General features: G+C 40.2%; 1 protein-coding gene across 1 annotated transcript; it reads right to left on the reverse strand.

Moving 5' to 3' along the window:
• Window positions 1-16,416: 16,416 nt before the first annotated feature.
• Window positions 16,417-116,280, reverse strand: brinp2 (bone morphogenetic protein/retinoic acid inducible neural-specific 2). The gene is made up of 8 exons (XM_070845317.1): window positions 115,904-116,280; window positions 84,582-84,772; window positions 81,862-82,043; window positions 72,438-72,543; window positions 56,249-56,485; window positions 22,943-23,165; window positions 18,001-18,307; window positions 16,417-17,238 (listed from the first exon to the last, which is right to left on the reverse strand). The coding sequence occupies exons 1-8, from the start codon at window positions 116,278-116,280 to the stop codon at window positions 16,417-16,419; spliced, it is 2,445 nt and encodes an 814-aa protein (XP_070701418.1).
• Window positions 116,281-144,179: the final 27,899 nt, after the last annotated feature.

Consider the following 144,179-nt stretch of genomic DNA (forward strand, 5'->3'; position numbering starts at 1 on the left):
TTATGTTTATGCGGGCTCAGGTCATTGCTCGTATTTGAATGCATATTTGTCAGAAGGTGCCAGCTCCTGTGTGTGTGTGTGTGTGTGTGTGTGTGTGTGTGTGTGTGTGTGTGTGTGTGTGTGTGTGAGTGTGAGTGTGTATGTGTGCACGAATGTGCTGACAGGCGTGACGCTGATGTGTAGAGAGCTGAAGGAATGACTGGGGTGGATGTTCGCCCCCACATACTGAGCACGTCCACTTGATGAACAATTATCATTCATTACTGCTCGCCGTCAGCCTCTCTCTCTCCTACCTTTGCTAACTCTCTGTTTCTTTACTGCCTTCTCTCTCTCCAACTCCCTTGCTTTTCCTCGATGTCCTTCAGTGATCGGCATGGAGCTGTCATTCTGTCAGCCCTCCATCAGCCTATCGATTCACAGATCTTTGCCCGACCGTGGACAAATGCTTGCATGCCAATTTCTCTCTGTTTTCTCTCACACTTTCCTTCTCCCTGGCCCCTTCTCCCTCTCTGAACCCTTCTTTAGCTCTAAGTAGTTTTGGCAGGGGGGTAAATAATCCATTCTAAACTTTATTTCACTGTGACAAGAAATATTGCTCTTTTAGACTGAAGGAAAAAGCAGTGTGCCAGTGGTGTTTAGAAAGACTGATAAAGGTGGGCAGTGTGCTGTTGCAGATACTCAGAAGTGATCTTCTCATGGCTTAAGGATATTTCAGTATGATATTCAAACTGAAAGGCCATTTTGTTTCCACTCATTATTCACTCTGACATTGACTTTATGTTTGCCATTTTCTTAGGGGGAGGATCTGACTTTGCCAAAACCAATCACTAATATGCAACTACCCTGACATTTTTTTTTCTTTGACACTGAGCCAACAACCAGTTTGCATAACTTGAGCAAGTTTCACGGAGAGTGGCAGTGATTAGGATACATGCCCATATCTGTAAAACAAACCCAGACACAAGATGAGGTATCCTTGTATAGCAAAATATAGACAGAGCAAAGAGGAAACTTCCCTCCACCGATCAAATCCTGTGTTACCAAATGTTCAGCAGGCTAACAGGCTCGCAATGACAACCCTAACATGCTGATGTTTAGCAGCCATAATGTTTACCATGTTTAATCCATCCAGTAGACGTTGAGATACTTTGGATGAGTGAAAATTGTGTCTCTTGGTAATACTAGAGTAAAAATCTGGGGGTCTGCAGAGTCATTATGATTCATCCTCTGGGTAACATGGATATCTGTACCAAATTCCATGGAAACCAGTCCGATTGTTGTGGAGATAGTTCCCTAGAAATCAAAGATATCAACTTTTTGGTGGCACATAAGCACAGGGGTTCACCAAAGTCATAGGGTTCATCCTCATGGGATTATGAGTGACTGTCCAACATTTCATGGCAATCAATAAGTTGTTGCGATATTTAATTCTTGACAAAATTGGTGAAATGACCGACCATAGAGTGAAGCCACTAGCATGGCTGAAATCTCAAAGGGCTGTGTTGGTGGGGGTAAGTTGCTTCAAGGGCTTGTGAGATGGTGCAGTTTGGAAGTAATTACAGTGATGAATTACTTGGCCCATTTCAATTAACTCGGTTGCAAGCTAAGCAATAGAATTAGTCTGTTTACATTCAACCTCACCTCAAAGATATACGTGGAATGACCACAACCTTTTAACTCAATATTCTGTGGTGGTGGCACATAATGTTAAAATGATGTGTCACTTCCACAGAAACAATGTCAATGGAAATCAACACAGTCTCACAGAAGTTAATGAGATATTTGATATATTCAATAGATATGTCTTTTTGCAGCCCTATTTAGTAAACTGTAAGACGTGCCAATTCAAATCTCATTTTCTAAAGTACAAGCTTAAATATCTGAAATAATAATAACCAACATCTTAATTTTTGTTAATATACAGCATCTAGATGCAGTGCAATTACTAGTTTGGGTGTACTAGATATATGATGAATAATACATGAATTTCTTTTTCAACTTTGGTGCTGAAATTGCATTTTAAAGGGATTAAAAAGCAAAGGGATTTTGTTTCCTCTAAGAATTAGAAGCTGTAAATACTAAACTGAGAGTACACTGTGGAGCTGAAAGGGATGTTAAATAACATTTTTGTTAACAGATTTTAAATAGGCTATCTAATTGTTGAATGGGTAAACATTAATTTTAACCATAGTTTACCCGTATCTATCTAACCATCCAGTTTTTGACTATTATACTTACATGATACCTTAGGTCAAGAGCTTTCTATAACATTTGGTCCCATGTGTGTCACCCTTTATGATGCTGAATAATAAGCCTGTGAACATGAACCAAGGTCAAAGTTCAAAGGCTAGCATATCACAGCAGGAGCCATGTAGAATCTTCATACTGATATATGTTACTCACCAGGTGGAGACCTGTCTTAGTTTTATGACAAAGTTTTAATTTTTCTCATTTCAGGGACACAAGACATCCCAGGTCTAGTTTCAGAGAGCACTTTGGGGACCCACTTTATAAAATGAAATAAATAAAGTAGGACCAATCTTAAAATTAAGTTTTTAAAACTTAAATTTTTGATTCATTTCCAGAGTGGAATCGTAGAATAATAGTTAAAAATGAAAACTGACCTTACAAAGGAAATATGGACTTTACTATGGATGAACAAATGAAGTGTAGGCCTATTAAATATATAAAGGTGAGCAAAAATTAAATGTGACATGCTGATAAATGATCAAATTGAAAAAGTGGAGGTTGGATTCACAGTCCGGTCCAGTTTGATGAAATCTATGAAAGTGACAAGTGCATGGATTAAATGAGGGATGTGAAGTGTAAATTCTACGTAGTTTGATAACCCCATCTTCATCCAGCCATTGTACAATATTTGATGCACGCACACAAACACACACACATACACAAACACTAACACAAAACATTTAGTGCTGTATTATTTTAAGAAGGTAAACTTCATCTTAACCCTTTAACCTCCTCATCCAAGAAAAAAGCAATGAAAAAATTTATTCTTTATATATTTTATTTCCTTGGGGCACTAATTACAAAAATCAATGTTTTTTTATTAACAGACCCCACATTTTTTGAAATATTGGCTTCTACCGGTTGAGATGTCGTAAGTAAAACATGTTTTCAATAAGATATAGTGAGTCAAAATGTGCTCTACCATATGGTTGAGCAGAAGGTTAAAGGGTTTAAAAATCCTCAGCCACATGTTCTTCTAAATATAGAATTAAATGAACAACTTCACATTTTGTAAGCATAGGCCATAATAACAGTTTTCTTAAAAGAGAGAAGGTTTTTGGGTTATTAGGGTTACGGCCAGCCGGCGGCAAAATGGAATGAAGCCCATTGACGGTGGAGAGCCCAAAACAATCGTCGAATGTGCCTAGAACAACACTGTGAAACACCAGTAACCAGTCATATTGTTGACTTATCAATCACACATGCTTTTACAAAATTTTTTTGTAAGCAATGTAAGATGTTATTGTTACTAACAGAAATCAAGGACTAAAAACGAATGATTGTGAATCTTCTGAATCTGATTCATTAATCCATGTATGTATGCAATATAAGCACTCGTGTACATTCTGGTATTGCTAGAGCCTTTGTTGCAATTTATATTTAAAAAATAAAATTAAATAAGTGTCTCATATTATAATACCTCAGCAGTGCAGTGAACCTTACTCAAATAGAAAAGAACTCCTAAATGGGAAACGCAAAGCAATGGAACAGACATGAAGAGTTGCCGTGCAGTAAACTGCATGATCTCCAAAATGATGACTGGAAAATGTTTGATATTGAGGGGGAACACCCCCCCAGCACAAAGTACATATATAAAATATGTGCATGTAGTGATCTAATCAGAGTCATGGGTTTTAATAACATGCTGGATGGTTTATTATAGAAACTGCCTATACAATTATAACTACATTATAGTTCATAATGTAGATATAATTGTGTCACTGTATTTCTGGCTGGATTTACTGAAAGGGGCTACAGATTGAAAGGCTCTGTGATTAGTGCTTTGCTGATTGATTGAATGTATGCATCAATGTTAATTAAAGGTTAATAGAAATGACAGACTGAAATCTTTGGATGGCTTGGCTTTAGAAACTTTATTTTAAATACTGCTGAACTAGCCTTAAAAAGATCATTTCAACATAAAAGGTAAATTATTTTGTTTAGATTAGATTTACTAATATATGCTGTTGTTTATCTTTTTTAAATGATCACCTGTCCAGGCCAACTGGATGCACATTCAGTTATACGGACCATTAAAATGCATTGTCTTGTGCAACTGGAACGGAAAACAGAAAAATACTTAATCTCTCAATGCACAAAAGTAAAACAGAACTCTGTATATGTTACAAGTTTACAGTATACAGTTTGAGGTGTGGGCACAGGCTTTGAAGTCTTGAACCATGCTAGGGAAAACCGGAACATTACTCGAAAAATATTTTCAAAGTGGCGTACGGATATACCAACATTCTATCAGATGCATTGTCTAAAAGGAAATGTGCATTCCGCATCATGCATCAGTGAACACCGATCCAGAGGCAGATGAAGTTGAAAGCACAGTTCAGTCAGCCAACTCACACAGAGGAGATAATTATGTGAATGTAGAATTCATACGGCGTTGATGTTTGGCATTTAGACTCTGACCTTGTCACTCCCCACAAAAGCCAAGCTCAGCAAAGCGGTGAGTGTTGATAATGACGTCTCCAACAGCCAAGCGTAGATCTGCAGGTGGATGCTGCGATGGAGGTGGAGTATTTGAAATGCTTGGTGACGAGCAGCAACAGCGGAAGCAGGCAGCAAAGCTTCATTTTCTCTGTCTGCATCTTGTGATCATCCGTCACCAGAGTCCAGGTCAGGTCATCAATTGGAGCTTACAAACCTAATAGTTTGGAACTTTGATCTTCAGTTGATCAAGTAGCCTTGAAAAATAACATGTGCCCACTTTAGTGGTTTCATTATCAGTATAATCATTTAACACAAAAACATTTACAACCTCTTTAAAACACTAAGATGCTCAAACTGAGGAAAATGAAAAGCTTCTATGACATAGCTCCATAACATGCTGACAGATTGGTCTCTTGGTCAGATTGGTTTGTCTTTGGGTTGCACAGGAGCTTCTTTATGTACAAATTACAAATACATAAAACATTGTGCGGCCACTAGGTGACACGTGGTTAAATTGTGGCTGTACTTGTACATGAAAGGAGCAAGAGGGAGCAGCAATAATTTTTCTGCACTGAGTGAACTGATTTAACCATTTGTACACATTGCTCCCAGCCCTCTTGACAGATTTACCTCTGAGTTCAATACCTTTTGAGTCAAGCATTTGTCAGATTTGGTGCTCCCCTCTTATTATATGTGAAGTGTTCATAAACATTTCAGCCAAGCATGACATTTATCACCTTGCCCTTATTCATACTCCCGCAGTCACATGTGGTCTACTCACATGTGGAAACTGGAACTAATGAACCATTTTGTGCAATTTGTGTTGATGAATTGAATAAAGTGATCAAATAAAAAAGCAAAGATAAAATATACATTCAAAACATCAGCCATTATAGAAGTTTTTCTATGTGCTACTTGAGATGAATAACATATTTTAGGTGTATTTTAAGGTGGTTCCCCAACTTATAAATTCAGTGCCATGCTTTACATGTTGGATTGTAGAACTCTGCCAGTGAGACCCCCTGTTTGTTAATAAGAAGTGCAGCATTTCTTTCATATCAATTCATCATTTTATTCAGATTAAAGAAATGCAAATTGTAAAGGTGAAGGCATTTTGTTTTGTTTTGCTTTGACAAAAGTCAACTTTGCATCAGAAAATAGTGCAAATTTGAACTGATTTGTCATGAAATCAGTGAAAGTAGACATGATTCACATTTACATTCACTACTCTTATGTGAATATCTGTAGTTGTGGGCACTGAGATAAAAACTCAGTGGTGCTAATTCTCCAGTAAGGTGTCATTAAACAAACTAGTGCAGAAGAAGGAGATGACACAATGGAAATATGACATTCATGTTTGTTTTTATGTATTAATTAGAATAAACTACAGACTGAATACACAACATAAGGTGATAAGTTACGTACGACTCTCATGGTGCATTTTGACCAGAAATATCCAAACCCAGTGCTTTCTGTTGTGTGTCTCATTGATGCCTTTTAGTAAACTGATAATACCATTTCCAGTTTTACTATTATACTATATTTCACTAATGACTATTATGCTGGCAGCATGGTGGTGCTGTGGTTAGCACTGTTGCCTCACAGCAACCCAGTCCCGGGTTTGAATCCCTGTGTGTTTCTGTGTGGAGTTTGCATGTTCTCCCCATGCTAGCGTGGGTTCTCTCCGGGTACTCCGGCTTCCTCCCACAATCCAAAGACATGTACATTAGGTTAACTGGTAACTCCAAATTGCCCGTAGGTGTGAGTGTGAGAGTGAAAGGTTGTCTGTCTGTCGCTGTCTCTGTATGTGGCCCTGCGATTGGCTGGCGACCAGTCCAGGGTGTACCCCGCCTCTCGCCCGAAGTCAGCTGGGATAGGCTCCAGCTCCCCCCGCGACCCTGACGGATAAGCAGTATAGAAAATGGATGGATGGATGGATGGACTATTATGCTGATTGTTTTCGTCTTCATAGCAACAGTGGGTTAGGCTCAGGTCTTATTCAGAGCCATGCGGTGGCTCTACATCAGTTGCCCAAAGATATGACATTTACAATTGCACAAAAGAACCGATTCATTTAACAAATTTTCTGTATGTTGACTAACGATTAATTAACACTACACTCATTTTCCCTTGAAAGTGTGCAACAATTTTCTGCAGTGATAATTGGTATGAAAGGAGCTATGAGCTAACAAATGCTAAGATCTATTTTCCATTGCTGTTTCTGGTGTCTGTTTTCCTCTGAATGCAGCCAGCAGTCCCCTCACTCTTTCCAACAGGATAAACTGTCCTGTTCTGTTGTATGCCATCCTCTTCTGTTCAGGCTCTCACACAAATGACAGGATCACTATCACAAGGGACAGCTACTTCCGCTGGGGAATATTTGCATGTCAGCCAGCCTGTCTGCCTCTTTCTCTGTCTCAATTTGTCATCCTTTCGTTGTCTTATTTCCCTGTTTTCCCGTTCCCCCTTTTATTTTACCCAACACACTCTTACTATCACTCATTCTCTCATGTATGATGGATAAAAAATGATGGATCATCAATTGATGGATCAGTCCTGAGGAACAAAAAGGGCCACCTATACAAAAAAAAGGAAAGTATTAAAAAAAAGTGCAAAGAGACAAAATGTTTTATATGTAGGTAGACATATTTAATCTTTCCTGTCACTGCATATATTGGTGTTCTTAGGTTCACTAAACAAACTGATAGCCAACCCTCTAAATTGGCTCAATAGCACTTCCAAAGAACCTCACAACTTCAACAGTGTAGAGAAAACATTGCACTACTGTAGGCTTCACTTTGGGTAGTTTTACATCATAAACACTGGCATTTTCTCAGAAACCATGCGCTCAGAGAACAGTTTCTGCTGGCCAGTGTCAAGATTCTGTATTTTGAATGGGTGGCAGCATGGTGCAACTCGCCAGACAGCAGCTTCCTGCCACCTCTGATCCTACTATGGACCTGTACCCTACATCACAGGCTGCTGCTGGTGAAAATGGTCCTCAATATGACTATGACTAATACTACAGCACGTTTTGCTAACTAATAAGGAAACGTGTATTGGTCAAGCGTGGATGAGATGATGATGCTCCACAACCTTTATTGATATTTTGATCACTGCTTGTGAAGTGGTGGTGAATAACTCAAGCAAGTCAGATACCAGTAAATTGAATGATGTGGTGTCTGCGGTTGCCATGGTCACAGGGTTAACCGCAGCAGCCTGTTGGAAAAAGCTGAACCATCATATCCTCCAACAGCAGCAGCACCTTGTCGGTTCCAGAGTCAAATTGGAAACAATAGAGGCAGCAGTGGCAGAGTCGTCATACCATTGGACTCTCTGTCCACCTACAAGTTATTGCGGTGGAAATTGGATTTCTAATGATAACCAAAGTAAATGTGAGGCTCCTGGAACAGAGAAATCGCCATTCCAGCAGTGTTTGTAACGTTTTTCTGAACAAAAGAAATTCTTACAAAACAAAGAATCATTACAGTGTGCACAGGCTACTGTAACTTCTCTTAGACTACGTTCACACTGCAAGCCCAAGTGGCCGGAATCAGATTTTTTTCCAGATCTGATTTTTTCCAAGTGGCTGTTCACATTATTTTAAAAATGTGACCTCTAACAGACTGCAGTGTGAACAGTTTAAGGCCCAGGTGTGACCCGCATGCGCAGTAGAAGCACACGACCTCCGAGGCAGCATGGTGTATACGGAAGTGAAAATACAAAGAAGTCGATGGCAGACATGGAGTTGAGAGATGCAAGTGTTTTCAGTTTTATATACAAGTTATTATGCAGTGGAGGCAGACAAATGTCTCCCCAAATACTTATGAGGTCTAAAACCTCGTTGTTCCTCCACTGACTGCCGCTGTCGCTGCCGTCCTCCGTGTTTGCTGTTGTGAAGTGTCTCCAGGGGCTCCCACCTGCACATAATTGTGACAAATGTCGACCAAGAGTGATGCCAAGGTCGCATTGAATTCCGATAAGGGTCACATTGCTGTTCAGACTGAGGTCGCATTTAAAAAAAAAATCAGATCTGTATCTGATTCCAAACCACATATGAAAGTGGACCAAATCTGATTAGAAAAGATCAAATTTGATGTGTTTTTTGCTGTTCACACTGTCGTGAAAAAATCAGATCTGGGTCACATAAGGGGGAGAAAATCAGATTCAGGCCACTTGGGCTTGCAGTGTGAACGTAGTCTTAGACTGGCACCTACCAAACACAAATCAGTCAGCACAAATCTCAGCCACTTGCTTGTTGCTTCATTGCAACATGGTTGTGTGCACTGCAGCCACCGTTTCACTGTATTGCAGTCAAAGGTGGATGGACATACTGAAGTGCTTTAGTAGGCGTTCCTCACATTACTTTTAGAGTGTGCATCAGCTTTTGGAAGTCGTGGCGCTTTTTCTCCAGTAATGGCCGATAGCTGAAGGTTGAAGTTCTCAAGGAAAGTATGGAGTTTGTGAGATCTTCTGACCTCTGGCATGTGTCTGTATTTATTCATAGCAACAGTGTCATCATGAGGCCAAATAGGAAAACACAACTTGCATTCAGCATACTATGAATAGAATTATAATATATATACTTTGGGTATCTGAAGGCTTTACAATGTTGTGTTTCTGTGCTTAATCAGTTTAAATGAACAACTGAATGAATGAACTACGCTGGGTGTAATTATAATCCTGAGTCAAGAACTGATGTATTGGACCCATTAGTAGAGCAGAAAGATCCACATGTGTACAGCTTTCATGGAGACACAGCCTCCAAGCTCCCCCAACACTGGTTATAAAGGTCAGCCTGTTGATGCCAGGAACCTGGCCAGAAGCTAGCAGCTGAGTGACTGTAGTGACCTCCTGCAAGATGGGTCCAAACCAGCTGCTCAGAGACCAGCTGAGGCCTGTCCTGAAGCAGCTGCACAACACAATCCACGTCAAAATGGCCCTTGTGTAACAGACAGAAAAATCCATTTCTTTAGAGGTGACCATACAATGTCTATCCTTTCACTTTCTACTGTAAAAACACGAGCCAACGCCGGTCTTTAGTTTCCTGAAACAGACCAGTCGTATTGGGCACACGAACGACCTCGCTTTTTTCAGCAAATACCAAAATGTGCTGTAGTTCAATACTATAAAGCCACTTAGATTTTACTGTCAGAGATAGTTATAATTCTTCAGAACCAACATGACGTGAAAATGTAAGATATAGATTCTGTCTAGCCTTATTGTACTGATCCTCCTCTTCACTGTCCTTTTCCCATTGTGTTGTGTTCTAAACCTTCCATGCATTGATTTTAATCAAACTTTATCTGCAGGTAATCCTAATAAACAGGTTGGTGAATCTATTGTACAATTCCATTCAATATGCTGAGGTTGGTTGAATGAAAAGCTGCCTTAGTCTCCTGCAGACCTCTACGGTTGGGTACGCAATGTATACAAAGCACAGACAAAACAATAAATACTACACTTTAGCTCGGCTTTGAGTAATGCATGAAGTTATTTCATCTTAAATCTCAAGGAAATTGATGGGAAATTCTGCGTTGACATCAGAACCATGGCTGAGAGAAAGCCTCTTCCAGTTTCACCATGTATACATGTTCTCATAAAAAGTTACAATTGTCTTTTCCTGATTGACCCCTGAAATTAAGAATTTCCTGTCTTTGCTTTGTTTGTTTCATTCCAAAAATGAATTGCCAAAGAACCCAGACCACATTTGAAAAGTTACTGCACACTACCATAATCTTCACTGAATTGTTTTTTTTGTTCCATCATGAATTGATTTAGCTGCTGCCTTATTTAATCATGAGGAATAATAAACTGAATAACCTATAACTTCTATGACATAATATATTTTATGAAATAAAACAGATATCAGAACATCAGATTTAACCAAATGTATGATTATTGCAGGGAAAGGTGAGGGAACGACTTTGCTAAAGGTTTAAAAAAAGTAGCCTTCGTTGTTTGTGGGAGACTGCAGGGTTGGAGGTGCTGGCAACTGCAGGACTGGCAGAGCAAACTAACCACAGGTGTTTTTGGCAGAAAAAAATGCACTCCCAACTTTCAAAAAATATATTTAAAGATCAGGGATTTTCATGGCAAAACACGGATGAAACACCTTGAAAACATAATGTTAACAGGTCACGTGAACACAAAACCAATGCTGACGTGTTCTGGCGATGATCAGTCTCCATTAATGGCACTAAATCCTGTGTTCAGAAAGCAGTGGAGGAAACTATGAAGGACACAACGCAATTTAAATGAGCAGAAGCGATTAGGTTCTTCAACTATAAAGCACAGCGGACAACATTTACTGCTCAAAGTCTCCTTCTGCTGAGGATCATTAGTCACTGTGTAGAGGAGTCTCCTGGGCTATGGTCTGTGGTGCTTGCAAGCAAAGTGCTTATGACCCACTTACACAGATTCTTAACATTTCACACTTCCTGTAGTACCATGCACCAAATGATACCCTCCCTCACTGCATAAAGACACATCCAGTTTGAGCTAAAGAAAAGACAAAAGCACCCAAAACCCCAAACGCTGCCTAAGTGTTGCAGTTCTGCTCAATCAATCAGTCTTTATTTATATAGCGCCAGTTTATAACAAATGTTATCTCAAGACGCTTGCAGGTCTAGACCAAACTCTTTAATTAAGAGAGACCCAATGATTCAAGAATTCAAAATTAAGGATTCAAGAATCCCCACATGAGCAGCATCAGGTATTATATTAGGAAACAGTGGAAAGGAAAAGCTCCCCTTTAACGGGAGCACTGTCAGATAGGCATCTAGTAAAATCATTTTTGTCGGGTGGCGCATAGTCCAGTAATAGAAAATCAAACAATGTTAGATAATAGTCCAATAAAATAAAGTTTTGTGGAAAGACTATTCAATTTCAATGCAATATGCCAGAACAAGGTCAAATGTATGGTTAAAAAAGTGAGTGGGTTCATTTACAATCCAACTCTGCTTCATTTCCAGCCATTAGAATACCTGTCTGTCTGTTCTAATCAAAGCCATCCCACTTCCACTGGACATGACAACTTGAAAATGTAATTTCTAGACAAGGTTGAAGCAACCAAGGAAAAAAAAATTATCTTTTTCTTCACTGGCTAAATCTGTCAGCTCAATTTAGTGTTTCTATTGCTGAAGACCAGACAGAGGGCAGAAAGCCCTACCCCCACGACACCAGGGATGTCTATCAATTCTGGACTAAAGACAGGTATCGACTGCAAAGGTGCTGCAATAGAATACTAAATACGGTCACGTTTTTCTTTAGTGTTACTTTTGGATTATGATTCAGTTTCAGTATTTTGAAGACAACGTTGTTCACTTGTACGCTTAAACGCTATTTTGGGTTTAGCTTAAGAGGAGCAGCATAAAAGGGAAGAGAAGATTTACATTGGTTCGTCTGCTAACATTAATCCTGCACTTAATGCTGATGTTGCACAGTTTTGGGCACCAGAGATACTATTTCAGGTTAAATAAGTCTGCATCAAAATATTCACAGAATTATTTCACATAAATAAAAAATGAAGTAACAGAGTGGAATACATTCCATCATAATTTTGGCATTTAGTTTCAGTGGAAAAAGATTGTCGACAAATATTTCTCATCATAGTTGAAATGAACACTGTTGGAACGTGACACGTACGTTGTTGTTGGCTGTTGTGCTACAAGGGAGAAAAACATCTATAATAGATCATTATAGGGGAAGAAAAAGAGTGTTAATATGATTTATTTGACCAGGGTTTGTTAAATAGATGGCAGGATGTTAGGACATGTAACATTGTCAGGGCTAACAAGCAATTTTTCACTGCAGCTTGTCTTCAAAATGCTGACATGGGAAAAAAATCTGCTGCAACACTAGTGAATTTGTAATGTGACCTTGTCTTTTCTTGGTCCAAGGTAATGAATGAGTTTGCCGAGCAAAACTTGTCTTGGAAAGCAATATGAGGAATCAATTATTTTTGTATTTTTTCTTTTTTGCAAGCTGTCATGTGAAACTGATGAGGTACATAGGACCTGAATTTCAAATTTGTCAGCCATGATGCAGCTGTTGATACAGTTATAATCAACCACCTTATGAGAACAACTCCGTCAAGGTCAAACAAGCTCTAACTTTGCATTCCAATGTCTGTCTGCTTCACACCGTCTCCAAACATGAATCATTTCTCTGGATACATTTGTAATAATTCAATTTGAAAGTAATTTCAAACCCCCAAATCTACACTGTTATTGATGAGTGTGTCAAATGACCTACAGGTACATGTGTACACAGCCTGCACACACACACACACACACACACAAATGACAGTTGATTTCACCAATTCCACCTCATTAATTCAACCAGTCTGATTTTCTAAACATCATAAATCACTGCAGGACTAGCAGCCCAACCCCTCTCACCTTTTTTTTCCCTCACACCTTCTCACAATGCTATCCTCCCTCCATCTCTCCCTCTATGCCATCTATTCTCTCTTCAATCACTCTCTCGGTTTCTCTTCAGTCTCTCTTCCCCTCACTTCTTTGGGAGGTCTACAAAGTTTGTAGTATGCAGTCTAAATAGTGCTCTGATGGATTGGCTGTCTTCCACGGGCCTGAAGATTAGCCCAAGGGCAAACCCACTCCTGTTTCCTGGGTGTCATGCTGAAGATGAATAACTGTTTATTAACCTGATGCAGAGTGACTCCTTCCCTACCTCATTATGGGGTGGAAAAAAAATACAGGCTGCTCAGCTTGGCCAATGAGACACTCTCTCTCTCCCTGTCTCCCTGTCTCTGTCACTCTTCCTGTCTCTCTGTCCCTCTTTTGCTTTCTCTGGCAGATAAACCAGCAGCCTGATGTAATGTGACACTGTGCATTTGGTTCTTGTTTGCTCCCTGACAACCCAGGAAATTGGCTTTTCATCTTACAAAAATCACTGCACTCCATATATTAGAGGGCATTCATCTTCTTATGAGGGGCCGAGGGTAATTGGAAGTTTATGCTTCCATTTAATGGCAACATACAAATCTACAGAGGCTTTTGTGCATGGTTTTAGACGCAGATGTGACACATTCTGCTCTAGAAAAAGTGTTGTTGTGTTTGTATGAAGGGAGCCTATAGAGTTGCAGTTTGAATGTCATTTAAGCAAGTGTCTGCACATTTGTCCTTATTGTAAATGCATGTAATGTCAGAGGATTGTGCACAAGATCTACAGAAAAACTGTATGTTAAAAAAAGAGCCTTCAAAATATATTTAAATGTCCCTGCTTTAAACTCACTAACTGTTGCTGGAGAGTTAGTTTCAGAATACACACTAGCCAATTTATTAGGTACATCTTGTTAAATCTAATGCTGTCAACACTCCTTGCAGGACAACCAAGAGTCCTGCAATTACTATTGTTGATTCAACTTTATGGTTTGTAGGACACAATACACTTAAGCAGCACCACAAACTACGGCCAGTGAAATGACTGCATTGTATTTAGGTAGGTAGACCTAATAAACAGGCACATTTGTGTAATTTAATCACTTCTGTCCTTGAGGCAAAAGAAAAGTTTACAACATAATAAGACTGGGAAGCAATGCGAACATGCCTGGATGTTGCTTTTTTTTTCTTGGTTGTGACATCACACATAATTACCCTCACTTGTATTGTAAACAGTGCACATGATATTGGAAAAAGTGTGTGTGTGTCTGGATGGAAATGACAGCTGACTGACAGCAGAGCAGTCTGCCAGTGATGAGCCCAAAGACCGTAGGTGAGACCAGGCTGATGTGAGGATTTTTTGTGTTCATTAAACTGGAGTTTGAATTGGTGTTAAATAAATTGTGAAATCATTACGTTTTAGACATTTCCCTTCCTTTTGATTAGACTTTTACAATGCGCATTTGGCTGCATTTGTCTTAGTATGAAACATGACTTTTATCAGCAGCACTCCACCTGCTCACATTTCCCGTGCACCATTCTCTTAGTAAATCTGGGTCTGTACTTAGACTGCGTTCCCACTTGGCAAGAGCAATGGAAAAAAAATCTGAACACCTGTTGTGTAATGTAGATCAATATGTTATTTCATAATACACATGTTGTGACAGCGAAGGTTGAAAGAATTTTTTGAAACAATGAAAAGGATCCGAAATAGATAAACCACTTTGTTTTTACTTAAGCAAGCTGAGCACAGAAGAACTGCTGAAAATGACATACAAGGTTTACTGACTTTCAGTGAGAAATTAGTGAAGCAAATGTTGAATCATATCAAGTATCATCCTGGTTTGCAGCTCTCAAAAGTACCTTCACTGTCCTGCAAAAACCTTGTAACTCCAGTCGCCGTGTTAACTGGCAGCTGACATTGGACCCACATGTAAAAAAACCTTGTTTCATTGACCTGAGACTAAACCAAACCACTGCAAACCTTTTTTTTTTAAAAACATAGTAAAATCAACCAGGTTCTATGAGTTACTGAGAGCTTGTCTAAGTGGAGATAGAAGGATTTTGCAGAACAATTACAGTATGCAAGTACTGGTGTGCACTGTGAATAGTGACTCAAAGTTTCACAACACCAAATCAAAACAGGTAACTGCAGAAAGTGTGACTGGCATTTACATGGAAAAGCTACATTACCACGTATTCGGAGAATGTGTCTGTTGTTCTGTCTTGGTAGAAATACTGAAATATAAAAAGCAATACAGCCTTCGCTGGGAAATCAAACACAGAAACTAAATGTGCTTCTTATCTTAACATTGACTCTCCATATAAGGCATGAGTTTGTCTTGTTATAAACATTTTTTTGGTCTTTGCACTTGGTTATCTAGAAAGCAATGTGCACTTGTCCACACCTGGGGTTAGATGGAGCGTTATTTACAGCGCTATATCCGCAGACCTTTTTGTTATCACATCAGAAGTTTTCTTTATGATTTTCAGCTAAAAAAAAATTAACTCAACATTTAAGATATTTTGTCATTCACTTTGCCAATGTGTTCACCTTCTTTTGGTATAGACACACCACCAAGGACAGAACATCACTAACAGGCTTCTCACTCAGATGTTAAGCATAGATACTTACAAGTTTTTCAAATGCCAGATAAAATGGAAGGCAGGGATTAAAAAGAAATATCCAAAGACAGTAACAGGGTTCAGGATTATCAAATTTTTAAACCGTTAAGCATAACATAACAACTCATTCACCACATATATAATATTATCCCATTTTCCCCTCCCACAAGATTGTTCTGTAGCCAAAGAAAATAGGGTTAGAAAAGGGGATATCCTCTTCCAGTAACTCATTTTTGAAGACCCCTTAGAGTTCATCTTTACATATCAAAATCGCCTTTATCTTTGCAAGGCAGAGGTCTTAGGTATACTTAATGACATCGGCTCTCTGAAGTTCCAAATCACAAAACTGGTCTGTGTAAGCGAGTCTCTTAGCTCCATTAAGTCCTACAGTTTGCCAAAAGCAGGGCAGTAATAGCAAAAGTAATCCTCCAAGCTAGTACAGTAGAGCCTGTGAAAGAAAGTCCAAGTATCAGCTGTTCTCCCAGCATGGGAGTCCACAACATGACTCAGCTGTTCATCAAAGGACTCTGGTAGCAATTTATGATAAAAAGGTGACACCAGAAAACCAGTCAAGGTTGACCATAAGAAAAGCCCAGCAGTCAGCCTTTAGAGTTGGATGTTCTATTAATCCTTCAGGATGTCCCTGAAGCAGCGACTCTGAAACTCCTCACCTCTGACTTGTGTGTGCAGCTTGCTAGCTGCACAGCTGGGCCAACTCAGGTTCAGGAGAAGCATTGGGAAGCTTGGAGTTGAAGATCTGCAAAGAGTCCTTGATGCGAGCCACCTCTCCGGCCGAGAGCTTGAGCCGGTGGCGCAACAGACAAGAAAATAGGTCGAGAGGCTGCGGCGCAGGTGGAGACAGCCGGTTAATCCGGTCTCTCATCTCCAACAACATCAGAAAGGCGGCATCCTGTGTGCCCTGTGTGTAGGGGTAGTCCAGCTGGAGAATCAGATCCTTGATGCCCTCAGGGTCAAAGTGCATGCTATATCCAAACACTTTCAGCGTGTTGATCTTCATATACCCCAGGTTGGATGTCTGGTCATCCAAGTCCAGAGGTTCATAGAAGAGAGTTTCATTCACTGTTGGATCATCTGTGACTATGCGGCTTCGCAGGTAGATGTGCACTGTTTCAAAGAAGGACTTCCATTTGTTGCCCAGAGATAGAGTCCAGTTGTAACACTGTGCTGTGGCGACAGCGTCCAGTCGAGTTCTCTCCCAGTCAGGGAAGTCAGGCTGGTTCACTGGCATGAACCAGCTCTCAGAGTGACTTCCCCCAAAAGGATTCACATAAATCGCAGGCACAGGCTCCAGTGTTGAATTCTTAGTCGAGCATATCTGGAAAGAAATGCCCATCAACATGTGGATTAGATTGGACTTATTTTTGTTACTCTTGAGTGTCAGCAACATCCTCTTCCTCCAGGCAGGATTGAACCAACTTCCCAGACGGACATCGTTGCTGATGTAGATGGCGTGGACCTCTATTCTGCTGTCAAGTCGCTGAAGCAGGTACTTTACCTGAAGAGAGATTAATAAACTATGAGATCACATTCACTCTTACAGGCAGAGAGATAATAATAGACATATCACATATACACTACTTCTAAAAGCACATATACTATACATGTACTGTATGCCCTCCAGTTTGTAACACACTCTTTCTGTGTTCATATCTTCATATCCAAGCTAAGCTAAAACCCTGATGACTTCATCGTGTTTTCCCAGACTCCCCCAGAGCCACAGAAGATGAAGAACTCCTTATGAAGGGTGCGCTGACCTTTATGTGTAAATTCTGTCAAGTGGCCTCTTTTTTTAAGATCTGTTACCTTCCTTTTTACGAAGCGTGTCTCGCCTCATTGCAGACACTGTAAAATGGATTCTGAGCCATACCTGCATTTGAAACTCTCATCTTGTCCCTAACACTGTTTGCTTGACTGATCTCACCACCCAGAGCTTTTATTTTTAGCTTGTGTACATAATTTTGTATGCTTAGTACGTTCTGAGTCTGAGATGGGATGAATTAATGAAAGCGATACATGAATATGGCTTATAGGACCAATGGCATAATGAATTTTCAATTCTATGAGAGATTGTAGGTTTTTTTGCAAAACTGCGATCCACACATTTAGACATGTGGTTGTCTGTTATTATTGGAGGTATGTATGTGTCTAGTATGTCAGTTTATTTGTGTTATGGTATAAATGGTCAGAGGTGCTGTACTATTTGGTTTACTGATATTTGAGAACCAATGGAATGCAATATATAAGAAGCTCTGAGAACCTCAGCATCAGGCATGTCCAAGTCTAAGTTCAGATAGTGGTCCAGGGATGCGGCGATGCTCGGCCGGCAGGAACCGAGATGGAGGACATTGCCGTGGTGACAGGATCCACAGCGGGTTGCGTTGTCAGTGGCACAGGAGGAGCAGGAGGTGGAGGAGGTGCCTATAGTGCAGGGAATGACTCCTTGGCAGGTGGGCTGCTCCACAGGGCAGATACAGCTCATCACCTCCTCAGAGAAGGAACCCAGCACTCCGTGCTCATTGCAGTAGAACAGAGACTGGGCCTTGCTGAGCCAAAACCCAACGGACCTGCAAAGGGGAAAGAGAAGAAAACAAAAGAATGCATTTTTGTATAGTGTGCAGCATATTCCAACACAAATTACTTGTTAAACAGTTACCTGCTCTGTATTCTAACAGCAGGTTGGAAAGTTTCACTGGTTGACAGGTTCAAGTTGGTTTCACCTCTGACCACAGCATCAGCATCATTGACTCAGGACTTTGGCTCTCTACTCTGTCAACAAGCATTTGCGTTCTGCTTGGTTTTATGTTGCAATTAGCAACCCCAACTGGCAAAGTACCAAAGCAGTTGTAGTTTGACTGAAAATGTTACGACCAGAGTGTGAGATCTGTGTCTAAGACGCTACTGACAAGCATCTTTTATCTTAGGTCAAGGGTCTGACAAATTAAAAGAAATAAAAATAATAAAGCTAATAGTTAATTAACATAAAGCTTCATAAACCTTTTAATTTCCCATTCTAATTATTTAACTGAAAACAGTCCATATTGATATTCAGTTATATAATTTGTACTGCATTTTATCAGTTGCAGGGTTCCCTATGGTAGCTGAGGTGTTGGTGCTGCAGAGGAGCCAAATAAGGGAGAGAAAACTAACCAGGTCTCCTCAACACTTCAGAATAAATTCAAAATCAGCTTATTCACTTATTCACTTATTATGGTCCTACTCTGGAATTCTCTACCACTTTCTTTTTAAAAGCAAAAATATGTTTCTTTCACAACTTTTAAGTGTAGGGTTAATGGGTAAAACGTGTATTTTAGGATCAGTATTATTACTATTCCCTTTTTAACAACAGCATTAATAATAATAATAATAATAATGATAATGCTCATCATCACCCAACAACTGACCACCAAGCACAGACAACTGGAGAGGAAGGATCACATGATAGATGCAAAAGAGCCCAAGTGTGAGAAGCTGCACCACAGTCTGTCGTGGCGGCTGCCCCGAGAGAGATTAGAGAGGATCCAAAAGTGCCAGTGGATAATCATAGAGCAAAGTAAAAAGATCAAGGCATTAATGGGACAGGTTAACATGTTCCAAGTAAAAGCTTAGAGCACAAGAGTGAGAATGAAACATTGGTTCACAGCAGGCCTACTCAAAGCTTAAGTGATCCAGCAAATGTCTTTACCCTGGAGTTCAATTGAACTGAATCCCCAACAGTGACTGCTAAAGTTTGACTATGGCATATTGTGGTCAAAAGAAGAGCTTTGGAACAATCAGCTTGGACTTAAATAATGTTTCAAGTAACTTATCATTATCTACTATATATTCCATTATGCTTGTTTGCTTTGTTGTTTTTGTGTCCTTGATTCTCTCTATATGTCAGTACGTGAGAGCAGCAGAAAAACCAAAGTCATATTCCTTGTATGTGGTCAAACATTTGGCAAATAAAGCTGATTCTGATTCTGATTATTCAATTGTTAGTTGCTTATATGTATAAAAGATATAAAATTCCTAAATAAAAAAAGTAAAGTGAAACATATTACATTTTGTAATAGGGATTTCCTTTTTAGGTATACATTTACTTTGTCATGATTACATTAAAAATATGTTGTAATTATTTAGCTTTTCATTTAATTATGTCACAGTAACAGTACATACATACTGAGTATGTAACAATGTGTATTGAATTTCACTTTATCAACTTGAACTACAGAACCTTTATGGAGACCTGCTGTGCATTTTCGTTTCTCTGCCTGTGACTGTGGCTGGAGGCAAGTGGGCCTTCAATAAAATGAAGCTCGTAAAAAAATCTACTTGCACTCTATCATGTCCCAGGAGAGGTCAAACGGGTTGGAAATGATTGATTCATAGTGAATCAACTTGGCCACAAACTGGACCTTACAGACAACGTAAATTACTTTGCTTACTACGCTGTTGCCCATAAAGTTGGAATAAAATGTTTTTTACCTCTTCTCATGAAATGATGTGATTTATTCTTGATAAATAAAGTGTATATCTTCTCAACTTTATTGATCAAACTCTTCCAAACATATCACAGTGAAACTTAAACCACAATTAACCTTTGCAAACTGTGGATTCAGGCTTTAACAAAATTGGGGGTATTGAACAATTATTCCAACTTTATGGGCAACAGTGTAGATCTATGTAGGCCGATGTTTGAGCTCTTTAAGGTTCCAGTATGTATTTTTGTATGTATGTATGTAAATCTGATGAAGTGTATGTTAAGATAATTATATAATGATTTTGCTATCCATTTTTCATGGACAACTTCAAAGCATCAAAGTTGGGAATGAGATAATGTTTCCAATATGACTGAGTTTTGATAGTGGGGCTGCCCTTTATATATTCTCGTGTGTAGGACAGGAGAGCTCTTTTGCCGTTCAGAAATGGAACATGCATTGTCTCTGCCTTACGGCCAATCAGCAACCTGTGGGGGCCAGTTGGACTGCGTGGCTAGGGGGGCTTTGGAGACCATCTTGTTCCGGGGGCGCAAGCAAGACACACGGCAGACCCACCTACATAACACTCCATATATTCCATATGAATGCCATTTTCCACAGGCAAAAATCTAAGTCAGTGTTCTCCATATTATTTATAAATGGGATTATTAATCCATAGCAATTTGACACCTTTTTGTATAGAAGGGTGGGTGTTTGGTATGACAGTGGAGATGAAAAGGCAGACATACATAAATTACCATCCACTTTGGAGCGGTAACAGTAGCAACAAGTTCAGACTGAAAATTGGCTCTGCAGAGAGTCTATCCCCAGGCTAAGTTCAGGAAATCACACACAACATTGCCCAAATGCTCCAGCAATTCCTTCCCCTCAGGCCTGTGTAAATAGACAAAAATGAATGATGATAAAACAAATGGATTTGTGCAAGAAAATAGAGAGCTTTAGCAGCTGAGCAGCCCACGATAACTTGTTGCTGGTACGAACTGGGTTAAGACTCTGAGTGACAGATGAGAGAGAGAGAGAGAGAGTTGACTGAGGGAAAGAAATTAAGACAAGGAGTGAGGCAGAGTGCAAGGGGTAGGAATGGAGTGATGGGTAGAAGGAAAGGACTGTCAGGGAAATTAAAGTCCTCTGTAAACAAGTGCCGAGCTGTCAGACCCGGAGAAGACTTGATTACAGAGTGCTACAATACCACGTACCTTACTCCACACAGGCCCCCACCAGCGGTAACTAGACCCTTCATCTCTTCCACACTTTTCCCCTCCATCTCTCTTAGTCTCCATCCTGTCATCGCATCTCTTTTCTGTCTCCTACATTCTCTGACTGTCTTTCCTTCCTATGTCTCTTTCTTTCTCTTGTGTTTTCTCTCTCTCTGGCTGTTCCCATCTCTCTTACTCAGCTGCCTTTCCTTTCTTAACACTTGCGTCTCACAAGCATGTCTTCATTTCGCCCTCAGCATAGCAACTAAAGTGTCACGTAATGACAGCTGACTAAAGATCGTGAGGCTATTTAACTCAGAAGCCAACCGTAGGTGTAGAATTCACTGAGGCAAAGGGAGTCAGTTAACCTGTCAAATTATTAGTAGATGGTTGTGTCAACAACAGTGGTGCTTTCTTCTTTGTCTGTTCAGCCGCTCTGGCAGTGAATGCTCAACAGTAGCCGCAATTCTGAATGCCTGTATATTTGTGTTTTAAAAAAATCGAGCCCAGTTTCCTTAGGAATTACATCTATATTGGACAGGTGTGCACCTTGATTTACACCCTTTCTGACAGTCAGTGCCAATGGAGGAAGTAGTGTGCATGCACCAAGCCCTTCAAATTAAACAACAGGTTATGTTGTGCATGACCTCTAGAATGACACATAGAAGGGAGTTTCTGTTCTCATGCCCCAAACAGCAGGACAAGACAATTGCTCTGTGCCTTCCAGAATCATTATAAGTCACTGATGAATATGACTGAATAATGAAAGAATAAATATGTTCTATGATGTGACGACTTTATAGTTAAGGTTTGGTTTAGGCACATTTTGGGTAATAATTTCTGCAATGGCCTTAGTTGCTGCATATGTGAATAATGTATTCGTATCCATTTACACCCTTGAGGGAAAGACCAATACCAATCACTAGACACTAGTTCTGTTAGGCTACAGCAAATGTAAAGGCATTCAGTAATTGCTTGAGTCACTACAGTATCTAAACAGATTTAATCCTTTTGCGTGCTGTAGTCGCTAGGCCACACTATATTGACATTACAGACACTACATCTGGGAGTGGTTCAGGTACATGCAGGGTACTGCTCTCAACATAGTGTTGCTACTATTCCGTTATAATGCCCAACAGTGTTAAACAGTAAGACATAGTATTTACAACTGTGCAATCTGTTGACAGGAGAGACGGCCCAAAGCTGAAACAGCTGAAATCACAATGCCAGCAATCTACAAATACATTTTGGATGGGAATCTGCTTAAAGGGAGCAATTGTGTACTCTGCTGGCATGTATCCCGCTTTCCTGTGTGCATAACTTTTGGGGTTTTGCTAAATTCAAAGCTGAGCTCTTTCCAGACAGATAGCTCTGGGTTTTCCCAATGTGTCCCACTTGAGGCAGGCTGTTAGAGAGCCTACAGCTGTAGTGAATCAGTGCAAAGAACCCGCCAAAATTCCCAGTGATGTTTAATTATGCCCTCCTTATTTAGTTTTTTCCCCATCAATGTATCCCAGTGGGTTACCTCTCTCTGGGCAGACTGATGCAAGGTTGTTTGGGGCAGCGTTTGCTCAGGGTGAACAGCTTCCTGACGATCTTCTGGGCTTTGCCTAGGACCAGGGCAGTGCTGGACTCCAGCTGGGCGTAGCGCTTCTGGAGGGTCAAGTCACCCGACCAGAACTTGTCGATCGTGGACACATTCAAGAATCGGTCGGTGGGCAAGCGCTTCAGGAAGGCTTTGAATTCATCTGCGGAGAGTTCAACAGACACAGGGAGGGGGACAGAGGTGGACAAAGAGAAAGTGAAGATAGAGAAAAAAGAACGAAATTAGACCCTCTTAGGTAATTTACATGTTAGTAATACCTTATTCGAGCACGGCAAACTAATTTACCATAGTCCATTTTCCCCCACCCATCTCGACTGAGGAGCTTGAGGTGTTTTATGTGTCATGAAAATACAGAGGAAAGTCGTTATGTTCTAATGAATTCCCATAACTGAATAAACACCTGTGCTTTAATGTGCGGTTACACTCATTCGCCTCACCAGAAGAAGCTCGTCGTACTCACAGTTACATCATTTACAACATTATCATTTAGAAGCTCTAGTTATCAGATTCGTTAACACCACGGTGTCACATGCAGATGGGCATCATCATTTACGTCAACATTTTTTCTTTGAAAGCCAAAACAAGTTAAGAAAAAATCCACAATCACAAGCTGAATAGAGCAATGAAAGCATATGGTAAAGTGGTGATAGCTTTCTCTTTGATTTCTGGTGCTCCCCTCTAAAATGCAAACGCTCCAAAAACTGTTCTAGGTGAAATTCACGGCAAGTTGTGCAGCTCTCGAAGCAAGACTGAGAGCAAACAATGCACAAAGCTGTTAGTCAAACTCTTATTGAAACACAGGATTTTGAATTATAAAGCCATGATGGCATGGCTTGACAGGCTCGAGCTCCACCCCCAATCTCAAGTAGTGGATCAGTTAAAAGGTGAAATGAACACGTTAAAGGGGCACAGACTTTCATTATACTTGCCTGGCAAATATTCGCATCTTTCATACTCTGTACCCTTTGTCTTTCAGTATTAAACTTGCAGTCTCTTAACCCTCTTAACTCTATGATAACCCTATTGATTTTAGAAAGCTCCCTCCAAGGCCATAAAAGACACGATGTACCTGTTTTCACAGGTGGAGTAGCACTCCCAATAATGAGTAAAATTACATTTATGTGAATAGGTAGCTTTTTCTTTACGTCGCCTTTTGCAGTGTATTAACGCAGTAGTACTTTCACTTTTGTAAATAAAACATGCCAATAGCAGTACAAGTAGAGACGAGTCATAAAATTGTCTTGTTTATGCAATTTGCTGTCTTGTATTTTGCTTTGAAATTTGATAAACATAAAAAAGAAAAAGGCCACTTTGAGATAGTTCGCCCACTTGATAAACAAAAAACATTTCGATAAGATTATTTTTATTTAATGTAGAAAAGCTTTAGGTGTTATCGCACAAGAGTCCTGAGTTATGATTTAAGAAAATATGCCTGAGTTTACAGACCTCTTGCTGTGCTGAATAAAAGTATAGAAACAGCAACATTTTACTGTGATTTTCCCTCAGTCTGAACAGCACCTCCTGCCCCAGCAAAAATGAAGAGAGAAATTCAAATGGTGTCATCAAATCAAATGGTTATCATTTCACAAGTGTGTGTGTGTGTGTATGTAGAATATCCAGCATAAAGAGATTGGGCACGATTTCTCCGAGAATAAAGTCGGCCCAGAAGACACAGCTCGTATCCTATCCTGTGTTGGGTTTGCCAAGAGCGCTCCGTGCTAAGATCACTGTAGCTCCATTATGAACCAGTGGGCAAATATTACGCCAGTATGAAGCCTCTGGGTAACTTGAACCTATTATTTTCTTTTCTCCCAAAGCCAGCTAAGTGAGACCTTCTAGGATTGCTCTGGGTCTGCTGGAGAATCACACTCCCATGTGCTGTTGTTGGCAAGGAGACAGCGAGGAAATCTGCAGGCAAGCCGACCTGAGCTGAGCCCAGCTGATGAGACTCAAGCCTATTACAGTGCTCAGTGATCCCAGATGACACAATGGTCTGTCACTCTCCATCCTTCGTTTTGTGTATGTCTGCACCCTTCCCTTGGTGTGATCTGTCTCGTTCTCTCGCTCTCTCTCTCTCAAGGTTTTCTTTTGCTGCGTGTTCCTGCTGTCTGTTTCTGCATCTCTTATTTCTTCCCCTCACTGTGCCAACATGAGGCTAAATTAGTCGGGCAACGTTAACTGTGAGTTACTCCGTTTGCTAGGCACTTTCCTCACCTGGTCTGTTTTTAGTGCTTGTTTAATGCTACCTCTACTGATCTTCACAAACTATTGAAAGCTCCACTGGCTAAATTAAACAGTTTAAAGGACAAAAAGACGGTGATTTAGAAAATTAGGTACAACCATCGCAAGAGTAGAGTGAATATAATCATGGTATTTACAGCATACGTAACTGTGTATGGCATGTTAAACCAGAGGCACACGCACAAAGACAGACTCAAACGCTCGACATGGGGCAAACAGATGGTAAAAGTTGCAGTTTATTGTTGAACACAATCAACAAAGACAAGGCAGCAAAGACAGACACAATCCGAAACCACTTACTGACAAATACAAACCTGACTAGACTCTAACACTCTCAACTAGACACTAACACTGACTAGGATGCTGGAACGCTCGACACAAGGGCTCAAGATGACCTGGCACTGGACAGGGGAAAACACAGACATTATATACACCAGGGAGGGGGGGCACAGGTGGAAACAATCAGGGTGGGGCAGACAACCACAGGAGCCGGAAACGCACACAAGGGCAGGAAGTAAAGGGGCCTGAAACAAGAAGGTGAAGCTGAACGCCACAATAAAATAGGAAATACAGTGTATTGGCTGGATAGGCATTGTCCACCAGCAGAGGTCAGTCAGGGTCACTTTAATGTCACATTATAATTTAATTTATAATTTTGTTTTTTATTAAATCTTGGTTTAAATTTGAATGTCAATAAAGTTTAAAAATATTTTCCATATATATATATTCCCAAATTTTGTGTGGTAACATGTCCTATAATATTTATGACAATATATTTGTCCATTTTATTCACATTATTATTTCTGCACTATTCATCTTTTTATTTATGAACTGTGGAAACTAACTGTGGTAACTGACCGTGATTTTAAACTGAACTCAGCTGCATTCAGGTCAGTGACATTTTGAGAAAAAGTTAAAGAGACCGTTAGCTTAAAGGTAAAGTTCTATGTGATGATATGCACATTAATAAGACAGGTCTCTGATCAGATCAACCACTGGGGGCAGAAAACACACACTGAGAAGCTATTTTATCCATAGACTGAATATAAGAAGCGGATATAGCCACTTTGATTTGTGGACTGCTGTTTTGAAGCCTCACCATCTCGGTATAACAGCCATCACCATCTTGATTTTGAAGCCAAAAGTGACGCACGCAGTGAGTTTTCCCCTGCCTGTGATTGGTTAGGTCTCTCATTTGTCAGTCACAAAGTAGTCCCGCCCTAATGCATAGCCTGCTTTATCATCTGTTTTTCTCTAAATGTGACCATAATTTACTAAATGAACATCCCTCTGTATTGAAGAAGAGTTGAAGCCACTGACTGAGACCATAAACTCATCAGGAAAATACTGTAGAAAAGTAGAGCTAGTTAGGTAGAAATTCACAGCCATAGCAAAAATGACAGGAACAGCTACACCCATAGTCAAGTCCAGTCAGTTCTATTATTAATTTGTCACAGTCTGCAGCACATAAGACACTCTCAATCATCTCAGCATCAGCTTAGGAAAAAAAATCTTCTCCATTGCCACAAGCAGTGTTTCAGTGTCAGAACCACAGAGAGCAGCGTAGCTGTGCTCACAGCAAGTGGCTGCAGCTGCTGTCAGAGTTCAGCGCTTCTGCATCGGTAGGTCCATGCATTTATCCCTTGTGCATGAGTACACACTTCAAATCAGACACAGGAAAGATGTACTCAGCCTGAAACATAGGGAGGCAATTACAGGATGCAAGTACATTGAAAGTATTATTATAATATATATTATTATGAAAGTTTTCTTTCTTTTTCTTTCTGTTACTGCTTGTGTTGCCCCTGCCTCTGTTGCTGCTGTAATATGTGAATTTCCCCCAATGGGGGATCAATAAAGTCTATCTAATCTAATCTATTACCAAATTTGCAAATTTGTGTCTCAACTACTGTATTTTTTATTAAGAAGCAGCATTATTTAGGAAAGCAAAAGCATTAGCAGCTGGATTGGAGCATATTAAATATCCTTAAAATTGAGATTTTATTGAATAAAAGAGAAAGAGAGAGACACTTTGTATGACTGAAAGTCTGAGCTAAAGTCACAAAGGTGCAGTTGTGACTGCCCCCATCTGGCTCATATTATAATATGCTCTATCTTCTTGTCCCAACTCTCCATTCCAACTACCTGCAGCTTAAACTAAGTAAATAATTTACACCAAAGAATAGACTTTTTTTTAAGGCTGCACCAATACATCAAATAGCTCATTAGAATATCGCAAGTGATCTCCGTTCCTGCAGTTAGCCTCACTCTGACCATTAGCATGTGAGATCAATGCCTCCTACACCTCAGCACGCTCTCCTTCCCTTTTTACTATTCCCTCCATCAATGATTAACTCACCCATGGTGGCATATACACATTCATGTTTATTACTCATCCTCCAAAATACCTCCCCCCTTTTTCTTTATCCTTCCACTCATACTTTGTCAGTCTGCCTTCAACACTCCCTTAGTATTATCTCCCTCTCCTTCTCTCTCTCCCTCCCGCTCTCTTTCCCTCTTTCTCTCTCTCTTTCCCTCCCACACCCTCTCAGCAGTAATCATTAGCACCGCCATCACGCTGGAGAAATTTGTCTGTCTGTTTTCCTCTCTTTTCCTGACATTTATGACTCCATGTCCAAAATTTATGGACAATTTGGCTCACTCAAAATCTATCAGATAAAGAGGCTGGGGGGGGTTGTTTTCCATAATGGGCGACCGCGCGGCACCCGAAATCTCCATCTCTATGCTGACTTTGTGATTCATGACATCATCAAGCACAGACGACAGCTAAGTGACTGGTTGGCTGGGGCCTATTCATTTAACTCCCTGCAAGGACATGGGGCATGAAAAAGTCAGAGCCGAGATTTGGAGAGTCCAAACTGCCGGATACAGTGAAGTGTAGCGGAGAGTCGAGTCTAAATCAAAGTGCTCTCTGCTGTTTGGTTTTAGCCGAGCTTAGCTGTGTGGGTCTAGGGAGGACAATGCTGGTTTAGAACTTTGGTCCACAATGAGATCAAGTATTTTGCACAGACTTTCATGAACCTGGAGGATGTAGCCTACTTGGCCTGAGTTACACTGAAGTGATGAAGCCCTCTAGTAATTATGAAGGGAGCAGAAAGAGGAGTTAAGTGACATTATAGGTGGTGGGCCAGTGAATTAAATCAATAAATCAATACATTTAAAAAGAAAAAAAAAGGTGTTTTCTTACTGTGTAGCTGCAACCTGCTAAAAAAAGAAAGTATTGTCCATTGAATTTGTGCCATCAATCAATCTAGAGAAGACCGCTGGAAATGGAGTCAGTGTGAAGGCTTAAGAAGTGCTCATAGACATTTATATTTATACTTAACAGATTGTGTGTTAAGTCTGGTTGTAATACGGTTCACCTTCCTTTGTGGGGATAGTCCTGTAGTCACAACTTCACTGTTCTGTTGCAGTTTCACATCTATATTGACAGTTTTATGCGATGCGAGTAATTAAAATATACTGTCAAAAGCATTTACACATATCAGTTCTAACCCTCGCATATGCTCACTGTCACAGTGTGTCTGTTACAGCTGGAATTATATTTGATGGGCTCACAACTGCCTGCCACATGTAACAGTGAACACCAGTGTCTGGAACACCTCCTTTCTTTTAAGATGCTTTTCTCTGCAGTGCCCTTGTCTGTCAGTTCTATCTTTGTGAAGATCCTCTCATTAAATCCTGCATGATTTCTCACAGACTTCAATAATCACCCTTTCTCCCTGTGTGCCTTTAATTCAGCTGAAAACGAAAGACAACAAGGTTGGAATTGGGATGTTTTCAGGGCGAATGCAGCAATGCTCTTGGTCTTTTTTAGTATCGTGCAGTGATGGTGGCCGGGAGAGACGGAGCGGAAAACAGAAGGTTGGAGTAAGCTGCTATCTTCATCCCTTCAAAGTGTCTCCACCACATTATAGGCGCCATCCATCACACATGGTTGACAGTGCTCAAACTAGAGTTAACAGGGAGGATTTTATATTTGACAGCGTCTATAGATCCTCTGAATTAAAAAACTAGACTTGAAGTACTTTTTGAATCGGTGCTCAGTAGATTGATTGATGTCTTAGAACGCTGGCTCAATACTTTGGAAAAAAAGCTAGCTAGAACCTGAATACGTAAAGTATATGTGAGGATTTCAGTTTGATGTATATGATAGTGATACTATACTATCAAACCCCTCTTGGCGGGCCACAGAGATCAGGACTATTAAATGGGAACATCCTCAGGGCATTTACTGCTGATTTTAAGTACCCCTAAACTGTATGGAGACCTATAGTATGTGCTGTGTGAGTGCCAATGTTACACAAAGTGATAAAAAAGCCCAGAGCGGCAATTGTCACACGTTTGTATCTTAAAATCCTGTCAAAAAGGATCAGGTAGAAAAGGGACAAAAAGTAAAAGACCGGTCTTTCCAGTCAGTCGTGAATGATTAATTCCGATAGCCTCTAATTACATTTGCTCCTTGATAAAGTAAGCTTTTTGTTTTCAGATTAACTATAATCCCCTACAGACTTGCAGTTTTTCCGGACACATCTTCCTTAATTAGTCGAAAATCCTTCAAGAGGACAAGAGCGCTGTCCGTGCTTAACTTGAGCCGAACTCATAAATTCATAAGCAACTGTACACTGAACTATTTATTATTAACAGAGTAATTAAACTTGCATTTATCTCTGCAGATAAAAAGGGGTAGGCTTTGGCACTCTTACAAAACATGCTGCAGCTGTGTTTAATTACATTAGAATAAAGAATGCATGACTTTGGTCTGATTTATTTGATTTATTTGTGCACCTTTTCATGAGGCTGGCTGTTTCACTTTATACTTTGTTTTGCTGCGTTGAAGAATCCTTTAGATCTACATCACATTTTAAATCCCAACAGCTACAAAGTAGAAACTGTGGAGCCCCTCCATCAGCATCGCTTCAAAAAACTGACCTGACTGACTTTTTTTTTTCAGTCATAGATTAAGTGCTGACCTGAATTTGAGTATCATATTTTTAGAACACCATGCTCCAAATGGAAAATATGGTCAATGCGTTTATGTAGAGAACATTAATGGAACTTAATAGAGCTGTTGGCGAAGTCCATGCTTTCCACAGCGCATGCGGTAAAGATATCTTACTTGGCTATTTAGTTGGTGCATGCATTACATTGTATATCCTCTTATTTACTTATTTGGTTGATCAAAAGAACATGGTGTGAATCACATTAGATTACATTAAATACATCGTTTAGGTTATTTCTAAATATACCTGATTAACCACACATATTTTTGCATAATGCCTTCGTCCGTTCCGACACAGATTTAGACTCAGCAACAACAGTCTGTTTGCACTATCAAATGCTGCAAACCAATCAATGTTCCTCAGAAGTCTTCTTCCCCTTTATGTTTGTTGTGCTTGATCAGAGACACATCTGATTCAGCTGCATAATGCTGCAATATGCACAGAGAACCACTTTTGTTTTTGCCATTTATTGTTAAAAAAGGGGTCTTTTGTCTACATTATCATCAAAATAACAAAATGATCATTGAGAGTTTAGAGTGTTTATCATGTGACACAATTGCAACCATTTGTGTGTTGTTGTTTTTTTGTTTAGATGAATGCTTTGCATGTAGCAGTCCTTTTTTGCTGACCGTAGCATAATTTAATAAATTGCTGGTAGTGTAGGAGCCAGGTTTTGAGAAAGAAGAAGGATGCATGCTATAAATAAGATCATATCCCTGGTTCTGCTGTATCAATTTTGACAATTTGTGTCCATCATGAGTCCAACAGTGTTATCGGAATGCAATGCTACTGTTGAACTCTTTTAAAGCACCTATGTTTAAGATTATAAAAAAATTTTTTTTAAGAGTTTGGCGATTCCAAATAATAGCGTAACCATGACTTGTAAGGAAACATCAAAGCATACAGTTACTGGCAATGGATAGGAAGAAATTTACTGTCGCAGCTGTCATTGCCAATTGTTTCCATGATGTAAAATTGAAAAATGCTATGATCAAAAGGAAAAAAAGTACCCCCGATGAGCCTTGAGGACACCACATACTAACAGCTTTCATTCACCTGAATCACTAAGCTTCAGCCTTCAACAGAATACAGATAGACCAAATGACAGCCCAATTCCCTCCATGTCAGGCATTGCTCCAGGGGAGGTCTGACTTTCCAAGCTGAGGAATTGTAACTTTGTGTCTCTAAAACTCACAAGACAGCCTACTTCACACTGGCACAGCATCGGCTGAATGAAACTGAAGAGTGCGCCTCAGTAAAGTCTGACATGCTATCACACAAACAAATCCACATATATGTGACAGATTTACACTCAACATCTCAAACACATCCCCTGGTGTAACCCATCACTCAAGTGAGAAATGGGAATCATTTCTGTTTGGGAAACCAATATGTGCACAGGCACAGCACATCGGGAAGTAATGCTATCAGGATGTGCGCTTATTGGACTCTTGTGGGTGATCGTAACATGAAAAAAGTGTCGTACCCTCAGCCTCCACCAAGTCATAAAGAGGATCGATCTCAACTAGAAGCACCATTTTCCCTCTCGTTCAAGGTTGGTGAGGAAGCATAAAAGCCCTGTCTTGATATATAAGGCAGAGAGGCTGAGAGAAATAAAAATAGTTAAAGAGAGTTTGTGAAAGCCGGACAGAGGACGGCATCGGCTGGTATGACGTCTTTGTGGGTTTAGAATCCTGGTTATGGCTCATCTTTTTTGAGGAATGACTGATTCGTATACACATTAGTGCAAACTGTATAGTCACCGGGGTTTACAGTCGTATAGTCGTACGAAAGCACCATTCACAGTAAATCACACACGCCCCTTCTTCCACAGAACTAAGAAGTGTCTGGTCCCTGTGAAGTGACTCTAGGTTAATACTGCTATAACACACTGAGCATTAATCTGAACACAAGCATCCAAGGCAGAGCAGAATGAAATAAAACAGAGCCAGACAGCTTGTATATACAGTACATCAAATATACACGCTGGCTGTGAGGCTTATTTCACAATCTCAACTTGATCATGCAAATCTGTCTTTGCCTTAGATAATTACTGTCAATGTCAGTGAGGGTGCGGATCCGTGTGTGTTTGCTTGTGCTCCGACTATGTAAGCGTATGTATGCCAGGGTTGAGATCGGTTCAGAATTTAAATCAATTTATGAACCAGGGAAATCATTCTTGATTCCAATCCATGAGATTATAGACAAGTTTAAATTTCTGCTTTATCATTTTACCAGGATCAGAAGATACTATAGATGAAACAAGAGTAAGTTGGAAAAGTTAGAATCAGGAAACTAAAAAATACAGAACATTAATTTACAAAAATATTCAAATGATCATGGCTCACTTCTTTAAGATCAAAAGTGACTGTTCTCTGGGTTCAATAACACTCAGACTGGATGTGAACAGATTCACTAATTCACTAATTCAGTTCCGCGGGCAGAGGGAACAGGTTTGGATGAAAAAAGGAAAAATGGAAATTCAGAGTCTTGAATAAGGGTACGTATGGGTGGTATTAGGAGAGGAGCTTGTGAATGATTCTGGCCTTGTACTGTTTTCTATCTGACCACAGTGTGAGTACCAAACTCAAAAACCTGACCTGCATATATTAATAAGACCCCATGATTAACTAACTGCAAAGAATGTTGCTTCAACTTTGTAACAAACTACTACTTTATTATTATTATTTGCATTATATGCTATTCCACTGTGAAAAGTGCATTTATATATGTACTTTTTTTAAGCGTACTCTGAGCCATTCTCACCAGAAGAGGAGCCTGTTGGCTGTAAAAATCGAGCAGAGACTGTTGTATGACAGTAAACTTGTACAGTAAAGTAAAAACAGCTTTAAGATGTGTTGGAACATAAAATAATTTACTTTTATTATAGTCTCCTCCTATAAACTGATATACCTTTCAGTGGAAGCAAACACGGTCAGTTTCAGGACTCCGGTAACCAACTTCTTGTCAGCATGAGTAAAATCTCTGCTCTCGCTCCCTACCCTGGTAAATTATTATCTTCCGGGTCAAATTTGGCTGACCCCAGCTGAACCGAACACTTTAGGATTTTGCTGTGCCTTTAGCATGGCTGTTTGAAGATGAACTACCTCGCTGACTCCTGCTGAGAGATCAGAAATGGATAATGGATTTAGGTGAACATGAATTGGGGGGGGTGCAGCAGTCGTTTATATCCAGCGAGCTATTTTCAAGCTGCTTACACCTGGGGGAAAAATCCTTTCACTCATTTTTCTTTTTTCCCTCTATTTATCTGCAGAGGGCCGACAGATCACATATGCTCCTTTCACCCATGTTCTGCTTTGCACTTGCACGGTTACACGCATTTGGGAGCCGTCCAGGAAGCTGCAGCCTCGTGTGGTCGGCCACTGGGAGCTGCCCAGCAAAACCATAGTTTGCTACTGTTGGCCGGCGAGCTGCTCCAGTGGAGCAGCTGGAGGTTGCTCAAGGACATTTTACCAGCAGCTGTTAAGAATGAGAGCGCATTATTGGTTCACTTCCCCTGCCATCCACCATGATTGAGATATTTTCTGAAGATGTGACATTGCAGGGTATTATTGTCTGCGGAGTGGAGGGTGTCGCCATGGGGAATAAATTGGAGGGTATTTGGGTGAAGGATGTGGGGAATCATTGTCAGGCAGCACCGGTTTGTGAGAATGTCTGTGAGTGTGTTTGTGTGTATGCTGGTGGAGGTGGGAAGGGGGCTGAAAACAAATGTGTTCCATATGTGTTTTCATTCATCTATTCAGCTACTTAAATGCCACTGCTTTTGCTGTAGAAGACATTGTGGCATTTGTAAAAGGAGATGTCTGTTATGCATGCGAGTTTGACATCAACTTAGCTACAAAACACAATAAATCTGTTTAAAAAAAGCGAACCAAGAGCAATTCTGTTATTCTCACAAGCTAAAACTACCAGAGTGATTTTCACAGTGTAAACAAACCAGCCTTTGCAAGTGCAACTATGTGTTTCCAATGTTGAAAAAGGAAAATGAGCAGTACAGGTGTGTTGATAATTGGGAAGGTTGGCTCTATCTTCATTCTTCACACACTTTTTGTGTGTGAAGAATGTCATGTCATGTCATGTCATAACTACAGGGAGAAACCGTCTGAAGGTTAGCGCCATTACCCTGATTCATATGATACATTACGTGGAGACACGCAGGTAGATATGTAATTCTTGGAAGAATTGGCAGAGAGATGAGGGAGCCAGGGAGCCTACAAGCGTGGCCCTCGGAACGAGATGTAGTCAGATGTATAAGTTCGCTAGTGTGAAGCACACAAAGACCTTTAGTCATGGGGGGCTGTGGCTGAGAGGGAGAGCGGGTCATGACCACCAGACTTCCCATTCGTGGTTCGATTGCCAGCTTTGAGTGGTTGAAAAGACGAGACAGACCCTGTCCAAGTACAGTCCCTTTATTTGTTACTTTCTGTTACTCAGCCTTCTCAAGATTTCACATCCATCAAAGTTCTGCTCAGCAAGTAAACAAGCCGGCTTATGATCTGTTACTGGGATTAGTAATGTCATGAATCTAAAACTATATATCAACCCTTTCACTCTGGGTAGTACTGTGCTTTCTTTACCTGTATGAGCTTGTGTACCATCTGCTTTATTACTACACGGTAAGTGAGGAAAGATCAATTCATTTTTTATTTACTTGTTGTCTGTTATTCCTGTTGGCCTGTTCAGGTTAATGGTCCTCATGGTTATTTTGCCTTCAATCTGCCCTCGGCAACACTATGCAGTATCCAATCAGCTGTACGACCATAGTCATCAATTAAAACGTCTAACGGCATGCATTTTGCATCAATGAATTTCAGTTATGTTGTTGCTCTCTTTACCCAAAGGTAGTTGTAAATTACATCTTTTATTTTCTTTCTTTTCAGCTGTAAGCAAGTTAGAAAACATTTATTACTGTCTATTTGGTTCCACTCATCAGCATGTAAGAAGGCCTGCAGCAGCCTTCTCATTATTAATAAAGGATAAATGGAGGACAGATGCATAATGGCAAACCCCTACCCAGTTTAAGGTATTCCTTAACATGCAAACCTCATTCTGAAGACATTCTGGGGTCTGATGGCTGTGCCTAATAAGGGGGGCATTAACCTTGAACACTCCCAAGGTCTTGGATAGCAAAAGGAAACGCAGATGGGCCAGCGCTTTAACATTTACACCGAGTTCCTTTACGTGTGAACATTACAGAGCCCAAATGGGTAAGCAGAGAGCAGAGGGGCCAGGAAGGACATTACAGAAAATATTTACATTAATGTTAATATTTGGATTAGGTTTAAACTGTACTTAACACATCCCGTATGTTCAGTTAGATGCACTGCAGATCATTTGAGCAAATCCTTTGAAATGCAGAATGCATATTGTTCTTCCTTGTAATTTAAGGTCAATGTGACGTTGCATTAATTCTACATAAATGTGTTCTAGCCACACTGGCGACATAGCCCTAGGGATTGTGTCAGCCAGCCGAGTGGTCCACCTCTTTGGTCCACACTGATTATGAATCTGTGTGATAGTTGTTGAGTATGCCAGTTTTGTGCAGAAGTCCGTGGTGCCCAAAGGATGAATTTTAATGACTGGCCATCTAGCACAGGCAGATCAGATCAGATTGATTGGCAAAAAAAGTTTCCCGCATCATATTTACCTAAGAGGCACCTCCAAAAACTGCTGCCCTCATGTTCCTATTTTCATCATTGGTTTTAACCCCTTGAAGGTCCTCAGAAATAATCACGTTAAAGATCCTTACACACATAAATGTGTATGCATAAAAACAAGCCATAAAAATGTTAAAAATCTTTCTTTTTTTTAAATAGTTTTTTAGACCAGCATCAGCCCTAATCATACATATCAAATTTTAATTAGTTTTTTAAAAAATTAACCCTTAAATTGCCATGTTTTTGTCATGATGCGCATCATTTTATGGTCTAAAATACACAAAAAATACATGAAAAAAATTGAGAACTCTGAAAAATTCACCATCTTGCAAAATTATAAGCAATATGCATAAAAAACTGATAAAATATGCTAAAAATAAAAATCATAACACACTAGAAAGTGCTGAAGACCCTCAAAGGGTTAATGTTACCTCAACATGCTGCCAATTCCAAACACCTGCTACACTCACTCAAACCTTTGGAAATTAGGAAGATGGTTCACCTTGCAAGAAATGTAAAATGAAATATTATTGCCGCTGTTTCCTGCTCTTTCCCAAAGATAGAAAGGTCTCTCCGCAGTTAGTCGAACTTCTTTTTGTCTCATTTGTGTTGTAAGTGATTCCTCAAGTGCTGCCTCCGTGATCCGACTCACTGAAGATTAAGTTTAAGGATATGATTTTCTCCTCTTTCAGCCTTAAGAAAGCTATTTTGTTTTCAATTCTTGGGAGCATTCACCTTGTGATTCTTACAAGCTGTGCTTTTTAAATTACTTTTGCTTTGAACGCAAGAGGTGAAATCTCCCTCTTACTCTAATTTTTCATTTTATATTTGATGTATTTTTTTTTTTTGATTGACCTCTATCTGTTGCTTGATAATAAGACTTTTACGATCCCCAGCACCCCCTGAAGTCAAAGATGCTGAAGCAACAAAACATGCTAATGCACACAGTTTACCTTTGTAAAAGACTTCTATAGATGCACACTTAGCACACATGCACTCTCTAAAAACACCATCCCAGTAGCATAAATCATCATCTTCACCCTTGAAGGTAAATAATATGAGGATTGAAGTGTTGATAGCCTGAATGTGCATGTGCAGTCTGCTGAGATGCTACATTTAGCCTCTATTTATTGATCAAGGTATGTTTACTTTCTGCAGTGCCAGCTTTAAGGTTGCCTAACAGATGGTGTCCTGTGGCAAGCGTGTCAGCAATTACAGGTGAAAATGTCTTTCCACAATGAAAAGCTTTTAGCGAGCTTTGAATCTTTGTTCTCCTTGTGCAGAAGGAGCAGTGAGAAGTTTTTCAGCTTCTCCTGCAGGACGTCTGAGATGTTTAGGGCCCTGGGCAAAGTAAAGGTAAGCGATGTTTGCAAGAGGCTTAGACTGCACTGAGCTCTCTGTACCGAAGCAAGGGGAATTACTTTGTTCCCCGTGAAGGCTGGAGGGTCGGGAGGAGGAGGGACAGATTTAAAGAGATTGGCTGAGAGAAGGAGAGGGATAGAGATCGCTGTAAGGGATTTGGCAAGTGTTAGCACTGGTCACTTAGAAGCAACGCTTGCGCTGAAGAACTAAAATAGATTTTTTTCTCTCCCTCTGCCCACACTTAACCTTTTACACAGAGGGAAATAATTAAAAATCCGATGAGCCCATTGTGAATTTATGAATAGCAAATTTGGTCCCAATTATCTCCGACCAATAAGATGTCAGTGCTGAGGTGAGTAATGAGGGGTTATAAATATCTGGTGTGAAATGAAAGGTGATCATCCCGTCATAATGACTTGTGTCTGCTAACTGACCTGGCTGATCAAGTGGCTGATGTAAACAGATATAAACTGTTAAATGAGTCAGGTGCTTCATTAATGAAATAGCAGCTTACTAAGTGACTGAAACACTAATTGGAGTCTGTTGTGGATCAGTGACCAAAAAATTACTGCTGACACAGAAACAGAAATCACTACTTCACTCTTTACACTCGGGTCAGGCAACAGGATCACTACATATTATAAGGACTGTGCGCAGACTGGAGTAAAGGACATCTATTTAAAAATATGGCCATAGGTGTATGTCCTCCTGTCTGACTCTCAAACTCTCCACCTCATAAAAGTTCAATCCAGAGAGGATGAACTTTACAAGGCCCTGAAAAGAAGAGGGAAAAAAAAGCTGTCTTTGGCTGTAGATGCTCGTTAATGAGCAGCTCATTAACTGGGAGGCCTGTCTGCCTGGTTGTATGCAGCTGTGACTCACTCACCACACACACACACTCACAAACATGCACACACACTCGCAAACACAGAGGCAATAACACAAGGATGCACACAAAACTGACACACATGCAGTGATGACATTAAAAGGCTGTGTGTCTGTGTTCTAATTGAGTCTCCAGAGAGTCGTGTTGGCACTTGGCACCAGGAAAGCCTCAGCCTGGCCAGTCAGGCCAGCAGATGGAAACACATGACCACAACAAATAGTGGTACAACACGTTCTTTATGCTGCATACGCTTTTCAATAGGACTCCCTGACTCAGCCAGCTTTGAGTTTCATCTGATTCGTTTGATCTGTCCATCTTGGCCATTATTTAGAAACAAAATAATTCTGAACAATTTATGCCGTATCATGTCAGAACTGGACAATTTACACAGCCTCAGCTCTTCTTTCAAAGATGTTATATTAATCTTATTTATCTACAAGTTTATTTGACAGGGACAACATATAATATGAATATGAATTTCAATACTTTAAGTCTGATTCCTTACAGAGATGTAAGTTAAGTAAGTTAATTTCCATTCCCAGTCCCTTGGCAGGTGAACTAAAGCACATACAACAAGCATTATAGAATACCGCTCCCTACGCATGAAGTCACATGAGGATGCATATGGTATTTAAAGAACAATTGTGGTTATGATTAGTTGCTAATAATTCATGAGTTTAAAAATGGTGATTGCATTGCTATTGAGCCATCCATTTATCCATTGTGTATACCGCTTATGGGGGGGGCTGGAGCCAATCATTATAACAAACACAACAATGATACCTTAAATATTGATCTAATTGATTATTACATTCATCATATATTTATTAATCTGTTACTGAGGCACTTTGTATGTAATTAATAGTCATGAGAGCAGAAGGTGATATTGAAAACCTGTTGGCAAACTATTTCCATACCCAGCAGACAACAAAAGCGACATTAGAATTCATTTGAAGTCGTGTTTCTGCCACATTCTCGTTAATGAGTCTCATATTCACTTTCTTTTAGATCTGGATTTGTCTCCACCAGTTCTCGAGAAACAATTTTGCTATGGCCCGCTAGTTAGTCACTAACTTTGTTTTTCTGTCGTTCGGTGCTGGGCAGGTAGTGCACGGTGGCTTTATTAGAGCCTTTTCACTGGAAAACAGTTGCCTTCTGCTTGCTGGAAGAAAAACTGTTTGTGGGCAGGAAGTCCAAAATAATGAGGTAAAATGTGCTTTAAGTCTCTGTACAGTCTGGAGAAAATGCAGGATTGGGTGATATATGTGGAGTGGTCACTATGAGTAACCCCTATAACATGACGCATAGTCATTCATTCACTGTTAATATAAAAATATGAATTAGTGCAGCAATATAGAGGCTTCAACTACAATGCACTTACTGTTTTAGACAAAATAAAGAATACAACTATCACTATTCACATAACTGTGGTAGTGTAGCCAAAAGATAATGATAGAATCTCACTGCCTGTGTTTGCCGTTTGTGCCTCTCTACTATATCTGTCTTACTAAATTCTTAATTTGCTCTCTCAGTGTACCTAGGCAACATGAAACAAAATCCCTCATTAAGTGGTAAACATGATAAACATCATGGTTTTAAATCTGACTGCCTGGTCGAGCCGTTCCGTGCTTCGGTGTAGAAATGAGAGATTTCAGGAAAGTCGCGGCATCTTAAGTCTCCATCTGCAGTGGTTACCTGGTAAATGATGTATCCCCTTAGCACCTCTCTGCCACCGTCTTCGTTACGCTTCGTGGAGGTCTCCAGGAAGTGAGGCGGGCGAAGCGATAAGAGAGTGTTCATTACACCAATCCACCCCCTAGGGGGAAGGATGGCACCTCCTCCTCCCCTCCTTATCTCTATCTTCAGGAAAAGACATGGGGAGGAGTACTGTAGAAGTTAGGGATCAAGAGTAAAAAGGTGGAGGGGGTGTGTGTGTGTGTGTATGTGTTTGTGAGAGTGTATCCTACAGTTAAGAGTTTCCTCTTATCCCCTGCTGTGATAAAACCCTCAGCCTGCTTTAAGAGGCGCAGTGGTTGATTTAAAACAAATCTCAAAGTGCAGTTCCTCCTCAAAATCTTAAACAGGGAAAATCTGCCATACTGACAAATAAAAAAAATCACCTCATTTGGCTCTCTTTGTTTCCTGTTTGACCATCTTCTTGTGTCTCTCCTCCATTTCTCTACTTGCAATTTCCTCCCCTTTTTCTATTCTTCGCTTTCCTTTAGGTGAGTCATACTTTAGTGAAAATCTTCCTCTGCTGTCTCATTTCTTCTCTCCTCCTCTTTTTTGATTTTCCTCCCCTTCACATCATCTCCAGTCCTCCCCTCCCATATGATCTCCTCTCTATTAATATGCTTTCATGCCCACCCCCTCTCCCTTTTTCGTCTTCTCCACCTTTTTTCCCCCGTCTCTCTCTTCCTTCCCCTCGTAACCCCTTTACCCTCTTCCATTTCATCATTTTTTCTCCTCTACATGTGTTGAAGGATTAATAGCTACGAGGTTATGCCTTGCAGAGCCACGCGTCACCTCCTCTCACCCGGAACAACGTCCTGAGACGAACTGCCTCCAACTGCCTATTTGTCAGCTTGGGGCTCGTGCCCTTGGGCTATTTATAGGCCTGAATGTGGGATAAGTAAGGAAGGAGATGAGAATATTGAGCGCCACTGATGAGCTATTCTATGTCATCTGGGCTTTTCTTGCTCCTGTCCCCTTCACTCCGCCTCAGGCTCTTTTGTTTCTGTCAAAAAGAACAAACTTTACCTTTGTCTGTCAACTTGTCACTCCATAGTATATCTCCGCCTCTGTCTTTCTGTATAATCCTACAATCCGCCAACCTCTCCATTCCCTTCTGGCAAAACCTCCTCCACAGACATCTGTGCTGCTTTGCCGGTGCCAGTGGTCAAGTCTTTTGGGACACACAGATGAAGAAAGCGACTGCCCACTCTTTCTGTCCTCCTCCTCTTCCCTCTTCAGCCTTTCTCCTGTCTTCATTTGTGTTGCTATGATGAAGAGTTTTTTATCATCACAGAGCTGACAAAGCCGCTATGGCAGGCTGGAGAGGTGAGGCAAGAGAGCGACCACAGACAGATAGAACCCCTGACCTCTGAAGTCGGATAAAACATCAAAACCTCGAATAGTAAAGACTAAAATGACAAATCACAATTAAAGGTGAATGGTGAGTAGTTCTACCTGTTTCAAAGGAGCACTTTATGATTAGATAGGTTTTTAACAAAGCTAAAAAGAACATTTCTTTAGTATTTAAAACATATGTTGTAGTACTTTTTCAAACAGACTTAAATGTTATTGATGTCATCTGAAACGTGTCATAGAATACAACTCTCTGATTAAACTTTATCAAATCGCAGTAGCTCTTCAGTTTGTGCGATATAATTTAATCCTCCTCTAGTCCTCTAGTCTGCATGTCAAAGTATCCTCTTCACAAATAAAACTTTATAGATATGATAAATGGTAATCTCAGAGTGTCTCTAGGTGTTTGTGTAAACACACTCACTCCACATGACAAGGCCTTTTCAATGCTGTTACTCCTTTTACTCACTGCTGGCTCCTATCACAGCTCTTCAACTGTGACCAGTGGCTGCTTTCCGTTTGCAGGATATTAAAGAGAAAAAAAAGAGGTTATGAAACTAGTGATCCATATGGCGAAAGTAGAGACACAGGAAACAAAAAGGCACTCTCCTCTTGACTGAGTTTTGGATGGAGGTTACGCTGATTTGACTAAACTTCACATCTACAGTGATCTAACAAACAAAAATGCACAAGGCCATTTAAATGTGAGATCTCGTGAGGTGTGTGTGTTTAACAGTACGAAATATAAGAACAAACAAACTGCAATTATGTTCTCTTCAAATATGCTAGCTTTATACTTGCCTAATTAGCTGAGGCCTAATTAACTGTGGCAGATAAACAGCAGAGCATCTGGCTTTTAGATACTCAAAGAGACAACTGCACATGCAGACTGGCAGTGTCAAACAAGCAAACAGAAAGGAATCATCCTCTGGAGGGGATAGGTATGCACAGAAAATGCCATGGCAATGGCTACGGCCTGGATGGAGGTGCTAGACAAAAGGTCAGGGAGAAACCAAAAATATCAGAAAACCTCCTCTGTGGGACATGCTGATACACAAAGCAAATATCATGTGACACTTCACATTACCAGGAACGTTAGGGCAAAGTTTCTCTTCAACCAACACTTTGGCCTCTGACAGTGAAGCTTGACAAAAGATACGAGGGGTCATCAACATTATTAGGCCTCATTCTCTGGAGAGCACAAATATCAGCTTTAATGGCAATCTTGTTGAGGACCACTGGACATTCCTAGAGGCAACAAACATTTCAGACGCATGTCTAGAGCGTTATAGATGGTCCACGTCCATCTCATGGAAGATATACACTATGTCTACCTATGTATCAATTTATATGAAGATATCTGAGTGTCATTTTGCACTGAAGAATAATTTATTAAAAACTTGTGTTTGTGGATTCAGTCATAATTCCTGTCAGTTTTAACAGTGTAATTGCTGAGATGTGAGAACACAGCAACATCGCTGTCCGATGGGGCAAACATCATGTGAAGCTGGTAATCATTTTCTCTCTATCTCTTTTTTTTTTTTTTAAGTTTGTGTAACATGGATGTTTCATTAAAACCTGTCTGATCATCTGACGGCTTGTGTTTTCTGCCTTTTTGTTTGGCAGTTTTGTTTGGAGTTTGGCAAAGTTGCTGCAATTGACCCCCGCCATTAGTCCTGTGAGCATAGTATAGACAGTAATGAGGGCCAAAAATATAAGAATGAGAGGGCTATTGTACTAAGCCAGAACTGGCCTTTAAAGCCAGTCAACAAGAACAACATCTCATCTCATCTCATGTTTCTCAAAGGTTTTGCAGAAGGAGTTATGCTTCTATGTTATGCTACATCTAAGAAGCATCAGTTCTATCAGTCTCATATCAGCTCTGTATCTCCTTCCCTCAATCGGAAGGTCGGTGGTTGTATGATGTGTGAATGGGTGAATGAGGATGTAATGTAAAATCGCTTTGAGCAGTTGAGAAAGGCGCTATACAAATACAGACCATTTACCAGATCCACACTGGACACATCCCTCAGGAGTCAGGGGTACCGAGCTAAAGAGTGGTAATGCTTTGGCGTCCTCACTAAACTGACCCTCATCATGCCCATCACACTGAGAAAGTTAGGTTTTTTTTCTTCGTTGGGCCTGAGCTGTCAGTAACAGAGGTTATGTGTGCCAGACTATTCGATACAGAGGCAGGAGAGAGTCTGGCAGGTCAGGCAAAAGTCAGCATGGAACCACCCTGGAAATCAAATTATGTTACACCTTCTGAATTATAAAGAAAAAAGCTTTTAAATCATTTGGGTTTTTCCCTTTAAGTCAGTAACAGCCAGTATTCCTTTGTGATCTCTGGTGTGATCCTCTAGTCATTCAAGCCTCGCAATAGAAAATACTTAATCTGTTACCACTCAGTATTTGAATAACATTATGATGGGGTGAGGGCAACCTTTGCTAGGGGCTTCATGGAATCCATTAGAGGTGAATTAATGTTTGAAATGTGCATGTGTGTGTTTTTATTGATGCGTTGTGGAAACGGATCATTCAGATTTTAGCTTGGTGACAACGAATATGTTGTCAGAATGGCAGTTTTTACAGATATGTTTATCATAATTATTCCTGTAAACCCTAATTAAAACTCTGCATGGAGGGAAATGTGAACTACATGTCTGATGTGTGAGTTACATTGTGAAAAGCAACCTGCAGAACTTGCTCCCAATAATCGATGAACAGAGCTTTCCTTGATAGGCTGTACGTTTACAATATGACCATCTCCTATCTCACACTACATGTTTGTGAAGCATGTAATGCAAAATCACAAAAACCAAACAAAAATGAAATCCAACTCCTTGAAAGCCAAGTTCCAACTTCCTGCTGCTGCTCAGCATCTTCAACGCTGATAATATGGCTATTGTCCACATTAGGAAAATTCGCCTAAACTGCCTTCAGATGGGAACGATTAAACCCTAGAAACCTGGATATTTGCTTCATGGACACTCCACTTCCTCACTGGATCACAGATTGTCAGGCACATCAATTTACACAAATCAGAGAATTACTGCAAACCGGAGCTTGTGTGATATGGACACAACAATATCAAAGGAGAAAAACATCAATGCTGGACAATTCTGCAAAACCCTCAATTAGTTTATATTGGCAATGGTTTTCTTTTTTTTTCTTTCCCCTCAACAATATCTCTGCACCACAAAAATGGTATGGTTGAGTTTAGGGAAAGACTGTGATGATGTCAAACAAACTATTAACTACTTAATTTATTGTTAGAGTTTAGCAACCCAAATATGTTTGAGTTTCGCTAAAGATCAAGGTTAAACTTAATTACAGACTATTGATGGGACACAAAATGAGTCATCCGGCAGTCAAACATGCTATATATCAAACCACTACCTCAGCCATCAACACACTTTTCACCTTGCTTCACAAAGAGCATACTAATTGCTACATTAGCACCAAATGTTGACCTTCGGTGTGCTGGCACAAATCCTTCAGTGAAGAATTTACTCCCCGATTCCATCTTCGAGCCACAAACACCCCGTGAACTCTAGTCTGGTTGCAAATGTCTGAATTGTTGCCCACATCTGAGACTTCTTCAGCTATTCCAACAGCTCTGGTGTTGTGCCCAGTGACAGCTGGTTCCCTGGTTGAAAAATATCTATGCCGGTCAGAGTTTTGGAGGAGGAATAAAGAATGGGAACATCATCTTCTTGGACCAGAGCCAGAAGAATAACTACAGACAATTATTTATTTTGGTTCCAATGACAATTAGCTACAACAGTCTTATCTTATCTTAGACTTATGGATAGCCCCCGCCTTACATGACCCATTACAGTATTCATTTGTATTTTGAAAAACCACGGGACAGAATTGATTTAAAGCATTCATCTTATTGCCCAGTGGCTCTGATGACGACTAAATAAACTGTAGTCTAGGTCATAAAAGATATGTGAATGACCTTAGAATACATGCCTCCTTAAATGATTTGTGTCAAAGCAATATCCATAACACAATGAGCCAGCAGTGATCTAATTCTTTACTGCTTCAGTTCTTCAGCAAACAACTCAAAAGTTCCGTTTTACTCCCGACTTGAAATAGAATTCAGCCTGAGCAAAGGCAGGGCACACAGGAGACCCGATCCAGTGTTTAAATGGTTAAGAACAATAAGCTATGAAGTGAGAATATTGCTTGAATTGCCACAAAGACCCGGCTACATTCTGGAAGACAGTTTCAATAAAAAAGCCTCCACCTCTCAACATTTCGCTGCCACTGGCCATTTGTCTGAGAGCAACTGCACAGAGACCCCAAGTGTCTGTCCTCTCTTTAGCATTCCACTGCTGATATTAAACCTTAGCCCCCGAGGGCCAAATATGTAAAGACTTCAGTGGCTCGGGATAACTTGGATCTTTTATTCTCATTTTTTTGTGCCTGTTGGTAGAAGTTATAGAGAGCATAATACATTTAATCTATCCAACACTTTCTGCAGACTTTCTACACATGGACTACACTTTCTGTAGTCCCCAGGCCCTTGTATATCTACATGGACATACCAGTGACCGTAATAACTATCAGATTTCAAAGTTGTTCTGCCTGGCATATTTAGCTGACGATATTTCTCTCAATCAATCAATAGCAGTCTAGTTATAGAGCTAATCACAGTATTGATTCAGCTGATATCTTACCTTTTAAATAATTAGATTATATGTTAAGAGGTCAAATTGTGCCTCAAAAATCATAGCTTGAACAAAAGAAAACATGTACCCTGTGGAGATGCCCATTACTGGTTCCAGAGCTATTTATCATCGCACATCAGTGTGTAAGGATAGTAATGGCCTGATCTGAATTCCAGATTCATCTTTATGCAGATTAAACTATATAATACTGTATTGCTGGTTGTGTTCATTAAACCACCCAGAAATTACATCTCTCTTTTAATGCACTTTAAGATGCTCTTATTACTTAAAATCAGTACATCACACGAATAAAACTACATCAATATCCATTCCCGCTGCGAACTGTTTTAATTTTGAGAGAGTCATATAATCAAAATAGCTTGGTGCGTGTTCTGGCTTTTAAACACGTTACACAGAACCAGCCTCCTACAGAGCTCCTGGAAGAAGATTGAAGCAGTTTTCATCTCTCTTTTTCCATCGGGGAGATGTCATGTACGGAGATGCTCCCGTTCTGAGGCCCTTAGATTGTGTTTACAATTCCACTCTAGGGTTCTTTAATGGAATTACACTCACAAATCCGTTTTTCTTCCCATTTGGATTGCACATCTTGTGAGATTCATGCATGATGTTCAGATTGCATTTATTTTTGTGTTTGTTTTAGTGCTCAAATCCAGCACAGCAGTTGGTGACCCTATTTTAATTTCTTTTCGCCCTTTAATCTGCATCTCCAATTCTGTATAATGAATTGTAAAAAAAAAACAAAAAAACTCCACACCATTCTCTCACTAAATGTTGTCCTGTTTGATTGATAATGTGGTAACGTGTGGTACTAAATGGTTGTAGACTTCATTCATTTAGTTCCCCGTCTTTTACATTACAGATTAGAACAGTGCCTATATGTTTATGTTTGGGCTCTGACCAAGATCTATGAAGTTGTGTTGCTGAGTGTTTAGGTTTAGGGACTAAACGCAACAGTAGATTAGTGTGAATCATTGATTGAGAATTTTTACCCATAATACTACTTGTCTGTCTGTCTGAATAAATCTCTCTGGGATGGATGGAACTACAAAATCAAAAAACTGGGTTCTTGAACAATGCCATACTGTAAAGGTTCCTGTGCTTTAGAGTTTGGATTAAGGGTTTGATCATAATCCAGTGTGCTCATTTTGCCAGAGTGTAAACATGCTTACGCTAGCTTTCACTCAAAAAGTACTACAAGGCACAATGTTGGCAACAGCTATAACAAGGGCGTGCTGGTAGAAAGGCTTGGTTTTGGGATTCCTACTGTAAAAAAAAAAAAAGAAATAAGAATGGGCAGACAGAGGGGAAGAAAGACAAAAAGACGTAAGAAAAAAGAAATAAAAAAAAGAAAAGAAAGAAATAAAGATCAAGCAAAGAGGGATGCTTATGCCAAATGCAGTTCTCCTGTGAAATGAATGAGGAAAACTAAAAGAAAAGAGAAGGTGGAGGAAGTATTGCCAAATCATGGGCCAAGGCAAAATCCGTCATTGGGACTAAAATAATCCCTCCTTTTGTCGTTCTGACAAATCCAGGAAGTGCACGTGCTACATATACACCCTGAGACTACATGCTTTATGACGGCAATAAAAGCGGAAGTGGGCAGAGATTCAAAGCATCGGGCTCCTGACAGTGTTGAGTAGAATCCATGCCAGGACTATTTGTTGGTGGTACCAATATCAAACAGATTCCCGATAGCTTGCAGGGATGCTTTTTAATTAACATAATGGGGTAAGAAAGACAATTAGACAATTTGTACTGCATCGCAAAACTACAAGAGCAGCGATAAGATGCAGAACAAACCATTGGAGGATGTGTAGAGAGGCGCAGAGTGAGATGTAAACATTTCATCCGTGATACATGGCTGCCAGTTGCAACAAGGAGATGATGGTTAAACAGGGCTGTCACAGCAAGGGGAACATAAGGAAGAGACGGTGACCACTTAGTGCAGCAGTCATACAATTTCACTGCAATTTTTTTTTTTTTTTTACCTCTAGTGATATTTAGCTATGCAGATAGTCTGAGATTGTGCTTACCCCACTACAATGCAGATGAATGGAAGTGAATAGGGATTAGAAAGTAGTTCAATTTGAATTTGTTCAGTGTGTTCTGTGGATTTCTTACTTCAAATAATAATTTACTGTTGTTAAATCAACCGATGCAATGCCATTAACCCTCATTGTGTTAGGTTGGAAGAAAATAATCTATCATTCAAAAGTATCTATGACTAGATACCAACAGAGGTAAGAACATATATTTTAATGCAAATCAATCATTGAATAATGTTTATTTTTATCTTACATGCTGGTAATCATGTGACATGTAAGTGAAAAAAGCCTAGTCCTAAAAGTCCTAAAACCAAACCTACGAAAATTACTTACAAAATGACCCACACTAGTATTTTCTGATCTCTATAAGACGGACAACATTTCTTATCTGCCACTGCTATGCTTAAGCTTTCAGTTTAGACACAAGAACTGGGGGCCGGGTGCCGGGGGACTCCCCATGATGCACTGGGCTCCTCTCTCCTCCTCTTCCTCTCCATCCTTATGCTTCATGTCTCTTTAATGTCTGCTACTAACTTGGTATCTTCCCCGGAGCCTTTCTGTGCTTTTCTCATCCCTCAGGTTCCTGTGGATCCTGGTCCTGGTCCTGCTGCTGTGGTTCTCTGGTTCCTGTGGATCCTGGTCCTGGTCCTGGTCCTGGTCCTGTGGTTCTGTGGCTTCATGAATCACTGCTGCAGATCGTCAGACGTTGCTGTTTGTTTTCTCTCTCTCTCTCTCTCTGTCCAACCTCCACCCAATACGGACCCCGACAGAAAGCCCCCCCGACTCTGAGCCTGGGTCCGTTCGAGGTTTCTTCCTGTTAAAGGGGAGTTTTTCCTGCCACTGCTGCCTAATATCTGATGACAACACTACATAGTTATGCCTTTGCTACTCAGAAACAACAGTCGAAATCTGTATGGCCAAATCTGTAAGCTGTTGCTAGGGAAACACAAGTTTGTGTATGTGAACCAATGAATGCTGTCGTATTTCTTGTGACCAACATTCCGAAAGAGGGAACCATGCTCGTCATAATATTCTTCTTCCACTCCATCATCTGCCATGGATGGACAGATCTCCAGTTGCACTGAGTACTGTAGTGTCCTTTGACAGCCTTTGACAACAAACCAAATTTGACTTTGTTTTGACAACACTGTACTGGAGTCCTGACAAACAATATAGTTTGCATCAGGGGATGCATCTGTTCTAATAAAATGCCTTCATATTCCTTTGCTGCTATGCAACCATGCAGAGCAATTATTGGACTTAATGATTCCCTGTAGATGATGTTGTGCCTGTGCAATTACAGGGCTATTATTAGTTGTGTCCTTCTCTTGTTGTTGATGAGCTCTGACTTGAAAACCCTGTTTCTCTGCTTATGTGTATTTGAGAAGAGAAACTTTTAAAGAAAGTGCTCTGCAGTGTGTGTGTGTCCTCCTACAGCGACACCCAGATTGGGTTTAATGACTTTTTATGCGAATCACAAAAAACAGTGTCTTTGTTGGTGTTGTATCTAATGTTGTACTTTGCTTCCTGGTCTAACTAGCTGGCCTAATGGACACATTACCAACCTGTTACTTCACTGGACAAGCAGAGCACATCCAATTAACACTGTGTGACTGAGCATTGTGATGCAGAGGGTACAGGAGAGAGAATGAAAGTAACAAAAGTGTTTCATTATTCTTCTACTAGTGAATGGGACTGCACAAAAGGCAGCTGCTCTGAAGCTGTTCTTCTGCTTCTTAACAAAGCCAAAGACTAGAGTCCACAGCAATGCTAGCAATTTCCCAGAGGCTGTATCGCTGGTTGTAAAGAAAACCAAATTGTAAAGTGGATGAAAATTAAGGTTGAAAGTTTATTTTTACATCTGTGGTATCTCCCAAATGTTAGCTCATAAACAGTGGTTGGTAGTGGTTGTCATGCTATTTCACTGCTATTTCACTGTACAGCAAATGGAATCATATACTGCTGAATAGACAATTAACAATGTAGAACCATAGAAAGAATGAACTCACTCACTCTTTCTCACACCACAGAAATCTGAAGAATGGCACTGTCAGCCAAGGTAGTTATTTTTTTATAATTGACTGATGGTGAAATATCTAAGGAGCACTTGATATACCCAATTGATAACATTGTTCTGATGGTTAATGCTTCACATTTAATGGTAAATTGGATCTTGCTTTGACTGACATGAAATGAACACAGCAGAAGATGAAAGTATGTTTTTTCTAAAAAGCACTCTGGAATTTTTGCTCTTTCCTCCCTCTGTCTTTTTCTCAGTGGAGAAGTTAACAGCGCCTCCTTCCCACCCTCGGAGCAGGGAATTGAATCTTAATTACCAATAAGCTCCGCCTTATGTTTCATGTATGACTGCCCTCATTAGTTAGTCACACCCTCTCATCACCCCCTGCAACATGGTGGCCCAGAACACATTCCTCACTTCAGCTGAGGTAATATCCCAAAGATCCAGCTTAATGGTTTGGATGTCTTGTGGAACATGCTATTGATATGGTAATTCCAACTGCTATCAGAATTCCATTAAGGCTTGGCTCTTAAATTTGGCTCTACAGCCTGTGAGTCAGTGGAGCGTTGTGTTACCTGTGATCGCTCAGGTTGGTTAATTAACTTCTAAGGCCACACTGAGGGATGAGGACTGAGTACAGGTCACTGGAATGTTGCTGATCTGTCATGACGCCTCTCTGGTAGAGTAATGGGCTACTCTATACTGCTGACTGAATGTCTCCATTAATATATCATTTTGTATTTATCTTAAATCAATGTGACTCACATACAGTATAACTTACATACTTGAAGGTAGAGTTATTTATCTTGATGATGAACAAGGTAACTGTAGTTAATTCAATCCCACACACACTGTCCTGCTGCCTGAAATACTCACCAGAACACCAATTGTACTATTACACAGCAGCTGAAAATAAATCAAACCATACATGATCCTTTTCTAAAAATGTTTACCTCAATAGAATTAAATGGGTTTGGTCGTCACAGAACACTAAGAGTTAGATGTATGCAGTGTCTGTTTTGGTCTTCTAATGGCATTTCATGGTAATAATATATATTATATATTATATTTCTTAATATAATAAGAAAAAAATATCCTCTTCCTTTAAAGAGAGTCGACTATGTTATGTCGGTGTGTTCTAGAGCTTCTTCTAACATCTGAGACTTGAGATTGACTTTTTATAAGATGGTGAGCCAATCTGTAATGTTAAGAACATTAATATTCAGTCTGTTAAACCACACATAGTTAAAGGAGCTCCTCATCACTGATGGAGAAAGAATGTTGGATCACTGCTGAGGAGGTGAGACATTCACAAATATAGTTTAAGTCTGAGGAAACAGAGGACAAGCATAAATTGCAGTGCAGTATTAGGAATGTAGCACTGCAGTTGTATGCAAACACTGCACTGAAGCAGGTATTAGGGAATCTAGTCCTATGGCTTGATGCTGGCTGTGTTTTCCAATTTCACTAAACCAAAGGTGTGATGCTTCAGACGCAGCTTTGAATGTTTACACCTTCCCAGGACATCTTGCCTCTCAAACGATACATGAGATCTATCAAAGCAAAAAAAGAAAGAAAAGAAGAACCTTGGAGCAGAGAGCTCCTGTTATTTGTATGTGAATATATGTGTGTGTGTGTGTAGCTAGCTTTAAAGCTAGCTTTGTGACTTTAGTCGAGGAAATGTTGAGTAGCTGAGGTTTGAGGGTATTATTCTCCTCTTTTCTCAGACATGCAGACACATACAAAGATTTAGTCTCTTCCTTGTCCTCCTTCTGACTCTGACACACACATGAACAATCTCTTTCACACACGCAATCCTCGCAGTTGTTTTTCCCCCTCGCCAAAATAGATTTATCAGCCCATCCCAGAATACGAATTTCAGTCCAACTTCCTCGGCACCGCCAGAAGTCAAAAACTACGTGTGTGTGTGAAAAAGAGAGAAGATGCAAAAGAAGGAAAGTGATAGTACAGACAGGAGGAGGGGGAACTCTGAAAGTCAAACAATATTTGCCATGTAGATTATCTCTCTGCATTCATTTTTCAACTCGCCTTGTGTGAGTCTGGTTAAGTTTGTGAATGTGTAAGTGGATTGTGTGTGTTCCTTAAACTTTGATGATCCCCTGGATCCATGCCTGTGGGTGTACAGTATATGCCTGTCTGCTGTCTCTCCTTGGTGTGTGTGTGTGTGACAAACCGAGGAGCCTTCCACGCTATTTTTAGCTCGTTACTCAAACACACAAGCCTCTAAAAGTACTAAAGGCCTGATTTTTTATGACAAACAGCACAAACTTAAGCTCCTGACAAAAAAATGAGTTGTCAGCGGAACAAGAAAAGCCTGGCAATTACACATCTTCCTCCTCTCTTTTCAATACTCTGGCAGTGCATCTTTATAAAGATTTAATATGCAGCAAAAAAAAGCAACTTTGCAAAGTCAGGCGCTGCCAAAATGAGGCTAAGTGAATGCACAGAAGTGCTGTTTACCTCTGTAATGTCACTCTCTAAGCAGTTCCCGTATAAATGGCAGCACACACACAATCACCTGAACACCGCAGGGAAACACAACATGCTCACGAAGTTTAAGAAAAGCTGCCAGAAACCTGTCTCCAATTAAATCTCGCCTATACCTTCCAAGTCATTAAGAAGTGAGCTGGTGATGTGTTGAGATGTACCAAAAACAAAAAAAATGAATGAAGCTTCAGGTAATTTAGGAAGTGACAGTTGAATTGTTCTGCATCATTGCCGCCATTACATCACACACCTGCGTCCTCTCTGTGATGAATAGTTTCGATAAAGCGGCCTGGCTTGCTGGAAATCAATTTAACGAGAGGGAGACTGTACATCAGATGGGCCCTCCGTCACTGTGGCTCGGCATGCTAACGAACTACTTCCACACTGCTGACTGTAAACTTTATTACACAATACTACTTTGCTAAGTCTGAGAATGCAGCAGTTTGAAAAAAAATAAGCTGAAAACAGATATCAGACAGGGGTTCCACTGAGTAAACATGGAAGTCTTGAGTTTTGTGTTTTTAGAGAATGAATATGACAGTAATGAAGTCTCATGAACTTTTCTTTAATCATCAACTTCATAAAAACAGCTTAGCTCTGTGGAAGTGATTCACTCTGCTGTTATGTTCCTTATTTCATAGGAGGGAGAAAAAGCCCCCACGCTATATTTCTTTATACATTTATGATGCCTGTTGCCCATCACACTAATTACAAGACATGCTATAAAATCTCTGCAATGAAGTTATGAGTAAGAATTAACACAATCTTTCTCTTACAAATAAAACTCTGGATTCATAAGCAGTGAAATGAACCCACTTACAGTGGCTAATGTTAGCTAACTTTAGCTAGGTTTTGCTTTTAGTTAACAGTACTGAGTCTGGTGACTTTATTATTCTTCTGACTCTATTTGAGTATTCACCCTTATTCCATGAGGGTAACTTGTGGCCGCTGTAGCAAAAAAACCTCATGGCCTTGCTTTGAAAGTTTGACACAACACTAAATGTTTCATGCCATGTTGGTAACAGAGAGATTTTGGATTCACTTCAGTTCTTTGCTCATTTTGAGCTCGTTTGACAAAGCATCCCATTAACAATAAAGGGCATAAACAGCTGGCTGATGGACCAATAAGACAATGTCCCTCAACCCTAATTGGGAAACAGTCTGTCACTTGAAAATGCAGATAAAAGCACCACTCTGTCTTTACTTCCATAGAACAACAGCTTTGCCAGAGTTCTTTCCATGCCACATGAAACGCCTCCTCAGAGACATCAGGGGAAAAAAAACACAGCTTACTTCTGCTTGATGCTCATATAACAACTCAGTTATATAATATGACTGAGTTGTTATCCAGGTATTACATATCGTCAATGACTGCACTACTTGGCAGTAATATCGAGTGATTATGAACACCGTTAGAGCAACACTTCACAGGTACAAGCTGCACACTCTATAAATCATCAGCATCCCACGTGCTACATCTGTAACTGCAGCTCAACAGGCACGTGCACACAGCCCCTGTCCAGCTGCCCTCTCTTTTATTTACCGCGACACAGTCGGTACATCTTCCGCCAAAAAAAATGTCATCTAATAAGAAGGACATTTCATCAAATGAGCTTTGAATGTTCAATGAATGCTAAAGCCTCAATCGGCACCTCAGACAACAACTTACTGATGTGAAAATATTCATTGAAAGTTGAAAAGGCTTATTTTCAAGGTTGCATTTTTGGAGAGAATATCTACACTGTTGCCCATAAAGTTGGAATAAAATGTTTTTTACCTCTTCTCATGAAATGATTGTAGCAATGTGATTTATTCTTGATAAATAAAGTGTATATCTTCTCAATATCGATCAGACTGTATCAGCTTATTTGATTGAATGAACAGCCAGGGTTTCTTCAGGCTTCTTTGCTGTTGTTTGGATTACTGCTGAAGTCCGGATGTCACTATATCTGGTCCAATTATGTCATCACCACCCTCCGGGAGGTGCAACTCACAGTCCACTGCAGGAACTTCCCTTCTTTGGTGAAATGTCTTTTACTGCTTTTGCTAAATATATTCGCAGTGTAATTCGCAAAATAAACCAGTCTTTGCTTCGAGCTGCTGAGGATTCTTCCCTCTCATCAGAATAATTTTAAAGAGCAACATAACATCCTGTTTTAGCTTGAACACACCCCCCATCTCAAATTCATAAACTGCATTCAAGCCCAGCAGACATGCACGCACTCCACTGACCTTGTGGTAACCCTACGACCACTGACACTCATCACTCTCTGATACTTGATCCAGCTTCCCTTTCTTTCCTCCTGACTTTCTACACTGATACACAATGTTTCACTATTTTCAGCCTTGATAATGCCTCGATAATACTTTTGGCAGGATTCATATAACCCTATTACATACAGAACTACATACATCATTGTCTCTTAATTTAATTTCTGTACATGCTGGTGGCACCTTGCGTGTCACTTGCATGGCTAAACATTTATTTTGTACTGCAGCGTTATTTACGCTAAATCCTACTAGTAAAACATTCCGGCTAACACTTGAGCCAAAGGGATCTATGAGCTGATTGGGCTAGAAATATCTCCCTTCGCCACTTTGTATGCATGATCCGTCCTATTTACTGAAGTAATGAACAATGTTTCCATTGCATAATAAACGTAATGGGAAGGTAACAGTTCCATGTATTAGTAAAACCCTCAGGCGTTACCAGGGAAACAGAGTTATCCATCCATCCATTTATCCATCCATTGTCTATACCACTTATCCTGGGGGGCTGGAGCCAATCCCAGCTAACATTGGCGAGAGGCAGGGTACACCCTGGACTGGTCGCCAGCCAACCACAGGAACAACACATAGACACAGACAACCTTTCACACTCACACTCACTCCTACGGGTAAGTTAGAGTCACCAATTAACATAACCTGCATGTCTTTGGACTGTGGGAGGAAGCTGGAGTACCCAGAGAGAACCCATGCAAACACAGGGACAACATGCAAACTCCACACGGAAAGGCCCCAAATTCAAACTGCAAACCAGCCGGCTGGAAGATTCAAACCTGGAACCTTCTTGCTGTGAGGCAACAGTGCTTGAAACAGAGTTATGCCTTGAGAGAAACTTTAAATTTTGGTTGCAAAACGCATGAAAATATAAATGAATGTCTTTATTTGGCAAATAACCATGGTATAGGCGAGATAATGCCCTTAAAGGTGTCCATAATCGGAAATGTATTCCTGAAAATGGATGCGTTGTCGGTCATTATCCCTTACATATGTCGGGGTGGGAGAATGTGGAGAGGGTATGTGCTGGTGATTGGAATATTGTATTGTACATCATAGATTTTTGCAGACTTTTGAGGTCTCTTGAGGATATAATCCCTGAGATTCTCCCTGGAAAAGGACAAAAACATTCTGCTGTAATGAACAATCTGATCCCGGCTGAGGATCAAATCATAGTGTAATAAGAAACTTTACTTTACTCTTTAAGGTACTTTTTAAAGATCCTGCAGTCTCATACAAATTCTTTACATAGTCGCTTTGATATAAACTCAATATCTATTTATATATCCATACAGGCCTTGAAGTTAAACTAAAAACCAACCAACCCAAATTTTATTGGCAGCCTTTGCCACTGCCTGCCCAGTGACTTTCATATTAAGAATTCCAACCCATACCTGATTCCATGAACTCTTGGTTGAAGCTGCTCCAGGCAGCTTTGCTCTTCTCCAAGTTCTCCTCCATGACCTTGATGTCAGCGAAGGGACAGTTGCATTCTGGGAAGCGGGGAGAGCACCGGCACCAGCAGTCATTGTTGCGGCAGAGCAACTCACCCTCCGAGTTGCATGCCACATAGCTGAGGGCTGCCTCCACAAAACGCCCACGCAGGAACTCTGGCAGGACATCTTGCAAGCCTGGAAAAGATGAGACAAACACATGGTAAGGTATTTTCTTCATTTTTCTTTAATCTATTCAAGCTGGTTCACATCATTTCATATTATTTTTGTAAGGCTGAAAGTAGAAATGTTGAGAATGTTGAGCTGCATTTGTAGCCTTTGTACATTAAGTTTTTGATGACGTTTGATAACTAAACAACACTGCGAATGGAAATTCATAGCATTGCATTTGTACTCGTCATACCATTTCTTACAGAATTATTTATACATCGGGGTGCTGAAAAATTATATTTCTTTGAAATCAACAGTCATTGTAGACTTAGCAGCTTGGAATCACTGCTGTTGGATGGAAATCTTGAATGTTCCTTTTAATGGACACACATTTACCATAATTTTTACTTGTGTCATGTATTCACAGTCTATGACAGTAACATGAATTCAAGCTCCAATGTATACAACAGAATACAAGCTATTAAAATGCTCATCTGCAGTACAGCTTGTGTACTATTATTTAATATTGCACAGGGAGTCTCACATTAATGACACGTCTTATCATGGCTGAGGCCAATAGAAACGACATGTGCAAAGAAAGGCTGTGTCTATAGTGGTGAGGGGCTCTTGCCTTAAAAGAAGAGTCACTTAACCGAATTTCAAACGGCTGATTGGTGAAGGGACCAGCTATATAGCTCAGCTCATGTCATTTTCAGTGGCAGCTCTTGTAGCACATACTGTGAGTGCATATACAATTAGAAAAGTGCACTCTGTGAAGTGCAGTTCTCCACCAGGTGATTTCTGCAATGCCTAACCATAACCTACCCTAAACTGTAAGCTTTACAAGATATTTATTCAACTTTTAACTTTTCTTTTTTTTTTTAATCACAACCTCTGATCATATCTCTGGTCTGCTTGTACTTGTAGACACAAACTGTATACACAAGGTTGCTTAAACTGTGTATTCTGTTTCACTAAAGGTATTAAAAACACATACCATGGCAGAAAAAATAAGAGAAAGAGGGATTTATATCTTTTATATTTTATATTTATCATCACAGGTGTTTTAAGGTGTGCTAAGATTGATAGGTAATGGTTGCATATAACAACCTGGGGACATTTCTGCCCCAGATATACAGTATATCTCACAAGCAGGGCAATTTACATTTTGACACGTAAAAAAAAAAAAACACAGGTATAAAATAGAAAACTAATGATTGCTGAATTCCATTTAACAACTTCAGTTTCAAGGCTCTGGCATTGTTCATGCTGGTTTCCTGTCAAACTGTCATGGCACACATGAATAGAACAGAGCCATTGTTAGTATGATTAGTAACAACTGGTTTTCCTGCTCTGCCAAGTAAAAATGTCTGCTGTCTGCTCACAAAGTTTTCACAATTATTGATGGCACCGACCTACTGATAAATGGCGACCATGAGCCAGTATAGCTACACAGAGTTGTTGTAAGTGGAATTAAATACTGTACAAACTTGCTTACAATTAGAACATGCAGTACAACTGGTTATTACATACACAAATACACAATACAACAAAAGGGATTTTGTTTTTCTTTTATATAATATAATATAATACACTGTTGCCCATAAAGTTGGAATAATTGTTCAATACCCCCAAATTTGTTAAAGCCTGAATACACAGTTTGCAAAGGTTCATTGTGGTTTAAGTTTCACTGTGATATGTTTGGAAGAGTTTGATCCATAAAGTTGAGAAGATATACACTTTATTTATCAAGAATAAATCACATTGTCACAATCATTTCATGGGAAGAGGTAAAAAACATTTTATTTCAACTTCATGGGCAACAGTGTATAATATAATATATGATTTGTAAGGTAGGTGAGTAATCGAGGACCGAAGCCACAGAGTTGATATCAAAGAAATGCTCAAGCTGTACACACTGTCCGTGTTCGTGTCCTTTAACAGTGGGATAACATTCTAGTTTCAATTTCATAGCTTGAATTATTTACATTATATTAACAATACAGTGGCATGCTAATCGGGGTGCCAAGTTTTCATGGCTGCACAGTCTATTAAACCAAATCAAAAGCCCGTGCGTAACGTTAAAAGTGCATTGTCATCTGTTAGAAATCAGCGGGCGGCTTTCAGAGGACTTGCCATGCGGTGTTCACGCTGCCTCTCTGAATCTGTGTGTTGGTCCATGTGTGTCTCCTTGTCTGCCTGTCTAATAATCATCAATTTGTTATGTCAAAAGCTTCCTCTCTCCCCACTTCACAGTCTCCCTCTGGATGATTTTCAACAGGCAAGTCAATCCTGCTGTGCCCTGCTATGAATATGCATGTCTCTTCTTTGGTATTTGCTCTTTCAATGGTTTGGAAAGAGATGTAATTAGTCTCTTCCATGCTTTGGCAGGTGCTTTGAGGTTTTTGCATGTGTGAGTGTGTGTTTGTGCGTGAGTGTGTGTGTACTAGTTGCAAATTTGGCAGGGGTTTCTTCAGTTCGGGAGACAGCTAAATAACCATCCCCAATCACTATCCCATTCTCTCTGTCTCTCTTCCACCTCGCTGTTTGTTATTCTGTCGTTCTACTTTTTTCTGTCTTTCTGTCAGCTACAATCGCTCACATTTGGATAGTAGATGTGATCATTTTCCTGTGGACTGCTCTGGGTTCATAAGGACTTTGTAGCAGACGTATAGTAGTATCCAAATAAGCTTCTGTATTGAGAGCCAGGTCATTGTTTTGTACTCAAAACAAAATGAGCATCAGTGATTCTATTTCTTTCTCTCCTCTGAGGAGCCTCTCTAAAATTTGCATATTCTTGTATTAATTCAAATTTGTCAATTTTGTTCAATGCTTTTATTTATCTTTTTTGATTGGTGCCTAAAACATGTCAGAAAGTTAGTTTGTATTCTATGTGTTGCCAGATACAATTAACTTTTTCAGACAGATGTTTTAGATATCAACCTAAAATGGGGATTACCCTGCTTTACGCACCATGTTAAAAAAAAATGCAGCAAAAGTGCTATTTTGAATGCCAGTATAGTAGATCAAACTATAGTCATTGGGCAAAATTTCCACAATAACCTTTCAGTGTATTGTAATTCAAATGGTCTGAGAGAAAACTAGAATTCTGCACCTCCTCTTGGTTCTATTTTCAGGCTTTAGAAAATCTAGCCCATTATGGGAGATGGGCCGATCACAGGTCCTTTCAGAGAGAGCGTTCCTATTAGCTGTTCTACAAATGCAGATGCTCGCGCATGTTTTTCAGATGTCAGTGAAAGCCTGATTTGATTGCAAAAAAATCCTACAGAAAGAAATACTGCTATACGACCCCTAAAAAAGAAGACAGAGTCTAAGATAGACTTTGTATAATATCTAAATGTGTTGCGGTGGTTTGTTAGGTTGTGTAGGTAGATTTACAAAGAAAGCAGCTGAGTAGCTATATTTTATATGAAATATAAAATGAGAAATAACACCACAGCTTCTGTGCTCCCAAGTCCTACAGAAGTCCTTCTGAAAAAAGTTGCAATGCAGACAGGAAAAGGACAACAGGGCAGTACTCTCCACGTTCTTACATAATTCTTAGTTCTCATATAATTGCTGTTACAATCATGATCAGAAGCAGAAGTCTAGCCCCAGTGAATAGCGTAGTAATTGCATAGCTGTATTAGAGAAGTAAGGAAAAGAAATGGTGTTTTGTGTATCCAACAGAACTTGATTGATTTTCATAAGGAACATAATAAAAGCAGAGATTGAAAATGAGTAAAGTTCATTCAACATGGTTGTCAGGCATAGCCTCCTTACGCTAATACTGGCACATTTACAGAAATGTTCATTAATGTGTACCGTCCCTGTTAAATAAATAAATAAAAAAATAAAAAAATAGTGAGGCACTTATTGTTCACTCCTTGTCTTCTCACCTTGCTGCTTTTCACCTTTGACACACATCATTATTGCTCCAGCACATTAGTATTCAGCAAAATGCTCATCTTGTTCATCAAGGAATTCACATCTGCCGATCCACAATGAATAAAAACGCACACCTCAATATGTCACACAATGTGTCTAGGATGAATATTCACCCCTATTTGGCATTTTGTATCATTTAAAGCCACACAAGCCTCAGTGATGCAATTAAGCCCGTATGAATGTCACTGAGGTGGGAACGATAAGGGAGGCTTACTTAGGTTAAAAGAGGCCTTCAGTATGACTCTCTGAACTGTCAGATGCACATAAACTCTGAAAAGGGGATTAGCTGAAAAGGAATCACATCCTTGAACATTTGAAAGGAAGCTAAAATGAAAGCCATTCACCAACCAAGCAATCAAGTTAGCACATCACTAGGTGAAAGTGTACATCAACTTTGAGAAAACTTGGGTAATAGCCTTATTTTCACATTGACCACTATGTATTTGAATTCACTGACAGTTTTCTGTTTCTGTAGTCCAAATATTATTATTATTACAGAAGTAAGACAACGTCATTCAAAATCATTTTGATTTCAATAATAGTGCAAAGAACTAAAGACCTATCCCTGGAACAGAGCCTCTCACGATGCTATGTCATGTAGCCTGCTTTATTTATGTCCAGATGAGGATGGTAGTGTTTTGAAAACGTATTCAAATTTTTTCCTTTTTAGCTGCCTTTCACAAACACCATTTCCCATAAGCCCTATAGACTACTGCTGCAGTTTTAGGGGGTAAACCTCAGGAAGACGCTTCATTTTTTCAGAAGGGGTCGATTAAAATAGCTGATCGAGACATTGCATTGAGTTACAGAAACTGGTGGAACACAGTATAATGTGCCAGTAAAATGTGGGGAAACACTACGCACTAACAAACATGTTCTTTACAAATGTTTTAGACAGAAAGAAATGCATTCAATGGCCCTTGAGGGTGTATCCTGACATATTGAATGCAATGCAATGCAAACTCCACAGGGTAACTTTAAATCAACTGTCTTACTGCCTCGTATTGTTCCCTACACTTCTTATTCCCAGTCAGCTACAATATATTAGGACTGCGTTGTTACAGATGACGTACAGCTGGGACCGAGAGCAGTTCCGAGAGTTTAACATGGCATGATAATCACAGTGGCGAGCAAAGTCAAGCCATAGCTTGAATAAGACATGCTTTACATAGAATGGGCATGGTGATTAAGAAGGGGAAAACAGAAAATATCCTATTTGAGTTACTCATTATTATGCCTCCAAGTTGCTACCTTCCTTGTGTACTTGTGAAAGTTCAAAGCATAGTTTGGCAACAGGTAATCAGTCAATGAGGGCAAACTAAACAGGCAAAGGGCAGGCAGGCAAAACCGGGAACAGGCTGTGGTCAGGAACAGGCAGGCAAGAAACAGGAACTAAGGCTGGACCACTAAGACTGGTTAATACATTCAATCTGGCAAATTATTGGGAAAGAGGGTTTGCATATTGCAGGGGAGATATTGAGAGAATGAGGAACAGGTGTGCTGGTAGTGTAGGGGGATCAGGTTACTAGGATTGGCAGGAACTGGGGCAGCTACAAGGTTTCCGTCTGACTGAAAAAACAGGAAAAACACTAAAAAAGTGCTAAATGATCATTGAGGCACATAAAGCGAGTGCTACCAAGTTTAATTACTACAGACACGGAGCCAAGTGTCAAACTTTGGACTAAGTAACTGAGCTCATCAGCCCTCTGATGAGATAGAAATTAGAAATTTTGGATGAAAAGCTCTGGAATAACTTTGCTTCATGTGTCTCATAATTTGTTTTGCTGGCTGACATCTGATCAGTTGGATTGTTGTTTTGTTTTTTTCCAGGCATCTGTTTCTCACTGTGAATTTCAGGAAAAACCTTGGATGGGTGTCACCTTCTGATGGGGTCTTTTAGGGTTATTACCCATAAGGCTTTGCGTCAATCCAGTCACAGATTTGGATCACCCCAGTAGACCAGAAATAGCAGACCCATGGTTCCCTCTCTTTCTATCTCCGAATCTCCTGCAGAGACCACACTTTCCATTTTGGGCAATTTGAAGCTCTTAAGCCTCCCCCATGATCGCCACCCCTCTGTTATCAGTGTGTGTCCAAGAGTGTGTGTGTGTGTGTGTTCTGTCTAAGTCTTTGCTTGAGAGAGTGCTTGGTCCACTACACCAGAATGCACTCTTGGCTGTAGAAGAGATGGTGTTGGTACCCTTGGACTGTGCTCCCTCTCTCAAGAGCCTCAGGCTTTGGCAGTGACCCAGCTTCACTATATAGTACAGTGCATGGCCTGACACAGATGTTACTGTATCACACACTCTCTCCGTCTCTCGGTCTTCTTCTTCTTCTTCTTACTTTTAATGTTTCTATCTGTCATTTTGAATTAAATTCAATTCTACAGACTACCGAATGAAATGTGCATTTTCTACAGCAGGGTTCTTTGTGTGATAGCTTTGTGTTCTTTCACAAAGATTCGGCTATACAGTTGACATATGCAAAATGCATAGCGGTGAGGTTCGGAATAGATAAGGACTTCTTGGAGGTGAGTCAATAAGATCATATAAGCATTGTAAGTTAAAAGGGCGAAATGTCTCCATAGTCACGAATACTTTTTCAAAGTTTCATTTGGCACTCTGCCTCTACCTCTCCATATCTCTCCTTCTCTCTACGCAACCTTTACATTTGAGACTGCCATTGAGGACCGCGACGTCTGAGAAGGCACCGATAAGAAATCTGGCAAACAATGTATATGCTGTATTATACAGTGACAGGTGGTGTGCTGAGAATTTGTTTCAGTGACTGCCCAGAGTTAGGTCTGAGCAGAGGGAGGCACTTGACAGACCTCTCACCCTGCAGGAGCTCATAAGTATCGTACAGCATCTGTCCCTAGGCCCTGCTCCATGTATTGATGGAATTCAAACGGAGTTCTAAAGATGCATTTGGCATGCTGTGGGGGAGGTTTTCCTGGAGTCCCTCTGAGAAGGCCACTGAGCAGCTGTCAGCAGGCAATGGTGTCATATCTGACTAAAAAGCGAACCTTGCAGCTTGCTTTTTGTGCTTGTATTATAAAATCCTTTCTAGATAATACACTGAGAAACTAAATTGACTGTGATACATTGGGAGAAAGCCTATATTGTATTCTAGGAACATGTATTATTAAACACATCTCTGCCGTGTTCACATAGGCTTCTGTATTTGTTTAATTTTATGAGTTTTAGAGTTTGGAAAAGGGTAGAGGGTAGACTCCTGGCTACAAATAAACTAAGTGCCTCTATTCTCCCACATCAGTTCTCTGTGCTATAGACCCTGAAAGTATTCCTAGAGGTCTCAGAGGAGGACCAAAATGGCAGCTATGTACTGGCCATTACAGCAGGGAGGCCATGGTCAGGTGGACTTGCAAAGGGGGTCTTGGTCTGTCTTGCCACAAGTGGACCAAAGCTTATTGTTATAGCATTATTATTATGGCTAGTCTTTTTATCAGCCCACTATCCCTACCCTGAACAATTCCGCACATCATTTACATCTAATGGTAACATTGAGTGTCGGTACAGGAAGTAGTTTGCCCTACATGTAGAAGTGTGAAGGTATGGCTCTTGGATTAAGATGTGGCAATTACAACTTTTACACCAGATTACACTGGTGAGGGGTGTTGCAAGTGCACCTTTATGTTCCACAGAGATATTTCTTGTTCCGCTCAACCATGTCATAAACTTGGATGGTGGAATAGTGTTAAATGTTGGTGACCTAGAAGGACAATAAAGCTGGTAGCAGAAATATAAATCAAACTATTTGGTTCAGCAGATTCAGATTATTTTTTTCCCCATTAATCAATCATTTGATTTTCCAATAAATGATTGAGGAGGAAATCTGTGTTTGCAGTTTTTATGAAGGTTAGTGACCAGTCTGCTCTGATGATTAAGAAGAAAGTGGTATTGAGTTTATAAATCTCCCATAGAGAAGCAGACTGTTCAGTGAGTATATGACTACAGTGTAGGTTTATTCACAGACCTACTGCAACAAACAGACACTGGATCAATAAGTGGCATACTGTGACACACCCTACGCTCGCTGGCCACTTTCTTAGGTGGCAAGCTAACCTAATAAAGTGACCGGTTGAGCCTACTGCTGCTTCACTCCATTTTCTTCAAGGTTTGACATGTTGTGTCATCAGAGATGCTCTTTTGCACACCTCACTTGTAACAAGTGGTTATTTGAGTTATTGTCGTCTTCTTATCAGCTCAAACCAGTCTGGCCAATCTCTGACCTCAGCTATCAGCAAAGCATTTTTGCCCAGAGAACTGCCTCACACTGGACATTTTCTCTTTTTCATGCCATTCTCTGTAAACCCTAGAGATGGTTATGCATGAAGATCACCAGTTCTGAAATATCAACTTGTCTGGCACCAACAACTAGTTCAAAGTCACTTAAATCACCCTTTTCCCCACTCTGATTCCTTGGTTTGGTGTGAACATCTTGACCATGTCTACATGCCTAGATGCACTGAGTTGTTGCCACATGATTGGCTGATTAGATATTAACATTAATGAGCAGTTGACGAGCAGTTAGGTATACTTAATGAAGTGGTTGGTGAGCGTACATGGGAAGGTTTTCTGAGGAAAATAACAAAAAAAAAACACAATGTTTGTGTCATGACTGTGAGGTTGCAGAGCATTGTGTTCTCCAGAGAACTGTACTGTACATACAGTATGTTGCAGGCCTTGGTTGGTTTACTTGGGCAGGCCAATGGTCAGCATATAAAAAAAGTAAAAATAAGAGGCTATGTTCAGTGTCAAAATAAGTCAAACTAAGAGTAATCTGTGGGTGTGGATCTGTGAGCCTGGTTGGTATTGAAGTAGAAACAGGTCAGGCATGTACTTTCATTTGTTGCAATGTGGGCTTTAAGTGGAATGGAAAGTGTTTTGAATTTTAAAGGATAATTGTGCTTGGGCCTCACTTTTTTTCATAAATAAATATAAACAAAGTTATTATAACTTTTGTTCTAGAACAAAAGGTAACACCTTGCCTGAACCCATTTCCTGTGCTATCTATTGTATGTAGGTGTGCCTAAAAACTTGAAGCAGGAAACCACATTCCACCAATCCTGAATCTCTCATAGAAGAAATATTGGTTCCAAGAATATCAAAAACACTTCATTTGGAGGTAAGACCATAAGTGAACATAAAAATGTTGATGAAAATCTGCTTTTGCACAGGAAAACTGTCGAGTCGAATCCGAAAAGAACTAAAGAGTCAGGCTGTAAACTGTGTCGGGTGTTTCCAAAGGACTGTTTGGGCAATAATTTTGCTGACCACTTCCATTTTTTCTTCTAAATAAGTTTGGGAAACCTGTTGTTGAACTTATTTTTGGCGATGTCCCCACATTTGTAGATCTCAAGAAACACAGTAGAAATCTCAATTTACATTTTTAAATAATCTATGTTTAAAATGTCAATATCCATTTAAGTGCTTGTGGATGCATAATTCTGTTTTATTAATAAGTATGAAAAGCATGGTGAATTTGAAGAATAAACATTTATATGGCTTCCTACCTAATTCCTGACATGACTGCCTGCCCACACCTCAGCATTAAAGTTTGAAGAATAACTGGGCAACATAATTAGCTATTGCAAGTTAGTGGCACTGAAAGACATAGCATTTTCTTCACTTTAAATAGTCCAATTAAAAAAAGGGACACAGCGTCCAGTATCGACAGTGAAGCTGCGTGTTATCTGTGCATCAACAGGTTCATTTATGTTGAATTTACACTGGTTCTTTCATGTAAACCCAGTGTTAGCTTATTCTGGTGAAACTGAATCTCATAGCAGCAACTGACCCACTTTCAGGGTATCAAGTTGAAAAAAACAAAGGTTCTGTGCAGCGAAGGTGCTAACAGCTGCTGATTCTAAGCACAGGCAGATGCAACAAACAGGATGGACATCATTATTATTATTATTCTAAGCTTTTGGTTTAGACTGTCACCAGTTGAGCTTGTTGCAGGTGATATTATTTCCACTCTAATTTTCGATTTAACTACAGTTAAATCCTAAGATCCTCGCTGTGCTCTTAGTCTCGGGAGGTCTGAAGTCCTTTAAAGGTCAGCTCTGCTTATTTTCATTCCAACACACCGGCAGAGAACAGCATCACTGCATGACTTAGTGAACCTTCTGTCAGGAATAGCCAAGCTGTTCATCTGAGATTAAGCAATGAATCATATAGGTCACAGATAATGTATTTTCTGAGTCTGAAATTCTATGAGCCAATGTGGAGTTTGTCATCTACAAAACTTTGTCCGGTTGGTTTTTGTTTTCCTCTTTCCTCTCTAAGTGAAGATTATGTAAACTGGAGGCTTCTTAACTCAACTGATGTGCTCTGATGTCTCTGATATGTATCCCCGTCTCTCCCAAAATGAGCCTGTGTGTTGTTACTGCCCCTGGACTCTTGGTGTGTTGTTAATACACATATACTCAACTGCACCACCCACCCACCCATCCACCCACACATTCATTCACACAACAGAAACGCACAAGTAATAACTGAGCAGGTTTCTTTTTTTTTTTTTTTTTTGGGACAAAGTCTTTAAAAAACATTAATTAAAATATTCAATAAAAATAGTGGACTTTGCAACTCCACTTCAAAGCATCACTCTGAGTGCAGGCTTAAGTCAGGCTGTTTTTTAAAACCGTTAATGATGAGAGAAGGGTAGCAACTGTTGGCACCAACTGAGTGGTCTTCATATGCACACACACACACACACACACAAACAAGCATCCAGGCAAAGCCTAAAGGTACACAACACACATCCACATGCACACAAGCATGGAATCAGAGTCAGAGATCAGAAAGACTAAGAACAGTGGAGCACTGAAGCATTCTGGGAATAGAAAATACAAAGAGATTTTTTTTTTTTCTACTTGCCTAGAGAATGTACAGCATGGAGCTTTAGAGTTTCTACCATACCACTAAAAATGATGTAACACTCTTCTGTCCTTTAAATCTGACACAGTTTTTTTCTCTCTTTTATGATTTTTCAGCGGTGCAGTGAACACAAAGTGGCTGTGCAGATAGAGTGGTTCATCCTCTTACAATGAAGAGATTTACATGTAGGAACTGGAGTAACGTAGCCAGGAATATTGCCAGTGATTGCATTTTCTCCAATTCCATTACAAAATCAACATACAACACACACATCATACATCACACCATTAGTAAATAGAAGGAAAATGTAGGCCTTTAGTGGAGGGCTCTTTCCCTCCTGACACCACTATTTGATAATCCCTATTATCCGGAAAAGGCAAGCTCCACTATGGACACACTTAATTGAAACAACAATATATGAGAGTGCATTTAAGAAATTGAATTTCAGAAAAATTAACCTACAACCAACATCTTAATGTACCCACACATAAAACTTCCCTAGGACTCAACCTGACTGATGAGATATCTAAATTAATTTTCATGCAATAAAAATACTCGTATTGACTATTTAGAACTCACTGTGAAACTTTGAAGAACCTTTAAATCCATTTTGTTAACCAGCTTCTTAGTGTAATGGCCCCCTGCATGAATACACTATTATTTGTCAGTTTTGAACGGCATGAGAGACATGAGAGATGCCTATATTTTTGGCTTTTTCTGCGCTTCTCTCATTGGTTTTAAGTGGGTGGGGCTGGCCAGGAAAAAGTGACTGTCATGCTATGCCATTGTTGCAAAAATCAATGGGTCTGCTGTCTAAGAAAAGATAACAAAAATGGCTTGAGTTGCAAAAGTTATTGAGGTGCTTTTATTTACAAAAACAGTGAGGAAGCCAGAAAGTTGGACGGCCACAGCAAAAACAGAAAGACCAAAAAACCTGTCTGGTTTACAGCCTCCCTCACACTGACTCCTCGTGAGCTTTGGTGGCCAGAGGCTTATAAATGTTAAGCCCCTCCCCCTGGACCAACCAACTGCTGATCAATCAATTATCTTCCCTTTAAAGAATCAACTTCACTGCCAGTTCTTACATGAATCAAAAATATCACACAAATATCACTACATATAAGCATCACCACTTCCCAGTCAAAGGCCTTAAATAAACCCCAAAGCTTTGACACAACTTCATCAGTTAGGTAACATCACCTTTAACCAGGTTAGACATGGTACCTTCTGCCATCAGCACACCTGCACGGGACCTCTGGAGCCTCTATATAAGCCAGCACAATGGATCGGCTCTGTTTCAGACCCTGAAACATGTGCCGTCAGCAATCAGTGACAGAGTCTTCGTCACAACCATACACCAGTCAAATGGAGAGATCAGAATCTGATGAAAGTTGCTGGTTGTTTTGAGTTAATTAGCAGAAGTTTTGACTTAAACTATTGTTTGACCACTGGGAAGCAACAGAGAAAAGTGTAAAACATAAATCAATCACCACCCTATAATTTCTAAATTATTCTATACAATAATTTCCCATCCGGCAGATGCAGAGCAACATTAGCATTCATTTAGAGCCGTGTTTCTGGCCACCTGGCTAGTGTAGGTCCAATATTCATTCTCTTTTAGCTCTGTGTTTGGTCTCTACCCACCCCTGAAGAAAATATGTCTCTTTAGCTGCTAGTTGCTCAACTATGTCCACAAAGTAGTTGTTGATTGTCCGTCTACTGTTTGATTCTGTGCAATACAGTGGGGTTTAAGCTTGTTCACTGAGAACAGCTGTAAGATTGAACCAAAACAGTAAAGCTGAGGGCCGTATGACTAAACAATGAGCTGAAACTCAATGTAAAGCTCAGTGAAGCAGAATTAACACTGCCTACCGCAAGCTAGAAAATTGTCTAACATCTTGGTGTCTTTCACATGAAAGCATTAATAGTAATGGACCACTTTGAGGTTGGACATTACTGTCTAACCTGTTTAGTATTAATTTTTTCCCTCTTAATTTCTACAGTACAGTACTTACAGTACAGCACTGCTCTCATCACACATCACTGACAGCTGTGCTTTGTAATTGTTTTGGGGTCTCTGATTCAACTTCTGACACAACAGTAAGAAATTCTTCTTTTAGCTCCTTGATAACATTTAAGTAAATGTTTTCAAACAAACGGGAAAATATCACCTCATATGGCAATTTTAGGGGTTTCAATTATATTTATAATGCAATTTAATGCACATGCTACCTGTTCTGTTATGAACAGGTAGCATTCATGAGGCTGAAGTGAACAATTTATAACAAGTACATTTGGTGACTCCAACTTAGAAAATTTGTACAAGAGATTTAGAATAAGGCCCATCGTCTATCTGTCTGTTCTTAGGGGGACGGGAAACATAAAGTGGGTTCATTAGAGCATTTTTTGCTGAAAACAGCCACCTTCTGCGCAAACAAAGGTTTATGAGAACTGAAATTGAAACAAACAGTAAAATTAAACACCATAAAACCCAAAACAATGAGCTAAAAGATGCTAAAAGGCTATCACATCATTTGTTGCATTGTGAATATAAATATGATGATTAGTGTAGCTTTAGCCTATTAAGTCACAGATACTTGTTGCAGAAAAAGGTTTCAGGGATTCTACATGGTTAACCAGCTTGGGTTATCAAGTTATCATGGGAGCATGTTCTGAGTGTAGCGTTACCTGAAGATATATGTAACAACAGTTTAAAATACATTCATACATATAGCTGCACTCAAAATTATTCAACCCCTTCTTGACAAGCATCTTTAGTAGTTAGTAGAGCAGACACCAGGTTCTGACAGCGTTCATGAGGAATCTTAGCCCATTCCTCTGGCATTAGCTCTAGTATTCTGGGGTTTGCGTGCTGCAACTGCCTTCTTCAAATCCCACCAGAGATTTTCTATGGGATTCAAGTCAGGCAACTGTGAAGGCCACTCTAGCATCTTCCAGGACTTTTTCTGAAGCCAAGCCTTGGTGGACTTTGAGGTATGCTTGGGATCTTTGTCCTGTTGGAAGGTCCAATGACGTCCAAGCTTCGGCTTCCTCACAGACCGCTTGATGTTTTCTCCTAGGATTTTCTGGTACTTGATTGAATCCATCTTGTCCTACAAATGCTGCAGGTTTCCTGGTGCCAGAAGAAGCAAAGCAGCCCCAGAGCATCACTGAGCCACCTCCATGCTTCACTGTATCTTCTGGATGTTCTTTCCAGTGTCTGCCTCATTCTTGCTCCTCCAGACACACCTCTGATCCATAGACCCGAAAAGTTCCAGTTTTGTTTCATCAACAGAATCCCAAAACATCTCTGGCTTAAATATATGGTTGTTTTGTGCTTTTGGGTCAGAAGTAGTGTACATCTTGGAGTTGGGGCATGGAGGCCTTCGGTGTTTAGTATGCGTCTTACTGTAGAAACTGAAACCTCGGTGTCTGCTGCCACCAAGTCTTGCTGCAGATCTTTTGCAGTTACTTTAAGGTTTTTTGCCACCTGTCTCCTCAGAAATCTGGTGTCAGCCGTTGATACCTTCCTCTTTCTGCCACTTGCGGGTAGTGTAGCCAATGTTCCTTTAGCATTGAACTTGCAAACTATGCTGGTATTTGATATATTGTATTTCAAGAACACCTGATGCTACTAATAGGGCCCTTGATTAGTGGCATTGGGTGTACTTGAGGCAACACCTGATTTGCAAAACGAGTGCTCTCATGAGGGTATCTATTCAGCAGGTTGAATTATTTTGAGATTGCAGTAGTCATTAAAAGTGGGATACTGTGTTGAATTTGGAGAAACCACTTATATTATTAGTTGTGTTGAGCTATTTAAATCGTTCTTGTTTGAGTTGTTCATAGAACACAACCGAAAGTTTGTAAATTTTGCCAATACAGCTAATTTGCAATGGGGGCAGAATATTTTTGAGTGCAACTGAAAGTAAAAGGCCTAACAATGTCTCATCCAGTTCAAGGTTTTACATGGAATGACTGAAACCAAACATTTGTTTTTACTTTACTTAGATGCCACACTGCAGCCCGATCCCATGCTGATATTAGGTACAGCCTTAAGGACAAACCTAAATGACTAGAAAATTTGGCTCCCATTTATCTCCTTTTTGGTAGAGATTACAGATGAACACTCGTGATTATTCCTTATATGATGGCTTCTACAGGAAAGGACAAGGTTGGGTAGTCAGGGAGGATAATCATATTTTGCTATTCTCTTCTTTTCTTTATGCTTTTTAGATTTTTTTTTATCCATTAGACAGTCTGCTCACGAGTCTGCTCTGTGATTGTATGTGCATGCGTGCCAAGAAAATCTTTAAGAAAGTTGTGATCATCATTTCAGCAGTTGTAGAAGTTGTATCTGCTACTGAATTATTAACAGCTGATGATTCACAGAACATTGTAGCAGAAGTTATGAGCTGTGTCGCTGGTTCATTGAAAAAAAAAATGGGAATAAGGTAGTAAGTATGAGCATATCATGAAAACCCAGAGTCCATTGAAAATCTATGGGAAACAACACAATTATTAAGGGACCTTTGAAATCTGTGATGTTAAAAAAAAATAAAAGAAATAGAAAATAAAGTAATATCAAAGCTTGTCCATGATTACGCAGTTAAAAATACTGACTTAATTTTGTACCAAGATTTGATGTGAAAAAGGGATGTCTTATTGCACCTATATCGCCCATCAAAATCATTTGGTGATTCATTTTATCAAACAAAAAGGCCAAGTCCATGGTTTACCACTTCAGCCTTACTTGTGTACTGAGTGTTCCAGGTGTAGCTGGAGGGGTTAGATTGGGGTCATTGTGTCCAGGCATGCTCCATCTACAGCCTGGTAAGATAACAGATTCCCCATGAGACTTAGAGACAGTCAGGCAGAACAGACATATAAACTACTGCAGCGTAAAGTAAAGGGTTATCCCGGCCAACTACTACACACGAGGAGGTGAGAGGCTTGGCAGGGTGGTGGATGGAGGTGGCAGCAGTGTGTGTGTGTGTGTGTGTGTGTGAAAATCCTTTCAATCATTTCAGCGAACCTTTTCTTCAGGGCTTTGACTGTTCTGTATGTGTGCATTAATTTAAGTTAAATATATGTGAAAGAATGTGTGTGTGTGTGTGTGTCTGACTTACCCTTTAGGTGGATCTTATTTTCCGGGCTGTGCACCAACACTGAGCTAACTGAATCCAAGCTGTCGTAGTTACTGCAGCCGAGAGGGCCCGTCCTTGTTTCAGTAACCTAGGAAACAGAGGAAGGACAGTTCTATTTACAATATGTGTTTTTTGGGGGAGGGTGTGTTTTTTTTTTTTTCATAATGTCACATTAGTGGTGAATGAGGCAGACTTTTGTTCCCATTTTCTGGTAGTAAAGTACAGGCAGGTAGATGACTGGATGTGGCCTCTGACAGCAGAGCTCCATCTTTTGCTTCACTCCCACACCTGCAAGCTTAGCAAACTCTTTTTATACTTTTTGTTGAAATTATAACTAGAAAAAAAAAATACTGTGGTTTTTGACTCTACTGTTATTTGGGATCCTGCCCCAGGTTTAAATTCAGATAATTTCCCTCCATCAGCAGGATGAAATACTGTCGGTCTGTCTGTTTGTCGTTTTGTTAAACTGTCCGGCCCACAGCTTCTGCTTCGGTTCGCTCGCACTGCTCTGTGTTGTTTTCAACCTGTTAGTTCTCTTCTGCTGTTGTCAGCGAAAAGAATCAGGAAGTGTTCTGAAAACAAAGAACTCCTTATCAGCTGCTTGATTTTCTTAAAAGGTTAGCATTTCTGTTCTATTGTCAGCCTCATTGTATTTTTCCTCATGCCCTCTCATTCTCTTACAAAAATGAACAAAACCAAGTTAATTTCTGAAGGTCCATGAAATATTTATTATAGCAGTAACATCTGACCTGGACTGGATTTGACATGTTGTACAAGATGCTCTGCTGTAATGTAGAAATGTAGAGGATACAACAAAAGGTTCATTTCCAGAGTGAGCATTCGAGATAATACAATTAGAATAAGAAAAATGGATATGATGCCATTTTCCACTTAAATCACGCAGTTTGGCAAATATCCTTGTTCCTCATATCATCACACCCTGCCTCGCATTCAGATTGCATCTATTGTCAAAAGAAATAGAAGTTAGCCTTCGAGGCACTACAAAAGATACACATCTCCAACATCTCTGAAATATCTTTGGGGAAAAAAAGGCGTCGCTAAGATGTAGTTAAAGATTAGCAAGAGATAAAGGCAAGAGGCAAAGGGAGATTAGTGGAGGGGAAAGATGCCATTTTGGGTTGTTGTTAAAGCCACAGATGTGGGCACAGATAATCTGCTCTAATAATGAAAAAGACTCAACTGTTGGATCCCATTCATGGTCTTGTGCTGTACCGCAGAACAATCAGTTCCATATTGAAATTCAATTCAGCCTTTAAAAGTGTCTTCAGACTATCGTAAAGGGAACTTTGGAGGCAGCATGTAATTTATAATGACACTGCAAAGATGGACGAGGATGCTAATACACGCATATTCACTTGGGTTATTGCAAATTAGAGTTTGAAGACATTTCAATTTGAGTGGAAAATTTGTGGCCAATATTTTTCTGCTGCGTTAGTAACCTTATAAGAAGTACTTATTTTGTCCTAGTTTTGTACTGAACATAACCTATACAGATTATTATTCAATATCTTTCATGTTTCTATTATCAGGGAAACTTCTGTGTTCGCCCATTCAGTTCAATATAGGTAGAATTTATTTGTCTATTGTCATCTTTTCTTTTTCTTCTTTTCTGTATTATATGTATATAATACATCAGGAACTGCTAGGTGAATACCTCAGGCAGCAGAAACATGATAAAGTAGAAGAGGAGGATGAACCTTCCTGGAGGGAAGACCCCCTACATCTACCACCAACAAATGGAGGCGATGACAAATATCAAGAAATCCTTCTAGTGGCTTGAAAAGCCTGGATTAGAAGACAGTATAGAACCACTAATCATGGCAACACAAGAGCTGGCACTAAGTACAAAAGCAATATAGGCAGGGGTCTACCACACCAGACAGGACCCCTGATGCAGGCTGTGCAAAGATGCTCCTGAAACAGTCCAGCACATAATAGCAAGGGAAAGATGCAGGCAACAGTGTACATGGGACGTCATAACTAAGTGACTGGCAACATGTACAGGAACATCTGCACTGAGTTTGTGCTGGAGGTCCTACGGTCAGAATGGAAGACACCTCCCAAAGTGGGTGAGAATGAGAATGGATCCTGGAACGAGCTAAGATCCTGTGGGACTTCCAGATCCAGACCGACAAACTGGTGATGGCTAACCAACCTGACATCGTGTTGATAATATATTACTGTGAATAGTGAATCCTGGTATTTATGGACTTTATGATCACACAGCAACAAATGAATTAATGCACTTGGTCAAAATATAGTATGGGACTGAAACAACTTGGTTCTCAGTGGAAACTATGGAAGGAGGAGCAAAGTTTGCAAAACCTATGAATGAATGTTTTTAAAATGTTTTCTAGTGTTAATTGTGATTTTTACACTCGTAATTAACATCCCTATAATGTGGGCACTTTATATTTTGCTGTCTTTGTAGAAAGCACGGAAGCCTCAGAGCTGACAGATTTCCACTGAGCTACAATGAATACACAATGAGCTTGTTTGTAACTCCTGTGAGAAACTTCAATCATAATCCACCTGAGAGCTGCCACCCCCGTCTCTGCCTTTGTTGAAAACTCCCAAGAGCCCTTCACTGTGTGGATCATTCAACCTGGAACATTTTGTTTTTTTTAGTGTTGATTCAACAATGTGCATTATTCAAACATGGTGCATGGCGTGTGTTTTCTTATGACCCTAAAAGCTTTTTTGACATTCCCATATCGGGTAATGTTGCTATTCATTCATTATGGTAGTGAATTACTGCCGCAGCATCTCTCTGGAAGAGACATCCCATCTGCAACAGCGAGCAGTGAAAACAAGCTGGTTACCGAGGTTGGGTTGACTGCGGTGAAAAGGCTGAACTGGTAATGCTAGGTTAGCGCCACCAGCCACTGTTAACCGTCTTCCTGGAGCCGGACTTTCCGGCTCTTTTCTATAGTTCTAGGGGAGGAGTCATGCTAAGGAGGCTTCACTGAGTCATTGAGCCACCATTTCTGCCCCCACCCCCAAAATATCCTGAGCACAAAAAGGATGAAAAACACTTTCTAGTGTGGTCTAGCTCCACAGTTCAGTACCAGATTTGACTGTCTTTTTTCAGCAGTTATTTTCTAACCTGTATAATGTGTTTAGAGAAAAGCTTTATTCTTTGGGATGTGATGAAAGTCATATATTGCACATTGCTTTGGACCATGTAAACTACCAAATTAACTACCCAGAGGTAATTTCTCTTGTTATGACGACGTGAAATATACTTTTATATGATGGGGGATTAAAGTTACAGCACGTGTAAAAAGTTACTGCAGAAAATATTTTTCAAGAGTATAAAGATCTTAGTTTATGTTTCTATAACTGTTTATCTTATATTTGTCAATAAAAAATGATAATTTTGTACAAATTGGTTTTTGACTTGAAGTGTGTGACTGCAGTTCCCCTGCTGATTTCAGATGTTGACAACTGTAGTGCTTTGGTAAAAATACTCTGCCTTCCTTTGCATCATACAGAGCCAATTCCTCTCATTTCAAAACAGCAGATTTGACACAGATATTACAAAAGGTTTTTTTTTTTTTTTTTGTCTCACAAAACTGTAGTCTAAACTGGATGCGTGATTGAGGTTCCTCCACTTTATTGCTGGAGATAAAGATAATGTATCTCCCTCCCACCTCCTACTCTGCGCTGCTGCCACACAGAGCCCAGAGGCGTACATGGACACAGGTCAAGTACATCCCACTCAGTGTCGCTTCCTCTTGGGTGAGGAGTTGATCTGGCAGAACACGGCGCAGCAGGTGGCTTGCATAGCAGAGATCCACATTTAGCAGGAACGTGTAAAGGATGCTCTCCTTCAAGTGGGTGTAGCCGTGTTTGTTGTGTGTGCACTTGTGTGTGTGTGAGTGTGTGTAGGCGGGTGTGCAAAATCACTGGGTGTTGCTAAAGAATGAGACCGTTCACCTGCTTGTCGATCCTCAGTGAGAAGTGTTGCTTCGCTCCTGTCATCGTGGACACGTACACATGTGAATTTTTCATCTTGGGATTTTTTTTGTCCAAATGTGATGTCAAATTATTGATGCCGATGAGAATAAAAGAATACATGTATATGCACATACAGTACCACGTGGTTAGTGCGAGCTTATCGTAAAGCAATAAGTAGTTGTGAAACTGTTGTGTCACTCTGTGCCTCAGAGGTAGAGCGGGTCTTCCATCAGTTGGAAGATCGGCGCTTCGAACCCTGGTTCCTCCAGTCCACATGTTGAAGTGTCCTTGGGCAAGACACTAGACCCCAACTCGCTCCTGCAGCAGGTTCGCTTCAGTGTGTGAATGTGTGTGAAAGCTCAGATTCGTCCTGTATGAAAGATGTGAATGTAGTGTAAAAAGCATTCTCGAAAAGACACGATACAAATACAGACCATTTACCATCATTGGTATGTAGATTCAAGCATGAAATCCTCTGGATCAATTGATGATTTTGGGGAGGCCTGCTTATATGTGGATTATAGGAAAAGTGACATTCACCTTGGATTTAGTGAAAAAATCCCAAATCCTAAATGTCCACAAGTTTTCAACAATCCTTTTTGTCTTTGGGTGACCGTTAATTATTCACGTATATAATATGGAGGTTTTCTGGGCATGACCAGCTGGTTGGAGTCCTGGAGGCAGACTCAGAACATGCTGGAGGGATAATTCTATATCTCACGCCTGATAATCTTGTCTTGGAATCCTGCAGGAGCAACCAGAGGTTGTGGCAGGCTAGCTTAACCTACTGACACTGGGTCCCGGCCCCTGATGCACAGCAGGAAACTGAATGATGAATTGATGAGTAGGTGGATGGAATAGTAGTTTTTAAAGTGCCTGAAAATGTGGATTAGAGTCTTTTCTTTTTCTTTATAACATTAAAAAATAATAAGTAGCAATCAAAGAAAAAAAAAAATCTTTTTCTACAGGATCAGATTTGGTTGACAGTGGTTATTAGCAATCACACAACTGTCATCAACCCAACATACAAGAAGTATATAAGAATATAAGAAGCTGATTAAGTAAATGGGTTTTGTGGGATATGTTGCACATGGAATTATGTTTTTTTTTAAATAAGATACAGTAGAGTTACAGAGGAAACAGCATAGACATGAGATCCGACTCAAAGAAAGGGTGTTACAATTGCGTAGTCAACATCTTCAACCCCCTGGCTAGTGATCCTAGGGGTCCTAGTAAAGCCATTACCCTGGTGGTTTACTTTTCTGGACTGTGGTGAAGTGTGAATCCGTACTACCGCGCAGTGTCGGAAACTGGATGTTTTAATCACTTATTCATAACTTCAAACTGTCAATTTAGATTTGCTCTTTTGTTAACTAGTTGTCATACATTCTCTGTGCATGTTGTCTCCAGGTCTCCATTTATTACTTTGTTTGGGGAAACAACCTCAGGGGTAGATCCCCTTAGTTGGGAATCACATCTCGTTGCACAAGTCGCAAGTTCTGCTGCTGACTGTGAAAAGGAGCACTTATCTGCAGACACAGTTTGCGTCATCGGGATGATTTTATAGTAATATGTAAACACTTTCTGCTTAGCTTATTTTAATATAGAGAAAGTGGAGAAAAACGCTCAGATTACACAAACTGTTCACAACTTTAACCACAATGTCCCCATTCTTTGTTCAGTTGTTTCAAATTGCCTTTTTTTTAGATTAACTTTCACAGATGCAAGTCCCAGTGGACACACTGTCAACAACAAAGAATGCCTTCCTCCTGATAACAGCAGCATTTGAATTGTTATTTAAGTTGATTTGCTCACTTCCTCAGGTTGATTTCCTATGGAGATCGGGCTGTGACAACTCTCATGCTTTCTTCTTTTGCATATGATACGTGCAATGCGATCGCATCTAGCTCTCCCTGCTTTATCGTTCTTGTACTAAAGCCTTGCCTGTCACAAAACTGCTAAAAATGTATGAGGTGGGCAGAGGGGAGGACTTTCTACTCTCTGAAAGAGTTCCGGAGAGTCATTGGTGTGTCCTTGCTGCTGACAGCTGGTTTTACTCAGACTGTGCAGCAAACACGATGAAAAGTATAGTGGGTATTGTAAAAATATCCCATCATGCATTTCAGAGCAATTGAACCTTTTTAAGGAAGGAGCACACAGAAATAATGCTTTTGCTGAGTAACACCTTCAGTTTTTTTTCTATTTTTGAAAAGTATAGTTTGCTAAAAAAAAACTAAACTGAACATATCGTAACTTCAATCATACCAACCTGTTGGAGGCCAAAGGTTTGATGTCAAGCCCCCCCCCTCCCCCCACACACACATAATCATTCACAATTCATCTTGAGTCCCAGAGCCTAACGAGTTTTCCTACGCTGGAGTCATTCCCTCTTAATCACCCCGTATTACTGAGCCAGACAGCCTAAGAGGAGACATCAACAGCTCAAGCTTCCTTGAGAACATGGTAGTGATGAGATCTCATCCGCTGCCTGTCCAAAATATTTTTTGCACAATTATATATCACACAAATATGTTGTCCATTCATTTTTATATTTGATCTATTCAAGTAAGGTTTTTGCTTGCAGTATATTGTCCTTATGGAGCGTGTTCCTTAAAAAGTAACTTAATACCTAACTGAGCAGTGTGTCACTGTAACCAAACTTAACAGTCATGTCATGCTGTACTGTCACACTCGAGAGCACACACGCAAGAAGAAAAATCCAAGGAATTATGAGTTCTGCAAACAATAAAATGGTTTTGATATTAAATGGCTGACACCAACGTGCTTCAGCTGACGGCCTTCATCGGTGTGTTGTGAATAAAACACAGACACAGACACACAGCACAAAATCTAGGCAACAAATTCAAAATGAATTTCAAAACCAATTTCATATAAAAATGACATTTGTAGTGCACTTCTGTTTTTCCCATTGTTTGCAGTTGTCGTAGCCCTCGAGTGACACTGAGTGTGTGTGTGTGTGTGTTTTAAGACTTTTTCTTTTTGATTATATTCGATGCAGCCTGGATATCACCTCTGCATCACTGCAGCAACGTGAGAAGGTGAACCACTGGTCAGCCAAAAGAAGATTCTCAGCTACTGTTAAGTTGCTCTTTTTTTCATTTTCAAAATCTGCAGTTGTTGAAATGATGTACAAATGATGTACGCTACTGGACATGCAGTAACCATGGAACTTCTGGGGCTCTTGGGCTTGTGGGGCCAACGGGCAGTTTGCCATTTAGTCCATCTCTGAGTTAAATACATTTATTATTATTATTATTATAACATCATGTGCATTTACTTTGAAATAACATAAATTCAAATTGCATAATGAAACAGCTTTTACTTTGAGGATATCCCTACTTTTCACCCCTTTATATATGATTTTTCATATCAAATGTTTTGTAACTTTTGAATTCAATGCGAATTCTGTCAACATCATACATAATTATGCTTTACTTTGGTAAATACAGCTCCACTCAGACCAAACCTAAGAATCTGGAAAACTGTCAAACTATTTGGACTAAAGACATGCTGTTAAAAAAGGCATTAGATGCAGTGTGCAGCTGAATGTGTGCAGCTCATACTTCACAGAATATCACTGGATGGCTTGAAAACAGACTAACTGATGCAGAAAATAGATCTCAATGTTCATTTACCACAATTGTTGACTTCTTTGCAAAAGATAAGGGACTGTGTCAGTGTGACAGTCGTGCATAAGCCTCTCCGCACAGACACAGATGTTTCAAAATGAGCAAGATTTCAGTTCATAATTAATTCAGGCTTAGCCGATAATGTGTTTCTGTGGCCTTATGAGATGCAGCATTCATACTAAGTATACTTCAGTAAGCAAGAAAAGTCTTGCTTGTTAATTTGATTAAAGTGGTGTTTTGCCGTGATGAAGTTAGTCAAGAAATATATACTGCATGTGATGTGAGCTGCACTGCTCTGAGTTAACTATCTTTCCTTTTTTTTCTTTTTGGACTCCGAGTGCAGCCTGCACTGCAGCAAAACTTCATCTAGATTCCCTGTAGCTAATATATTATGAAAATGTTGTGCAACAAACTTTATTCAGTTATTAAAATTCAATTTCATGTTTCATACTAATAAAACTTTTCTCTCTAGGTAAAAGCAATTTGTGCCGAGTCCGGGAGGGCTTTGTGTTCTCCATTTCTCATATACAGCCATTCAAGGCTTTGTGGGAAAATGCATTTTCAAGCAATCAAGTGCTTTAGTGTCCCTTTTTAAAGTGTCTCTTGGCAACAAAAATGGTCAATCTCACCCCTGCACACTGCGAGCATGCCACATGCAGGGTGCCGCATTTTCAAGGATGGCACTTGGAAAATGGACCTCCTTATTCAAGGTACATACAAAGTTGACACTTAGCAATTACTTGTTTCAATCAGATTTGCTATTTAAGTTGAAGCATAAAAACACAGTCCACCCACCCACACACCTGCTGTCACCGCGTGAAAGCCAATTGATCTGTTCTGATGTGAAATATGCATCACTTGGTTATGCTTTCCTTCCAGTTGTCTAGAAAAAGGAAAATGTAAAAGTCAAAACCAGGCGGGAGAGATAATAAGGATTTATTTTGAGTACTTTGAGTGGATTTTCAACAAAACTGTTGCTCGTTGCAATTAATGATGAAAAGAGCCGGTAAAAGCCTATTGGTGGAATTTGGGTAAATGACTATTCACCCCTTCAAAGGGAGTCGAGTCCTGAGTGTGCAAGTAAAAAATAAATAAAAAATGAACCAAAGAACTTACCTGCTATAAAAATAAATGTTAAACCACTTCAACTTCTAAAATCAGAGCTACTTTGTCCTGAAATCAATTTTTTTTTTTTTTTTTTGCAAAACTGATGATAATTGCCAGGTGTTTTAACCCGTGTGAAACGAAACACACACCTGAATGTAGCAGCATGTAACCAAGTCCAGATGGCATACGGCACAGAGTACAGTATGCATAAATACATTGTCCCCACTGGGACTTTAAAGACACTTGACATTTGCCATGCTTTAGTGTCTCTGTGGGCTACAGTGCACACACTGTGCTTTAATCCAGCCTGCCATTTTTAAAAAATGTCCTTGCGAGCTTGCCTTTGAGCAATGATGCACCTTGAAAATGATCTTTAAAAAAGATTGTTTGTGTGCATACCTTTAGAGCCAGAAGAACTATTTGTTACAGGTGCAGCACGGAGTAATATATCCCAAAGGGACAGTTTTAGAGGAGTGCTAATATTTGTGTGTCTACCTTGATGGGTGGTTGTTTGTCAACCTGGAGACACACAGTGCATATAGCAAATAAACTGCATTTGCATAGGTGCTGTATATTTTTAAATGGACACTTCCCAGCACTGTGTGAAAGTGAAAAATATGTATCTGGATTAAGTGGGCTTCACTCGCTTGCACGCATGTGTACAGTACCTTGATCGCAGAGGTGGCGATCTGGAGGTGATGCAGTCGCCTCAGGGTGCTCTCTCGATCGGTGAAGTAGGATGCAGCCAGCTGATGGAGCAGCTCCAGAGACACCACTGAGCTGTTGCTGTTTCCCTCCGACTTCTTATTCAGCCTCTGCTTGTCCAGGAAAATGGTCAAAGACTCCTCTCCTGTGGATCAATAATCAATCAATAAATCTTGTCAGTTTTTAAATCACCTCAACTCGATTTTTTTTCATTTATTATTTTAGTGCACTGTTTTTCATTAATCTTATTGATTAAAGCGGATCCTTTCTTTAATGTGCGTACAATGGGAACATTAACGATGGGTCACTTCTATTAAAACACTGGAACACAACACTGGATCAACAGACTGATGTTATCCATGGAGGAACTGAAGCGACATTCTTCTGGATGTGACATTTCTTTGGCAGGCCTTCACTGTCACTGTGGTGTTGTGGTTAGTGCGCTGTGATGCAGATAATATATCGCATGATAATGTCTCCCGTCCATCAGACAATTACAGAACTATTAACAAATACCAAGAAGGCAATGGGTCGTACCCTTCTGTGTCCTCAGATGGTGTTTCATAACCCTGTGATAATTGATGAGGCTTGAATTAAGCCTGATCACTATGGGATTTCTTTTTGATCTGCTAGCTCTCTTTCTTTCTTACATTTTGTGAGAGCCTGCTTTTGCTTGTTGCATCATGATCCTTGCAAGATTCACAAGATTGTTTTGCAGTATATTAATATGGAGTATGTTTGTAATTTAGCCAGTAGAACCACAGCATTACAATTAAATAACGTAGCAAATCACATCTTCATGACACTCTAAAACGAAAACGTACTATGGGCATATTACACCGACAGCAGAGTTGTCACTCATAATATAACCATCCTTTTAAGTGATTTTATTTTGAAACTTTTGTTCTTGCTAGAAAATCCCGTCCAACCCCTCCTGTCACAACAGATCAATACAGACAAATTACAACAGGACACTAGGAAATGTGATGAGGTGCTATCTGGAAATGAAATGAAAAGAAAGGATACTGTGGGTGACAGGCATTGGGAGAGGTGGGTGTGACACGACAGAGGGTGCAGCACCCTCAGCACCCCTGCTTCTAGTGGCTGTGGCTCATCTCGGTGTAGAGTCTAAGCTGTGCATGCCGCATTAATCAACAGAGGTCAGTACAAACTCAATACTCACATTGACTTTCCACACATTGCATCACACGTTGCAGTGGATGCACTAATTGTTGATGAGTCTCTTTTTTTTTTTTTACTTGAAAATTTATTTTGGGGAAAAAGCATTAATTTATATACACATATATATATATATATATATATATATATATATATATATACATATATAAAAATTATAGTATGTTTCTTTACTGATCTTCCTCACCTACTAACTTATTACTGACTCACACATTCCTGACATTTTTAGCAAAGTGCATTTCATTCTTGACGGTCATAAATGGAATGCATTCTCTCAAACCCTGCAGAAATATGGTTCGAAGCTCAATGTAACCCAAAAAGCAAAACAGAAGAAGATGAAAACAGTGGAACAAAAGACAAGCAAAAAAAAAACAGATTGGGGATGTGTGCATTCACTCCGCCACAGTCTAATCAGTATGCAGACTGGCTCAGCCCATTTAGTTGAGGCTGTTAATTACTTATAGAATCTAACTGTCAGTCTGCCACTGAATTCATCTGTGCTCCACTGCTTACATCCAGTGATAAGTGGCACCAAACTTAGGTGTCTGTGGGTGCAACTCTAACCCTGCACTAAAATATCAGTGAGACAGTTAGGAGACTGTGTGTGAAGAAACCGGGATTTGTCTTTCATGTGAACAGCGTGTGAATGGGTGTTACCCAACATGGCCTGCTTAACAAGATGTATGGGTGATGTCGTTTTCAAATTATAGTGTTTTGTCATAATCAAAAGTCCATTATTCTGTTATGCGTGACTAGATATCGGCCACTATTTTATACGTTCACTGTATGTTACAGAGAATGACAGGCACCCTGGGCTTGTAAATCTCCCCCGACTCTGATGAAATGGATGCTTAGATGCTGAGATATCTATACTCTATCAATTTTTTACATGTTCCTTTATAAAAAAATATTGCTAACTGTAAAAAAAAGAAAGTGCTCATATATCTGGGCTGCTATGTAATGACTAGGATCAGCACTGTATCAGTATCATGGGGTCATCACTCTGAACGTAGCACAGGTCTCCGACTTGCTTTGTGAGCCACGCGCAATCAATACGACTGGCAGTTCTGTTTTGTGAGTTGCTTCTCTTCCTTGGAGATCAAGGTTAAAGAGAAATCTCATAAATAGAGACATATGCTAAGAAAAAGGGGTCAATTTAATCCCTCTCCTGCTTTGTGAGGCTCTTGCAGCTGCACGCAATGTTCATCAGTGGGACGGATGAATGGAAAATTACTGAGGAAAACAACCTTGGTTGAATGCTGCAGGTGCAAGGTGTTATTGTTGCTGCTTTTCACTTGACATCTTAACTAACAAGTACATAGAGCCTGCACTTCTGCACTGCCACACTGACATAGGCTATAACTCAGTGTATTTTATCGTGAATTCAACTGAGACCTAAAATAAGTAGCTCCTCTATTTTTGGTGTGTCCCAACACTTCCTAACCTGAGAATAAAGGCGAGTGTGTCACCTGCAGTCCTTCCTTACCTCCCAGGGTAGCAGAAACTAGGAAGTGGGTCCCGTACTTCTTGATGAGGTTTTCGTTGATTTGCTGCAGGGTTGGCCGTCGCCCCAGTAACCGCAGGTTGCGTAGGAACTCTGGCGCTAAGGGCAACGGAGCTTTGAGGAAATCTCTCTTCTCTGTTGCCAGGCTGTTCACCTTCCAGTGGCTGAATTCTCTGAAATGATGAATGCATTTAAAAAAAAAAGAGTGAATACACACTTGGTTTAAATCTCACCGGAGAAGGAGAGCATTATATTATATATAGACGCTTACAGGTGCTACATGTACGTGTCAAATCAGTTGGAGCTCAAGTTGTCACACATTTATGACTCCACTTCCCTTATTCCTCCATTTTTGCTGTAAAGCTATCTTGATTTTACATGTAGGGTGGGACTGATTCCAGCCCAGAGAGGGGTGGTAATGCATGTAACTGCCAAAAACACCATAAATAACAATATCTTAGCAGTTTAATTACCAGTATGGATAATTTGTCTGGATAGCAACAAAAATGTGTTCAAACCACCTCCTGAGGGGGTTGCTGTCTTTATACTCTGCATGGCTTTTTTGATATCTGATTGCAGTCCAAGGCATGAAGTTTAAATGGGGTAAATGTTGCTTCTTGCCCGCCTTTCTTGGTATCGGGCGTGTACTTTCTTGAACGGGATGACTCGGAAGTGATTCTTCCAATAGCCTTTCGCTCCCTTCAACCATCAGCAGCCTGAAAGTGTCAAAGCCATAGCTCTGTTTATTCTGTAAGAACAGCGCCCTCCTCCCCATTTGTGCTGTAATGCAAAATAAAGATCAGTGGAGCCTGTCGGTATTCTCAGTAGCGGTCTTGTTTGTTCACATTTATTTCAGTTGATATCCCAAAAACCAATGCACTAATGACTAATTAATGTTAAAGTTAAAAATTAATGTTAGCTGTGGGACTAAGCACTGAAAATTTGATTTGATTGCTTCTGGATGCTGGTGACATAATTGGTATAAATACTGAGGACCTTTAGGTCACTGCCGTGACACATGATAATCAAATTGCTCCATCAGTCTCTGTTTTTTAAAGCTGCACTAAACAATAATTTTTAATATATGAAAAATGGGTGAAACGGTTGTGTTTATGTGAAAGTTGACACTCAGTGAGTTTGTAGTTTTACAGCCTGTTTTCGAGTCTCACAGATCTCTTTGAATGTTTCAGCAGCACTAGGCAGCTATTTTCAGCAAAACCTAAAAAACATAATTGCACATGGCATGGTTCTATGTATGCAGTTCTATGTATCTTAATTATTGTGTCTATTTTTGTTGGTGTTAACAAATCCCATGAAAATATGAAAGCCGAACGTGTTAGTTCATCTATCAGAACCTTCCAACTCCCCTACCCTGCCTGTGGCTCTCAGTTCATTGGGTTCCACTGATGATACAAATAGTCACAAACAGTTCAGTTGATTTTTTTTCAATGTCCTCACTATTTTCAAACAAAAATAGCTGTGCGCCGTAGCTTTTAACAAAATTACACAAGCGTAAGTAAGTGGTGTATTCGCTGGAGACTATTTTTAGTTGCAGATTTGGTACTCTACAGACAGTGGCAACAGCACAGTGTATATGGTTTAATCCTTCGATAATCTATAGACCCCGTGTTCATGAGAATGAAGGAACATGTCGCAGTGCCACAGTGTGGCTCATGGATGTGTTTTTACACACACATTACTTGTTAGTATGGTACGTTCATTGCTGGTTTTGGTGTTTTTCAGGGGCACTTGTTGACAAGAAGAGAAATAAAAAGCATCACCAGCATTATACTCCAAGGGATGTCTGTGATTTGGCTGTTCCTGATCACAGTATGTGCCACTATTGAGCTGAGTGACATTTAAATTACAACACTAGACTAGTGCATCCGGTTCTTTTAGCTGTCCAGATAAATGCCGGGCAGTGGCGAAGACCTCATTTCAGTTCAACTGGTCAACAGAACCCAGTGACAGAGAGAGAGATGAGTCTGGAAAATTCATCCATTTCAAGTAGCTGATAATCATTTCACCACTTCAATCCTGCCGCAGTGGATCCTCAAGGTGTGTGAAGATTATGCAAATATCGGCAAAAAAAAATACAGACTCACATCATCTGCATACATTTGCTGGCAAAACAACAGGCGTTGAATATTAGCACATTATGTATGCATACTCTGAACAAAATACCGGCAGTGACACAATGTTTTCCCATGAGTACTCCCTCTCTCACACACAACTTCACTCGGGAACATACACAGAGGGAGGTACACATACTGTATCACTGTCTCAGATTCCCACTGGCTGCTCTTACACTGCTTTTTTGCGGTCAATAGTTTACTATTACCGACAACACAATACTGTAATTATGCTGTTGACAGCATCGTGACTACACTAGGATACATACAATAGGCCAATTCCCTTAATAATACACAATAAATATGCATACGGTCATTCAGATAGCACCACTGCAAAGATGGCAATGGGCTGTAATTAGTTTGTAGTAGCTGCGTTGCATATTAGTCTTCAGAGGAAGGCTCAGATTTGTAATCATTTAGCACAAACCATGACAAAGCTTCCTCAGAAGGAATGGCCCCGGGAGCATATGGTCAAACTAGTGCTTCATTAGGAGGTTCATTCTCACATAATGCACCAATTAATGTCTGTAGTCTGGCCGCAGTCACAGTGCAATTTGTACAAGCTATCATTAACTCTGGCCACATTGTGCTTTCATCAAAGCAGGGCAACTCAGGAAACTGAGAGCGAGGGCACAGTTTGGAGCTGCAAGCAAAATGTGTAAAAACAGCTAAACATACTGAAAACGCAAGAGGAGCTCTGCTTTCTTGACAATCATCTGTTTGTTCCTCCACAGTGTGCAGCCACTGCACACTGTGGAGGAACATGCTGTAAGTATCTATTTACATTGTTAAGTAAGGGAAAAGTATTGACCAAGACTGTTGTCAGAAGGAGCTCTCAGATTCATTATTCATGCAGTGGTACAAGTTAAAAAAAAAAAAAAATAGTAGTAATAGCACAATGTAAAAATATTTACAGGACAGGATAAAGTCCTGCACTCAAAATTTGAGTTAAACGTAAATCTTGACAACAAAATAAAATTAAAATATGAATTTTAACAGTACAGTAATGTGTTAAATTGTGTATCGCAATAAGGGAAATAGGGGAACTCCCAGTCCCCAGGACCCAAACACAAGGGAGTGCATTGTCATGTAACATTACTGGATGCCCATGCATTAAGACAAGTCGGTTTGAGTATGACAGCTGGTTACAATTGTGTAGTGGGGCTATCTTTTCTATAATGTTTCGTTCTATCTGTGGCCAAGACAGTCTAGTAGTTAGACCTTAAGCTCACCTGTTCATCTGAGATGATTTAACTTTTTGTAAATAATTATTTTCATTTATTAGTTTAAGGACAATAAAACATGAATTAACAGTTTGGTTACAATCAAAAGTCCCTTTACTATATGAACTTGCCCTCTGCTGCTCATAATGACAGCAAGCAGTTATATACAGATATGACAATGATGAAAATGCAGGGACACTTAATGAATTTAATAGAACTACCACCTGAATAATGTGCTTTGCATAAAAATGCAAACGTGAGTTATATCTTTTGTTATATAATCAGACGTTGTGCCAAGTTGTATCATGTATAATCATCCAGGCCTGACCTTACCATGAATAAAACAGACCTGTCTATCTGTCCCAATGCTCCCAATTATCTTACGTATTTAATATAATGTATGGAACAAAAAAGATAGCTGATGTAATATAACTCAACATTGTTCTATCTAACACTGCCAACATGACTGAATAAACTAATTGCATTAACATTAACAGATATTTGCATAAGCATCGTGCTCCTTCTGTTACACAATTCGTTTTCTTCTTTTAGCTGCCCATTACAGGAAGCTTTGACATGACTCACTCATGTCGAAGGTGGTGGGGAGGACGGACATCTCCGTCTTGCGAGCACCTTCTGAACACCCACTCCTGCCATATGAGTAATTACTGCGACGTTTGTTGGCGGCACCGACTTTATCTAATGCCCCTCTCTTCTCCCTGCGTGTACAGTATACAATTCCATTGCAGTCACTCCATGAAGTGTTACTCCATCCAAGCAGATGACTTGATTATCTCTCACTTTTCACTGCATGAGCGTAGCACAACTGCGTGCTCCTTGAGTAGAAAAGATTCTCTGCTTCATTCTTCACACCTACGCCGCTTCATGATGATTGCTGCAAACATACGCCTGCTTGTTTTTCAATCTGCTCACATTCATGTTACGCAGGTTGGACACAATAGCAGACAAAATGATTACCATCTATTGCAAACAACAATCCGATGCAATGGCGGAGTTCATACTGCTTATTTTTTCTCTCAGACTATGTCGGTTAAGAAAATGTTTTTGCTGTTGATGTATTGGACTGTTTAGCAAATTCAAAGGGAATCGTAGCAACCTCACTGTCATCATTCTAATTTAAAGTGGTAATCCAGCATTAGCATTGCACTTTCACAAAGTAGTGAGAAAAGTCTCACCACTTTGTAAAAAGTAGTTGTCGGGGACAGATTTAAAAAGAATGGTCAAAATCAGTGTTGCGGAGGCAGTGGTAACCTGATTTTCTGTCCCTTTATATATATTTAACGTCTAAAAAAGCCTATATTCTACACAGCCCATGATGCAACTCAACATTATATCTTGTTAGACCCTCTATGGAAACCCTCAGCTCAGAAATCTCCCACCAATATACCAGCACCCACAGGGCTGCTGTTTATTGGAACACTTTTTACAGCCGCACTAAGCTAATATGGGAATTAATAAGTAATACGCCACATGAATATTCTTTGAGAGACAGTACAGTAGCACAGTAGGATGTCAAAGTTATACACCTGTTTTATCCAGGAAACCATTTTTCAGAGCTAGAAGTACATCTGTGTAGACCACGGTGTTGTAAGCTCCATTCAGAACTGTACTTTTCTGTTGTCCTTGTGTTTCTATGGAAAGATGTTGTGACATTTTTCAGCTTTTAGAGATAACAGAACTTTCAAAGCAGCTATATATTGAGAAAATATTTAGGCTTTTCAAAATTCTAATAAAATGAACAAAAAGAAATCATTCTAGTAATGTCATGGGCAAAATACAATATCAACAAATCCAAACATACAAATTAAAATATCTTATTTCCATCCATCCATCCATTTTCAACCGCTTATCCGGGGTCAGGTCGCGGGGGCAGCAGTTTTAGCAGAGATGCCCAAATTTTATATTACAATTTATTTTACATAATTTCTTTTTATGTTTTATGGAGACATACCATTAAACTATTTAAACTATCATTAAAACTATTTTCATAATTAAACACATTAAAACAATATAAAAATCCATTTCAAAGAAAAAGTTCAGAGTTGAAATGTTTTAAAAAACAGTGACTGATAACACACTCAGTATAACACACTTGTACTGATAGTGAAGAGTTACAGTTGCACCAAATGAAAAAAGAATATTAATTTTTCTGGCTCACCATGTAATCTTACACTGACTGTTTGTATTTTTCCAGAAATCACCAACCAAGCAGCGTGAGAAACCCAGACCAACCAAAATCAAATTCTGAAATGACATTTGTGCAACATGTGCAGCATGAGTTGTGCAACTTTGAGTGAAACAAAATGGCCAAAGTCACATCGACAACAATGCTTAGAACAAATATAGCTATTCTAATTCCAGGAGCAGTTACATGACAAATATCCCACACCAAAGGTCAATCTCATTTGAATGCAGCAAACTATAACAATTAGTCTGAAGCTATCACTCGCATCAGCAGGCATTAGTTTTAGCTTAGTATTTAGTCCAGCAAGTCACAGGACGGCAGCCAGTAGTTGCACAGTGATTAACTGGAGCTGATTTAGACTGATGTGTTTTCTCAGCCGCTCTACAGTGACTAAGCACGGGGAAGGAGGGCTGACGGCGACAGGCCGAAAAGCAAAAGAGAACTGTGCATCATTTACTTTTCTCCTCGCTTCGGTCTCTAAGAGTTAACGGTGAGACTGTTGGCTGACTATTTGGCTAATGATGATAGATGGTGTTAATTAAAAGGTTTTAGCACAGTGCTGATTGCACCTGCAGCTCCGACACTTGGTTTCGCTGAAGCACAGGTTTTTTTTTTTTTTAATAGAAAAAAATAACTTTGGTTATGCAGAAATGTCCCTCGGATGGTCTTTCTGGCAGCGTGGTGGAAAATAACACCTGGATGTTATTAGCTGACAGATACAGCGGACGGCTCTCGGGGTGAATGTATTTGCCAAACGGTTCACATCAGTGTGGCCGCGAGGAGAGGGTACCCTGTCCCCTGGCCATGGAGGAGAGGGAGAAAATATGTTACCGTACGTGTGCGAGCACTGATTAGGTGTAATGTTAGCGTACATGTGTCATTACAGTATATAACACTGATTGAATTTATGTGAATTGAGCCTCATTTATGAAACACAATTTTTCAAAATGCTTTGTTTCAGCTTAACACAAAAACATCCTGATGTTTTACCCTCTTCTGCTATAAAGTAAGTCATTATTTTTGGCACACAGGGTGCTGACAAACACACAAATCATTTAAGTTGCTATACCTGACCTTCATGTTTGATAACTGCAGAGATGTTCTTAGTGCTGTAGCTGTGTGTTCAGTCTCATATCTGTTTTTGCTCTGTCTTTGGTCTGGCCCAATTCCTGAGGGAAATAACAGGCTGAGGTGAAACTTCTACGTAGGTTTCAAATTGTTTTCATATTGCTGTTTGGTAAATTGCTATAAAAAATCTGAACTATAGCTGCTTTGAAGCCAGCGACTCACTTTTGCTTTCTGTAAAATTTATGTCAGAATCTCTTTTTGAGTTTTTAATCAAACTCCCTCTCTGCTCTTTTTCTATAAAATCTGAAAATATTTTGAGGTCTTGAAATCAAAGCTGCACACTATGAATATGTCCAATCAAATGTGATTTGGTGCCACCAGTAAATAGAGCAATAGAGCAATACAATGGCTAATAGGCATGTGGTGGTCCCTCATCTTCCACCTCCTGATTTAACATCAGTGTTAATGGAGGTGTGGATGGAGGACAAAGGGCCTCTACAGCTCCATATCATCATGTGTTCTCTAACCCAGGTCTACATCCTTCAGTCTAATCATACTTCCCTCAAGCTCCCTCATTACGAATGTTAAGAACACTGCAACCGCTGATCCACTGTGACTTTACTACCACACTTAACACCTGACAGGTGTTTCTTAGGTTCATTTTAAATCACCCTGCTTCTATTTTCCACACGTGATGTAGGTGTGGATTCAACAGTAAGCGTGCCTGTGGTGCACCCAGTCATCCAGCTGCATATTTATCCACCCATTCAACCGTCTAAATATCTCATCTTAGAGCGCTGAGGCTGTTTATCTGGTGAATTACTGAGATTTGTCATTGTTATTATCATTGTTGTTGTTAAATTTAAAAGATAAGTCTGCGTTTTCAAGTGAGCAGAAAAGTAAATGAGGTTAAAAGTTCCATAGAAAATTTGCAGCCGGAGAAAACGAAGTTGAGAGAAAGACAAAAAAAAAAAAGAGAGAAATACAAGTTCAGTTCACAGTAGGCACTTTTGCACTCTACTCACAGTACAGCCTATTTGTTCCGAGTTTTGACTCATGATGAAAGGTTTTTGGTGTTGAAAGTGAGCAGAGCTGAAACTTTATAATGAGCAGTTTCACCTGAATCAGGTACAGTCTCACCTATTAATAAGGAGTGACCCACATACTATTTTGGAGTATTACTGGAGTTGGTGGTTGGTAGGGTGCGCAACCTTCAAGTTTCTCCATGAAAATTGTGCATCAGTGCTCACGACCAATCCTCCATGGAAATGAGCCCTGATCCATGAGAAGGAGGAGTTCTATCCAATTCATTTAAAGTGTTTTATAATGCTCAGGGGAACCTGGTTCCTGCAGCAGTAAGGAAGAAAAAAAAAAAATACAATGATTAGGAAGTGAAAAGGACACTAGGCGTACTAAACCCATGCCTGGAATTTTTAGTGCAAGGCAGTTTGGCCTTTGATGAATACAATTTCATTGGAGCATCACAGCCAAAATGTAGGGCATCCAAACAAAACCAGTGGTGCAGAACGCCAAGTGATATTACACCATATGAGGACAAAGTATATAATATATGACAACAGTTAGGAGTTAGTGTAATTATTCGTCATTACATTGTGTAAAAAAAATATGAATACATATGAATCCAAGAAATGTATAAAGTAATCAAATTAAATTATACATCATAAATTAAGTGTCTTAACATAATGAATAACATTAATAGGGTTCAGAAGATCATAATCTGGGCCTACAGAAATACAGCCGTCTGTCCAGATGAAGCTGTGACCTGGTGTGCTGCATTAATCACATATATATATAAATATATATATATATGGATTCCAGTGTATCCGTACCTGGTAGTACTTCTGATGCAACCCAGTTCAATTTCTATATTCTTCATTACAGTGGCTAATTACCCGCTGACCATTCAAACTATCTCTGCTTAAGCACTGACAGCTCCCTCCTTTTAGGGGCTTTCTCATTAATCCCACAGTTGTTCACATGCTATTCAGCAGTTGGCAGCAGTTTGGTCTCTCTCTCTCCATCTCCCTGCTCTGCCTTTCTCGGTTCTCGTCTCGCGTTCAGCTCTTCCTCTGCCCCCTTTAATGCGTCACATGTCGTTTTGAGTGAAGCAATCTGCAACTTTCTTTTAAGGCCAGTTGAAAACAGGGCGTGCCAAACTGGTCGTGTGGGTAGTTCATTTCAGAAGAGGGCATTACGGCCACACTCCATGCTACTGGTCGTTAAGACTGTGGTGTGGTTCCTGCCCTGTAAACTTATAGGAATTTGTGATCTTGTCCAGATTTGTATCATTTCAAGTAATGTTTATTTCAGCTATGAATAACTAAGAGTGTAATTGTAATAGTATTCGGTGTTCTACCTTACCATTAAAGTTTAACGGAGTTACATACAAACCTACCTAAAAGTTTGTTTGTCAGTTTTAGCTTGTTAACCACAGATCACACGTAGAGTTCAACTTGGATACGCAAGTTTCCCTGCTGACCAACTATTTATTAGCTGTCACATAAGCTGTGTCACGCCATCCATATTCATACGGCGCAACCCTTCCTCGGGATAGATAGCAGACTTGCGGGCTTGATTTCGATTTTGATGGATTAAAGAAGTTGAGCAAGTTTTAAAAGTCTGCTTAATTTTTTAGCACTGAGTGAAACATGAATGGAAACCAAATGGCTGCCTGGAAAGTACATTAAAAAAAAAAAAGGAAAAAGGTCACCAAAAACAATTATTAAGGCATAATTTGCAGTAAGGGGAGTAAAGGTTACGAGCACAAGCTCTCTGTTTGTCTGCAGAAAAATAGTTTATAGTTTTTATCACAGTGCATGAACATTTAGTGAATGATTTCTATCATATTGTGAGGCAGATATACTGTAAGGTCATTTAAAGATAATTTACAAAGATTTGGAATGATGACATCATAAGAAGCTAACATGTTCAAGAATATAACGCCTATCTTCTTAGCTGCTACATAACAATTGCCAAACTGTCTTGTCAAACACTCACCAAAGGTTATTACTCCCAAATGGTCTAAATAAACGAAGTTTTTCTACTCCGGAATAAGTGCTGTTTTACTTTTTTGGCCCGAGAGCTGAATCACAAAGTCCATTCTCTTGTCCTGGGATCTGAGTTCATTATTTCTAGTGGGCTCCCAAAAGAGAGGAGGGAGTTTTAGACCCTCCACCCAGCCTGGAGGGTGGAAGCCAGTGCATGATTTTTTTTTAATGATGTCTGAGTTGCTCCCACCAGAGTTATTATATATCTCCTGAAAGGAATTAAACTAGAAGCTGACTGCAAGGGACCCTGAACAGTGGTCGCATTCTGACTAATGAGAGCTGTGACATGATGGGAAAGTAGATCCAATAGTGTTTTATAGTAAGCACAGAAAGGTTTGCTGGGCAAAGCAGAGGTATGCAGCGGTCCAGGTTTGGAGTTCATATTAAGGAGGCAAAGTAAAAACCAATTTAATGTGTGGTAATGCTAAATTTGCACGTCCTAAATCTGTACAAGACATCACCTGCCTACTTATAAGGCTGGCGTATCTAGGTTGACTGTCTCTGTCAGCTATTTCTAAAATTTGTCATGCTTCAGCTGAATCTTGTTGGCTTAAGACACCACACTTTATACAATATGTGTCAATGACACTGCTGAGATTTGACATTATTGCAGCAAATTGAAGGAGCCATTTTTAGTTCTGGGCTCCATTAAGTCCAATGTACAGAAATGTATGAGGCTCCTTAAAACTTTAATGATGATAAAAGTTGATCATTGATCAAATATACTTAAAAAATACATTGAGCAAATGTAACTGAAATATAGCGTGACTCAGTCAAGGAAAGTAACTATCCTGAAGTACAATTTGGCTCTTTACTTCTGATGATTTCATGCTTCTTAATATTTTTGTATCCTCAAGAGAGGCTTTCTGAACACACTTTGCAGAGGAGGACAAAACCAGTTAACCCCCACTATAGGTGACATGCTCTGAAGCTGCTCGCCAACCTACCTGCCTGTATTAGTATCACAGTGGAGAAATCAAGGAGCTGAACGCCTCACTTTCCCTGTTAAATATCTCTTAGCTATTTTGAGAGTCATGCTGTAGCCAATCTCCCCATGTGTGTGTGTGTGTGTGTGTGTGTGTGTGTGTGTGTGACAGCAGGCTGATGTGTCCTATTTCCCTCCCAAACTAAAAAACTAGGTTTTCAGTTTATTAATATTTGTATCCACTCCTCTCTTCTATCACTTCAGCATGAGATTCCACTTTCTGCATTAAAATGAATTCATTTCAAAAGGGAACGCTTCAATTTGATTGTTTCTCAGGCTAAATAATTGTTCTGAAAGAAACTAAGATTAAATATCTTGGGTGTCTTTGACATAAAAAAAGGCCCTGCCAGTGTTAATTTGTTGAGTTACTCTCCGGCTGTCTCTTTGCGGTACTTGTGTGACTTTCTAGTGGTACATTTCTGAAAAGGCACAGCTATATGGCCAGCTGCATTATTCATAACTCCTACTGCAAGGGGGAGATTACTTATTGATGTGCATAGGTATCCCCAAATCACACAGTGAGAAAGTTTCAAAAGTTCATATGGGTCCAGTGATAGAATGAATGTACTACAGTGTGGTTATATATTGCAGACGCATGCATGTGCACGTGCACATCTCTGCTGAAAAGATTTAGAGAAAAGAAAATGGGTAGGTAGCATCGCTTTCATTTGTGCAGCAACAGCATTAACAATGAACTGGTTAAACCCTCACTGGGGCATACACAGCAATCCCAGCCTATCGCCTGTCTGGCTGTTTTGTCTTTCAGTGTCTGAAGTAGAGGTTTAACACAGAGCTACAAACTACATCTCTGTGTGTTTATTGCATTAAAATGTCTACATTCATATTCATTAGTTTAACTGCCCACAATATTTACAAGATACACACATCATTAATGACAGTAGAGAGTGCGGAGAGAAACAGAAGGTGGTGGAACAGAGGCCAGAGCAGGCGTGACGTTGTGAATCTCTTTGGGTAGACACTCCGAAAAATGCTAAGTTGATCTGGATGTGTATGATTAAAAAAAATGAGGAAAATATCAACAAAAAGGGGAAATAATAACTCACTGGCTGATTAAAAATTACAGGTTGTTTGAAGCGTCTTTGACTTGTCAGGAAAGTTAATGAGGATGAACCCACTGAAAGTCTGAAAATCACATTTAAATCTTTCTACACCTCTGTGTTTTTAGCCAACGGTAACATTTTGACATCATTAAGAATCTTTGCTGCTTGCACTTGTGCACTGTACAGAAAACAATTACCTAGTTTACTCTGAGACTGCAGAATCAAAATTTCAAGAATATCAGCCTGGATCTTAAGTTGTAAGCAAGACCTTGTGATTTTTAAATAGATTTATGGATGTTAATCAATGGATAGTGGAGTTCTTGACTATTATCACTGGAAAAAGTTAATTCCACTGATTTTTTTTCAAGGCGTGTATGATGCCTGTGTTTCAAGTTGACGGAGTTATGACTCTATGAAGAAATGGTGTGACATTTGTAGCAAACTGTGCCGTTTGGATGGCAGGTCAGTGTGGGGATGTTAAATTGGATGTTGTTCATATCGATTCAGAGCCTGTTACATGCTCATATCTGAGTAAGGGGTAATATGTGTTAATTTACACCCATACTATTTTCACTAGATTTGGTCCATTCTGATTTGTCCACTTCATGTGCCCCCATTTCTTCTGTTCGCTCTTCTGCCACTGTGTCACTTAAACATACCCTGTCAGAAAACCTAAATTGCTCTATCAGAAAATGAAATAATTCAGCCTGCAGACAAATGAAAAAACAGAGAGATGTCTCCTTTTCTTATTTTGTAATAGGGACACTTTGAACCGAATGAGATCAGGCATAGTTAGACACCAATGGATCCATCTGCTCCTCATTCTGACCTCCACCACCACCACCAATTCCCACTTTCCGCTTAGTAAATAGAGACTGAACCTCAGAATTATGATTTAAATTGACTCTTTCTAAATGAAAAGAGAAGAGCGCACAAGTAGCAAGCATACAAATGCAGGTTATTTTATTTCCTACCCTATTGCCCTGGAAGCATTTCCCTACAGAATCAAAAAGAATGAACATGTTTGTGTGAAATAATTGAATCAGTGTGTATAAAAAAACCCCACAGATCCAGTGGCAGTTATCAACACAATGAGCCACTGACTGTTCTGTTGTGGCGCCATTTCTGCTGCACATTCACATACCGCACGCAAGCGTGTATATGTGGGCCTGATGACCAATTACTGTCCAATTCTGGTACGCTAGCATGGGGTGAAGATTGTCTGAAGAATACAATGCCCTTCTAAAAGGAGGCAACCACTCTTATGTTAGGCCCACTTCCAATTTGACACAGTGCTTGCCTAAAATAAATTGCTTAAAGCAACCAACCAGATTCGGAGATCAGACGATCAGATCTAAAGCTATACTTTTGTGAAAAAAAAATACCCTCCATGTGACGGAGTGAGTCACTTATAATGATGAACCCATGGATCACCCAACTGTGCAGCTCTGGAGAGGTTCTTTTAGCAAATGGTCTGGGTCAAGCAGCACATCTACTTCTACTACTACTACTCTAAGTTTATCCCACCAAGCTCATCAACCATGTTTCCTGTAGCAGTAGGCAGATGTTATTCAGCTGTAGCACAGATAGCTGGTGAAGAATGTTGAACATCTATCAGATAACACGTTTTTCTCAGAAGCTGGTGTGACAAGACAAAGTTAGAAAAGTAAAAACTGGACTCACACTGTGTGATCTGAGACTCAAATATTACCAATATGTTTCTTCTCAAATTGACATTGGTGTCTTTTGTTGCTAGCACATCGAAACAAGCTGTAGATGAAACACTGAAATATTACCAACATTTATAATTTACACCCTGCAGAACAACATTAGCACTCTATTGGAATTGTGGCTCTTGTTGCCTTATGTACGCAACTCTAATATTCAATCTTGTTTTAGCTCTCCTTTGGTCTCCACCAACCCCTGAAAAAAATATGTGGCTCTTGAGTACAGCAACCAAACTTCCAGCTTTGTCTGAGATTGTCCCGGTTTTAAACTGGGTGTCTTGATACCCAACAAAAAGCTATGTGTAAAACACTAAAATGTTCCATTGTAATCTATAGAAGTAAAACAATGAGCTGAGAGAAGTATTTGATCCATTACTAAGATGAAAACATTGATTGGTGCAGGTTCACTTTGGGTTCACTTTGAGTCTGGCATACATTTTTTTTTGTATAAGGTTCTCATTCTTTGGTGTCCTTGTCCTAAACCTAACAACTTGCAACAAAACCTAATTTGTTCATGGTTGCGAGGGCGTAATAGCCACTGGGGATAACGGGGGCATGTTCTCCTCACTTTTCAAAATCCTATTTTTGTCCCTCGTACTTTTATAGTTCCTCCTACTATTCAGCTACCATAGTCCCAATGAGAGAAGATCTAAGATGATAATGATACAATCTTCCGAGTTGCCTTTAGTTGTTGCACTGCGCTCAAAGCAATGACATTTATTTATCTATTTAACTTCATTTAAATGTATGAAAATACAAGTGGAGAACATTGTGTTACCTCAAATCAACACTGATCACATTTTGAAAAGGATTGGTGTTTCTTTTGGCATCTCTGCACAGGATTTTTATTTGATTACATTAACATATTCCATTTGCATGCAGCCCTTGTTCTGCAGTTCTAGTGGACCAGACTGTGCCAGAAAATGCACCTTGCAGTGTCCTAGAAGCCTTATAAAGTCTGTGCCGTGGCAGTTTGCTTGTTTCCATTAGTCTGCCAGTTCCCAGTGTGCTAAACATTAGGCGTACTGCCAAACTGCAGAATGTGGTAGAACTAACTGGTTCTTAGCACAACCTGGCCACCGTCTGCTCTTATCCATATGGTCAATTTGTCTTCCGCTCTCACACTGAACAGAAAACAAACATACACACACACACACACACACACACACGCACACACCTCTTTCGTTCTCTACCCCTTTCCAAGAATAGCACAGCCCTCTTCTTTTTTGTCTTATTCTCACTCGTCACTCACTAGTTTTCATGTCAATTCCCTTCCTCCTCGTCTTTTCTCTTCGTAATTTCATTGCCTCTCTCCCTGGCCCCCCATCTCTCTCTCTCTCTCTCTCCCTCTCTCACACACACACACACACACATCCAGGTAATATTTAGAAACACGGTCAGCCTTTCCATTGCCTCTGTGTTTCATTATTTGGAAACTCTTTTGTCGGCTGTCTCACAACAATAAGTTACTAGGTAAGCTTCCAAAATATCCACTGGAGAGTTTATTCCACCCAGGTTTTTATCAGTGGATCGTGGGAGAGAAGTATAAGCCTGAGCAAAGTAAACATAATGCAGTAAAACCGTGATTTCAAAAGTACGAACCAAACATGAAAAGGAAATTGTGAGAAAAGTCAGTTTTTCTAGATGATGAAACAAGAAAAAGGCAATTACAGTGTTCTAGTCCCTGACTTACAGTCGTGAAGCATTCCCTCACTATACAGAAAGCATTATCATAATTGGTTTTCTCTGGCATAATTGCTAAATATTGCAACAAAATTTAAGACAGAATGTAAAAACTGATGTCAGTGAATGTCTTGATATATTTTGCCGTTTGCTGGATCATGAGTCATCCTGCCTCGAGATGCAGCAGGGAGCAAGAAGCTGTCAACCTGCTTGTGTAATGCTGCTAAAATAAATCGGATGGCAACAAAGTGAAATACCCAACAGGGGTTTGTCGTGAGTTTTTCACCAGTATGGTTGCCAGTGGTTACGTCGATCACGCTTCAACGTTACTAAACTAAAGACTCCAACATTTTACTTGTTTTCTTGGAAAAAATTAAAAGGAAAAATGCCTTATTCTGCTTAACTAAAGAATGCAGAACAGAATATTTGTTTAATGCCAAGGCAAACTCATTACACGGAAAAATGTAGTGTAGGGTTTTCAAAATGTGTGCGAGTTAAGAAATTGAGGGAAACGTTGCTGGATTTGAGACATAACTGGAGATGGATAAGAGACGGCCAAATTGAAACTGGCAGCTGACCGTGTAAGAAGATACCTTTAGTGGTAATGATGTGTACAGGCTCGACACGTTCTGATCCTCCACCTCAAACGAAGAAGCGGCACACAGAACAGATTTTCTGACTGTTCCTGGAACTAGATCAACACTGGCTTTCTCAAACATGCAGCCTTAAAATGCCTCAATGTGGCTTTGCGGTGCAGTGATGAGGATCTAGTTACAGCTCTGCTGAACCAGTAAGTTGACTCTTAGTGTGCTTGAAATGTTAATGTAAGTTCATCAAGTACCTCTAATTGGTCCAATGTTATGCTCTCAGTTCTCAGAAAACTTGGGAATAAGTAGTCTGTACCATCTGACGAGGTTGACGCCAGTATAAACACTAAGATGTTATCCCTGTGTCCAGTAAGAAAGAAAGAAAAAGTGCCGTGATGAGGTTGAAACCCTGCTTATTCTCTCACCTCTGCGTACCTGGCTAGTTGATATGTGAAGTGAGAGTGAATGCAGGAGTTTCAGAATGTCAAAGAAAATATCAGCTGTGTTCTCGTCCTCCTTCTCTTGTGGTTGATTGCTCATTTGAACACATCCAGAAGGTTATCCCACAAAAAAAAAGGGCATAAACCTGTGATTTGTATTACAGGACAATATTGGTATTGGCATTACAGAATGTCACATTCTAGCCAGTGGCTATGCATAAACCAGCCAACACATCAGTCCCCTAAATTACTGAGGGAATGTAGTACTTCTGTCAGATTTCAAAATACTACATCACCAGCAAGAGGTTGAAATGTATAAATCAGATAAATAGAGCGTAGCAAAAGTTAAATCAGTGAGAGTCATTACTCCACCTCAGCACGGCCTCTTGTCCTCCATCCAGCTACATATTTCTTACTTCCCTTCAGTTTAAAATTCATATGGGAACTCCCCTCTGGTTCAAAATAGCTTTCCAAACCCTTACACTCCCCGCATGGTACCAATCACTAATCAGCAGGCTCTTTATTAAGCCAGTTAGCTGCAGCAACCTTGTGCTGCCTGCTGCTTCTGTCCTGCCAACATTTCCCCACCGCCGCGTTTCGCAGCGGTTTTTAAGCCTGGAACAACTGAAGAGGAACTACTGCTTAGCTGCTCAACACGTTGCACGATGTGGTGACATGCCTTTGTATTCTGACGCACGTTCGTTGTTTGTTCTTCACACAAGCAGCCGACTGAAAACCTCTGTTAGCTTTTGTGCTGCTCTGTTAGCTCAGTCTTTCACTGAGCAGCGGCCCTGACTTCTTTTTTGGCTCAGCTTTACTCTGCTACGGGTTCGCTCACTGAACTGACTGCACTCGAATGCCCTCATATGCACTAACATGCACACACGGCGGTCTCGACAAGCAAAGCAAATGACAGAGGGGCTCAGGTTCCAACACAAGTGTGACTTCATTCTGTGCACAGGTTGCCATTACTACTCCATTACTACTCCAAATAGTTGCTTAATGCTGTATTAATGATCTGAATGTCTTACAGAAAATTGTCAATGATAGCCAGTAGCAGTGCTGCATTTTGCACTGCATGTTGCAAACCCTCTGTTTGCTGAGGTGCACCGCTCCATGAGGAACATGGAAACTTTTCTTACATTTTCCAGTTGACGGCGCAACAACACCGTCTACAACAATGCAAACGCATCTTCACTGACATACTGTAGCCCTGCTATTATTTGAAATGGTCTAAATTGAAAATCTGGGAGCTTTCAGTGAAAAAACTGCAAAATAAAACCGACAAACATAAACTGGAGTCAAATTTCAATCTGTGCCATTGAGAGTGAATGAAATCACATTTCCATCAACAGAGAGCCTGATTGGATGTCTTATTGGACGTCTTATTGGACTCACTAATGAAATTCCTCCAAACTCCACGGATCAGATAAACTGATTCTTTGGACTCATCAGTTCTCCTATTCGATGTGTTTGTCAGAGAAAGGGAGGGATCTTAAATGACAGGCTATAGGGAAAGAACTGCATTGTGTGCTGCTGTGGTTTATGAGTTAGTGTGTGTGTGTGTGTGTGGAGGTGATGGTGGGGGGAGGGGTGTATTCAGAAAGCTTAATCTTTTGATGATGAAAAAAGAGAAAAATATTGCCCGGATTTCCATTCCATCAGTGTTGTATCTAACGTAATCTTCTTTGACGGAAAGCTCTTTTTGATGTTTCATTGTCTCTGTGTAACTCCACATCTCTCCCTCGGTCTCTCTCTCAGGCACACACACACACACACACAATTTCTAACACACGTTTAAACCCTCAGCTTCCTGTTGTGTCAGTGTGTGTGTGTGTGTGTGCCCTGATTTTTGTCAAAGGGACTTGGAGAAGGAAGTCTCTACATTTCGCAGTAGGTCCTACTGGGAGTTAATACATCAAAAATAGGAAATGTAGTTTCCACAACCGTCTTTTTCTCGCGCTCACTCATTCATATAATTTGTGTACCTTCTGGGTTGTCGGTGTGCTGTTTAACGTGAATGCTTGGTGTGTTTGCAAAGTAGGGATGTTAGTCTCTTTCCAATTTTCACTTTTTCTGTTTTGGCTCACAAACCTCAAAAGAGCAAGCAAGTCAGTTAAAGTGAAACAAGGAGTGCATGTACGGAAGATTATTCTACATTTAAATGATGCTACAGATGCTGCTTTTTTTTTTGGGGGGGGGGGGGGGGCAGTCATTCATTATGACATTAACAATCCACTGTTAAACTCTCCAGTGAAATGCTCATCATCTCATCAAGTTTAACTTATTCTGGTGACTGTTACTGCATTTATTATATTCTTTTATTACACAGCTTTGTTGAATACTCAATAAATGATCGGTCTGTTATTTCTGCATAGCATTGACCATCGACCACAGACTGTTGCTATGGAAAGAAAATCAGTTTTAAATCAATAAAATCTTTTTTTAAGTCAGTATTTTGCGTCATATTGTTTTTGAAAGGTTTAGCTCTGAATTACATTAAATAGCCAAATCTATTATTGATGTCTCAACAAACTCATACTAAAGGTTACTTAACATCAATTTTTAGATATTCATTTTTAAGGACAAGGTCTCCTTTATATTCATCCGGTGCTTCGCAGATGCAGTCACCGCTGGGTTCATTTTAAAAAGGTAATACATCACTCATTATGGCTTTTCTCCCCAAGCACATTAGGTCAATTCATCACGCTTGGCCCTAATCTTTGGCTGAATTCTGTAGCACATTCAAAAGCTGTCAGTACTGAACTTTTACTCCTGAGGACGATCAAGGAGGTCAACCATTGATTTTCGTATCATCTTCTTTTTTTTTTTTTGTAAAAAAACAAAAGCGGTGGACATAGGAAGTCTGATGCTGTGCTTTTTGCAGAAAGAATCATTCAGTGGCTAAGAATCAAATAGAAATCATAGCTAGGAGCCAATATTTATCTGACACATACAACAAATAATAAAAATCTATCTACGGAATGATGAAAATAATAAAAACTTGGAATAATACTTGGTAGTCATCCTTTGTCTGTGTTGCTTGGACTTAAAACATAAAAAAACAACTCTATACTCTAAACCACATTCCTCATTACCAACGTGCTTTGTTATTTGTACAAAAGACTGAGGAAGCATACAATAACAAAATAGCTATTCACAATCTTAATACACTGTCTGGTATTTGCAGTGAAAAAGAAAATAACCATCTCTCTTTATTCCGCCTAAACAAAAGGAGTCTACGTTGCTATCGATGACTGCTGGGATATTTATAACTTTACACTCAGAAGCTGCAGTGGTGGAGCACAGTGGACGTGTTCTTCTTCTTCACTTTGTAAACTATAATACAACATGAAGTGTCCTGATACGTTGAAGTAACAGAAACGGTAGAGGGGAAGACTTGACACAATGCTGTTGTTTCCCAGATCAGGAGCCATGGCAAAACTGTGTTCATCATCATCATCATCATCACCATCATCAGTTTAACTTACGCTTATCTGTTAATATGTTATCAGTTAACTGGCACAGAACAAGAGCGCTACAGCTGCGGCTACCTGCAGTGTACAGTAACATACCTTGCATACATTTGGTTAAACTGTTTGTCTGAACTATGTCTGAGGTGTCTCTGTGTATGACATTGAAGGATAAGTACAGTCCTATTCTTGTTCCCAACATGTCCCATGAAAACACAAAAAAACATTTTTCATTTTCCCCCCCAAAAAATGAGCCAAACTGTTCCTTCATTACCATGAACACCTTCACAGCTGAAATAGTCCCATTTCAGTCTGACTCAGTCTGTTCATGTTTGCCAAAATCTACAGCTGTTCTATAAAATTACTGAGCCGGCTTTTTTTTCTTTTGAATCAAACTATATTACAAAAGACTGGAGCGTTGGCATTTTAAATGGAATTTGTTGGCAATAAAACGGGGGACAAAATGACATTTCACAGTTTCAGTTCGCAGCTAACTTTAACTGCAGCAGTTGATTGGGGACGAGTTCCTCGCAGACAGTTCAGTACCGGGCCTTAACAGCAGCTCACACGTCTTGCACAATGCTGCACTGGAAAAGGGGCTAGAAGCTCAAGCTGTCCGCAAGCAAAAAAAAAAGGAGACAAATATTTTTTCAGTGTTTAGAACTTCTCTTATGCACTCACAGGCTCTGCTTCCTGAAGCGGTTCCCCTCCTCCTAACAAAGCATCATTCCCACATACGGATGCATCGGTTAGTTTTGTGGGGCGGCTGTGGCTCAGAGGTAGAGTGGGTCGTCTCTCAATCAGAAGGCCGGGGGTTCGATCCTATGGGTCAACATGTCGAAGTGTCCTTGGGCAAGACACTGAACCCCAACTTACTCCTGAAGCATGGCTTCAGTGTGTGAATGAGTATGAAAGAATAGTCTCCTCCAAATTAGATCCCTCCTGTATGAATGATGGGTGAATGAGGATGTCATGTAAAGCCCTTTGAGTAGTTGAAATAACTAGAAAGGCGCTATACAAATACAGACCATTTACCATTTAATTTTCAGGGTCATTTAGACCATCACCGTCTATTTGTCTCACTGCAATGTGAGAAGACTAGAACGTTTGCTGCACATGCTTTCAAAGATAATGTCTGTCCCTTTGTCTCGCCCTGTCACGCGTGTTTCTCTGTCAGCATGATACTGTTTGCGTTTTCCTTTGTGCTCTCTTCATCTCTTCCTTGTGTGTTTGAACCCAGTGAGTGTTAAATGCGCGCAGCAGTTGGTGCTTCAATCCCTTTATGAAATACAGAGTTTAACATAACAAACAGACAGCAAAGGCCTCCTGTGTTTGTGTGCATGTGGGTGACTTACCAATGTGTGACCCACATTGCATTATTGTCTACTTGTGAGAATGTTGGTCAGCCACCACACACACACACACACACAGCGTGCCCAACAGGCAAGTGTTTCCTGCTACCCATGCTGTTGCCTCCTGACTGTTTCCATAACAGAGCCACAGGCCTGTGTCTGCCCCGCTGTTCTGTCCATGCTAAGCACTCTGTGCCTCTGATGTTGTGGACCAAAGAAGAAGAAGCCCGCAGACTTAAGCCTCGACGCACCGCCTCCACCTCCTCTCATCAGCAGCCTATCTTTCCCGAGACCATCGGAGGCAGAAGCGAAGATTAGGCACAGACCCTGCCTCTGTCTCTATGAGAACTGCCTGACACGTATTTGTCATCCCAGACGGATGTAAACTGAAAAGAGTGTGATTACTCCCCACAGTGTCATGTTCTCCCACATCCACATCCAGCCGAATGAGACTCTTCACTTTTCTATTCAGGAGTTTGAAGTGATGGAAGTTTGATTGCATAAACAACAACTCCTTCGGCAAAGGAGTGATTTGTTTGTTAGATTTTCCATCGGACTGATTTGAATCTTTCAAGATGGAATGCAGTGTAAAACACCACAGTCTGAATTTATTTAGCAAGTCTGCGCCATTTAACATTTATCCATTTTTTAGTTTGAAATCAAAGAGCTGCAAAGGCACAACAACAAATGAGTTACGTTTCCTTAATGTTTTTTGGGAACAAATTAATCAGTGAAAGTGAAAATACAGAAGTAGTTCATAGAATATATTGGTTGCTTGGATATTTGAAACAGGGATTTCCAAAATCCTACGATGTCGGGGACAATCACACATACAGCTGACATATGGAACTCCATATGTGGAGTTTCTTCCAGGTTGAAGAGGACTCAGGACACGATGGCATTCATGACTGATTCGTTTTTCTTTATTCCGTTAAATGGTACAAACTACAGACTTTCAATAAATAGTAAAAAAATGTCCTTCACAATGTCCCTGAGCTCAAGGTGATGTCTGCAAATTGTTGTTTTGTCTTATTTTGCTTACTTAGACAATCAACAGACTAATACCCTTCTGCTTGTAGATCCCCTCACAGGGTCCTGATGGACCCAAGGAAAAACACGGATATATTCTGGCAAAACTGTGAGCTATTTACGCCCGACTAAGAAGCTTCATCATGTCTTTGTTTTTCCACTGAGGAGGAGGTTGTAATTGGTAGACTGACGATTTAGGACTTAAGTGTCTCAAATCATGCCCATTAAATCCAAGAGTCAAGTCCTAAAAGTCATAAATTTGATACAATTTTACGTGTGCATATAGCATTTTCACCAATATTACAAATGTTTGTAAAAATCTGTATGAATTATTTTAAAAGATATGTAATAATCATTAAAAGCAAAATGATCAGTTGTGCCTTTGTAAGTTATTGCCATGACAGTTTCAACTATCTCTTATTTCTGAGCCAAATGTTTTACATAGTGCTGTCAGTTTTTTGTTAACCACAGCAATGTCTTTATGTTTAGCACTTTGAAATTTGTTTTCCAAATGTAAAGTCCATTATAAATAAAATGTATTATTATTATTATTATAAGATGTGACTTGAGTCCAAACCATGTGACTACAGTCCACAGCTGTTTAAGTAGACTTACAAAAAAGCTGCAATATCACAAAACTGTAACAAATGATGAATCTTAGCTACCAAAAGCCAATAGTTCCTGGCATTAGATAGCAGGCCCTATTAACTAGCATCACTGTGGTCTCCTTGGAGACAGTGCAAAAACATACATACAGTATATCATAATTAATTAGATTCATATGACATTGCCACAAATGGAGTGCCTCTACATAATGCCCCTCATGTAGAGTCAGAGTGGGATATCTCCAGAGACTAGAGCCATGAGAGCAGCCTGGCCTCACCAGCAGTACAGGAAGTATTGGTAAGGAGATCAACTCACAGGGAAGGGCAGGCATCACAACCCATCCTGTTCTCCAGCTCGTTTCAGGCCATAGCAGCTGATGCAACTCATGCAATGACGAGATTAAGGATTTAACAGATTAGGGTTAGAACCTGGAAAATGTGGCTGTGTGTATTCCCATCTCCATTACCCCTTATTAAAAGCTAATGAGAGCAGCCAAATTTGCTTTTGCTCTGTGGAAAGTTAATGCAGAGGAAAAGCCTGTAGGCACTTATTTTCCTTGATGATAATCACATATTAGCATCAGTAAAGTCACAAGAGTACAATTAGAAACACAAGAGAAGTAATTTCTAGGTTTCATGCAATCACTGTTTTCTCCAGCGTTCACTGTGTGACTTAATCACCTTCGGCCTGTACCGCAGGCTTCCTCTTCCTTCCATGAGACGCTAAAAATTGTCGTAAATGTGTGTATGTGTCTGTATGCATTTATCATGTGCATTATTTCTGATCAGATTTTGGAAAATATTACCAATGTTTGTTGGACATTAATGTTTATAACTCAGACACAAGCATTTTGTAAAATAATACTAATACTAGGGATATGATTAAACAAACCAGCTCTAACAATAAACTTAATTGAAAAGAAAAGTGATTCAAACAAAAAGGAGAGAAAGGGGAACTTAATATAGATGATGACTGTGTGGATGTGAAGCTTTTAATGGGGTTGTTTTTAGTTCATTTAGTTTATTACATTATTTCATTCCAGTTAGGCAGTATTACCGTCAGGCCCATGTTGTCAGGTCCATGTGGGCCTTGTTTCGCTGCCACTGTCTTTTTTTTTTTTTTTTTTTCATGCAAATTGGGATGAAGTGTGCCAGTGTTCTTGAGGAATACTCGAGTAGGATGTGTTGGCTGAAATGTACAAGTGCTCTGTTGTCCTGGGTAGCAGGGGATGTAGCAATCAAACCGAAAGTCAAAACAATGCCACAAATTTAGGAATGCAATTGCAAAGAACATAGACGCAGCGTGTGGCGGTCGATGATAGCGAGGAGGGGAGGGGAGAGGCAGCAGTCATTGTGACTCAACAGGAAGGTGGTAAATACCAGTGAGTCTTGACGGGATCTTTTCTGAAAAGCTAGAACGTAATTCAGTGATAAGAGAATTCTTTTTGCATCCCAATTGGCAGATCACCATGCTCTACTTGTATCTTTGTAAGTGACAGCTTTGTATCAAGCTGTAAACGGTGTCCATCAACATGACATTACAAGACAGAAACAGCTTCATCAGATTCAACCCAGTTTCCAAGAAACTACTTTTATATTTTATATTTTATTAATAGCTTGAAGGAAACAATGACGCCTGGATCATGATAATACCAAAATATCCGATCTTGCTTCAATATCTGCTGATAGTGACTACAGTATCATTAAACCTTAATGCATTTGTTACCTTTATCGAGCCACAGATGTGACTAAGGATGTGACTTTTGCACGCACTTCATTCGCTTTAAGACGTTTGTAATTATTCTCACGGGGCTGTAACCTTGATTTTAGAAATACTGAGGTCTTGAGTGCTGCATGACGACAGCTAAATGTTTTCATCTGGTTGGATAGGACAATGATGAACTAGTAAGCTAATTGTTCCATTTTATTTGATGGTTAACAGAACTTAAGGAAGATATTTCTTCATGTAAATGTGTATTCAGCTCCATCACAAAAAGTTTCTGTTCCTTCGCCACCACAAGATCCAACATACTGCAGCCAAGGCCTAATTTTCAAAATGTAATTTGATGTGGTCATTGATCATTACTCCGGAAGACTATTTCCACCAAAATGGAATAATACCCACAGTAACACGCTGCCAAAATCCTTACATTTCCAGACAAAGGACATGAGCAGGTATGGCATGAGGCAGTGTCAGCTGAGAGTCAAGATGACTTCTGCTCAGGATACCGTGTGGTACATATCAAAGTGGAGATGCCAAGTCAGCATAGCTGGGATTTAAACAAAATAGCATGATGTGATGCAGATGAATCAGATCATTTAGCTGTTTCTCATAGTCCAGAGTCTTTAGCTTCCCTTGTATTTTTAATAAGGTATCTCTGGCATTACGGGGCAGCACAGTGGTGCGGTGGTTGCCTCACAGAAAGAAGGTTCCAGGTTCGAATCTGGGGTCTTTCTGTATGGAGTTTGCATGTTCTCCAAGTGCTTGCGTGGGTTTTCTCTTGGTACTCCGGCTTCCTCCCACAATCCAAAGACATGCAGGTTAACTGGTGACTCTAAATGAGTGAGTGACTGTGAGTGGTTGTCTGTCTCTGTGTGTCGGCCCTGTGGTTGGCTGGTGACCAGTCCAGGGTGTACCCCGCCTCTCACCCGAAGTCAGCTGGGATTGGCTCCAGCTCCCCTGCGACCCTGACAGATAAGCGGTATAGATAATGGATAGATCTCCGGTATTCAGTTTTGTGTAACGGGAGCGTTTAGGACCTAAATGCAACATACAGGATGTCAGTGAAAACTCAGTCACTTTTAATATGCTTGGCAAGGAGCGGAATGGAGTTCAGAATCACGGCCTGGTTCAGAGGACGCCCCTGGATCCCAACTGGTGAAGCCAGATAGGCACCATGAGAACTGCAGCAGGAGCGGAGCTCAGTGAAGCAGCGGGTCCGGAAACAGGTGAGGCAGAAGAAGAGGATGAGGAAGCCAGCCCAGGAAATCTAAGCAGCCGGAAATCAGGGAGCCACAAGCAAACAGGATCCAGGAGGGACAGGGACAAAGCTCAGAGACAGAAGGCTGAGGTGATTACCAGGACAGAGGCGAGGCTGGGTCAGCAACAGGCAATCAGTCCAGGGATGAGCGCCAAGGGAGCGAAGAACCTTCTGGCTGTGAGTGAGCGGTGAAGGCTTAAACACTGGCTTAATGAGTGATCAGGAGGAACATGCGATGGGAGTTGGCTGATTGGTGGGAGTGGCTGGCAGGTGAGTGGAAAAACTACCGAAAGGAGGGTTAACTGGAAGACTGACTGTGACAGTGTGTTGAGAACAGTATGAAAACGATATGGCAAGATGGGTGGTCAGAAAAGGGTTATGCAGTAAATTAGAATTCAGCAGCATTAGAAATGATGCCTGCGAGAGTTGCACTCATTCAGTGGTAGTGGTAATACCTGTTCATTTAGCAGCTTGTCCGATAACAGCAAGCGGCTGGAACATTTGGTAAACAGGATGCGCACTTTTGTTGTTTTTGTAATAATTCATGACGATGACTCAACTGAATATGGGAAAATGATTAAGCAATGCAAATTGCTTATTGCTTATTTATGCACTCTAGTAAGTAATAGGGAGCACCACCCCACCCACCCACATGCATAATGTATACAGTACTTGCTCACAGTGTACAGTTTGTTATACTGTAGGTTTTTTTAGGTTACTTATCTATACTTGCAGCTGTTCTCGTATTTCGTTTTGCTGTTGTGACACTTTGGTTTCCCTGCACTGGATCGATAAAGTTCATCTTATCTAATCTTATAGACACAACATACTGAAACAGCCAGGGTTTCATCTCAGTCTTCAGAAAAAAAGAAGATTCAGGAGTATCAGTAACCAATCCTAATATGATCATATGTCAATAAATCAGCTTCTGCTGATATGCTGAACTTTTGTAATTCTGCCTGTAAACCTTCACAAACTGTATTGATGGTGTGAAGGTTGCTGGCTGCACTCAGTGAGCAAATAAACAAAAGACTGGCAATACAGCATCCACTGGAACCTGCTGACTCATTCTTTGTCTTTGGAAAGGCAAAGCATTCATAATGCTAAAGCCACAGCTCTATGACACAAAGAACAATGGTATATTTTATATACCTTGCATATGCATTGTCTTTGTGAGTAACAACGTAACAAATAAAAGAAGGATTTGTTAAGTTGAGGAGAGAAATATTGGTGGAGTTAGTTAGTGGTGCTGAGTCATAAGACAATCTCTCCCACTGAGGTCATAATAATATCACCTTCTCACACCCATTTCACACTTCCCCTTCATCTGTCGAGGCAGAGGAAGAGGAAGAGGAAGGGAAGACAGTGGGGTTTAAATTTGTGAATTAAACAGTAAACAGACCACACACAGAAGGAATCTGTCTAGAAGTGATTGTTGAACATGTCTTTCAGACATTTAACAAAAGGCAGAGACAGAGAAAGATACAGCGTAGTGAGAGCCTCTATCATCTACTTCAAAATGCTCCGTACGCAACTGTACGTCATTTGAAACATATTCAAAGTCAACTCCTTTAAATGGTCAAGAACAAAAACGTTCCAGATAATTAGAACATTAGAATTTCCTGGCAAGTCTACATGACACACATTTCTGAGAGTACAAACAGCCGTAACAACTTTTAAGGCTGTTTTTCCCCATCCAGCAGATGGAGGGTATCTCCATCACATTTGGTATTACATTTGGAGTAATGATAATGGTGACAGGGGCCTACATGAACTCTGGACCTGGCACAGGACTCCGCTGCATTATTTATAGACCACACAGCTAACAGCCTCTGGACACAGAGAAACCTCCCGTCTTGGCACACATGGTCCTCTCCAGCAGGGACAAAGTTTGGCTGAAAAGAGAGATTCCAGGTTCCAGCTCAGCAATTAGCCTCCAGGACGTAAATGACTGACAAAACAGCTACACTGGTTAGTTTTGTTTCCTCTGCTGCACGCCTCTCCAATGCAAGTGGAGAACAGAAAAAAGAGTGACCTAGCATAGTGACAATAGAGTTACTGTTATTAAACCCCCCTCCAGTTAAACATGTCTTTTTCCTTATTGTTGAGCTTCACTGTGCAGAATGATTCATTATGCAGTGAGTTTGTTTTTACATTTATCAGAAGGGAGAACATTCCTCTGTACCCTCCAGCATGATTTTATGATATTAAAACTAGTTTGGAAGCCAATCGTGGTCCAATATGCATCTCACACAAGTTTATGTTTTAACCTAAAGCCTCCATAGTGCACTGCAAATACTTTTCATTGAGGTAGGAGACAGCAAGCATCTTTCATATTTGATTAGATTCTGGCTTACACATTAGGGGAGACTGAATATATTTTAAGATTTTTAGAAAAAGGCAATTTAAGTTTTGGTGAATCAAAACTCATAGACTGAAATTATTATTCCAAGTACTGTATTTTTGGAAACATGTATGGATGAGATGTTTAAGCTGTATTTGTCTGTTTCTCTCTAGGTGACTTTGGAATCATTAAACAGCATTTGACATCTCAACATCTCAGTACAGCAGCGAGGGAGGGAAGGACAGCTGAATTGTTGGTTCAGTTGCTGTAAAACACAGCATAGGTGACCGGCTGAGTCTTAACTCATCTGTGTCAGTGCCGACAAGCTGGTGGCTCTGACACAGTTCTGTTGATTGTCAACCAAAATAGATGACTGCTTTCCTTTGTTCAGGCACGTCGAGTGTGCGCGCGTGAAGATTGGTGACAACCTGAAAAGCCAATCGTGGATCGCAGTAGTTCGCGCTAATATAACGACATCGAAGGGCCAGCATTTACTTCATTGCTATCGCTGGAAGTGCCCCGAAAAACACAGAGGCGACTGACTGACAGTAGGAGAAGGGAAATAAAAGAGGAAATAAAGACTTTTTGTTTCCAGAGAGTGAGGATGACACTTTGTACCAGCTCGTGGCAGCGTATCACTTTGTGTGTTAATATGTGTGTGTAGCAGAACGGGAACACTGATTTGGATGTTCATTACCATGGCAACAGTGGAAGCTTTGAAGCATTTGGGCCTGCCCTTGACTCATCTGTTGACCCTGATTCATGGTTTTGCAGCATTGCAAAAAATCCCACCCTTTGAATGCTTCAGAAGTTGACTTTTTAGTGAAATCAGGAAAAATGAAAAGATTCTTGATATACGAGTTTGCAGTTACAAGCTGTCAGACAGACATAATCCTGGAGCGTTTTGAAACAAAGTCGCCTGAGATAAGTGAAAGCTGAATGTACTGGCAGTCATTTTTATACGACTATAATAAATATCTGCTCTATATTTTTTCATATTACAATTTGTAATGTTTTTGCTCATAAAATGCTCTTTCAACTCTCATTCCCCGCGCTACATTTTTTTCCAGATCCTGCTGACCTCATAACTCAGAACAGAAAGAATCAGCAAAACGTCTGAAGGGGTTGAAGAGAAGCAAAATATGACGGAATCACACCACCACGCCGGTTTCATCACTCTGCTGTGTGTGGCCGTTGCTCACGATTAACAACAGCACTTTAATCTCCCAAACAAAAATACATTAACTATTCCCTCTGATCCCTGTTTAGTCACTCTTGAAAGTATCCCACTCGGAACAAATTCTGTTCGGCTAAATTATCAAGGGTCCACTGAATCACACCAGCAGGATAAGCTTACTGTAAAATCAATTTGCACCCAAAATAAAAGGTATATAATCAGTGAAAAACAGCTAATTTCAAATACAGAGGCTCCAAACCCTTAAAGCAAAGCAAGAAGAGGGAACATAGTGAAAGTCGGCGCAGCTTCCTGAAAGCTACGTGAAGTTTCCCCCTCTTCCTTTCTTTCCATCTTTAGAACTCAAAACAAAAAAACCATCTTAAATGAAAGGCACAGGAGATGTTGCTTTCCCACAATCCCCTTGACCCACAGATCACAATACCGCAGCTTGAACCGCATTTCTTCCCATCCAGCAAATTTTAATACAGAAGAGCCGTATTTGACAATAATGCATGTCTTGAGTAAAAGTGATACATCTTTTCATTACATGCTTTCATATAAAAGATGTGGCTTGATTGAATTCTGGCATCAGTGCTGCATTATTGAAGAAGAAGAAGAAGAAGATGTCTTTGTATTTAGGAAGCTGAAAAGATAAATATCATCATATTAACCTCTAGTGTTTGTCTCTGTGCATTTATATTACTTTATTATCTCTGGTATCTCTTTTATTCAAGTATGACGTGATGTTTCTTGTGCATTTCACTCAGTGATATTTGCAACACTTGGCTGCTCAACATCAAAAGTGAAATTGAAATGTGTGTGTGTGTGTGTGTGTGTGTGTGTGTGTGTGTGTGCCTTCATGTCTTAGTTTTACCTTTTTGTTCTTGACGTTTTTGACAAATAAAATGAAAAGAGGGAACATGTCACTATAAAGCATTGAACTAAAAGTTGTTTTTAATTAAATGTTTTAATTACAACATTTGCAACAAACAGCAGAAAGCTGTTAATGTATGGCTAAAGTATCTTTTAAGGCATTTTGTTACTAATTTAGATAAGTTCCCAACCTGAGGGCTGGTGCAGCGGCGTCTTGGCAGGTTGGCACGATGCGCCTTCTAGTTTTTAGGGAAGTCTGTGTCAGTCCATCACATAGTTTAGACTGAAATATGCCAACATATATCAGATGAAATGCCACAGCTACACAATTTGGTACAGACATTCATGGTCGCGAGATGATTAATCTTAATAGCCAGCATGACAAGTTTTCATCTGTCCAGTGAAGTATTTCAACATCTCCTTGATGGAGAGGCCCACACTTGGGTGCAGTCATTCATAATTTCCATAATGATGTGTCTTAATGACTCTGATGACCCCAGGACTTTTCTTCTTCGTCCAGCACCACCATGAGGGGTTTTGTTCCCCACATGGGGTGAACAAACAGGGGTAAATACTACCATGGCTGTAGACTGTTAGTTTGCTTTTTGATAATCTGTAATGCACTGCGCTTTGGTGTGTTTACTTCATAGTGGTAGCTGTGAATGTGCAAGGTTGGCTACTCCAGCCACTGGTTGTTTTAACTCTACTCATCCATGTCATATCCCCCTGAGAAGCTCAAGGGGAATGGACAAACAAGAGAGGGGAATATTGCTGCCAGAGTTTATCCTGAAGACAGCGCTTCCTCCTCAGGCTTGGTGGCATTTGAGGACAGTTGTTGCGGTGACGTCTTGGAGGAGGCGCTAGGTCGAAGGCGGTAACTTTCCTGTGTGTTGTGAACGCCACCGATTACGTTAAAAAATACATTTAGAATAAAAAGTCTGTGTTACAAGCCCATGTATTTGGAGCTTGACCTGTTCTGAGGACTGACAGTCAGGATATCTCTGCCTCTGCCCCTTTGATTTTACTATTCCTTTTCTTAATGTGTCTCTTGTGCCCCCCTCCCCTCAAACACACATACACACACACTTTTTCAATGTGCAATTATAAATCACAGGAGTACCCCTGAGGTCATCAGCCAAAAAGGTAGGGAAGCACTACTTAGGCAGGCATCCTGTGAAGTAAGTGAGAGCACAACTTTTCCTTCCACCTGTTCATCTTTTAAACCCTCTGGGACAGTCTTTTCTGTCGTCTTCTCACAAACACACACACAGGTGCACAGACCCCTCTCACCTGTAAATCTTGTATCTGGTAGAAAATCCCTGCTGAAACCTCTCTCTGAACTCTGTGTACTCTGGACATCTGTGGAAAGGTCCCTTCTCGGACAGCAGCCAGTCCAGCTGCCCCCCGCTCTGCCTCGCGCTGAAGCCCCATGCCGAAGAGCCGGACGGGGACGAGGAGGAGGAGGATGACGAGGGGGAGGACAGAGAACCATGGAGCGCCTTCCCACCGTGTCCCCCGCCACTCACTTGTTCACCCTCAGTGGGCCACGGCAGCCATAGCAACACCCACGGCAACCATAGGAGCATAAAGGACGACGCCGACCATCTAGCAAGGCAGGCGGAGCCATGGGAGCACCTCTCTCTTCTCATTGGCCAAGGAGTCGCCATGGTCCCGGTGGTGATGTACTAGGGCACCTAGGACCGGCATTTCTTCTGACAGTCACCTCCCACTGGCCTGAACAATGACACACAGAAACATTCAGCTTTAATTTCACTTCATTTCATTTTTTTTTTTTTGTTTTAATTCACAGTTTTGCTGTCATTGATGGACATCTCCATCCACATATTATGATTGCAGTTAAAAATTCTGCAGGTAGCATACTGTTATTTATCAAGTTAACATCAATCACACCAGCGTTTTCATGTCTGCCCTAAAAATGTATGTAGCGGTGTATCACTTTCACTTGTAGCATGAAAGAGTGAATATGGTATGGTACGGTCAATAAAATCAAATCATCTGTGGGCTTTCTTTATGGCAATGGTAACATTAGGTACACTCAGGGAGAATAAAGTGACAAGGACAACTGTTAGTGGAACAAATTAATATTTACATTTATTTTGAAATTTAAATGACCTTCAGTGTAACGGAACATGAACATGAAGGGTATTCTCTGCATGTCAGCGACACACATGATTATTATCATTAAACCATGAGCATTCATTAAATTCACAAAGCAAAGGGCTTTCATTTGCTTTCATTCCTCCCAAGAAATGTTTTTGCCATAAACATGACATCTTAACTGCTTCATGTTAAAAATGTAATCTTAGGTCCCATTGACGCTCATCGTTTTAAATGTCTCATGGATTTCATTCGCTTCTCTCTGTGTGTGTTGGTTTTCCTCAGCCATCAGGGTCAGCACTTCAGTCCAGCAGATGGTGGTAACATCGGAGATAAGACGGATACCAGAACAGCCTTCTGTGTGATCGTATATGTTGGAACTGCTGGAGTTTCTTGTTGCTTTATACGAGAGTGGTGTAAGTTACAATCCAGGAGGGAGAAAAAGAAATCAACTCTCACGTTTGCCATTGTTTCTACGTCAGGCATGGCTGCCTGTCAGGCGAGGCAGGTTGTAGTTAAATAGTTACTTAATAAGTAGGTAATTAATTAGGTGATTTAATTAGTTACAGATTAGTTTAGTAAAATCCATCACTAAAGCACAATTAAAACCTGAGCAGTATCCAAATCTATTTGTGATGCACTTCATATTTCAGCTGATACTACGGTAACATGCTGCATATTCTTACATAAGTATGTGTTTTATCAAATGATAGTACAAAAGTATAGCAGACCCCCCCCCACCCCATACCCCACAGTCATTTTACACAACCTCCTACCAACGAGCATGAACTAAATCAATTTAGCACGACAGGAAGTAACTTAATGTTCAACATTCCACTTTCAGTAACATGTAAGTCATCAAATAAAAGCACATGAATGATTGTTACCTCGTCACTACAGGCCACCGCTCTCAGCTGTCTGGCAGTCACAAACTGTGGCTGTTACTCACTAATATCTACCTGGTCGACCATCGGTGGTTAAACAGACGTGTGCTCGCATGTGAATGTTGTCATTAGTGTAATCACTTGTTTTTCTGTAAATGAGGTTCAATTGGAATCGAACAGCGGTATGAGTGGACAGTGAGCATTTAACACACAATTCCTTGCACAGAATTACTGAAAAGAAACTGTTCATAATCTACTGTAAACTGTGAGTGCAAAATGGTGTCATGCCCGTCGCTGGTGCAGAAACAGGAGGCTTGATTTAATGCAATTGTTTATTCAGGCTAGCAGAATATTTTTAGATGCAAAATCCAGTTAACAAATTGCTAAATTTGGATTTATGGAGCAGCAAAAATACAATTTAGAATTTTCTTTTTTCAAAACAAAAAAAGGAGTGAATATAGATTAAAGCTTCACAGCGTATTTAGCCATTCATCTATGAATTATATAGAAGTGAATAATTCCATCGGCCCGGGAGTGCAAGGTGCACTGCAATAACTTCTTTTCTAATGGTGCTGAAGTAATTTTAGCAGAAGTCAAAGTTGAAATGACTTTATTAAAAGGTTTCCGATTGATTGAAAAGTACTTGGACGAGCACATTGTGTGTTGCCTGTGCAAAGTGGCACCGCACCGACAAATGTGACTGCTTTCAGTTTCTTAATGCGTTGTGTGTTTGGACAAGGATGTCATCACCCGCCTCCGTACTGATCAGGGGTGTTAGCAGCAAAACACCAGACACGTCAGCTCAAATCTCACCACAGCTCAAGTGCGAATTCTCATCGTCTAACACCAAACTCATGCTTCGACCTGCTCGTATTAGAAGCGCAGACGAACACGTGCTGTATGAACACATTTTTTTTTCTTTTTAAGGTGACACTTTGAAAAGACTTTGCAGTGCCCTTCAGAAAAGTAGAGGCTTGCTCTTCATTTCACTGCTAATGACTAGCAGGCCTGCTGGGTGGAGTCTTCAGAGACAAATCAGCATTTCAGAACGGATATGTAAAGTAGTGGAGAAGATGCTTTAAGTGGATTGGGATCTTAAGTATTCCCTGTTTATCTTACAAACAAATTATTAATTAATTTCAGGTGGATAAATGCAGGCACAGACATGAAAACACAATACTCAGGGCGCTGCATTTTTAATTTTCGCTAGCTGCACCGAGAGATTACTGCGGTTTGAAAAGGCAATTAGCAAAGTCATCTGTCAAACGACTGTATTTATGCAACTAAAAGCAGGATGAGAACTTGATGAATGGAATTGTATGCTGATGCTGTTTCTTGTACTGTGTGGCCCAAAGGTACAGCTGGTGCAAATTAAAAATGTGCCGCCTGGTGGATATCTAATTTCTCTGTTTGTGATGTCCTGGGAGAAGGCAGAATCATATACTATGAAATAAGATGGCGATACTTTCCAGGCCTATCAGGGCCTGTTTAATAAGTATAAAAAAATAACAACAAATTGTCTAATAATTTCTCTTTATATTTTTTTTGATTTGAAAACTTAGTTTGGTGTGCTGACAAAGTATTTTACAATAATAGTGAGAATAGAATGTTTACAGGTCAAATGTGGACTTTCCAAGAGCTGCATTCAGACAGGACAAATAAATTAAAGGAGCTGCACATTTTTCTGTCATGTTAATGTGGGAAGGGGTTAATTATTCACCCCCCACCCCCCAGTTAGGTTCTCACCTAATTGGACTACTTGATTGGACCGATCTGGACTCAACCAGTCAGAGCTGTGCAGGCGGGTTTACAATTGGCACAACTTACAACATTTACTGCTCCTAGCAACCGCTACAGCAGCCTCTGTCGACTGAAAGTGACATTGGAGGGACGGATAAATCACTCAGTGCTTACCGGTTAGGGGGAAGAAAAACAACATGAGCCACCCCCTCCCCTCCCCTCCCCAACAACAAATCAGCTAACATTAACATGATGTCAGGAACCATGAAGTGAAGCCAAATGGCATTTCAAAGCACAGCGTTACAATCCCACGGTGATGTCATTTGTTTTCAGGCAGTGTGAGAGCATCTGAGAACTGAATTTAGACTAAATGTCTGGTGCCTATGAAACTGATGGAAACAATACATGAAGAGTCTCAAAATCAGGAAAAAAAAAAAATCATGGAACGAACAATGGAAGAAATGAAAGAAAAGAACTGAACACTACAGCTGACTGAAATACATATACACACACACACACACACACACATACAGTATATAGGTACATGAGAGAAATATGAAGTAGAAGCGAGTGGAAAGACGTGACAAAGAGATGAAAAAGAGAAAGAGTCTATAGGAGTGGATATTGACAGGAGGATTGTTAGCAGCAGAGACCTTGACTGTGTGCCATGTGCATTACATTCACTTCTATCTGTCTTTTGTATCTTCATCTTTATTGGACCGCCCTCCTCTTTCCCATATTATTTTCTTTATCTTTCTAATTTATTCTCTTTCTGCATTCTTTTCCGTCAGCATCTCTCACCCTTTTGTTCCCCTACCTTTAATTCTCTTTTGTCTTCCTCCCACTAGAGACCCCCTTCCATTCAGTCCCAACAGTTTTAACCCACTTTCGCAATTTCACCAAAACATGAAATTGGAACTCACAATGCTTTTTTGTACTGATTCACAGGGTTGTTTTCCTCCTTTAATGAATCCACAGTATAAACCGTATGTGTACGCGAAGCAGCTCATACATGTTGGAACTCATATTGATTCTGAGGAAAAGACCCCGCAATGATTTTTCCACTCCGAGGAGCTGAGATTTGCCTTTCAAATGAAGTTCTGTAACTTTTTAAAACGCCACCTCTCGCAGAAATAAGCCATCCCCATAACTGCCAGGCCTCCCTTTCCTCCGCTCCTCTCCTCTGAGACTCCCCTGCTAATTATAAAATGCATAAAACATGCGGTGAATGCCAGCGAGACAATAGAGGAAAATTGTGAATTTTTAGCCCTGACATTTAATGTTCGCTTTGCATTATTCACACACCCTTTGCGTATTTACTCTTCTCTCTCCCAACTTGGGGGATCAGGAGTTAAGGTTAAAAGGCACGAACATCTCGAATCCATATTGGAGTGAGGGGGGAAAAGGCAGGGGTGGTGTGAGGGCAGCCAGGTGGAATGGAGAAAAAAAAAATCAACCACGTGTCCCGATTAAATAACATCTCAGAGACGACACAGAAGTCAAGGGGGAGCCGTTGCTTATGTTTATTGGATTTTTTTTTCCAATCCCATTCGCCGGGCTCAGCGAGCGAGGAGTGAGTTGTTCTACCGTGTTTGCACAACAAGGGAGAAGGCGAGAGGGAAAAGCAGGGAAATGAGAAACATGGGGAATGCTGGGAGCAGTGAAAGACAAGGGGGAAGAAAACAAAGACAGACAGACAGGTTGACGGAATGTCGAGCAGGAAAAAAGAAAAAGCCCTATTGAGAAATGCAGCTGAGTTGTTGCCACCAGAGCATGAACCACCCAGCCGACGAGTGACCAAGCCAAAGGCTAATGTGAAAGCAGCTTGATCTCGTGACTCATTTTAATTCTTGCTCCAGTTTGTAAGGCAGAGAATTATATGGGGAGGTTGGTGTTCTATCTCGCCCCCCACCACCACCACCTCCCCCATCTCTGAGCCAGACAAAATTACAACCTTCATTTTTCTCTGCGGCAGAGAGCATGAACCTACAGCAGAATTCATCAGCTCACTATCTGTGTACTGCAATTACCACAGCTGGGAATCCTTATTAGATCTGACACACATATGTGTTTCATGTTCGTCTGTGGCTGTGGATATGTGTATCTGTGCAGATTGTGTGTGTGTGTGTGTGTGTGTGTGTGTGCTACCGAGCACCTGGCCGGGCCCTTGGCAAACATTAGACTAGGGGGAGGTCCATCAGCATTAGAGGCCAGCTGTATTCCTCAACCCCAGCAGCTCACTACTCACCTCTCAGTGTTTACGCAAGTCAGCAGCAATAGCTGGCCAGCTGCACACCTGCTCTGCCACCCCCCCCTGTAATTCAGGATCACTGCACACTGAGGCTGAGGGGGGAGGAGTGCCGGGGAGCAGGAGCGAGAGCTGGACATGAGCTAGCGGAGGAGGATTGACGCTAACAGAATGGGATGACAGTCAAAGAGAGACAAACAGGGAGGTTAAGAGAGAGCGACAGAAGGAGAGACAGATGAATCCAGAGGAAAAGACAAAGGGAGAGCAAGAGAATGTGCAGATCTACATTCTGATGTGGCGTTTGCTTGGGGGGGGGGGTAACAGCGGCCGGCTGGGGGCACAAAGCGGATGCCAGGTTTCTCTGCTCGGACCTTTGGTTAAAGGTTCGGTTTGAGGAAAAGCACAATTGAATTTACAAGAAGCCTTCGCTTTGCTGGCCCAAGCCGATCCTTATACTGTGTACGAGTAGACACGGGTCTATTGACCATTACATCATTAAATCAATAAACTGAGGAGAAAAACTAGTAGATCAATCAATTGTGAAAAATAATGATTTAATTTTACTTTACCACCTGGTTGTGTTCCCACATTAATTTCATCTGAATAAGATAGAAATAGATAAACTTTCAAGGAACCTTTGAATGTGGAAATCAATGTGTTTCCATCGACCTGATCAGACAGACCACAAACACACAGTCTGTGCACATGCGGCTCTTTCAACTGGTTCAACGGCTATTTTTACTCTTAGGTGTTTAGCAGCGTCTTCACTCTGAGCTGTATTGTTCTGTAATTCCAGCTTCCGTACACAGCAAATGTCTGCAGAAAAGTGATATTTGCAGAGTGATTACTGAGCTTGCTTAAGGAATTTCAATTGTGAAATGCCAATATGACTTTCAAGAAGTTCATCCACTGAATTAATAGAATAATAAAACAAGTCGTATGCTCTGACATACAGCATTTGTTCAAATAAGTCTCATTATTAAAAAATATTGAAACCAGTAATATCATCTGTCAGTGTGAGGAGATAATTGACTAAAGTATATTTGAAAAGTTTGGATGAAACACAAAATTAATCAAGTCTTCCTACTCTCAGAGACACACTCTGCCCGATGTAACGGCACTCAGCGTCTCTTTGCCGACTTCTGCAATCTGCCTGCATCAAATGAAGCCACTTCAACAGATCTCTCTGTCTTTAATTCCCTCGTGATTTTTTTTCTGAGGCTGAAGAAGACCCTCCAAAGTGGCGTGTTGACAAACCCGAAAAAGGAGGGAAAACGTCACGATTAAAGCAGGAAAAGGTTGATCGTCATGCTCGAGCGGACTCCAATATGTAGCTGCCAATATTTTATGAGGCCTTCTCGAAAAAGATGATTAGGAAGCCTCACAGCTCCACCCTGTGAGCTTTCACTTTATGAGCTGTGCACGAAAAAAAAAACTGCGTTAACGATCCAGAGAAAGAAGAGTAATTAAGAATAAAGAAATTGCACTGCAATTAAAAAAAGTGTGACTGGATTAATCGGCTGAGGACAACAGAAAGCATGAAAGGGCATCTGATTAAAAATAGGAAACGAGAAACATGTAATTGGCTTTTTCCTCAGACTCGTGGCACCTACAGGCAGAATCTGCTCTTCAGCCTGCGACCCCCCCTCGAAAAGAAGCGCAAATGCATTCACACACGCAAAAAATGGCCGGATTATGAAGCGGCAGAGGCAGCAACGATGTCAGCATAATGCCGATGACGTCGAGGGACATACTCTGATGGGCTGTGCTGGCTCTGCGTCCGTGTTCGTGTTTTGTGTGCAGCACATATTACATGCGTTACCATGTGTGGGGGAGTGTCTTCTCACTGTGGTCAACCTCTAGCAAGACAAACAGCCATATGGTCAATTAAGGCCCATCAATACCTCTGTTAACATCTTCACCAGCTGATAATTAAGAGAACAACAGCCTGTCAGCAGTATGCTCTGCTGACAGTTATATTACTCCTCCTCTCGTACCCCACGCTCTGATCAGTGTTAGAGAGCCAGAGTGTTAGGGATGTCCCCGGCAGGAAGAATTTTCATAGTCGAATCTGATTCATTAAGTCTTGCCTATCTTTTTTCCAGCACACGACGAAAGAGCTGAACCACCTAATTAGAATGCCTTTCAGATTGCTTTCACACCTGATTTGAGAGAGAGAGAGAGAGAGAGAGAGAGAGAGAGAGAAGGGTCAGGTCATCCAGTGAAGCACGTATATCTGTGGGCTGCACCGCTGTCCATATTACTGAATGGAGTGGAGATCGACAGACAGACAGGCATACAGGCAGGTAGACAGGTGAGCGGACAGGACGCGTTGCCTGTGTCCATCAAAGCTTTTTTTTTCCCCAGCTGAAAACAATAAGCACTCCTCTGAAAATGCACAGCTGAGAGGCTTCAGAGGCTTTGGAGACGTGACATTGTTTCACCTGAGACGGTCTGGTTGCTATGATACACAACATCTGCATAACAATGTCCACGCAAAGTAGAGAACCAGCAGTATTCATGTCTGAGGCAATTCTTTCATTCAGCACCCCCCAAGTAGCCTGTTTGTTTGTTTGTTTGTTTGTTTCATAAGTGTATTTTCACACCTCTGCAACAATTCCTTCGTTAGCATAATGCCAATCACATCTCAAAATTAGGAGGTGGATAAAAAAAAAAAAAAAACAGATAGTTTAAGGAATTCACTGGAAAAATTCTTGACATAATAACAACAATTTATAATATATAAATATTTCAGATAGATGGATGATTGAAGTCAGATCTGTCTTGGTCCCAGACATCGACTTCTCCTGTTAAAACCTTCCTGATTTACAAGTGGACATGATGCTTATTTTCTATAGTTTGTCTCTGACATGTAACAAGCATGTAACTACTTTATCTTTCTATACAGTTTTAAGACTGTACAGTGTGTGTGGCATTTCATTTCTAAAAGAATGATGTTTTTTTGACTACAAATCTTAAGAGATAACAAAACGTTTTGGCATTGGTCGAGTAGATGCCCTCGACCCGCAGCCAAGAGCAGGCAGCGAGCAGGCTCCAATGACTGTAATGTAATCCCTCTGGGCAATTGTGCCAGATCAAAGTAGGTCCACTAAAAGTACTTGTTTTTGCCACTGGCTGCCTCAGATTGTTGTTCGGAGTGTCTAATAACATTGCAATAGGGATCCCTACAGAGATAAACCTGTAAATAACCACTATATCACTGGGTTTAAAGCCACCAGAATCCAATGACAAAATTGTAGTTTTACATTAGAGTTGGTCTACTGAAGGGTCAGCTCAGCTCCAACACAATATCTGTGTTGCACAGAATAACACAGACTAACCGACAGAGGCAGAAGTAGACCACTTACTTTCTTCTTCTTCTGCCAGGTGAAATGACGATGTTTTTGTCAATGGAGTATGGTGGGTTTGAACAGCACAACACAACAGCTGTTTGTGGCCAAACAAAAAGGATCTTATACTACACAGTGCTATCATTCTCGCACCGACACACACATATTAACACATTCCATGGGGACATTAGTGGTGCTTAGGAGTCTGCCTTGCCAATACGTTCACAGACTAAAATATTATTAGTACAAATGGATTCACCAGTGAGAGGCCCATCACAGGAGACACACGTTATTAAAAAGGCATGTGGAGCTTCTGGGCATGCGCGACCAGTCCCTCAACACACTCTTTACACCAGGCTCCTTCAAACTGGAGTGTACTCTGATCTCTTCTCTTGGGTCTCAACTCCAATTATCTAATATATGTTTTCTGTAAATCTAATGTAAATGTTTTATATCCCTTTGTTGTATAAGGAGGTTATATGGAGTGAAGTCTACAGTCTATAGTGTAAACTGACTACAATCTGACTCAGGTAACACCAGATGTGAGCAGGAGTTGAAGTGCACCCCAAAAATACGAGCATCTAGCCGACTGGAGTGTTACAGCCTCATTCGTCGAGCCTCTGGATTTTTGTTGACAGGTATTGAAGTAAAGCTTCAATAAATAATGAAAAACTAGTGCAATCATTTACAAGTTACTGATTACCTGCCTAAAGACGGGTATTAAGAACCCAAGAAAAACAAGACTTCCATCAGTTACGTCCAGAATAACTGGCCTCTACATGCACAGATGATAGCTTGTGTGAAGCTCCAATTCATGTCCCGTTAATGTACGTTATTAACTTGGTATCTTCCCCTGAGTTTTTTTTTCCAGAGATTCCAGTGCACCTGGCCGCTGTTCTCCAACTGCCATGAATCGCTGGCCTGCGTGATTCCCATTATTACTATCATTCGTCATCATCCATTATCAGTGATATTATTCATCATTAGTCATATTCCTTTTGTCAGTAATATTATATTATTTATTGCTATTATTGGTGTTACTGTGCATCTCTGTCAGACATCTCTGTCTCTCTGCTCCGACTCTGTGTGACTCTTAACCCAACTGGTCGAGGCAGATGGCTGCCCACCTCTGAGCCAGGCTCTGTTCAAGGCCTCTACCCATCAAGCGGGAGTTTTTTTTCCCTCATCTCCCCACATGAACAATGTGGGGAGTCTGGAATAGTTGTTTCTCTGTAACCTAAAAACCTGCTCTATATGAAAAGCATCTTAAGATAACGTTTGTCTAGTATATCTTATTGCCATATAAATAAATGCGCTGAAATTCAATTTCATTTCATCTTTGAGGTATAATGCGTCTGACCAGACTGGGCCGGGTGATCAGTTTTGTTAGAACAGCATTTCCATATTCACGTGTGGTAGTGTTATTTTAAATGTCAGGAAGGGACAGAGTTGTATTACAGAGTTGTAGTAAGTGTCATTACTTGTGTGTACTTCTGCATCAGCATCCCTAGTAAGGTTAATTTTATTCTTATCTGACATTTTCTTTTGAAATCCTGTATTTTGAATGCATCACTGGATGCATTTGACTGATGAGCAGGAAACCTTTCAGTGGTCTCATATTTGGTTACAGCTACACCAGATGGTGTTTCCTTTCTATAATGTAAGTGCAGATGCCAGCTACAGATGTTTAAATGGTTACAGTCCTGCAAATGTGTTCCTTTGGAATATGCCCCCCCAAAAAATCTATCTATTCTAAATCTATAAATTTGGACTTAATCGCACACAAAATGGGTTCTTCTTCATAAAGCCCCCATACTACACAAGCACAACTTATATCTTTCTATTATCTATCCCTTACTCCCTCTCTCCTCTACCCCCCCTCTTCTCTTTGTCCTCCTTCATTTTCCCCATCTACGGTTCTGATAATTACACAAGCTGCTCACTACTCAGTCAAGCAGCCCCATTAAGTCCCAATATGCATACTACAACATCTCCTTTATTAGTTGCTAGCTACTTTAATCCCTTCGAAATAGGTCCACGCAGAGTCAGCTGGGCTTCAGCTGATATTCTGCCAGCAGCAGCCAAGAGCAAATTCTTGTAATTGAAAGGGCTGTGGGGGGGATGGGGATCTTAAATTACACTGTACCCTACAGCAACATAGATGTACCTGAGGCCATGTTTGGAATATACATGACATTCACTTATGCCAATATTTTTCCATGAACTATCTGCTTTCCTAAAGTGGTGGTAATGAGCACTCATGGGCACTCAGGACGCATTTTAGAAACCACTTAAGGCAGAATCCTAAGGGAAATCGTCTGGAGAATAAAGCTACCAAAAAAGTAGCAGGATGGGAATTTGAGCTGGTAAAACAAAAATAATTTCTTAAATCTGCACTAATCATTTTTTAATCTGAAGTACTCTAGTAATGAAGAGTCATCTTTACATTTCTAGCTCTACAGTTCACAAACTTCTTCCTCTGTTGTTCCCATTTGACTTTGAATGCACTCAAGTGCAAGTTGCTTTGGACAAAGGCCAATAACATTGATCATATTGGGCATATTTTGTGTATTTCTACAAAACTAACCCTAAAATAGCTTTACTAGCTCACTGTTATTGTTTTCATGCCCTGTACTCTTTATAGCTCTAAATGTACGCCAGCAATGTTTGCCAGTGGCCTTGAAGCTGAATGAGGTACCCTCAAAGTGCAAATTCACGGAAAGAGTGCATTTCTAAACTTTAGTCCCAATATACACACTTAAAGAATGGGAATAATACAGCAAAATTCAAATGTCATGACATGCATGGTGATATCAAAGCTGCTAATTGATGAAGCACCCCTCGCTGATGCTAAATATAATCACTGCTGCCTCTAAACAACAGACAGTGAACTCACAAAGTTAACAAGCTCTTGGCAGAGCCATCCACAGCTGAGTAAAATCTTTACATAGACAAACAGTTGGCAGATAATTGAGTGAGTATCAGGCCCCTTGTGGGCCATCAGATGATTACCAGTCTGGCCACGTAGGCTAATAGGGCAGCCATGCAATTAGTAATGGTCCAAATGTAGCTGTAATGATTATTCCCACAGACAAAAGGGCTTTGACCGAAAACACTAACTAGCCACAATGTCATTGTGATGATGGCCGGACTGACACACATTATGCTGGACAAGCTGATTCCCCAAATATTCAGCGCCGTAAATAGAAGCCACATTGTCAAACCAAACACACCCATTAATGAGCTTATGGTAGCTTTTGTGAACACACAGCTGTTTGAATGTATGAGTGAATGTACAGATCGCAATAGTGCTCCGTAGAGAAATATAAATAGATACTAGGCAGCCATTGCAGTATGAAATCAGGATGCTTGTGGAGTCAAGGGGTTTAGCGTTTCATCCATATGTGAATTTGCTGGTTGATTTTGTGCGATTATTTGCTTTCAGTGCTAACAGATAACGGCATACTTCATGTCAGCTTGAAGGTTGATTTGCAAGTGATTCATTTTGTAAGTGCTTCAGGAGAATTAGCCGTTGCCAAGGACCCATCACATTTTAAAAGAAATCCATCCTCAAACAAACAGGTGTTCACATACTGCTGGATACTTACACACATCACAGGCTTCCTGATGGTCCGACAGAATGGACAAGCCAAACCCACAACTAGAGGACAGTGTGTTAGATATTTTGTTACTTTAACAAATCCACATCTCTCCATTACACACATGAAGTCATCCTAGTCCATAAAAAAAGAATAAAGCTCCTCAGGCAGTCGCTCACAAAATTAAATGATGATCCTCACAAGCAATCGCTCTGTTTTTTTTTTTGTTCTTGTTTGTAATACTTTTCAGGCCAGCCACGACAAAAAGGCTGCTAAGGCACTGTTCCATAACAAATCTATGAAGCGATTAGTACAATCAGTAACACTGTTACAGTTAATGGAACTAGTAGAACAGTTAGCACTACTGACTTGGTATCTTGGTTCATGTCAATGAAATACTCTAAAGGAACAGTTGGCTGTTAATTGAGCTGGCTTCAGCACTAATGGCCTATCAGAGCATTGCCAGGCAGGCCATATGTGGGCTAATGGGCCAACCACGGTGTTAGAATTGGTCCTGTGATAGAGGTGTTGAATGTTCCCACTTGCCAAATTTCTCTGATCCACATAAACAAACCTGGAAACACGGGCGGAATAATTCTAATTCCAAACACGGTCTGTGTCTGTGCTCCATAACCTTACCCACTCTTTTATGGAGTGCAATCATTTTGGGGTGCTGTGACCAGATGCTGGACACCCAACACTCGTGTGAGTAAGAATGAGAGGCTAATTAAGAGGGAGCGATTTGAATGGTTGACGGGAACATAACTTAACGTCATGGTCTGCTACTTTTATACTTCTAATACATTACATTTCAGAGGAAAATATACATTTCAGTCATGCTAGCATATGTCTACAACTACTGAGTGGAATTAGATGGGGTTTTTTTTATTTTTTTTACAGATATTCATTGCCTTCAGAGGATGAATCACACCGGCTTTGGTGACTCCCTGAAATTTCCTCTAGCCCCCATCAGCAGGTTGACATTTTTGGCTTTTAATCATGTCGCGACAAGAGACAACTGTGTCAAAGTGCAGCTTTATAGAGCTGCTAGCAAGACTGGGGTGTCGCAAATTAAGATTTAACATACTAAATGTATAATCCTCTTATGGCTATAGATAAAGTTTGCAACCAGTTACACACACACACACACACACAATATGTTTACTCTGTATTCTTAAAAGGTTCTCTATACAGGATCTCAGCATCTTGGACCAAAACAAACTCAGTTAGTTTAGCTCAGTTTCACTCTGATTCTGGTTTGTTCACAGAAGACTGTATGGACCCACATGCATAAACGTCCACGTGCACCCAAACAGCAAGACAAAGGAGAAGCTCTGGACTATGACACACACAGAGCGTCCTGTTACTCCACTGTATCTTTACATAGCAAAAGGTTGTTTAATGCTATATTAATGTTCTGAATGTCGTATAGAGAACCTTTAAGTACATTTTGTGGATATAATTTTGTAGTGTATAACTTTGTCCACCACTGGATATATAAGAGAATCTTTTGCATATTATATATATTATATATATTAATGTCTGACCAAACTGGAAATTGTTATATTTATGACATTTGTTAATCATTTACTTATTTATTTACTTTGTTGCACTTCATAATTCATAGCGTTTTGCTCTTTGCGTGGTGGGTGTTATTTACTACTGGATCAAAAGTATATTATGAGCTGACATTTTCTTGAATATAATGGATCTGTTTTTAAATGAGCCTGACTTTATGGTGTTTGGTCACATTTGCACTGACAGGGGCTATGCCATCCCTTTTAAGGCCATTTCACAAAGTACGTAATGGCTGGCCAGAAGTCATTCATCTTCAATAAGTGGTGAGCAGGCAGGTGGAGAGCCACGGGCCGTCTGGCAGCCGTACAGGCAGCGAGTTCGTTCTAAAACTGTCATGTTTATGCTCATTCAGCGCTCGCCCACACAGCTGCTCAGCCGGAGTTTAATCATACAGAAGTTTCTTTGCTTGACCTATGAAATGGCGCTCAATCAAAGAGAATGTTAATAACATATAATATTAACGTTATTGTGTCATTAAATTATTAATTGATCTTTATTACTATACACTCTTTATTATATAAGCTTTATCATAGAAGTGTAATTGTCCTCTCAGTTATGGCAAAGAGTTCTAGAGCACGGCAGAGCAAGCACGGACGAGGGGGTGAGTAACGTCAAATCCTGATTCACGTACCTCGGTTTTCAAATTTCAGTCTTTACGCGGATTAAACAAATGAGATATAAACTTGTTAATTAGTGAGCTTTAGAGGTGCTGATTCCCACATTACCAGTTTTTATGCTAAGCTAAGCTAAATGGCATGTGGCTGTAGCTTCATATTTACCACGCAGACACAAGATCACACTTTTAAAGGAACACTCCAATATTTGCTAAACTAGGCTAAACATGTCAAACCATTTAACTCCATATTGAGCTCACAGACAACTGCAAGTCGTCTCACCTTACTCTTTGTAAGCAGCGAACAAAAGCAAATATTCCAGAGACTAGGAAATAGAGAGAAGACACCAGGAGAGAGAACAAAGCATAAATAACTGATGGACCCATCAACATTTGGCACCATGTAGTAATGTTCCCTTTCATTTCAAATAATCACAACAACACAACTTTTTGGTTTATTTTTTCTTTGATTTACATTATGATATTGTTTTCCAATCTGAGTGCATGCATTTAGGTTAACATTTAAGTTATCAAGCTGGTTTTGAGTTGTTAATACATTTTACCTTCTCTTTGTTTCTCCACATCCGGCTGAGTTCCCGGCAAAAGGGGGAGGAGGAGTTTAAGGCACCATTTTATGCTGGAACACAGGAAGTGGAAGGTGTCAACCCCCAGTGCTGGGCGGGGGTGCTCTGAGTTGCAGAGGCTTCCAGAAAAGTAGCATGTGGATATTTCTTTGGGTTTTGGGTAGTTGTAGTGTTTATTGGTATTATTTGTATTATATCTTTAAGTGGCAGTTGGGTTTATTTTGGGTGTTTAATGGTAAGGATATATATATATATATATATACCCCTTCTTTTGTGTCATTCACCAGGTCAGGTTTGTGCAGTTCAGGTTTCTGTTGCAATATTGGTTTGTTGTCCTCAGTTTATTTAAAGGGCCGATAGTTAGAATTTCTGTTGATACTTTTTCTTTGTTTATGTATTTTAATCTTTTGCAAGCTTGATTTGTCTATTGATTGTTTAATTTGGCTAAATGAAGCCTTAAAGTTTGAAAATTACTCTTGTGTCCCTGCTCTTGCTGCTTGGTCCCTAACAATAACAAACAAAGGGGTAATATGGGGCAAAAATACAACTGAATTATGGTCTGAATAGACAAAAAGAGGCGTCCCAGGGCCAACATCAACATCAAAGTGCTAGAGAGCCAAAATGAATTCCAGTGAGACTCTCAATGACTGAACTAACTGCTGTACGCTTTTACTAAAAAGAGCATCACTGGTTTATGTGCCTCAATCTCATCCAGTGACATTAAGACTGCATCACAATATCTGCAAATAAGTGTGTTTAAGAGGTTTACCAAGCTGTGTTGGGAAAGAATGTCCTCTAACAACAAAAACAAGAACCAAACAAACACATGTGGCAGTGACGGAATGTTTCACTTGTTTCACACTTTCTTCATAATAATGGAAACCTGTAGTGAAGGAAGTACTCAAATCCTTTAGTGAGATAAAAGAAGAAATACTGTAAAGGAAAATGTACAAAGTAATGAAAGAGGCACTTCTGCACAATAAGCACTTTTACTTTTGATACTTTAGTTATATTTTTGATGACTCTTTTGCACTTTAACTTGACTTGCAATTTTGAATGCAGTTTTTTCTTGAAAAGCAATAAACATTTTACAAATGCCTGAAAGTGTAAGCAGCGTTTGTACTGCTACAGCTAACTGGGATGGGGGCATGATTAAAGTGATGTAATTGTAAATGTAAAGATGCATAAAACGCAAAAAGCGTACTTCGAAACCTGTCGGAACACTTTGAGCTGTAGGAACTGTGAAGAGATCGGTAGCTTGTATTTTAACCCTCAAATTCAATCTAGTGTCAACTGTTTTGGCAACTTCACACTATTTTAGCAAGGGTGAGACTGCATGGGTCTACAAATGCCATATTTCGCCATGTCTTTATATTCTAACGTCTTTATCATTGACTTGCAGTAATAACAGGGATGAATCCTAGCATTCACTATAATCAGTGTCTTCCATATCAAATATTTTTTGGGGAACAGACAGTGTCTGATGTACTCTTACTAAGCGTGTTGGGCCTCGGCAGTCAACATTGGTAAACATTACATTCTGCTTTCATTACATTGGTATTTTATGAAGACATTTCTTATTTGCTTTGCTCTAGTTTCATTCTTCATTTGGCCTGACAAATAGCTGTTTTTTTTCCTTCATTGTACTCCTATGGGCCACATAACAGTCCTTCTACTCAGTCGAGTTCTTTTATCATTAGGAAAAAAGGTTTGATGTGGATTCTCGACACATCTCTTTTTTTCTGAACACTCAATCCTCTCAAATAACCTCCATATCTGAGGGTTTTTGATAAACAGTGGAGCATCTGCTGCATTATTCAGGGGTTCTATAACTTCTGCTGTTCTGGACCAAAATGAAAAATGTAATCCCATCCCCTGGGTCCCATGCCGCCTCATTATTCATTGCCACTAGTGTCATACGGGAACCCCAGCAGAGGTAGGACTGTGAAATATTGTAGGCCCCAGCACATAGTTTAAGAAAGAATAGGGTGCTATCTACTGTATGTGTGGGCAGCGTGATCTATTTGTTTAAGTCTGTGTGGGCCATGCAAGTCACCAGGGGCATGCATTGTGTTATTTCTCCATTACCATGGGGAATGAGCATGACAGGGCAGCAACGTGACCCTGTCATCACAGAAATATGCTCCTCATTGTAACTGTATTGCTTCTGGTGGTGATGCGTAATAAAGGCCAATTGCAAGGCCAGCGCCTCATCTCTCCAGCAGGCAGCACATGTTGACGCGTGTCACTGCTTTATACCAAGCCCTTCTGCCATAATGCAATCAGTCGGTGTTGCATGATGGGGCGAGATAAAAAATTACAATCCTGGACCATTTTCAAAGAAAATCATCTGTAGGAATTTCTCAGGGGAGAGTATGTTTCTATTTGAACCTTATTAAAACCGTGTAAATTGAATCTAGTCAGCCACAAGCAGTGGAATTTGAATTTCTGAGATTAGCATTTTGGTGAATCAATAAAAGAAGCAACTCAAGGCCTTTTACAGGGTGGATTAATCTGCGTAAGATTCATCAGAGTTGCACTCTGGGATACAAGTGCCCCCGCCCCACCCCACCCACGCTCTGACCCCCCCCCCCCCCCCCCCCCTCCTTCCACTGTGTTTTCTAAAAGAGAGACATTTGGCTCACAGTGAAAAAAGAGAAGACATGATTGAAGTCTTATTTCTCCTTCCAACACCATCAGCAGCAACCTGCCTCCATTACAGGAGCACATTAGCAGCTTATAGTCAGTTCATTGAAATGTGTTTAAGAAGTCCCTTCATCTGTAACGGATGTACTACAGTCTCCAGGGTCTCAGTGGGTATGTATACCTCACACACACATACACACACACACACACACACACACACACACACACACACACACACACACACACACACACACAGGGAGCATATCTCCCACTGCATCGCAGATAGATTGAGAGCTATTTCTTAATGATCTCTTCCCCTGGGATTCCTTTAGAAAACCATTTAGTTAGCAGCACTGCTCCTCAATAAAGCCAGAAGAGGTCTTGTAATTGCTTCACCAGGCCACAGAGGTAACGCTTCATTTTGCTGAGCAGAAACTGCAGCAGTAGCATTATAAAAATAGCCCATCATGCAGCTGTGCAGTATTTAACCTCTACTGGAACAACGTTGGTTGCTTTAACCTTTCTGGTCTCAAATCTCATAAATCTAATTAGGTCAATTGAAACACAGAACTGTCAGTCAGGTGTTCCCCTGGTCGCCAGTAACTATAGAAAAATGATAACTACATGTGTTAGTTCATTATTAAGAATGTCTGCTATTAAAAAGACATATGTAATTCCATAGCCCTATGCCATACTTCGGTCTAGTGATCCTCTCTAAGCTTGATTTGCCACGCACTTCATTATCACTTCTTGCAGACCATCATTTGCCTGGCCTTTGTGAATATGGAGCATTATCTTTCTGCGATCTTCACCTTCAGGAAAATTTACAGTAAACCATTTAGCAGCTCTGTTCTGTTCCTTGAGCATGGCCAGATTAGCACTACAGCCTCTTTGGCCCTTGCTGTATAGCGTCAGTGACAACAGAGCCAGGAAGGAGCCCACAATTGTCAGAGGTTGAGCAACACACAAAGCCAAGAATTAGCACGAAGCTAAGTACGTAGCAAATGTGGATTAACTTTCATCAAACAGATCATGGCAAACGTGTTAGCTGATTCAGTTTGACAACTTAATCAGAGCCAGCCTTTGATAGCTGCCTGCTCAGTCAAGATTTGTGATAATAACCAAACATCTCTTCAAGCTCGCACAAAGAAGGATATAAATCCTGGGGCTTCTTTGTTGAACTTGGTCAATTATTAGACTGAACCCGGAGTGGTGCCACCATGGATATATTTTAGTTAATTTGATCCATCCATCCATCCATCCATTTTCCGCCTCTTATATGGGGTCAGGTCGCTGTAACAACAGGTCAAGCAGGGCATTCTAGACATCCTTCTCCAAAGCTTTCCAGCTCCCCCAGGGGTGCTGAGGCGTTCCCAGGCCCAATGAGATATATAATCCCTCTGGGAAGTTCTGGGTCTGCCAACTAGGCAGACTCCTGGGAGGAGACCCTTGGTCTCGTCACCAAAGGGTGGAATCCGCACTGTTCCTCTTTAACCGAAGTTCGACAATCGGGCGGAGCCTCCTTCCCAGCACCCTGGAGTAGTTTTTCCCAGGGAGGCTGAGCAGTGTGATACACCGATAATTGGAGCACACCCACCAGCCCCTGTTTTTGAAAATGTGCCCCAGCTGTGCCCCATGCATCCAGGCCCCGCCACCAGACGCTAGCTGGTGAGCTCTCCTCCCAGGTCTGGCTCCAGGAGGGGGCCCCTGTTTCCCTAACCCAGGCAAAGGAACACTGTTCTTTTGGTTCCACTTCACACAAGGGGTGAATCACTCTTAGTTTGGCCTCTACCCTGGAACCACTTTGCATTGGAAGACCCTACCAAGGACTATCGCCCCTGACACCACAGACCCCAGGTTCAGAAGGGCGCACAACCCCCCCAGCAGGATAAGGTGGTGATTCTTTGGATGTTTTAATTTGATTCATATTCTTAAGTTAGAAAATACAGTAAAACCACTTGAATCCAAATTGTGGTTTCAAGTGAACAGTTAGTGCTGCAGAGATAAATATTCTCTTTCAGTAACGTGTTAGGAGTTTGGGTTTCAGTTATTTTTACTTCTACTCTGTAAAGGAGGCCTAGTTGTGTTTGATTGGATAGTTGGGCTGTCAGTCTGAATTCATGGGCCAATGGAGGCGCCCCTTTGGCCCCGCCCTACACCTGTGCAGCAGGTGAATCCAAGCATGCATGCACTCAGACTTGAAAGCCCTGGAAGAACACACACTAGCATCCTCAGCAAAGAATTGCACCTTGAACTGGAATCCATGTGCAAATACCAACCGAAGTGGTGAGTGAACCCTGTCATCTCATACACCAACCAAACCCTGCAGATTTATTTCACATTAAACCCAAGTTTAATGTCTTTACCTGTTCACCTAAACAGGTCAGGTTTTTTTGGTGGACCTGGTGGACATGATGGTGAGCTAGAGAAGAACCACTGAACAAACCTCCCTGGTCTGGAGTAAGCTTCAAGCCTGGTGTTTGGTGTAGGCCTCCAGCCTGGTCTGGAGTAAGCTTCAAGCCTGGTGTTTGGTGTAGGCCTCCAGCCTGGTCTGGAGTAAGCATCCAGCCTGGTGTTTGGTGTAGGCCTCAAGCCTGGTCTGGAGTAAGCTTCAAGCCTGGTGTTTGGTGTAGGCCTCCATCCTGGTCTGGAGTAAGCTTCAAGCCTGGTGTTTGGTGTAGGCCTCCAGCCTGGTCTGGAGTAAGCTTCCAGCCTGGTGTTTATGTTTTGTACATTTTCTCGTTCAATTTATTATTTTTGCTGTTTTCCTTGATTTACATCAAGCGCTTTCTGTTTTAATACAGTTGATAAAACCAAAAAAGAATTGGTTTGGTTCATTGGTTTTCCTCCAGCTCCATAACCGTACCTTAATTAGCCCTGTTCTTTAGTTGATGATTTATTTATGATTTAATAGTGTGTATATATATATATTTACATTTATAAGTAAAATACACAATTTAATTTATAATATTTCATCATATGTGTTACAAATGACACAAACGTTGTTTAAAGGACCGGTCCATCACAGTGATCCTATCCATTAGGACAAGGCCTCTTAGGTTTCCACACTGTAAGCACATAATGCTCAACTCATATTTTAAGCATCTACACACTTCTTTCCTGTTACATAGTCACGTGTTATGAGAGTCTTATTGGAATTTCTAATGACGTTCCTTTTTGTGTGTGCATTACTAAAGTGGTGATACCCAGGAGCATAGTTTGATGTTTTCTGTTTACTGTGATTAGGGGTACAAGACAGATGCAGAAACCAGAGTGCTCGTAATGATGGTACAGAAAATCCCCAAGGGTGTAATGGCATTGATACAGTTGCTCCTGGTGCGTATGTGGGCTGCTGAGTAAAATGTCTGCTATAAAAGACTGAACAAATGTAAGAGTAACAAAGAGATTGCATCACTTAATAGCTTCCTGTTTTCTGTGAGATAGAAAAGGATGAAGTAGAGGCAAGTTGTGATGATCTGTGCAAATTATCAGCATGCAGAAACCAAATGTTAGGCTGCTTGGTTGAGGCAATATTTTGTTTAAAGTCAATGACTGCATCCTGTTTGGATTATAAAGAACTTTATGTGTTCAGTAACACAGTTATCTGCTTATGATACATTGTAAATAACTCTTAAAATTAATTGTGAATCAGTTCAGAATTAACACATTTGAGGGGCATTGTCAACTGCACGAATGCTATGTTTAGTTTGTACAGAAACAGGTTGGGGGGAACAGGACAGAGTATGGGCAGGGCTGTAAACAGGGATGGACCCAGGATTTTTATGAATCAGGGGCCATATTTTACAAAGTGTGCTTATGTCAGTGGGGGATCAGGGGGATCTTCCCTCTGGGAAATTGAGTATTAGATACTCAATTTCTTCAATTCTGGTGACTTTTTATTCATGTCAATAACCCAAAAACCTACTTAACAGCAGGTCAGCTTGGAGGAGAAATGTCTTTGAAAAAACAAACACCCCAGACACATACATGAAGCCCACCTGCTAAATTTTCGTTTTACAGTATGTTGTAGCATATCTGACATCAACAGAAACTACACTTTAAATAGGAAGTGAATTGGTGGGGGCTTAATACTATATTAAATGAGGAATGTCAACAATAACAACAAATAGAGCATATAACTCTGGCTAGGGTGCAGACAGGGTTGGCTTATGTTATAGCTATACAGTTATACATTTATCATAAAACAGCTGGTTTTGAAACACAGTCTAGAGTACGATTTTGCTCACGTACATGTTAGAGCTCATTTGAATCCATGTGAAAAGTGGAGTACTGTCAGTACTCACTGTTCCTAAGAAACTCAGAATCTAGCAATGTCCAATCAGTGTGGTACAGACACTCCTAAAGCTCTGTCCACTGCAGTAGTATGTTTTGTGCCATCCAAAGCATGCCATCTGGAAACACCAATAAGTTTCTTATGTATTCTCTACAAATGCCCATATAAACTCAGTTTATAGATACAGACCAAAATAACTCAGATACCAATCCATATTTATTATAGTCTATGGATACAACACGTTTGAAGTGTATTTCATTGGTGACTTCAATTGAACTGTGACAGTGGTGCTTTCAAAATTCAGCCAATGAAGTGCTCTGAAGCACACAGGGGCACTTCATGGGCCAATGCCCTGTGGTGCTGTCCCTGGACCTGCCCATGGTCACAAACCAGCAGGAGCTGTAATGGACTTGCGAGCTAAAATCAGCAGTCCAAAACATTGTAAATAACGTTTTTTATTAAACATTTTACTCTAATTAACCTATGTCACTCAACCAATCCGCATCTCTCCTTCTCTGCTGCTTGATTTATTTCTGCTGCAGTTATAAAACAAGGATATAAACAGGAAGGTGAACACATTCACAATTAAGAAGTGAATGTGTCCAACTGTGCTGTCAGGTTGATTTCACAGAAAACTCTCTGCTCCGTATTATGTTAACACTGACATATTACAAATAAACATAATAAACATAATTTTTTTCTGACATTTATACTTAACCATGTCTGACAATGACAATTTAAAATGGTAATGCAGGGTTTGATCTGTTTTACAAGATATAAGGGCAGAAATTCTGAGGAGAAAAGGACCATTTTCCACAAAGCTTTCAACAACGCATCATATGACCTAACATTAGGGGGTCACTGTCCACTGTGGTAGTAGGAAGTAGTGATTCTGATACAGTTTTTTTTCAGTAGGTTTTAATTACATTTTCCCGTATATCATCATGGTAAATTACTGTGTTTGTGCAGGCTGCACAAACTGTAACCTGACAGGACATATACTATCGACTATAGCAGGAAAAGGAAAGCTGCTAGCCTTGCCTGGGTGCGTTTAGTGCAGGTGAACAGAGGGGACTTCACTGCTTCATCTATTACGAAAAACACGGTCATTCGCGGCGGTCATTGTAGAGCGGAGGATTAACTTCTCTGCTATATGATGGGAATTTATGATGGGATTTCAAAGCCAAACCATGTAAGACTGAAAGCCGCTGCTGTTCCTTCAGCGCACAACGTGGCTTCATCGGAAGCAGCAGCTTCTCATTCTGCCTCCGCAGCAGGCGGTGGTCGTTGATCCGTCAGAGACTTCTGCTAGCTTCCAAATTTGTCAGCACAATGATTTCGGTAATGAGAAGCACGTAGTAATTGTTGTCAGGCAGCGATCTCTCTCTCTCTCTCGCCCCCTCCCACTGTAAAGGTAAAGCAAGGTAGAGCACCTTAAACATAACGTAGCTGTGGACTTATATAAGGCATTGTGAGACGCAATACAAGCTGAAAGTCGCGGCTTACTTTCTGTTATCATCACTCCTGGCCAGTATTAGACAACCACTGCCAATATTGTTAGAACCTGACACACCTAATGTGATCAGAGCACAGGGTTACTTATAGCCATAGACGTGTAGCGTTATTGATGTAGAAGCTAATGCTGTCCAGTCCTTCACTGGTTTTCTCCACACCACAACTCAATTTCTCTTCTCTGAACTTCTAACCAACTTATTGTAACTGCTGTAACCCTCATCTGTTTCTAATCTCTTGGACACCTAACTGGCAGGCTAATTATACAGCAGGGGTCCATCATAGTTGTATTGATTAATATTTACAACATCCTTAGTATCAAAGTTAGCTTCAGATCCATTTGTTTCCATTGTGTAAATCTCTCTGATTTGGTTTTGTTAGATGCAGAAGTAAAGTTATCTCACAAAAACTACACCAGAAGTCACTATGGGGAATATAGGATCATATTTTTATGAAAATGTAGATCCTAGATCATTTGCTACACAAGTCTGATTGGAAAAATGCCAAGACCCACTTTTTCTGTCTGGTTATCAGGCGTTCGAATGACACCTTTCACACTAGCCCAAATGAACCAAACAGGTTAGAGGTAAAAAACAAACAAACACTATAACATGTGGAACACCTAGAAATTACTTATGAATACCAGTTAAGTGATTTATTTTGTGTCCTTCACTCGTGGCACATTAAGATCCACTAAACCATTTGCTTAACAACCAAGCAAGTATAAAAACCTTTAGTCTAATCTTAAAACAAGTGTTGCGTGAAGGTTAAACCATTTATTCCCATACCACTGACAGGCTGAGGAACGCCATACTGTATGTCTGAACAACCTTGGCTGTCTATATGATTTCTAAACCCACAGTTTTATCATTCACGTGCACCAGACTGTCATTGCTTCAGACTTCAGTCTTGTTGAACTTTCAAATGTGATGGCACCCAAGGGAGATGATCATACCCACGGTGTTATTTATTGTGATTACAGGTATGTCAGTGACAAGGTTAGACACAAGACAATTGTACCAAATAGTGTCATCAGAGCCAAGACGCACAATCTTTGTACTCGTGCATGGAAACCATCTATCTTTTACAGTTTACAGTTACAGCTATAAATTGTATTATGGACATTAAAATTAGTTTGCAATAAAACTGAACTTCACACACTTGTTACTCATTTGTGCACGAGTGCACTTTGTCATCCTCTCTTTGTGACTCTCATCTATGAGATTTAGATGGAGCGAGGTGGGAGGATGGGTGGGTGAGAATTAAAGGTTAACAGAGGGGATCAATAGCGATGCATCTGCTGACATATATCCAAACGACTCAAACCGCTATTTTAAAAATCACTCACAACACGCTCTAAGGCCAGCACTCATTGACTTTCTACTTGTATGTAGGTGAGTGTATATGCATGTGTGTGTGTATGCATTTTTAATTGGTGTGGCCTGTCCTTTGAGAGTTCCCCACCACTTCTCAAACAATTAGTTTAATGGAGCATTACTCCAGTATCTGGGTTAGTAAAGTCAATACATTGACATCCCGTAGACATAAAGTGTCAGTGCAGCCACTCATAGGGGCGTGGAAACTCTGCAGCTCGCTTTAGATTACACAGAGCCTACACAAAGTGCACTCTGGTTAAGCAAAATCCATTATTAGATGTAGTGTGATTTTTCGAGTGCTTGGACGTTTGGGAGAAGGACTTATGAGCCGTATAGGCAAACAAGACTTTAAAAAAAAAAAAGATGCTTTTGTCCTGATAAATGATAGTGAAAAAATGCAATTGCATTGTACAGTTTGCAAAGTTTTTTCAGGGGTCACAGTTGCATATTCTACTTTCATACACCCTGTATTTAATCTATTTTAAACACCCCCAATGCTCGCCATTTAGACCGTATGACTGTTTGTTTGAGCCATCCAAAAAACAAAATGAGGAAATGACATTTTCTTGGTTTTAGGATGAGTTACATATCTTTCTTTATCTATCTTAGCATCCCAAATGGATATCATACTGTATAAATGAATAGTTCCAGTTCATAAGTCCTCCTAAAACCTCATTTTAACATTCTGTGTACAGATTAAATACAAAAAGATACAACATGTTAGTTAATGAGATTTAGAGGTGCTGTCAGGCATTGTTATTAGGTTTAGCATAAAGACTGACTCCAAGACTCCAGGTCTGTTTCTTCAATATAAAAAGTTCCAAAACTTTCCCTCCCATAAATTAGCCTCTAAGAGCTTCATCTGCTATTTCTAGTTAGATGTTGACACAATCTTCAAATAAACCAACTGAAATCAAACTTTAGATGTATTCAAATCTGTTCAATTATTAATCTGGACGGAATTCTGACAAGCATGACAATCTTAATTGTGGACACTAGCAGGTCAATAATACTGAGAAAATGGTGGATTTTGACAGAAAGCCCCCGCCCACCTCTGAGCCTGGTTCCGTTTGAGGTTTCCTCCCATTAAAGGGGAGTTTTTCCTGCCACTGTTGCCTGATATAATATCTGATGTGGGGATATCTCATGTGGGGATTTCTGAATCCTTAATTTGGAATTCCTGGATCATTGGGTCTAGTTATTTGTATTTCTTTTCAAACTTATTTCAATTTTGGAGTATTGTCTTAATCTTGAGGAATGTAAAGTCAATTATTCACACTCATAGCCATGCAAACAGTAGCCCTAGAGCACACTGCAAAACCTTTTCTGGTAGCGTTAATTCTTCACAAAATGTGCGGACAAGATGTGTGTACAGAAAAGTTTATTTTTCTTTATACCATTTTTGTCTCCTCAGCAATATGGATGGAGTTTATACACGCGTCCGACCAAGTCTTTAAAAGTTAGGACGATTAGAGACAAGCAGCTCAGTCATAATCAATTGGAGATGTGAGAGGAAACGTTAGTGTTTCATTTTAGGGGACAGCGGAGGAAAGGCTGTTAAAATGATCAAACTTTTTCCAATGTTAACATTTTTTAAGGTGACATATTGTTTTTAATATCTTTTCAACATAAGTAGAAGATCTTTTCAACATGTGACCTCCTTCAGCCTTTAAAGCTAAAAGAGTGTCCCCACCCTCTGAATTCCTGGATTTCCAGGATCAATATCGAAGACAATTAGTGAGCTCTTACCCGCGTGTAATGAAGAAGTGGACAGGATACAGTTTTCTCAGTTCACCCATCTTGGATTATTATTGATCGCTCCATTGTACAGATAGTGGATGTGTATCATGCCTTCTAAAGGCTTTAAACTTCTCATCTCACATCAACTTGGGCTGTCATCTGTGTGTTACCTCCTTCCTTCTTTTTGAGTTGTCTCTATTCTCGTTGTTTCTTTTAGAAATGCAAGGTTTCTTTTAGGTTCTGACTTTGGCGGGTGTTACTGATACCTTGCTTACTGACTGACAGACAGATAGACCGACTGACTGCCTTTGGCACATTTTATAACACGCATTCCCCTGCACCCAAAGTGCCTTTTATAAAACAGTAATGATTTCTATTAAGTGCTCTTCAACTGAGAGACATTTAACAGTCCAGTGACATGATAAAATGATGGGAAGTAAGTCTGATTTGCATTTTGACTCAAAAATAATAGTATGTGTTATAAGGCAGATGTTTTAAGTATGTACAGCGAGTTTTATTAGGTTATGGTGTAAACAGGATGCACCTTCCATCGAGGTAGGGGAAAACCCAAAACTTGTTAAACTTATCATTGCAAAACTAAAATCAAGTGAATTTAGATGTATAACATTTTTTTTTACACTAATTCAAACATGAGCAACCACATTCTGTAAAGGTGTGAATGTATACAGGCTGGCATGACTGGATTGATATACATAAAAGTAATTAAAAAGAGCAGGGAAATGCATTACATGCATTAATGCAATACATGAATAGCAGACTCCTGCAATCGGGTGTAAAGATCTTAAAGAACAAAGAAAGAAAAGAAGAGATTAAAAAAAAAAGAAAGCTCTGCACACTTCAAAGGCAGCTGGCAATATTTTACTAACATCCAGGCAAAAAGACAAAGATCTGTCTAAGTCAGTGGTGTGAAGGATATAAAAAAAGAGAAAACTTAAAAACAATAATCAATTTCAGCTATAAAAGCAGGTCACTGTGGCATCCAGGGTCAACAGTTAATACAATAAATTCATCTGCGTTGAAATGGCCCATAGACATGCATTTTTCTTCTTTTCTTCTTGTTCTAATTACCACAGAAAATGATCTGAAACATCAAAGTATTTTTGCTCAAAAGTGTGCAAATATTTCTCCATCTGAATGTTCAGCACTTTCCCAGTTTAGAGAGATTAGCCCAAGGCTACCTGAGATATTGTCATTTGTCAAAAGGCACCTTATGTAACCTTTTTCCTATTGACACTACAAATGAGAGCTCACTGCAAGTCTGCA

Source organism: Pempheris klunzingeri, chromosome 15 (genome assembly GCF_042242105.1).
Source record: "Pempheris klunzingeri isolate RE-2024b chromosome 15, fPemKlu1.hap1, whole genome shotgun sequence".
Taxonomy (NCBI): Eukaryota; Metazoa; Chordata; class Actinopteri; order Acropomatiformes; family Pempheridae; genus Pempheris; species Pempheris klunzingeri.

Excerpts from the sequence above, each read along its gene's own strand:
- brinp2 (XM_070845317.1), bottom strand. The coding sequence starts at position 116,280 with ATGGCGACTCCTTGGCCAATGAGAAGAGAGAGGTGCTCCCATGGCTCC. Across the intron at positions 72,544-81,861 it reads TCGCCACCTCTGCGATCAAG|GTTACTGAAACAAGGACGGG; the intron begins GTACTGTACACA and ends TCTGTTTCCTAG. Across the intron at positions 56,486-72,437 it reads AAATAAGATCCACCTAAAGG|GCTTGCAAGATGTCCTGCCA; the intron begins GTAAGTCAGACA and ends CATCTTTTCCAG.